Here is a 117002-nt window from a genome sequence, read left to right as displayed (position 1 = left end):
CACCACTTCTCACCACCTCTACAGCTTCTGCCCCAGTCTGAGCCACCATATTCTTCTTCCTGGGCTTCTAATTGGTTTCTCTACCCCTACCCTTGCCCTCCTATAATTCATTCTCCATACATATAATAGATATTAAAACTATTAAGTATTTGAAAACTACAGTAGGATCCAGATCCTTTAGTATTTTCCCATTTTCCACAACAGAGTTTCCAAACTTATTTGTCAGTGGTATTTTGTCTGGAACTTAAAAAAAGTGTTTTCTTTTTCTTTTTTTTTTTGGTAAAAACAAAATTGGTTTTAAAAGATTTTATTTATTGACTTTTAGAGAGAGGGGAAGGGATGCAGAGAAACACTGATAGATTGTTACTCACATGCTCCCAACCAGACACCTGGCCCACAACCTAGGCATGTGCCCTGACTGGGAATCAAACCGGCGACCCTTTCGTTTGCAGGCTGGTACTCAGTCCACTGAGCCACACCAGCTGAGGCCAAACAAAACTTTTTAACACAGGTAAAAAATGGAGCTATTCTAGTTAGAGAGGTGCAGAGATCTTATAGCCCCATCCACTCCCTCCCCTCAACCCCAGCAGCTACTGGGATAGCTCAACAGAGGCTGCTCTGTGGAACTTTAGTACTCCAAGAAACACCATTGGAAATTTTGTTAAATAAACTCCAAATTATCACAAAACAAAGAAACCACTAACAACAGAAAATACTTCTCCATGCTCTGGGTTGTGCTTCCCTGCCCATCTCCTGTCTAGCCACCTACTGTACTCCTTAGGTTTCTACTACAGCTGACCATTGAGATGGCCCTCAGAACCACCAGCTACAGTTTCAGTTCTTAGTGCACAAATGTCCTATTCTATGGGGAATGTCCTGCCTTCCTGATCTGCCTAAGGCTGACAAACTTCTCTTTCAAGTGTCAACACAAACATCAGCATTGCCTTTGCAAAGTCTTGCCTCAACTCCTCCAGGTGGATTTAGGGAGGCCTTTTTTAAACTGTCTCAGCACACTCTAAGCCTCCCATTTTCTTGGCCTGGATGCCTTGAGGGCAGAGATCTTACTCTGCTTATCTCTGTATGCCACTGGTGCCTAGTTTGTAATAAGTGAATTGGAGAATGGCTGAGTAAACTGAAGTGATGTCCTGACCCTATTAATAGACCATGTTAATATGTTGCTTTAACCAACAGGACTAACTAAATATAGGGCAATCTACTGATAAGCATGAAATACACTGAGCCTGGTTTCTTCTCTCCCAGCCTAGAAGTCATAAACAATGTATATGCCCACTCTGTCACAGGTTCCTGATGGGAAATAGAGATTTCTTAAAGCCAGTTGCTGTTGGGAGATTTCCTGAACCATATTTGGCCTGAGTGGGAGCCCAACTGGATCTCCAGGTTATCATGTACATAATAGCTACAATATATTGGGCTGTAAGAGTGAAGAGAACAATCATCATAGTGTCTATATTGTTTAAACTAACTTAACAAAAGTATTCACACAGGTGGAGGGGTGTCAGACTGAGAAGACTATCAACACAGGGAAGCAGGTGGGGGATGGTGAAGAGGGAAGTCTATCAATTTAACACCAAACCTCCCCGGAAAAAATACTGAGATGGCTCCCACTATCTCCGGATGTGGGTTGTTTTTTTTTTTTTTTTTAAAGAGGCAGTGAAGGGGAGAAAGGGGACTTACAAGTAACAGCTCCCATTTATTTAGCATTTACTGCACACCTAACATTTTATTTATGGCTTTCTGTAAGTTATAGCATTTCATTCCTCAAAACCCCTTCAGATACATTCCAATCTTGGCAGTTTGGTCCCAAAGCCCACGTCCTTAACCATGGCACAACGCTATCTCCCATTTTTTATACAAAGGCCATTTTGGGTATCTGGAAAAGAGGACAACCAAAGACTGACATGGCCTTCAAGGGGAGAGAATATGACCAGGAGTATACAGGGAAGAAATAGAAAATGAACCCCAAAGAGGCTCACCAGTCAGTGCTAGTGCTGGTGACCATTGGCAACAGGGCAGGGGTAGTGTGAGGTGAAGTGAGGAGTTTTCGCTAGAGTTGCTAACAGGTGCACTGAGACAAAACAGAGTCAGGGAAGACATCTGTGAAGGCAAGCGTACCCTGAAGACAGCCAGGACTGCCACAGGGAATGGGTAAACATCCCAAAACCCCACTCCCAGGTAGATATCCCCAAGAAGTGAGAGCAGAGACTCGAATAGACACCTGTACACCCATGCTCATAGTACCACTATAGTAGCCAGAAGGTGGAAATCCAAATGTCTATCAATAGATGGATAAATAATCAAAATATGTTTTATATATTCAGTGGAATATTACTCAGCCTTAAAGAAGACTGAAATTCTGACACATTCTACAATTTGGATGACCTTTGATGACATTAGGCTGTGAAAGAAGCCAGACACAAAAGGACAAATACTGTATGAGTCCACTGATATGAGGTAGCTAGAATAATCAAATTCAGAGACAGAGGTAGCATAGTGGTAACCAGAGGCTTGAGGGAAGGGAGGACTGGGGAATAATTGCTTAATGGGTATAGAGTTTCAGTTTAGGATGATGGAAAAGTTCTAGATATGGGTAGTGGTGATGGTTGCACAATAATGTGAATGTACTTAATACCACTGAATTGTACACTTAAAACTGATTCAAATGGTAAAAAGAAATAAAGTCAAAACAGGCCCAGCACCACCCTACTGCATTGGGTTTACAGCCCACAGAGAATGGTGGTGGGATTTGAGGTCCAGGACACAGAGCCTCAGATGACAGAAACTGGTTACCCAGAGAGAGGTGTAGCAGTGAGTGTGCATTGCCTGAAGAGGGTGCCATAGTGCTCCTGGATGGAATGGTGAGTTTCCTCAGCCATCTCCTTCCCTCACCACCCCCCTCCCCACTGCACGACAAGTCATAGGGTGAGTGCCTATACAAACACTCACATACACAGACACTCCTGTACGCCATTGTAGAACAGACACTGCCTGCCAGACTAGCAGACACAGCAGTGGGATGTAGTCTGACTCCCAGGGAGTCCTGGGGAATCCCTGTAACTGAGCAAAGGTTGTGCCTGTCTCTCTCAGTTTCTCCAGAGATCTGTCCTTCCGTCTGAAGCCTGAGTCAGTCTATTCTAGTGAAAACATTGCCAAGAAGTGCTGCCTGTCCAGTCCTCAGGATTGTCATGGGGGAAAAGGAGGAAGTCCAGTCCAGTGGAAAGATCATAGATTCTGAAGTGCACCAGACTTGGGTTCAAATCCTGATTTTACCACTTGGTAGTATATGACCTCAGCACACTATTTAACCTCTCTGTGCCTCAATTTCCTTTTCTATAAAATGTGTTTAATAATAGTACAAGGGTTTATCTTATAATTGTTGGGAGAATTAATGACATATGTGAAGTGCTTACAGCAGTGCCTGTACATAGTCAGTATGAAATAACTATCAGCTAGCATTCCCTCACAAGATGTTTGCACTCGAGTTGTGGTAGATAATAATAATAATACCACCAGATATCCAGGACGCTGAGCAATCACCCTCATGGCAGGGGAAATGCGGAGACCATGAATGCTACTAAAGAAAGGAAAGCCATGTTTCAGGGTCTCTTGGGAAGACAGTTATAGCCAGTACTCAAACAGCATGCCTTGCATCCCACTGAGGTGATTGTTTGGTGGCTCAGGTGGCCATTCAAGAAAGCATGGGGATAGAATCAAAGAACTGCAGTAGACACTGTTGGCCTTTCCTGCATGGGATGCCTTCAGAGAAGGGGAAGGGGGCTGGTCCACCCAGACTCTTCAGGGACCAGCTATACAGTAACAGCCTGTGTTTCGATTCCTCACTCTTGGTGTCTAAGCTTGTTTTTGTGGCTAGAGAGGAAAGGCATGGGCGGGGCTCTGCTGTACAGCACCAGGAACTACAAACCCGCCCCCAGAGTAAGGGTACAGAATGTACCCAGACTGCAAACCACACCCTGCGGCTTGGGGAGGCCCCTAGGGCAGGCTAGGGAACTGTCATACTACATTGTTTGAGGGCCCTGTGCCTAGCAACTGGCCTGGGATTCCACAGCACTCAAACAATAGGATGTCCCACAGGGCCAGGACTGAGTTAAAGGACTTTCTGCCAAAGGGTATCCCAGGACTGAGTAGCCCTCTGAGCTGAAGGGAAGGCCACAGATCCGGATCTCTGATGCTCTCCTGGGGCCAAATCAGGTCTGAAACTGGCCTAGGTGAGCTTCCAGCTTGAGACCACCATGAGGGGACAATCACAGCCTCAGCCAGACCCTCCTCCACTCCCAACCAATTTAGAGGCACAGATTTGGTCTCCTTCCACCTGTCTGTACCATTCCCCAGGAGCTTCATAAGGGTTCCCAGAGCAGTGAAAGGAGGGAGACAAATGGAACATTTGCAGACTGTGGAGACAGTTTCCTCAGATCTGAAGTAACTTCAAAATGAAGATTAGGAGGTCGCTAACCCCACAGGAGGTGGGGGAAGAACTTCAAGTTGAATGGGTTGGAGGAACAAGCTGCTGCAAAACCAGGATGCAATTCAGTACAAACAAGTGCAAGGGGGCTGTTAGTGACAAAACCTAACAATATAATTTGGCTCAACACAAATAAACAAGCAAAATACCAAGTGAAAGAAGTAGTTGACCACAAGTTGAATATGAATAAGCCTCAAAATAGAGCATGTCTCACTTATGTTGGCTTCATTTTCCAAACCAAAGGTCAGGACACATATTTGACAAAGATCAGTGTAATTATGAAGAAACAAGCCTTGGTGTTTGGAATTGAGGCTCTCCCCAGATAACCTAGGTCCTAGGCTCTCTGAGACCATACTCTCGTTTTTTAGTCTTCATCAGAGAGATATGTCCAGAATCTGGAGAAAATGGAGAAAACTCTGAAGAAAAAGAGTTTTTTTTCAAAAACCCATTGAAAAATGGGGCCTCTAAGCAAAGACAGGTAAAGTGGAGGCTGAGTGAAAAAGTGGAAAGAGCTTGGGCACCAATGTACAGGAGCTGGACATTTGGTGACTGCGCAAAATCGGGAAAGTTACTTAACCCCTCTGAGCTCCAGTTTCCTTGTCTCTAATACTAGGATAATAATATCTGTCATAAAGATTGTTATAAACATTTAAGTGATTCTAAAATATTAAAGTACCATCACAGGTCCCCAGTATATGTATGCATAACTGTCTGTTTGGAGAAGGGAAGAATAAGCTCTAAGAGGATTTTATGAGGTGGCTATTAAGTAGTTGTTCTTCCACCTCCATGGGACCTGAAACAAGGAGAAATGGACTCTGGCTGGAGTAGGAAGGATTTTGATGGGCATGGGTAAGAACCTGGTGACCATCAGGTGTTGCAAACTGGCAGCTGACAGGCTAAGTGCAGCCTTCAGGCATGTTTTGTTTCACCTGAAGTATTTCCCAAAAACCTGAATTAGTCACCAACTTTTAAAAAGTGAAAGATAACATATAAAAATCCAGATTTTTGGTTTCTCTTGAAAAAGCAGAAAATTGAGCAGCTTTGAACCCACATGTCTGCATAACAAGGATGTGGGAAGGGAGCCAGGGCTGCTTCTTTTAGAACAGGGGACCCCAACCTCTAGTCTCAGACATGTACTGGTCCTGGCCTGTTAGGAACCAGGCCGCACAGCAGGAGGTGAACTTGAATGTAATGCACTTGAATCATCCCCAAATCATTCCCCTACCCCTAACCATGGAAAAATCATCTTCCATGAAAATAGTCCCTGGTGCCAAAAGAGGCTGGGGATTGCTGTTTTAGAAGATCCCTTACATTGGTGCTTCTCAAGCTGTAATGTGCAGAGGAATTGCTGGGAATGCAGTTAACATGCAGATGCTAATATCCAGAATAGGCAAATCCATGGAGTCAGGAAGTATAATAGTGGTTGCTGTGGCTGGAGGGGGAGAAAATGAGGAATGAGATTGCTCATGGGTGATGAAAATGGAACCAGGTAGATAGAGGTGGTGGTTAACATAGAATTGTCAGCATACAAAAAGGAGAGGGGGGGAGAGAAACACTGAATTGTACACTTTATAGGTGTGCATTTTGTAATATGTGAATGATATCTTAAGAAAGCTGTTACTTAAAACATGCAGGTGCTGATTCAGTGGGACTGAAGTAGGGCTGGAGATTTCGCATTGTTAACAAGCTCCCAGGGGTCAAGCCTGCTAGTCCCCCACCAGCTCTGAGGAGCTCTTACATCACTGTTTTCCAACCTCTGCTGCCCATTGGAACCACCTGGAGAGTTTTAAAAACTACTCATGCATGGGTCTCACACCCCCTGGATTCAGATAATATTGGTCTTGGGTGAGTCCATGCATCAGGAGTTCAAAAGATCACCCAGGTGATTCTAATTTGCAGCCAAATTTGAGAAGTACAATCTTGCATTGCACCCTGGCCCCTTTCCTCATCCCCGGACCAGCAGGCGCATTGGACTCTTGCTGGGCTCAGAGCTCAAAACTTGGCTTCCCAGGCGCTGCCCATGACCTTCATCCCATTCTGAGCCAAATATTTCCTCCTGCTCCTCCCTCCCCAAGTCCCTTGTTATTGTAGGTTGTTTTGTTTTCTTGGGTGGCTTTGTGTAAGGACATTTGTCACGGGCTTTTGGAAAACCTAAACAATTTCCACCTCCCAGATGTCCCTGGTAAGTAATCTGAAGCTCCCTAGAAGCTACTGCCAGGCCTGGAGCCACACCCTCGTCTGGCGGTCTGGCAGTGGAGCAAAGGTCCACACGCCCTTCCTTGTCCCTCCCTACATCCCCAGGGAGGAGGCGGCAGTATGGGATAACATGTGCTCACAGAGGAGGGTGAGAAAGAGCTGCAGGGTCTGCCTAGGCTTCGAAGCTGCCTAAGCACCAACCACAGTGACTCTTCAAGTGGGAGGAGGAGGACAGAGGGCGGGGAAGAAAGGGGGCTGGGCAGGGGAGGGGACACTTTGCACTGAGGCTGACTGGGTAATTTAGTATATTGTGTGAGAGCTTCTTAGAGCTGCAGCCTGGAGCAAGGTCCAGACCCGCACAAGTCATTCCAACTGAAAAGAGGTTATAACCACAAAAGACAGAACATTTCGTTCTGAGTGGGAGAAGAACAGCTGGGCAAGGCCAATGGAAAGCACCGCCACCCCCTCTCCCCAGCCAGCCTTGCTTTCACAGGACTGATACCATTTCCCAGATGTTTTAAGCATAACATCTCCTTTTTTTCACCCCACTGGCTAATTATTTTTTCTGTGCAGTTGGCTTAAATGCAGTTGTGTTCTCTTTTTTCAAGTGTTTTCTTGTCCCTTTTCCTAGTGATTGGAAAGGATTTAATGAGACTCCATCTAGAAGGTGCAGTAAAAGCTGGATAAAAGCTGGTGTTATATCACAAGCTTGATTGCTAAGGTGATACTGATAATTTAGCCCTGGGGACATTTTCACACTTGGTCTTGATAACCTCTCTAAAGTGCAGGGTCACATAAGTGCCCTTTGGAGGCCTGGTATACAATTTGGGGAGCAAACAAAGGCCTCTGGTGGTGAGTCCCTGACTGTCCTTCCAGGACCCCCTCTCTTTTCAAGGCTAGCTTTGTCCCTTGGGTTTTCAGTGTGTGTTGTAAATCAAGGCACATGGGTGCCTGCAAGGGCAGTGGAAAATGACAGCCCCATGCTGGGCTGAGGGGCTGCCAGAAGGGCTATGCAAGAGATGAGCTTTGGAGTTCTTTGAGCTTCTTGTTCCTTCCTTTCATCCAAGAGATCATAAATCCTGCCAAGGAGATGGCAGTGGCCCCAGGGCAGGCCTGTTTGGGGCAGAGGCAGAATGGTACATTCTCAGAAAGTTCAGGTCCTCAGTAGCCACACTGAAAAAGCATTGACTCAGCAAAGTGGGAATAATTCTCCCACTCAGAAAAGGGCACTCTCTCACTTTGCATTTCCCCATTTCCTCTGCCCCACCTGATCTAGCAAACTGTCCCCATTTCCCCTTCCCCACCTGATCTAGCCAGACTGTGCTCTGCTCCTGCCCTTTTTCCTCATCTCCGGCTCCTTCTCCAACAATGGTACAAGAGATAAAAGGCAAAAGACTGAGGTATAGAGTGCAAGTGGCTCTGAATTAGAATGAGAGGCCCTGAGAGAACCACCATCTGTGGAGCAAGGAAGGAGTTCCTCAGAGAAGTATCCTTGGGGAGGGCTCTGTGGCTAGGCAATGGTGGCATGAAAGAGATAGTTCTGAGCTGTGACTGTGGGGGAAAAATATGGTGAGGTATGAGGCAGAACAGAAAAGCAATGGGTAATGAAGGGGGATACTTATACTAGCCAGTTTACTCAATGCTTACTAAGTGCTGGATGCAGCGCAAAATGCTTTATGTGGGTAATTGAATTCTCTCAGCCATCCTAATTATCATGGTTTTATACACTGGTAGTGGAAATTCAGACTCAGAAAGCTTGAGTAACTTGTCTAAGGCCACATCAAGTAACAGGGGTGTGAGGCCTAGAATTAACCTCCATCTGAATTTAGAGCCATTGCCCTTAATCAGGCAGCCTCCCCACTAATGGTATAATGGCTTCAGAGGTTACCAAAGAAGGTGCTGGTAGCTCCATCACAAGCCCCGAAGAACCAGTGCATCCCACAGACCCTGGGACAAGATAGCAGGTTCATAGGAAAATTCTCACCCCATCCTCTCTGCTCACTTCTGCAGCCTGTTGAGAAGAGCCCTTTCCTGCTGTCACAGCCTCCAGTTTCTGCCAGAGCCATGTACAGATCCATGTGCAGCCAGAAGGATCATGGGATAGGGGCAGGATTTGAGTTTGGTACAAACATGTGGATTAGAGCAGAACGAATCAGCACACAAACAGGCTCAGCCTTCTTGGCTCTTGTATCCCCTAAGAGTGCAAGTCTTGAGCTAGGATAGTATTCTAGAGGGTCCTGGTGAGCAGGGCAAGACAGGGCATCTCTGTCATCATCTGTGCTAAAAATCACACAGGCTAACAGGATTTCCATAACAGGCTAACACTGTTTTACCTCATGTGAACCTTTCCATAAGAGTTTGCACAGGGAACCCTTTAGAATGTTTTTTTAGGGTTGCCTGGTCCTTGCTGCAGCAGGCTAACCCTTCTGGCCAGGGACAATGAGTCACCCAGCCCAGAATGCATGCATCTGCTTGGGGGAACACGGTGTGCCCTGGACTGGTGCTGGAGCCAGAGGGGAAAGGGAAATGTGAAGGACTAACCAGCCAGAGGAAAGACAGAGAGGGGTTTCTGCTATGGCAGCTAGCTGCTCAGGCTCCTCCACCTAAGCTTCATCAGTGAGTGCCTCACCTACTTTCTTTGGGTAGCAGGAGGTCATGGAGGAAATCACATGATGCTTGGCCCAGCCACAACTTAGAGGCTGCTCCCTTGTACATCCTGGGCATTGAGTCACAGCTCCCATAGAGTGCTTCCCCAACATGTACTTATTACTGATGTAACATCATCTGATTTGAGCTCTGGGTTGTTCCTAAACTCTATCCTCTTCTCTATGTCCATTGCCTCTGTCATTACTCAGGCCTTGATCCTCTGTTCCCTGAATTGCTGTCACAACCTCTATCTAACCCCCCAACCTATTCTTCTCACCACTACCTGAGACATCTTTCTAAAAGGCACATCTGATCATGTCAGTCCTATAGTTAAAACCCTTTACTGGCTCCTCAATTACCATCAAGGCATAAGGTAGACATTTTGGCATGTCATTTAAGATTTTTATGGTTTTGCCCAATCTTGTCCACCAGCATAAGGATGTTCAGTTGAATGTGTATTTTGGATACACAACAAATAATTTTTTCGTTTAAGTATGTCCCTTGTATTGCGTCCTTTATTTTTATTTGCTAAATCTGGAAATCTTACTCCAGCGACATAGCCATTCCTATTGATATAGGTGTACTTCAGGCCCTTATCATCACTGTCTTTTATGGAGTCACCAGTGATCAAACAGATTCCATTCTCCCTTCTGCCAAAGATGTTGCTCAGGCTATTTCATTACTGCCATTGAAGAATGTTGTTTATATTTCCCACTCCTGCCCAAACCCTTCCCTACCCTAAAGTTCCTTCTCCATGATGCTTTCTCTAAGAGTTTCAACAATAGTCATACCCCTCTCTTCTAGGTTATTGACACATGCCACTGTCCCACCTAACATTTGGTCATATCATGTTTTGCATTGCAACCTCCTGATCTGTGGAAAGTATATCTTCTCGACTACATTATAAGCTCCAAGAGGACAGACATCATGCCTTGTCCTTTTGATTATCTCCCTTCTTTCACCATTGCCTAATGGGATCTCAGTAAATGTAGGCTGGTTGATCAATGGCTTCTTCACTCTCTGACAAGACTGTGAGATCCCCAAAGGCAGTTTCTGAACTGAGTCTCACACAGTTCTGTTTGGCTTAACAAACATTTATTGAGTGCCCATTCTGAGCCAGTAGCTTTCCTGATGAGAGGATATAGAGATGAATAGGATAATTCCTGTGCCCTCAAGGAACTTATGGTCTAGCTTGGGAGTTACAATGTGTATGGATACTTACAAGGCAATGTGAGTCATGTAATGAATAAAGCATATAAAAAGTACAAAGTTCTTACAGACGTGGAAGCGATGAACATAAATTAAGAAATGGGATGTTGGGGAATTTGGGCCAAGATGGAGGCATAGGTAGACACACTGTGCCTCCTCACACAACCAAAAGAAGGACAACAACAATTTAAAAACAAAAAAACAACCAGAATTGACAGAAAATCGAACTGTATGGAAGTCTGACAACCAAGGAGTTAAAGAAGAAATATCCATCCATTCCTGTAGGAGAGGCAGAGATGGGCAGCCAGGTGGAGAGGACTCCCTGCAACGCAGCAGCTGGTGGTACCACCAAGGCGGCAGATTGTGGAGTGGGGCAGGCAAGGCTGCAGCTGGCTGACAAGGGGGCAACTGATGGACTCAGTGAGGTGGCGGCTGGTGGAGCAGGTAGTCCCACATTCGTGTGCAGATAAACTGGGAGGAACAACTGGGGAGTGAGACAGATTGCACAACCCAGGGCTCCAGCGCAGGGAAATAAAGCCTCAAACCTCTGATTGAAAACACCTGTGGGGGTTGAGGTGGCAGTGGGAGAAACTCCCAGCCTCACAGGAGAGTTTGATGGAGAGACCCACAGGGTCCTAGAATGTACACAAACACACCCACCTGGGAATCAGCACCAGAAGGGCCCAATTTGTTTGTGGGTAGTGGGGGAAGTGATTGAAAACCATCAGAGAGAGGAGCAAGTGCCATTGTTCCCCCTTGGATCCCTCCCCGACATACAGCTTCACAACGCAGTGACATGGTTGCCCCTCCCTGGTGAATACCTAAGTCTCCTCCCATTACTACATAACAGGTCCTTGGAGACAAAAAAAAATATGGCCCAAATGAAAGAACAGATCAAAGCTCCAGAAAAAATACAACTAAGTGATGAAGAGATAGCTAACCTATCAGATGCATAGTTCAAAACACTGGTAATCTGGATACCCACAGAAATGGTTGTTATGGTGGCAAACTAGATGAAAAAATTAAGGCTATGAAAAGTGAAATAAAGGAAAATGTACAGGGAACCAAGAGTGATGGAAAGGAAACTGGGACTCAAATCAATGGTGTGAACCAGAAGGAAGAAAGAAACAACCAAACAGAAAAGAATGAAGAAACAAGAATTCAGAAAAAATGAGGAGAGGTTTAGGAACCTCCAGGACATCTTTAAATGTTCCAACATCTGATTCATAGGCGTGCCAGAAGGAGAAGAGGAAGAGCAAGAAATTGAAAATTTATTTGAACAAATAATGAACTTCCCCGATCTGGCAAAGGAAATAGACTTCCAGGAAGTCCATGCAGCTCAGAGAGTCCCAAAGAAGTTGGACCCAAGGAGGAACACACCAAGGCACATCATAATTACATTACACAAGATTAAAGATAAGGAAAACGACAAGAGAAAAGGAGACAGTTACCTACAAGAGAGTTCCCATAAGACTGTTAGCTGATTTCTCAAAAGAGATTTTTCAGGCAAGAAGGGGCTGGAAATACGTATTCCAAGTCATGAAAGGCAAGGACCTACATCCAAGATTGCTCTATCCAGCAAAGCTTTCATTGAGAATGGAAGGGCAGACAAAGTGCTTCTCAGATAAGGTCAAGTTAAAGGAGTTCATCATCATCAAGCCCTTATTATATGAAATGTTAAAGGGATTTACCTAAGAAAAAGAAAATTAAAGCTATGAACAGTGAAATGAGAGCAAACTCAGTTATTAACAACCACACATAAAACAAAAACAAAAACAAACTAAGCAAACAACTAGAACATGAACAGAATCACAGAAATGGAGATCACATGGAGGGTTATCAGCAGTGGAGTGGGAGGGGGAAAAGGTACAGAGAATAAATTGCATAAGTGGTAGGTAGAAAATAGACAGGGGTAAGTTAAGAATAGTATAGGAAATGTAGAAGCCAAAGAACTTATATGTATGACCCATGAACATGAACTAAAAGTAGGGGGAACATGGGTGGGAGGGAGTGTGCAGGGTGGAAAGGAATAAAGGGGGGAAATGGGACAACTGTAATAGCATAACCAATAGAGTATATTAAAAAAAGAAATGGAATGTTAGAAACATTTTAGCAGAGGTTGGACCTCTTTAGGTGGAGTCTAAGGGCATTCTTGGCAGGGGAATCAGGCAGAAAGGCATGGAGGCAAGAAAGTATCGTGTATGTTAGTGAACCATAGGAAGTTCAAGGGCAGGGGCAGGTATGAAGGACCTTGAAAAGTAACAAGAGGTATGTAGATGGCAGATGATGGGTAGCTGTTCAAGGGATTCTCCCCAGCTTTATTGAGATATAATTAACATATAATATTGTGTAAGTTTAAGGTATATAGCCTGATGATTTGATATATGTATATACAGGGGTGGGCAAAAGTAGGTAAATTACCAGCAATCATTACGTAAACGAATAATCGTAAGTAAGGATACAAAATAATAACAATAGTAATAATACAAATAAATAGTACAATATTTAATAAATAGATAATAATATAAGAATAAACCATGTTTCACATACTCACAATTGTAGACATACTTTTGCCCACCCTTGTATTGCAAAATGATAACCACAGTAAGGTTAGTTAACACATTCATCAACTAGTTAACATTTCATTCAAGAGTTTCAACTAAGCAAAATTCTGTATTAACATAGGCAATCAAAGCCAAAGAAAAAAGACCACATGGTGCTTGATTCCATTTATATGAAATGACCAGAAAATGCAAATCCACAGAGACAGAAAGTACATTAGTGATCATCTGAGGCTGGAGGGGAACAGGAAGTGACTGCTAATGGGCACAAGGGACATTTTGGGGGTGATGAAAGGTTCTAAAATTGGATTGTGGTGGTTACAGAACTGTGAATATACAAAAGTCATTGGACTGTATACTTAAAATAGGTGATTTTATGGTATGTAAACTATGCCTTGATTAAGTTGTTTAAAAATAAAAGACCATCAGGCTGGTCACAGGATGGGAAATGGATTGGAGTGAGACAAGCCTGAGTGTGGCGAGATCAGAGAAGAAACTTCTGTAAGGTTCAGGTAAGAGTTAGTAATCTTTGGTACTAAAGAAATGGCAGAGGGGCTGGAGAAGAGGGTTAGAGTCAACAAACATTTAGAATGTTGAATCAATGAAGTTTGGTAAACAGATTACCTGGAGGAGATAAGTAAGAGAGACAGAAGAGTATAGGATGATACTATGGTTTCTGGCTTTGACAGGTGGCAGATGGTGGCACTACCAAACTTCACTGCTCTTAGTACAGTGCCTGACCTTCACCACACATTTGTAGAATGAATAAATAACTGAAGGAATGAGTGAAGTGCATTCATGTAATTTCTTCCTGCTCTATTATTCCCTTTCACCTGTAGGTTAAACCTTTGGATTCCAGTGTACTTGTTTCCACCACTGCCCAATTGAAGAAATGGAGCAGTTTAGAGATTCTGCTGTTCCTGGGTTCACCTCTAGAAAAACTGTCATCTTGTTTCTTCCCTGCTGGCCTAGAAATCCCCTGGGCACACCAGAGATCCCTATCCTGTGGCAAGCAGAACACTCAGGAATGGATGGCCACCAAGAAGACCCTAAGAACTCTTTTCATGGACTTAGGACTTCCCTCTTATACCATTAACCCCACCCTCACCTAGACTCTGTCACTTACCCACAAACTCACTCCTTCCCCCCATCAGTCAGTGATGTACTCTAAGTCCTCAAGATGCACTGTGGTCCTTGGCTTTCACTTAAGTTCCCACTTGCATCTGTCATGTGACCAGTGTTCTTCTGAGTGTTCTCTTTGGACCACCAGCCTCAGAACAACATTGGGGAGTGTTTATTAAATATGTAGATGGCTAGATCCCAAGCCTGACCCACTCAATCAGAACTGACTGGCTGGGTCAGAGGAAGGAGTAGGTTCTGAATGTTTCAGAAGTTCTGTGAGTAGTTCTGAGACCCCATAATGTGAGAGTTGCTGTGGTAGATTGTGTGAACATGGATTGGAGGTGTTTATGGGTCTGCCACCCCAGCACACAATGCCTGGTGGTGACTCAGTGGACAGAGAGCCCTCTGCAACATTGGCCTCCTTCTTTGATGCTCATTGTTTTCATCAGGAAAGGCTCTCCTATTCTGCTACTAATTGGATTACCTTCTTGCACAATTTTCTGCCCCTCCCTCTTCCCCCACTAAATATTCACAGGACAATTAGTGCTCAATTGCTCTTTCCTGCTCCATCTTCCCAGGCACTTAGTACAGGCCAATGTGCATGAGAATTGGTTGTTTACATGTGAGCTTTCAAATAGCCCAGACCAAGTCTGGGAAGACAAATGCCTTTAGACTAATAGCATCTAGGACAGGGCCAGGTATATAGTAGGCACCCAGTGGATACTTGGGGGATCAGATCACTAATGAAAGGAGCCAGGGGAATAAATAACATAAATCAAAGTCTTCTGTTTTGGGCTTTAGGAGTGACCCTATTTAGAGTCTTCTAACAATAGGTTTGTCCTCCTGGCTTATCTGAGAGTGAGGTCATTAGTTCAATGTGTTAGAGCTCCAGAGAGGGCAGGAACACTCTGACCAGGCTAAGGAGTTGTGGGGAATGCACTGTAGGCTGCCTACACTGGCAGGGAGCTTCATTCACTCATTCATTCATTCAATCAATTTTTAGTGAGCTCCCCTTATACACCAGGTGATGCATAAGGTGCCAAAGATAAAACAGTGAGCAGGCCACATGAGGCTCATAGAGTTTCGAGTTTAGTGGGAAAGACAGACATTACAGAATTATAGTTATGAGAAGTGCTGTGAAGGAAAATAGCAGGGTCCTGCAAAAGTGTTTATCACAGGAAAACCTGAATGAGCCTGACAGGAATGGAGGGAGGGATGCTGTTCAAGGAGGATTTATCCAAGAATGTGACCTTGAGTCAAGACCATAAGCATGACCAGGAATTAAATAGGCAAAAAACTGAGGGAGGGCATCTCAGCCAGAGGGTGCATGAAATCCTGAGGCACTTACAAGCTTGGCATGTTTGTGGAATATGCCAGAAGACTGATGTAGTTGGAACAGAGGGAGTGAGGAGGTAGGAGGCAAGAGATGAAACTAGACAGCAAGGTAGGAACCTTGCAGATCACAGTAAGGAGTTTGCATTTTATTTAAAGCTGGGGAGTAGTACAATATAATTTGTGTTTTAAAGAGTCCTCTGGCTGCTATATTAGTAATGGATTGAAGGAGGACAGGAGTGGAAGCAGGAGAGACAAACTGGGAGGACTTGATGGTGACTTGGCCTAAGGTGGCAGCTGTGGAGACCTCAGTGAAGAAGTTCAGCCAACATATTTCACAGATTAGGAAACTGAGGCCTAGATAAGGGGAACAACTTGCCCAAGGTCACTCTGCCTTTTTGTCCTGTTCTCCCACAAAAGGGAGGTTAATGGAGAACCAAGGGTAGAAAGCAAAGTTAACTCTGGTAGGATAAATTCATTGATGACTTGTCACATGTCTGGGATTCTGGAAGCAGATGCAGATCCTCAGAGTGAGAAGGAAATAAAGTGACTCTGCTATCCATTATTTGGGGTGCTCTGGAGTTCAACTGCCTGGAGGTATACTGAAGTCAGCAGCATCCCTCAATTGCATAACACAACCCTGTTTAGTCTGGCCATTGCTCAGCCAGAAACTAAGTATTTACTGGCCAGTTCCTTCCTGCCTCCATAGTATAACCAAGTGCTGAGCTGGGCAGGACTCCCAGTGCTCCTCAGTCTCAGAGCAAGCAAGCAACAACCTCACGCAGGGTTATGGCAGGTCAGGGGCGAGGAGGGGCCTTACTCCTGAGCTTGCATGGAATTGGCTGCTCTTGGACACACCACTTGTGCGGAATGCCAATCACAAGAGCCACAGCATCCTTGCTCCACCCCCTAATTCTGCACTTGTCCTTGTGAAAACCACAGAACTTCCCACCACAAAGTGAGCTGGGGAGAGAAGTTCCTTCCTTACCCAGCCCCACACCCAGCCCAAAAGGCCTTTGGGAGTGGCGCCTGGCTCACAGCCCAAGGAGGATGAATGTTCTGCTTCCTAAAGTGAAACATTTAACATTTGCCCTTTGGGAATAGCTTAGTTGACAACCAATTAGGGAGAAGTGATACCAAATGGATGGTCAACTAAGGCTCTGCTGAAATAGCCTTGGGTGTAGATAATCATGAAAATAATCCTAGAGAGGAAAATTCTCACAGGCTTCATTTGGTAGCCAGCGTTGCTGCCCATTTACGCTGCACCCGCCAAAGTGGAACTTGTTATCTCTCCAATCTAGGTTACAGCAGATTGGGCCTCACCTCACCTCACCTCACTCTCTACCCATCTGCTTTGGGAGTGCCATTCTTTGGGCAAGAGTGGCACCATAGTGGGCTGAAAAGGGTTAGGGAAAGTTTTCTAATCCTGGTTCTTTCATTAACAGGTTGCAAAACCTCCCTCTGTGTCCATTTCCTTATCTAGAAAATGAGGGGTCCCAGTAAATGCTCTCCAAGGTCATCTCTAGTTGTGACATGCTAGGAACCTCATAGCAGCTATGCACCAGAGGCCAGAGTAAGTGTTTTATGTTCCTCATCTCATTTAATTCCCACAATAACTCCTATGAGGGAGATACTATTATACTCCTCTCCCTCCACTTTAGAGATGAGGGAAATGAAGCTCAGAGATGTTAAGTGACCTACCCCAGATCATACAGGAAAGGGCAGCAAAAAGCAGAGCCAGGATTTGAATTCAGGTGTGTCTGATTCCACACCTCAACACTCATAATTTCTTCTCTAAGCAAAGACTTTATAGGTTCTACCAGGGCTGTCAAACTCATTTTCATTGGGGGCCACATCAGCCTGGGGGTTGCCTTCAAAGGGCTGAAATAATTTTAGGACTGTGTAAATGTAACCACTCCTTAACTGTTAAGGAGTTGAAATTATGTTTGGCCCTTTGAAGGCAACTGTGAGGCTGATGTAGCCCATGGTGAAAATGAGTTTGACACCCCTACTTTACACTATTCAAATTTCTCTTGAAACCCTGACAAGCTTGGAATGCCCAAGAGAGAAAATGACCATGCCTCCCCATTTTGTACTTGGAGGGACAGCCTGATGTGTGAGTAGAAGCAGGAGGACACTATGCTGTTGTGAGCTAATGGGTCAAGAGAAGGCTTTTTTCAATTAGCTTGTGATAATGGTGTCATGGTGAGGTAAGGGGTTCCTGGGCACACAGGGAGAAACAGGAGGGTACTGGCAAAAGGGTCTCATGAGGGCATTACCTGTTTTATAGCCTCAGATCCCTCCCTTGTGTTCTGGGATGTCTGACAAATATTGGCCAGGTTCTCAGGGTTCTACTCTAATGATATTACTGAGGGCAAGGGAACCCAGTGAAAATTTAATAGACAAATATAAAACGTTTCACACACTCTGTCTACAGAAGTTCTTTTGAAGGTCTGCACAAAGCTGCAAGGGCTGCTTGGAACTCTCCGTCCAAGAAAATGATTAACCTTCCTTGTTTCTGGAGAACGATGCAGTCTGTTCATTAAATGCCTCAATTAAAGGGAGAGGATACAGTGCAGTTGGGGGTTTTCCACCATAATTCATCTGAGGCTCTCGGTCAGGGAAATTCGAGCCTGGGGCAGACTTGGCTTCCTGACCACTTCCTGCTCCCAGTCTTCCTCCAACCCTGTGCCTCTAATAAATTCAGGTTTTTCAGAGTTCAGCTCTCATTAACCCTTTGAAGTCTGGGTGTATAAATCATAGTTAAAGTCCATGAACCACTTAATGTATATTGAAAATTGGCCAAGGAAGCAACTGATCCAGGGTGGATGCTTCTATTGTAAGGATCAAATAAGTCAGTGTCTGTGTGTGAAAGCACTTTGTGATCCTTGAAGCACAGTAAATTACTTTTTATCGTTATTTTTCTCAATAAGATGGTTTATTTATTTACAAAATGGATGCCTGTCCTCATTATGGCCCTTTGAACAAACCAAATTGGTACTTGGTGATCCTGGAAAAGTATTAAACTTTCCTTGTACTTTCTTCTGTGTTCCTCAAGCTAACTGACCCTTGATTAAGAACCTTCTGATAGGTCTGTCACTTGTACACTTGGAGCCACTATAATTTGCTTATTGTTTTTCCTCAACAACAACAAAAAAAAGTGTGAAAGGCACAAGATGCAGGGGCTTTGCCGGCAATGGAGGACTTTGTTTTATCCATGCTCCTTCTGGGATTGGGTTTCAGATGGGATTGTGTGCTGAGTGGCTGAAGGGCTTTTGTGTGTAATGGGGTGGATCAGTCATGGACAAAGACAGGTCAGCTAGGAAATGTTGCTAGTTAATGTCCTGAGAAAACTCTTTTCCAAAAATGCCTGAAGTGACTCTCATACATTACTGGTGGAAAAGGAAATTGATACAACCCTTTGTAGGGGCATTTGACAATATCTCACAAAAATTATATATATATTTACCTTTTGACTCACCAATCCTATTTCTAGGGATTTACCCTTGTGATGTGCCTCCAATAATATGGGAATGTATATGCACAAAGTTATTCATATACCATCATTTATAATTGCAAAATAGTTGAAACTACCTAAATGTTTATACATAGGGGAGTGATTGAATGGAATTTGGTACAGCCACAAAATGGATCACTATGCTGCAGTAAAAAAGAATGAAGATGCTTCCTATGAACTGAGAGGGAGTAATTTCCAGGATATGTTAATAAGTAAAAAAAAAAACAAAGTGTAAAAAGTATCTTTACTATGCTACTTTTTGTGTAAGAAGGAAGGGTAGTGATAAAATATAAATGCATCTGCTCATTTGTACAGAAAGAAACACAAAAAGAATAAACCACAAACTAATGGAATTGGTTACTGACAAGAGCGAGTAGTAACAACGCACACTAGGTAGCTCCTGGCAATGACTTACAGATACTATAGATGACCATAAAGGGAATGATAGATTCAGCCTGGGAATATCAAGAAGTGTCTATTACTGTCTTGAAAGATGAATATGTGGTCACCAGGTTGGCTGGCCATAACAGGGAAATTATTCCAGCAGAGGGAACAGTAAGCAGCAAAGATCCAGAAACCAGAATGTGGACTTCCTTTTCTGCATTGGTGGGGAGTTTGAATTTTATTCTGAGTGAGGTGAGAAGCCATTTTGAGCAGAGGAGTGATATGGGCCTTTTTATACTGCATCAGTCCCTTTGGTTTTAATGTGGGGTGTGGACTGAAGGGGAACTAAGTGGAAGCAGGGAGATGAGTTAGGAGGTTGCTACAGCCATCCAAGTGAGAGGATGGTGGCTTGGATCTGGAAAGTAGTAGTAGAGGTGATAAAAAAGTAGTCATGTTCTGAATATATTTTGAAGGTACAGCTAGCAGAACAAATTGATGGACTAAATATGGAGGAGAGTGAAGGAGAAAGAGTATAATTTCTGGTATAATTTTCATAGTTCTGGCTTAATTGATTAGGTGTCTGAGAGAGCCTTTCTGAAAGATGGGGAACACAGTAGAAAGAAAAAAATTATGGGGAAAGGTGATGAGTCATCTTGGATGTGTCAAGTGTGAGATGTTAGTGAGTCACCAGCAGTTGGATATATAGGTCTGGGTCTCAGAGGAGAGGTCTGGGCTGTGGCCACACAATGTGGGACTATAGAGATGGAGGTTGAAAAGCTGAGGCCATAATCCAAAAGTGTATTATAATCTTGAGAAGAGAAGAGGTCTGGGGACGGAGTCCTGAGGAACTCTAACATGAGAGAGGGGCAGAATATGAAGACTGTGTGAAGGTAGATAAACGGTAATTGTAGTAGGAGGAGGAGGACAAGGGGAGAAGGAGTCGTGGAGGCCCAGAGGGAGAGAGTTTCAAGGGGAGCAAGCTTAGCAGTTCCCTACAACCTGGGCTGCAGAGAAGTCCCAAAGCTAGGAGCTGCAAAGTGTCCATTGGGTCTGCCTTTACTTTCGATCTTTGAGAAAATGGTGCAGGGGGAGGAAAGATGAAGTCAAAATTCAAGTACTGCTGAGTGTGCACGAAGTGAGGAAGTACAGACATTGAGGGGGCCTCTTCTTCAGAGACCTTTGACTGTGAAGGGAAGGAGTGAGGTGGAATGGAAGCTGAGAGAGGGGAGGGTGAAGGGTTGGAGTCATTATTATAAGGATGAGACAAACAGTCCCATTTTAGCTATAGAGAACATCAGTAGACATGCAAGGTTAAAAAACCATAAATGAAGGTATTAATCAATGAAGTCATATGGAGATGGGAGTGGGGGCCTAGATGGCATGGAGAGGTCAGGGAGAAGGGATAGGGCTGAATAGGAAAAGGTAGACCTCTTTCTGAAAGGTTACTTCTCATGGAATCATTTTCAATGCAAAAGGAGTATGGAAGATCAAATTATCCATGTATGCACTGGGGCTCTTTCCAAACTTGGAGAGTGTGGGGGTAATCGTGTGTTAATTCAAATAGAACCTTGGGCCTGGGTCACAGGCATCTGGAGAGGACAGTGCTGACAGAGGAGCTGGTTCCCCACTGCCAGCTGCAAACAATGCACACTTCAGATGTGTTTGTACAGACTGAAACACAGTTTAATGTGCACATGGGAGCCTATGGTATAAATCAGTTTTTTAAAAGAGAATCTCCTTTAAAACAAATTATGAGACTTTACAATGAATGAATAGTAACTAAGCAATGGGTTTGACAGTTGTTCTTTGTTGTTCTGAAATTTGGCCAGGAGCTGGAGGGCTGAGAACAGGGCAGGGTGAAATGCCCCAGGCTCCTTACTTGGTTCTCACCTTTGAGTCTACACCTATCTCTGAAGGTTCAGCAGAACTCAGGACAGAAGTGAAGCCTGGGTGTGACAGCAGGCTGATCTTTTAAGAAATCAGGGAGGCCCGCTGGTCAAGGAGTTTGTGCTTCAAGGGCAAAAGGATTTAGGGCTAAGACATCTTGTCCCTTTGCAGACAGTGGAGCTTGTAAACTGTTTCAGAAGAGCTCATGCAAGTCATTGACTGAAATGTGCTAACCCTTGCTACATGGCATGATATATATTGGAAAGAGAAGGAGGAGGAAAACATTTTGTTTGGGCCCAGACTTGGCTACAAACTTGCTATGTGACTTTAGGCAAGTACCTTCTCCTCTCTGGGCCTCAGCTGTTCCACCTGCCAAATAAATAGACTGCACAGATGATCTCTATGTGACCTGCCATTTTATGTTCTTCTTAAAAATTTATAGAATATATTTTTAGACCACTTTCAGGTTCACAGCAAATTTGAACAGAAAGTACAGAGCATTCCCATGTGCTCCTGTACCCCCACATACACAACCTTCTCCACTGTGGACATCCTGCACCAGAGTGGTACATTTGTTATAATCGATAAACGTACATTGACACCTTATCACCCAATGTCTGTAATGATGTTGTATATTTTGTGGGTTTGGACAAAATATATAATGACATGTATCCATCATTATAGCATCAAACAAAATAGTTTTATTGCCCTAAAAATCCTCTGTACTCCTCTGATTCATCCTTCTCTCCCCTCTATTCCTAGAAACTTTTTACTGTCTTCATAGTTTTGCCTTTTCCAGAGTATGATACTATAATTGCAGTCATTCAGTATGTAGGCTTTTCAGATTAACTTCTTTCACTTAATAACATGCATTTAAGGTTCCTCCATGTCTTTTTGTAGCTCAATAGTTTATTTCTTTTTAGTGCTTGAAAAACATTGCATTGTCTGGAGTAAAACAGTTTATTTATCCATTCACCTACTGAAGGACATCTTGGTTGCTTCCAAGTTTTGGCAATTATGAACAAAGCTGCTATAAATATCCATATGCAGATTTTTGTGTTGAACATAAATTTTCAACACATTTGGGTAAATAGGAGCATGATTGCTGGATTGTATGGTATGGTTAAGTATAGGTTTAGTTATATAAGAAACCACTAAACTGTCTTTCAAAGTGGCTGAAAGACCATTTTGCATCCCTCCCCATCCTCAAGCAATGAATGAAAGTTCCTGTTGCTCTACATCTTCTCCAGCATTTGGTGTTGTCAGTTTGGGATTTTAGCTATTCTAGTAAGTGTTCAGTGGTATCTTATTGTTTTAATATGATTCCCCTAATCATGTATGATATTGAACATTTTTCACATCCTTATTTGCCATCTCCGTGGTGTCTATTCAGGTGAAATTTCTCTTCAGATCTTTTGGCTAATTTTTAAAGTCAGTTGTTCATTCTCTTATTGTTAAGTTTTAAGAGTTCTTTGTATATTTTGGATAACAGTCCTTTATCAGATGTGTCTTTTGTAAATATTTTCTCCCAGTTTGTGGTTTGTCTTCTCATTCCCTTGAAAGTGTCTTTCGCAGAACAGAAGTTTTTAATTTAATGAAGTCCAACTTATTGATTATTTTTCATGGATTGTACCTTTCATATTGTATCTAAAAAGTCATTGCTATACCCTAGGTCATCTAGGTTTTCTCCTACCTTGTAGAATTCAATATTATCATAGTTTTACATTTTCCATTTAGGTATATGATCCATTTTGAGTTGATTTTTGCAGAGTGTGTGTTCTGTGTCTAGATTCATTTTTTTTTTGTAAATGGGTGCTTAATTGTACCAGCACCATATGTCAAAAAAAAAAAACTATCTTTGCTCCTTTATCAAAGATCCATAAGTATATATATTTGATCTATTTATAGGCTGTTTTGCTCCATTGATTTCTTTGTGTATTCTTTGACAAATATCATACTGTCTTGATTGCTGTAGCTTTGTAGTAAATCTTATAGTTGAGTAGTATCAGTGCTCTGACTTTGTTCCCCTTCAATATGGACTATTTTGGGTCGTTTGCCTCCCCATATAAACTTTATTTTATTTTTATTAAATATTTTATTTTTTATTTTTAGAGAGAGGGAAAAGAAGGGAGAAAGAAAGGGAGAAAAACATCAATGTGTGTTTGCCTCTCATGTGGCCCCCACTTGGGACCTGGCCCACAACCCAGGCACATACCCTGACTGGGAATTGAACTGGCAACCCTTTGATTCACAGCCCATGCTCAATCCACTGAGCTACAGCAGCCAGGGCTATTTTAATTGTAAAATATATTTTATTGATTATGCTACTAAAGTTGTCCCATATTCCTCCCTTTATTCCCCTCCACCCTGCATACCCCTTCCCACTGGCATCCCCCACCTTAGTTCATGTCTATGGGTCATACTTATAAGTTCTTTGGCTTCTACATTTCCTATACTGTTCTTAAGCTCCCCCTGTCCATTTTCTACCTACCATTCATGCTTCTTATTCCCTGTACTTTTCCCTTCATTCCCCACCTCCCCTTCCCTGCTGATAACCCGCCATGTGATCTACAGTTCTGTGATTCTATTCCTTTTCTTGGTGTTTTCTAGGTTTTCTTCTTGTCTTTGTTTTTGTTTTTAGGTTTGGTTGTTGATAGTTGTGAGTTTGTTGTCATTTTACTGTTCATATTTTTATTTATTTATTTTAAGTATTTATTGATTATGCTATTACAGTTTTCACATTTTTTTCTCCCTTTATCCCCCCTCCACCCTGCCCCCCAACCCTCCAGCATTGCCCCTCCTTAGTTCATGTCCATGAGTTGTACATAGAAGTTCTTTGAGTCTTCTGTTTCCTATACCATTTTTATCTTTCCCCGTCTATTTTATGCCTACTAATTATGCTTCTTCTTCCCTGTACCTTTTCCCTGCTATTCCTCCCTTCCCACTCTCTACTGAAATCCCTCCATGTGATGTCCATTTCTCTGATTCTGTTCCTATTCTAGTTGTTTGCTTAGTTTTTGTTTTTGTTGTTTTTTTTTTCTTTTAGTTTTATTTGTTTACAGCTCTGAATTTGTTGTCATTTTACTGTTCATATATTTATCTTCTTTTTCTTAGGTAAGCCCCTTTAATATTTCATATAATAAGAGCTTGGTGATGATGAACTCCTTTAACTTGACCTTATCTGGGAAGCACTTTATCTGCTCTTCCATTCTAAATGAAATTTTTGCTGAATAGAGTAATCTTGGATGTAGGTCCTTGCCTTTCGTGACCTCAAATACTTCTTTCCAGCCCCTTCCTGCCTGTAAGGTTTCTTTTGAGAAATCAGCTGATAGCCTAATGGGCACTACTTTGTAGTAACTCTCTCCTTTCCTCTTGCTTCTTTTAGGATTTTCTCTTTATCTTTAATCTTGGGTAACTTAATGATGATGTTCCTTGGTGTGTTCCTCCTTGGGTCCAACTTCTTTGGGAGTCTCTCAACTGCATGGACTTCCTGGAAGTCTATTTCCTTTGCCAGATTGGGGAAGTTCTCCTGCATTATTTGTTCAAATAAGTTTTCAATTTCTTGCTCTTCCTCTTCTCCTTCTGGCATGCCTATGATTTGGATGTTGGAGCACTTAAAGTTTTCCTAGAGGTTCCTAAGCCTCTCCTCATTTTTATGAATTCTTGTTTCCTCATTCTGTTCTGGTTGAATGTTTCTTCCTTCTGCTCCAAACCATTGATCTGAGTCCCTATTTCCTTTCTGTCACTATTGGCTCCCTGTGCATTTTCCTTTATTTCACTTTTCATAGCCTTCACTTTTTCCTCTATTTTGTGACTATACTCAACCATTTCTGTGAACATCCTGATTACCAGTGTTTTGAACTGTGCATCTGATAGGTTGTTTATCTCTTTATCACTTAGTTGTATTTTTCCTGGAGCTTTGATCTGTTCTTTCATTTGGGCCATTTTTTTTTTTTTTTTTTTGTCTTGGCTCACCTGTTATGTAGTAAGGGGCAGAACCTTAGGTGTTCACCAGGGCAAGGCAACCCACACCACTGCATTGTGGCACTGTTTGTCGGGGAGGAGTACAAGAGGGAACAATGCTGCTTATTCAGCTTTCTTCTGGCTTTCAGTCACTTCCCCCACTACCCACAAACACATTGGGCCCTTCTGGTGCTGATCCCTGGGTGGGTGGTCTTGTGTATGTTCTAGGACTCTGTGGGTCTCTCCGATGAACTCTCCTGTGAGGCTTGGACTTTCTCCCACCACCTCGACCCCCACAGGTTTTCTCAGTCAGAGGCTTTGGGGTTTTATTTCCCTGCATTGGAACCCTGGGTTGTGCGATCTCACTCCCCAGTTGTTCCTCTTGTTTATCTGCACATAAATGTGGGACCGCCCATGCTGCCAGCTGTCATCTCACTCTGTCCACAAGCCTCTGACCTGATCCTCCAGCTACTGTCTTGCTGTCAGCCCTTTGTGCCCAGCTGCCCGTCTCCACCCTTGCTACCAGTCTAGAGGAACATTCCCTCTTTAGCTCCTGGGTTGTCAGACTTCTATACAGTTCGATTTTTCATCAGTTCTGGTTGTTTTATGTTTTTAAATTTGTTGTTGTCCTTATTTTGGTTGTGTAAGGAGGCACAGTGTATCTACCTATGCCTCTGCCTTGGCCAGAAGATCCTATATAAACTTTAGAATCAGTTTGTCAATAACCACAAAATAACTTGTTGGGATTTTGTTTGAGTTTGTGTTGAATCTATAGATCAATTTGGGAAGAACTGATATCTTGACAATATTGAGTCTTCCTGTCCATGAAAACGGGATATTTTACACTTTTCATTCTTCTTTGATTATCTTTCATCAGAGTTCCATAGTTTTCCACCTATAGACCTTGTACATATTTTGTCAGATATATACCTAAGTATTTAATATTTGTGGGTGCTAATGTAAATGACAATATGTTTTAAATTTCAAATATCACTTGCTCATTGCTGGTATGCTGGAAATCAATAGATTTTTGTATATTAACTGTGTATCCTGCAACCTTGTTGTAATTGCTTATTAGTTTCAATAATTTTAGTCAGTTATTTTTTATTTTCTACATAGACTATCATGATATCTGTGAATAAAGACAGTTTTATTTTTTCTCTCCTAATCTGTATACCTTTTCTTGTCTTGTCTTGTCTTATTACATTAGCCAGGACCTTCAGTATGAGGTTTTCTTTGTTTGTGTTTTCTTTATTTTTATTGATATTCAGTTACAGTTGTCCCCATTTTCCCACCATTACTCTCCCTTTCCCTACCCACCCCCACCTCCCACATTTAATCTTTGCCCCATTGTCTTTGTTCATGGGTACTTTATACATGTTCCTTGAAGACCCATCCCTTCCTTTCCCCCTTCATCTCTCTCCCCTGCCCCTCTGGTCACTGTCAGTTTGTTCTTTATTTCCATGTCTCTGAGAAATATCAATGTGTGGTTGCCTCTCTATCACCCCCAACTGGGGACCTGGCCCACAACCCAGGCATGTGCCCTGACTAGGAATCAAACCAGTGACCCTTTGATTCACACACCAGCACTCAATTCACTGAGCCACACCAGCCAGGGTTGGCCTTGGTAACTTGATGGCAGGGATTTTTGTAAACTTTCCCTTTCTCATACCCTGATGGGGTGCCTGCCTAGGCTAGTTTTATGTACTCCTAAGAGAGCTTAATGCCTCTCTACGAGAAGAATGCAAATAGGTCACATGGATCAGAAGTATATGGAAAAACCACTCGCCAAACTTTGGAATTTGGCAGCTTCTTTTTTTGTCAACCAGAACACAGGCTGTGGTCCAAGTCTGTTAAACAATTGTATGCTTTACATTGAGCCCTTCAAAACCACATAGGCCTAGGTCATGTGACCCAATTCCTTGGTTTTGCCGAGAAGGGGGTATACTACTGGGAAAGGAAAATTCAGTTATTTACCAGTTTCTTCCTAAGGGGGAAAAAAATAGAGTATTTAGCCTTTGTGGGAGAGGCAGGTGTTCTCTTCTGCCTGAGGAATTTTTGCCCACTGGATGGGTAAGGTCAGGTGACAAACTTTCAGAGGCAGGGAACTGGGCGTTATTGGGTAATTTTCCTTTGCAAAATCTTTTAACTCTGTAAAAGGTATATTTCCATAGAATAGAGTCCCCTCAGATTAATATCTCAATACAGTCTGTCTTTTTAAAAAATATATTTTATTGATTATGCTATTACAGTTGTCCCATTTTCCCCCTTTACTCCCCTCTACCGTGCACATCCTCTCCTACCCACCTTCTCCCCTTTAGTTTATATCCATGTGTCATAATTTCTTTAGCTTCTACATTTCCCATACTATTCTTATCCTCCACATGTCTATTTTCTACCTACCATCTATGCTACTTATTCTCTGTACCTTTCCCCCCTCCCTCCTCCTCCCACTCTCCTGTTGCTAACCCTCCATGTGATCTCCATTTCTGTGGTTCTGTTCGTGTTCTGATTGACTGCTTGCCTAGTTTGTTTTTGTTTTTGTTTTAGGTGTGGATGTTCATAATTGTGAGTTTGCTGTCATTTCACTATACATGTTTTTATCTTTTTCTTGGATAAGCCCCTTTAACATTTCATGAAATAAAGGCTTGGTGATGATGAACTCCTTTAACTTGGCCTTATCTGAGAAGCAGTTTATCTGTTCTTCCATTCTAAAGGAAAGCTTTGCTGGATAGAGTAGTCTTGGATGTAGGTCCTTGCCTTTCATGACTTGGAATACTTCTTTCCAGCCCCTTCTTGCCTGAAAAATCTCTTTTGAGAAATCAGCTGGTAGTCTGATGGGAACTCCTTTGTAGTTGATTGTCCCCTCATCTCTTGCTGCTTCTAGGATTCTCTCCTTCATTTTTACCTTGGCTAATGTAATTATGATGTGCCTTGGTGTGTTCCTCCTTGGGTCCAACTTCTTTGGGACTCTCTGAGCTGCATGGACTTCCTGGAAGTCTATTTCCTTTGCCAGATTGGGGAAGTTCTCCTTTATTATTTGTTCAAATAAATTTTCAATTTCTTGCTCTTCCTCTTCTCCTTCTGGCACGCCTATGAATCAGATGTTGGAACATTTAAAGATGTCCTGGAGGTTCCTAAACCTCTCCTCATTTTTTCTGAATTCTTGTTTCCTCATTCTTTTCTGTTTGGTTGTTTCTTTCTTCCTTCTGGTCCACTCTATTTTTTTTTCAGTCCCAGTTTCCTTCCCATCACGATTGGTTCCCTGTACATTTTCCTTCATTTCTCTTATTGTAGCCTTCATTTTTCATCTAATTTGTGAGCAAATTGAACCAATTCTGTGAGCATCCTGATCACCAGTGCTTTAAAGTGTGCATATGATAGGTTAGCTATCTCTTGGTCACTTAAAAGTATTGGCTCTGAGGCTTTGATTGTACTTCGGTTTGAGTTTTTTTTTTCTCCACTTCTTTTTTTTAAAGATTTTATTTATTTATTTTTAGAGAGGGAAGGGAGGGAGAAAGAGAGAGAGAGAGAGAGAGAGGGAGAGAGAGAGAGAGACATCAATGTGCGGTTGCTGGGGGTCATGGCCTGCAACCCAGGTATGTACCCTGACTGGGAATCGAACCTGCGACGTTTTGGTTTGCAGCCCGCGCACAATCCACTGAGCTATGCCAGCCAGGGCCTTGAGTCTTTTTTTTAGGGGGGTGGGGGGTCTGGTCACACCTGTTACATAGTGAGGGGTGTAGCCTTATGTGTTCTCCAAGGCAGGGCAACCCAGTCACTGGGTTGTGATGTTGTATGTGGGGGCGGGGTCCGAGAGGAAACAATGGTGTTTGCTCCTCTCTCCGTTGGATTTCAGTCCCTTCTGCAGCTTCCCCCAAGCTGACAGGGCCTTTCTGGTGCTAATTCCCATGTAGGTGGGCTTGTGTACATTCTAAGACCCTGTGGGTCTCTCCAACACACTCTCCTGTGAGGCTGGGAGTATCTCCCGGCGTCTCAACCCCCACAGGTGTTTTCAGTCAGTGTCTTGAGGTTCTATTTCCCAGCACTGGGACCCTGGGTTGCGCAGTCTGTCTCACTGCCCACTTGCGCCTGGTTTATCTGCGTGCGAATGTGGCCTGGATAGCCAGGTGCCTTGCGTGCAGCCACCTGTGCGCTTGGGATACCTTACATGCCTGAGGTGCCTTACACACCCGGTCCCACTGCTCTTTGTGCAGACCCCCTCACCCCCTGGCTGCTCAACTCCGCCCCTTCTACCTGTCTGGATGAATGTGTATATTTTAACTCCTTGGTTGTCCAACTTCCATACAGTTCAATTTTCTGTCAGATCTGGTTATTGTCTTGTTTCTAAATTGTTGCTGACCTTATTTTGGTTGTGTGAGGAGACACAGTGTGTCTACCAATGCCTCCATCTTGGCCAGAAGTAGCCTGTCTGTCTTGAGTGTGAGGCTGAGGGGTAGAAGATGCTAGTGATTGGTGGGATTAGACTGGACTTGATGACTTGCAAGGCCTCTTGCAATCCAAAAATTTGAAATTTACATGTTGATGTTTCTTTTACAGACACCAAAAACTAAGGGTCTTTCCTGGAATTTTAGCTTTGGAAATTAGATCCCCAGATTTTGACCTAGGGCTGCCTATATTAGGAATTACTTTCCCTTTTCCCTCCATAAAAACATTTAAAAAGATAGTCTCGGCTCCCAGTTTCTGTAATATTACTGATGAAAGGCCTCTTGGGTCACCTTCTAAGGCCCCCTTGGCTGGGCAATTCTGGGAAAGCAGTTCTGCAGCAGAGACACCCCTTCCCCACAAGAGTCTACACTGACCACTCTGTTTCCCAAGCATACTGCCATACCTGCCAGCAAGCTTTGGCCCACTGGAATAGGCAGTGGTCATGGACTCTTTCTGGTGGACTTTTCCGTGGTCGCTTCTTCTTTTCTTCTCCATCCTTCTCATCATTCAACTTCCCCCAAGCACACAGAGAAGAAACTGCTTGTTGCTTACTCTAATATCCTTTCTTCTCTTCCTTAAAAACAGAAACTTGAATTTGTTTGGGGATGGCAATATAACCAGCTAAAGGAAGATTCCCTGGATTGAGCGTGGGCTGCGAACCAAAGTGTCACAGGTTCTATTCCCAGTCAGGGTACATGCCTGTGTTGCGGGCCATGACCCCCAGCAACCACACATTGGTGTTTCTCTTTCTCTCTCTTTCTCCCTCCCTTCCCTCTCTAAAAAGAAATAAATAAAATCTTAAAAAAAAGAAAAAGAAAGACTCCCTTAGGCAGAGTGGCCTGATTAAGTCCGTGCCAATGAGATGTAAGCAGTATTTCTGGGAAGCTTTCTCAGAAGCAAGGAGTTTTTTTCTTCCCTTTCCTCATTTCTGCTGTGTGGATTTTAGATGCAATGGCTGGAGCTTAAACAACCATCATGGCATTGAGGCAACATGCTAAATATGGTGCAGCATCAACTTAGAAGAGGTTTGGGTGTCTGGTGACTTTATAAACTCAACCTATCAAACCTGTATGGAATACATCCTTAATTCTCTTATGGAACAGATAAATAAAACTTTCATCTCCTTAAATTAATCTTTTCTGTTATTTTGATCAGAGCTAATCCTAATTAATTCCTAAAATGAGACTGTAGGTTGACAAGTAACTCCAGATAATGAGGTCAAGTTTTATGGATTAAAATGTGGATATGGAGAAAAGAGATCATTTTGAATATTTTAAGGGATAACACTGGGGATTTTCCTAGGCAAGACATATGGTAATACCACTAGGCTGTCTGCTGTTTCCCTTCAAAGTAAACTCCATAAGAACCCATATCACATGTTTCAGATTTGCCACAATATCCTCAATGCCTAGCTCTGTGCTCGACACTTACAGAGGCTCAATTAAAAATTGCTGAAAAAGTAAACAGTTTGTTACTTTCATAACTGATATATAGGCCAGTTTACCTAGGATAGCTGAGAGACAGTAAACAAAAATATGTGAACAAGTCATTAAAATGTGGGATAGGTGCAAATAGAGAAATAATAATGACGGAAATTTCTTTAGACAGGGATATAGGTAAAAACCTCTCAGAGGAAGGGAGTAGGAAACAAACAGCCATGCAGATAGTGGGGTGGCATTGCTGGTGGGAGCATTCTGGACTGAGAGAACCACATGAACAAAGGCTTTGAGGTGTGTTTAAGGAAATAAAGAAGCTCAGTGAGGCTGGAGCTGGGAAAGACCAGGGGAATGACACACTAAAAGCCTGGAGAGTTCATCAGAGGCCAGGTCATGTAGGCATCTATAGGCTGTGGGAAGGAGTTTGGACTTTACTGTGAGTGCAGTGATAAGCCTCTGATAAGCTTAAAGTACAGGAACACCAGGATCCAGTTTTGCCTTAAGAAAGTCACTCTGGCTGCTGTGTGGAACTGGACATGGTCCAGTGTGTAGCAGGGAGATCAAGATGAGAGGCGTTGATTCCACTGGAGAAAGGAAAGTGTTTTAGACCAGGTAGTGGCAATGGTGCTGAAAGAAGTAGAGAAACTTGTAGTGTGTTTTTAAGGTTGAGTGGACCAACCTGAGCAATACATTAGTTATGGAAGCTCAAGGGGAAGGAGAAATCAAAGGTTGCTGAGGCAGAATGCATTCATGGAGGTGTGAGTCAAGACTGATTTTGATCACACAGATGTTGATGTACCTGTAAAACATACAAATGGAATGATTGAGGAGACCATTAAATATTTGAGTTTAGAACTCAGGGGAATGCTTAGGACTCAAAATATAAATTTGGTAGTTGTTAGTGTGGTGATATTACTTAAAATATTAAGAATAGATGAAACTGGAAATCTAAGAGGGCAGAGGAGTAAGTGGAAGCTACACTAACCTCCACCCAGGACTAATCTGGAATTACAACTATTGAAGAGAAATTGTCCTGAATAATCAACTGAACACCAGCTGGAGAGAAGCCTTATAATCATGGACAGACAGAAGAAACCACTTCACCATGACAAAACTGGTAGGGAGTGTGGAGGAGGTGTGAGAGGCCTGCCTAGGCTCCCATAGGTAGCAGCTGAAGTTCCAGAGGGATATTTCAGTGGACAGGGGGTTCCCCAAGAAGTGTGGGGTCTAAATCCTAAGCTGGACTCCCAAGCCTACAGCACCAGAGCTGGGAAAGGAATACAGATAGCATTCAGCTGTGAAAAACAGCAGTGTTTCTATCTGCCAGGAGATGCAGAGAACCTCTTAAAGGACCAATGCAAAAAATTTCATTTGCAGTCACTTACCCTGGGCTCTGGTAGAGGGTGGGGAGAGTAGACTAAAGATGCTTGAGGAGAGTCTTTGGTTGGTGGCTCTGGAGAGAAAATGAAGGAAGAACCACCAGGATCCCTGTGCTGAGTCATTTCCTATCCTGGAGAAGCCATCTTTTTCAGGCAGAGCAGTCCTCCCCAAGTGGATTCAACCTGAGAGGAAATAATAGCCCTGCCATAAGAATTACTCTGCCCCACTACATGGAGCTTAAGTGGGTTGATGATTATAGCTTGAGGCTATATCACTGATTACTTTAACCAGTATGGCAGATCTCTGTGAGCTCTATGAGACTTCAACTGATCCTCTCCAGGGTCCTGTGCTGATAAAAGTCAGCCTTGGCGCACTGTTTGCTTCTTTCTGCATGCAAACAGGCCCAGCAAATGGAGATGCAAACTGTGGATCACTGATAGCTCCAAACAGGTTGACCAAGAACAGTCACAAGCAGCATTTGAGAAAGACCTACACCAGAGTCTTTGCAGATATACCTAATACATATAAACACAAAGAAGCACCAAAAATGGGAAGACAGAGAAACAGACCCCAAATGAAAGAACAAGAGAATTATCCAGAAAAAGAGCTACATGAAATGGAGGCAAGAAATTTATCAGATAGAGACTTTAGAATAATGATCATAAGGATACTCAACAGCATGAGAAAAAGACATAGAACCATAAAAAGGATGAGTTAGAAATAAAGAATGCAGTATCTGGAATAAATAATACACTGGAAGGAATAAACAGTAGGTTACATGAAGCAGAGTATCGAATCAATGATTTGGAAGACAAGATAGGAAAAAAAAAAACACCCAGGCAGAGCAATAAAAATAAAAAGTAATTTTAAAAAATGAGGAGAGCTTAAGAAACATTTTGGAAAGCATGAAAGCATAACACCATCCACATCATAGGATTTCCAGAAGGAGAAGAGAGCAAGCAAGGAATCAAGAACCTATTTGAAGAAATAATGACAGAAAACTTCCCTAATCTGGAGAAGGAAAAATACACAGAAATCCAGGAAATTCAGAGAGTCCCAAAGTTGCACCCAAACAGGTCTACACTGAGACACATCATAATTAAAATGACAAGGCTTAACAACAAGGAGAGAATCCTAAAAGGTGCAAGAGAAAAGCAGGTAGCTACATACAAGCGTGCACCAATTAGACTGTCATCTGATTTCTCAACAGAAATATTTCAGGTAAGAAGGGAGTGGCATAAAATGTTCAAGGTGATGAGCAGCAAAGAACTACAACCAAGGCTACTTTACCCAGCAAGGCTAACATTTAAAATCAAAGGGGAAATAAGGAGCTTCCCAGACAAGAAAGGAGTTTATTAATATCAAGCCAGTGTTGCAACAAATGTTAAAAATCTTGCTTTAGAAAGAAGAAAAAGAGCAAGAACAACAATAACAAAAAAAAAAAAAACAGAGGAAAACAGTCTACCAATAAAATGTCACTACATACACATCTATCAATAATCAGCTTAATTGTAAGTGGCTTAAGTGCTCCAACCAAAAGACAGAAAGTAGCTGAATGGATAAGCAAATAAGACCCATATATATTCTGCCTCCAAGAGACCCACCTCAAATCAAAAGATACATACAGACTAAAAGCAAAGGGATGGAAAAAGATATTTCATGCAAATGGAAAAGAAAAAAGAACTAGGGTAGTAGTACTTATATCTGACAAATTAGACTTTAAAACCAAGACTATGATAAGAGATAAAGAAAGACATCACATAGTGATAAAGGGAACAATCCAACAAGAGGATGTAACCCTAGTAAACTTTTTTGTATGTATGTATTTATAATTATATCTTATTGATTATGCTATACAGTTTTACTGATTTTCCTCTCTTTATTCCTCCTCCACCCAGCACCCTCCACTCCCTCAGCAATCCCCCAACCATTGTTCATGTCCATGTGTTATGTGTATAAGTTCTTTGGCTACTCCATTTATACTGTATTTCACATCCCAATGGCTATTCTCTAATGACCTATTTGTACTTCTTAATCCTCTCACCTCTTCACCTATTCCTGCATTCCCCCTTCCCATCTGGCAACCATCAAAATGCTCTCTATCTCTGTTCTTCTTGTTCGCTTAGTTTGCTTTTTAGATTCAATTATTGATAGATTTGTATTACAATTTTATTGTTTATAGTTATGATCTTCTTTTTCTTAAATAAGTCCCTTTAATATTTCATATAATAATAGTTTGGTGATGATGAACTCTAGTTTTTTCTGGCCTGGGAATCTCTTTATCTGCTCTTTGAGTCTAAATGATAGCTTTGCTGGGTAGAGCAATCTTGGCTGTAGGCCCTTGCTTTTCATGACTTTGAATATTTCTTTCTAATCCCTTATAGACTATAAAGTTTCTCTGGAGAAATCACCTGAAAGTATTATGGGAACTTCCCTGAAGTTAATTAACTTCTTTTCTCTTGCTGCTTTTAAGGTTCTCTCCATAACTTTAGCCTTTGACATTTTAATTATGATGTGTCTTGGAGTGGACCTGTTTGCATCCATCTTGTTTGGACTCTGTGTTTCCTGGACTTTCACGTCTATTTCCTTCACCAAATTAGGGAAGTTTTCTTGCATTATTTTTTCAGATAGATTTCCAATTTCTTGCTTTTTTATTCTCCTTCTTGCAGCCCTGTGATGTGAATATTGGACCTCTGGAAGTTGTCCTAGAGCCTGTATATACTATCCTCATTTTTTTGGACTCTTTTTTCTTCTTGTTCTGTGGGTTGTTTTATGTTCCAAATCATTGACTTGATTCTCAGCTCCATCCGCTCTATTGTTATTTCCCTGTAAATTGTTCTTTATTTCAATTAGTGACTTTTTTATGCTATGAGGTCCTGACTAAATTCTTTGTACATTCTTATGACCAGTGTTTTGAACTCTGCATCTGATAGATTGTTTATCTCCATTTCTTTTAGCTCTTTTTCTGGAGTTTTGATTTGTTTTGTTTTTTTTTCATTTGGGCTGCATTTTTTTTTGTTTCCTCATTTTGGCAGCCTCCCTGTGTTTGTTTCTATGTATTAGGTAGAGCTGGGAAGAGGAGGCAAGGCTCCCAAACTCATTTCATGAGGCCAGCATGATCCTAATTCCAAAAGCAGGCAAAGACACTACAAAGAAAGAAAATTATAGGTCAATATTCCTGATGAACATAGTTGCTAAAATCCTCAACAAAATATTAGCAAACCAAATACAATGGTGCATCAATAAGATTACATGTCATGATCAAGGGGGATTTATTTCTGGAATGCAAGGCTATTACACATTTGCAAATCAATAAATGTGATTCACCATATAAAGAAAATGAAGGATAAAAACCACATGATCATATCAATAGATGCAGAAAAAGCATTTGATAAAATTTAGCACCCATTTATGATGAAAACTCTGAGCAAAGTGGGAGTAGAGAGAAGATACCTAAACTTAATAAAGGCCATATATGACAAACCCACTACCAGAATCATACTCAATGGTCAGAAAGTACAAGTGTTCTATTTAAGATCAGGAACAAGACAAGGATGTCTGCTTTCACCTCTCTTATTGAACAAAGTACTGGACTTCCTGGCCACAACAATGAGGCAATAAGAAGAAATAAAATGCATACAATTTGGAATAGAAGAGGTAAAACTGTCATTATTTTCAGATGACATGATACTGTATATAGAGAACCCAAAAGATTCTACCAAGAAACTACTAGAACTGATATATGAATTCAGCAAAGTAGCAGGATACAAAATTAACATACAGAATTCAGTTGCATTTTTATATGCCAATAACAAACTAACAGAAATGGAAATTAAGAAGATGATCTCATCCACAATTGCTTCAAAAAGAATAAAATATCTGGGAATAAACTGAAGTAAGGATATAAAAGACCTGTATTCAGAAAATTATGACGCTGAAGGGAGAAACTGAAGAAGATACAAATAAGTGGAAGTACATACTGTGTTTATGGATAGGAAGAATTAACATCACTAAAATGTCCATACTACTTAAGGCAATCTATAGAGTCAATGCAAATCCTATCAAGATTCCAATTACATATTTCACAGAACTAGAACAAATATTTCAAAAATTCATATGGAACCACAAAGGGCCCCATATAGCAACAGTGATCCTGAGAAGAACAAAGTTGGAGGAATCACGCTACCTAATATCAAAATATACTATAATGCTATAGTAATCAAAACAACATGGTACTGGCATAAAAGCAGATGCATAGATCACTGGAACAGAACAGAGAGCTCAGCAATAAACCCACACCTTTATAATCAATTGATATTTGATGAGGGAAGCAAGCACATTCAATAGGCTAAAACTAGTTTATTCAATAAATGGTGTTGGGAAAATTGGACAGATACATGCAGAAAAATGAAACTAGTCCACCTTCTTACACCATACACAAGAATAAATTCAAAATGAATCAAAGACTCAATTTTAGACCCAAAACCAAAAAAATCCTAGAAGAAAACATAGGCAGCAAAGTCTCAGACATTGCTCATAGCAATATTTTATGGGATATATCTCCTCAGGCAAGGGAACAGAAGAAAAAATAAACTGGACTACATGAAACTAAAAACATTTTTGCACAGCAAAGGAAATTGTCCTCAATATAAAAAGACAACCCACAGGATGGGAGAACATATTTGCTGATACATCTGATAAGGGGTTAATATCCAAAATATATAAAGACCTTACAAAAATCAACACCAAAACCTAAACAATCCAGTTAAAAAATGGACAAAGGACCTGAATAGACATTTCTCCAAAGGGTACATACAGATGTTCCATAGACATATGAAAAGATGCTCAACATCACTAATCATCAGAGAAATGAAAATTAAAGGCACAATGAGATATAATCTCACATCTGTCAGAATGGCGATTATCAGTATATCAGCAAAGTAGAAGTGCTGATGAGGATGTAGAGAAAGGGGAACCATTTTGCACTATTGGTGGGATTGCAGATTGGTGCAGCCACTGTGGAAAACAGTATGGAAATACTGTATTTTGCCATGTATAAGACAGACTTTTTTGCCCAATTTTTTTAGGGAAAAATAAGGATGTGCATTTTACATGGGTAGTACTAATTCTGTATCTATATAAATGTTTTTAATTCTTTTATTTATGCTTATGCATTAAGAGTGCAGATTTAGAAAGCAATGACGATATCCATATACAAAATAATATCCTGGAATATGATAATCTGTTTTGTTTCTAAATACAAATAACTAAAAAATGAATTAAATGTTCAGTCAGATCCTGGCAGCAGCTACAGTGGCTCTCATCTTCTTAGGCTGTTTTCCATATCTCCTGTTCTCTTCCAGAAACATGGCCTCTGGTGTGGCTGTCTCTGATGGATTCATCAAAGTGTTCAGTGACATGGAGGTGCGTAAGTACTCGACTCTGGAGGAGGTGAAGAAGTGTAAGAAGGCAGTGCTTTTCTGCCTGAGTGAAGACAAGAAGAACATCATCCTGGAGGAGGGCAAGGAGATCCTAGTAGATGAAGTGGGGGACACTATAGATGACCCCTATGCAACCTTTGTCAAGATGCTGCTGGAAAAGACTGCCACTATGCCCTCTATGATGCAACCTATGAGACCAAAGAGAGCAAGAAGGAGGACCTGGTGTTTATGTTCTGGGCCTCTGAGTCTGTACTCCTGAAGAGCAAAATGATCTATGTCAGCTCCAAGGATGCCATCAAGAAGAAGCTGGCAGGGGAAAAGTATGAATTACAAGCAAACTACTCTGAGAAGGTCAAGGACTGCTACACTCTGGCAGAGAAGCTGGCAGGCAGTGCTCTCATCTCCCTGGAGGGCGAGCCTTGTGAGCCTCATCCAGCCCCCTGCCTAGAGCATTTGGCAGCCTGAGACCTGCCTGTGGGAGTTGCTGGCTGCCCCCTTCTTGCCAGACCAGAGGGGCTGAGGGGATCACAGCAGGGGGAGGGCAGTCCCTTCACCCAGTTGCCAAATAGCCCTCCAATCCCTGGACCTTCCTACTCCCTTCACCCCTGATGGTTCCAGCATTCCCAAACCACTTTTTATCTTCTGATTCCTCTTGGGTCAAGCAGACCAAGTCCTCCCCAGGCACCCCAGTTTGGGAGGGGCCTGTATTTTTTAATGACACCCCAATTCCGACCTGTTCTTCACCTTTCCCATTCTGCCAAATTCTAACTGCAATAGCGACTCTGTGCTTGTCTGTTTAGTTCTGTGTATAAATGGAATGTCATGGAGATGACTCTTCTTTATGCCACCTGGTTCTCCTCCCCTTTTCTACCTGGCCATGGGCATTCATGGAAGCAGTACCAGTAAGGAACCTTCAATTAAAAAAAAAAAGTCTCACTTAAAAGTTGAATTAAAAATTAAAACAAAAGATTTTTTCCTGAACATTTGGGCAAAAAAAAATGGGTGTGCACTATAGACGACAGCGCATTATACACAGCAAAATATGGTACCTCAGAAAGTTAAAAATGGATCTGTCTTTCAACCCAGCTATCCCACTTCTGGGAATATATGCGAAGGAACCCACAACACTAATTCAAAAGGACATAAGAACACTTATGTTCAGTGAAACATTATTTACAATTGCCAAGATATGGAAGCAGCCCAAGTTTCCATCAGTAAATGAGTGGATAAAACAACTATGGGTCATTTACACAATAGAATACTACTCAGCCATAAAAAGAAGAAAATTTTACCCTTTGTGATAGCATGGATGGACCTGGCGAACATTATGCTAAGTGCAATAAGCCAGTGAGAGAAAGACAAATACCATATGATTTCACTCATATGTGGAATCTAATGAAGAAAGTGAACTAACAAACAAAACAAAGACAGACTCGTAGATGGAGAACAGATTAAAGCTAGTAGGGAGAGGAGCTGAAGGGATAGAGGGATTGAGCAAAAAGGAAAAAGGACTCATGGACATGGACAACAGTGTGGTGACTGCTGGAGGGAGGTTGTATAACGGGACTAAATAATAATGCAAAAATAAAAAAGATTGAATAAAGAAGAGTAGATAGAACCAACCAGAGAAAAAGAGTGTAGAGAGGGTAGAGTTTACCCCAGAGGTGCTCCAGCAGATAGAGAAGGAAAAGCCTGTAAAGGTAAATGAAAAATCAAAGATTGTTTGTATACTGCCTGTCATCTGTAACAGAATGTTTTAGCATTTGAGGATTGCTGATTAATAGCATCTCTTGTCTTTTGCCTGAAATGGAAATCAATAAAGATACATACACATGTGAGTCAGGCAGGAGATAAGAATATAACCTTTATTAATCATAAAGCTGCTTGGAGAAACAAGAAAAGAGTTGTCTCTGAACAGGCCCGCTAATATGAGTAGTCTATCTCATATGCTCTCTATTTATGTAAATATGAAATGGGCTTCAGGAGCATAGAGCTTATGTCTGAACTGATCTGTGCCTAGAAGAGCGCCTGGCACATAGTAAGTGCCAATATTTGCATACTGAGTGGATCCAGATGTTAAGATGGAGACAATCTTCACAGATGATCCAGGAATCACCTGGGGAGCTTAAAAATGCCTATGCCCATGTCACAATCCCAGACCAATTTTAGCAACATTTGTGAGGATGGGGTTCATATGTTAGTATTGCGTTAAACTCTGGCCAGGTAATACCAATGCACAACCAAGGTTAAGAACTATTACACTGATCCAATCCCTTATTTTACAGATGCAGACACTGAGGCCTAGAGAAAGAGGGTCATTTGTAATAACACAGGGCTCATCCTAGCCTTGCTGCTGACTGTGTGAGGGGCTGGGGCAAGCCTGTTCTTCTCTCTGGGGTTTCACTGTCCTCCCCTTGGAAGTGAGGAGGTTGGGGCAGTTAATTTCTAGAGCTCCTTTCAACCCTAATGATGTATCACTGTATTTTCTTATCTCAGGTGTGACTTAACTCACTGGAACATCACTTGCATCTCAAGATGCTTCTGCACGATGGTTGGATTGGTTTTGCATTTAAATGACTGAGTTCTGTATTACAATGATCTTCAAAGAAGAGATGTTTGGGACAGTTCATGACCCATAGAACTGGTCTGTGGTAAAGAATATGTCCTGTTTTCTTTTAGGTGTTGGCAGCAGGAAGTTCACCAGTGCAAGAGCAGCAAAACAGCAGAGGAACCAGGTGAGGAAAGTCCAGTGGGCTGGGGCCACCCTTTTTTGCTCACATTCCACTTCTAGTTCTTGTCTATCCCTGAGCACCCTCTTGGAGTCAACTCTTTTTCATTCCTTTCCTGTCGTCTCCATTTATCTGCATCACTCACAGTTCTTTCAAAGGCAAGCTGGTTCTCTCTGCCTACCCAAGACAGCCTCCATAGAATTCATTCACCTCCCTCGCATTTGATTTGGGTGACCCAGAGGTTGTAAGTGTGTTATTACAATATAGGCAACCAGAAGTGGTTCATGAAATCAGCAAGGCTGGGTAATAAGACTGTAGGTGATTCCTTCTTCTACAAAATTAAATGGAGTCTTGTGGTGCGCAGCCATGTATTGGTCTTTTAAAGTGGCTATTTCTTCAGCAACTTGATAGAAATCAATATGAGGATGGGAGCTGGAAGAGAAAATGAGGGCTTGAGCAAAGAGGTAATGTATACAAACCTCAGAGGTGCGGGGCCCCGTTGGCCCAGTTACACTGGGCACCTGGCTTAGAAATGATCCTGGGTAAACACTTTGTTTTGTAAATTGGAAAACTGAAGTCTGGAGACACCAAAGACTTGTCCAAGGTTATGTATTGTGTTAGCCAAAGAATAGGACTACCCCCCAGGACTCCTGACTCCGCTTTCTAGAATACCTCAGCTGCCTCAGTATTCCCTGAAATGACTTTTAGGGACTAAGATGGTGGGGCTTATGCTAATGACTATGAAGAGGAAATGTCAAAAAGAAGAGACAACGAGATAAAAATAGAGAGGAAATCACAAACCTCAGTGTTCCCTTGTTTTGTTTTGTTTTGTTTTGTTTTGTTTCTGTCTCTGTCTTTCACACCTCTCAAGCTGGCCTTTCTTATTCCCTTGCATGGACTCACTGTGAGTGGCCTCCAAAAGGCATGCAAGGCTCTGGGCCTACAGCATGGCCTCCTCTGCACCCACTTCCTGGGGCATGTGTCTTCTCACATCACTTTAGCTCCTGTGACACATAGGCAAACCTACATCTGGTGCTCTAGCTCTGGATTTCACATTTGTTTCCACAGGTTATTCTGAGATATTTCCTTATGTAAATATGTTTAGCTCAACTGGAAATCAAAATTGGAATTCATTTTCTTTCTGAAAATCTGATTTTTTTCCAACATCTGTTTCCTTCAGTACCTCTGTAGTCTCCTCTTTCTCCAGGCTCAAACTTTCATGTCACCAGAGGCTGGGGGAGGTGTGAATGGGGAGTTGATGTTTTATGGGTATAGAGTTTCAGTTTGGGAAGAGGAAAAAGTTCTAGAGATGGATGATGGTGATGGCTATACAATAATGTGAATGCACTTAATGTCATTGGACTGTACACTTAAAAATGGTTAAAATGGTAAATTGTATGTTATATATATATTTTACCACAATTTTAAAAATACAAAAAAAATCCTTTCAAGTCATTGTCAGCTCATGGCTACTTTCCTCTCTCTTCCCCAGCTCATTTTATTACCAGGTCATGCTGATTTTTCACTTAGTGGAGGCTCCTCAAATTTTCACATCCTCCAGTATCACCAGTGGAGCTTGTTATCAGTTCCCAAGCACCATTATACTCTTTAGTCCGGGAGCAGGGCCTGGAATTTGCAGTTAAATAAGCCTGATGAACACAGACATTGACCACACCTGGAGAAATATTGCCTTTTGGTGTCTTTTGGCTTTGACTCTTTGTCTCCTTTCCACAACTTCTTCCCCATCCCAGCTGCCTCTCATCACCTCACACCTGTATTACAACAACAGGTGGCATGACTTCAGCTATCCTTTCTCAGCTACAGTCCCTTCAGCTGTCAGGAACCATCTTCTGCAAATATTTTTGGCATCACATCACTTCTCTGCTCAAAAGCCTACCATGGCTCCCTGAGACCTATTAGATCCTAGCTCTACTCATTTGGCTGGGAGCCAGCCAAGTTGGCCCCCAATTCTCCCTCTTTTTTCCTTCCTTATTCACTTTCATCTCTCCAGACTTATTAGCTGTTTTAAATCTTATGTTAGCCTCTCTGCTAGTTTGTTGTGGTCTCTTTTCTGCCCTCTCCTCCCTGGCCCCAGAATGCTTACCTAGTCTATGAAGAATTATGGAAACTGTTGAGATTCTCCATCCTTTTCTTCCTCAATGCATTGTGTTTCCTCCCCCCAGTCCCAGATCTTCCATTCTCTAGGTGCATGACATGGGGCAAATTGTTTTACTTCTCTGTGCCTTGATGTTCCATTTACTCATCTGTGAAATGGGGATATTAATGGCATATCTTCATAGGATTGTATAGATTAAAAGAAGCAATAGATATAAAGGGGCTTAGAATAGTGTCTGACACCAAGTAAGTGCCACATAAATGTTAGCTACCGTTGTAATTATTGTTATTATGGCCTTTTCCAGCCAGCTCCTCCCTGGAAACCACTTCTGTTTAGAATAGCTAACTGATGGAGTTCTCTATCAAACCTTGCCTGATCCAGGAGAGGTGGTTAAATATTAAGTATTTGGGTTCCAACAAGTTTCTCTGCATGAGACAACTGAGGAACTGAGCTGTCTGCTGTAATTATGTCCATTAATTTCAAACCAACTAGCAGGAGACAAGGAGAGATTTAAAAGCAAAATTTTCCAGGGTAAGTAAGATGATGTTGGGATAACTTCAAAACATCCTAAGCAACAGTATACCTTCTTTTCTGTGGTCTTCCTAGAGTCCTTCTCCCCATACTCAAGGTTCTAACAGCCATGCTTCCTCATCTGCTCACACCTTGGGTTTCTTCTCAGACCCCAACAGGGAACGTCTTCCTTGGTGGTACTTCCTAGCCTAAGAGCCTTGCACCTTGCACCTCAGTAGTCCTTGTATGTCAGTCATCTACCACTCACATTTGTTTTACTTTTCATATCCACATCTGTGCTTTTGTGGCAAATACAATACACTCCTTTAAAAGCCCTCACTGGACTCACATTCATGGTTTGTCATTATGTGTCCTCTCTCTCTCAATGGATACCAAAAGTTCAATTACCATTGGGTTGGAGGGGTAGTTCTGAGGTTATTCTTGACATTAAAAATGGGCCCTTGTGGTCACGCAGTCTGGGAACCACTGCCCCATGGGATTTGTGGGCACTGTGGGAGTAGCACTGAACTCTCTGGCTCTTACTTTTCTTGTCTGTCAAATGGAGGTAAATCTTAACTGCTTCTTTTTCTAAGGGCAGGAAACAAAATGTTCTGTGTTCGTGAGAAGAGGCATGGAGGGGTGCTCTTGTGATTCTTGTTGACCTGCAAAGAGGGCTGCTGAGAGGATCAGATGAGATAATAGATAGGAGGGGCCAGGGAAAGGGAGCACGTCCAGGCAGGGGAACATTATTATTGCTGTTCCTCTTGTTCTTTTCCTTGTTCTGAGTCCAGCTGGACCAGCTGAGCTCAGAAACCATGAAGTTTTTTCCAGGAGCAATGTGTTCTTTTGTCTTTCCCCACCTCTAGTTGTTTTTCTGTGGGATAAAAAAAAAAAAGAGATGATCCTATATGTGACTAACAGCCACAAAGTTCCTCTTATCTAGTCTAGGAACTGCTGTGGCCTCCTAAGTGTTTGTCTCTGTGTACTTGGGGTTGCCTAGGAAACAAAGTTGTTCTCTCTTTCCCACTATGTGACTGCGGTCAAGTTTTTCCCCCTTGTAGGGAAGGGCTTCATCAGCAGAGATGGCTGTATGTTTGCTGGGACATCTTCTGAGGGTTTTTTTTTTTTATCTTTTGGCTTGTTTGGTTGGAAATCGCATTTGGAAAGTCTACAGAAGAGCTAAAGAGTCAAAAAGTCCTTCAGCTCATCTTGAAAGGAGGGGTTGGAGTAAGTGGGGACTGGGGAGAGTCAGTCTACTTTGGGGGTGGCTGACTGGTTCAAAGTGTGTATGTTTCAGCAGCTGTGAAATTTGCATGCCATGACCAAATTGTAGACAATGAAGTTGGCATCAAGAACAGATTAGGAACAGGGGGAAACTGGGATTTGAGAGGCCACCAAGAAGGCATTTGAAACTTTCTGAAGAGGAATTTGTTGACTAGAATAGAACGGGCTAACATGTAAGAGCTTTACAGTGAAGGAAACATGACATTTTGAATTTAGGCCATGATTGGTGTAAAGGAAGGGCCAAGCAAGACCTGTTGGTATTTGAAGTTTGTGGTATAAGAAAATCAAGGAGTCTATTCAATTTGAAGTGACAAAGGAATAGGTACATATACTATAGGAGGCTGAAATTGAATGGATCACTCAAATAGGGATGATAGCATCTGCTGGAAACATGGTGGGCCTAGAACACAGCTCAGGGTCCTGGTTAGGGTGTGGTAGACACCAAATGCTCATTGATGGCCAATCAGAGAAATGGCAGGGCTGTGGATGCCAGAGACATGGGGCTGGGGAAAGAGTGATGGATAAGGATGAACTTCAAAGACAGACAGAGGAGGGAAGCTGGAGTCAAGAACCTTAGACTTGGTCCTGCCCGTGTGACTCATGAGTTTTTGTGAGCAAACTTCCAGCATTGACAAGTGCAGCAGCAGAGGATGAGAGAATCTTTCCTCAGGGGAGAGGGTTGGAGTTTTGACCACAACATGTATTGTGTGTTCTTTTCTAAGGTCCTCTTAGCTCCTTTTCCAAGGTCAAGGGTCTATGTGGATTGGTATTAAGGTGAATGCACTAAGTGATCCTTATGTTTTAAGAAGGAAGAGGCTCACTCATGTTTATTTAGTTCCTCTCTTCTTGCTCACTACATGTATAACCTTCCTTTTTCATTGGGCCTTTTCGGAGTATCCTTCCTTCCAAGTCACTCCCTCAAGCTGAGGTTATGTATTAGTCACCTTGCCACTCACTCTGAAAATGTCATCCAAAACCAGCGGTAGGACAGAGAGGGTTGGATGTGGGGTTGAGTACCAATTTGCTGTAATAGCTGTATGACTTTGGGCAAGTCACTTAAACTAGCTGAGTATCAGCTTCCTCCCCAGTACAGTATGGGTATTGTGACAGTTATGCAGGATCATGGAGGAAGGATAAGCCTGCCACTTAGGGGATGTTCATGAATGGTCAGTGAATCAGGAAAACAATGCTCCCAACCACATGAGGTGCCCTTACCAACCACTCCATTTATACTCAGTCAGATACCAGGTTTATTTATAGAAAAAAGAGCAAAGTTTATTGAAATTTTAAGCTACATTTGAGGAATTCAAATCCAAATCCAGGAGACATACATCAGGATAAGGTGTCAGAAAGTGGAAAGTGTTCACTGCCACAGAACCTCCTAGAGACAAGTTCCCTGAGCACATCACCCAGGCACCACCAGGTCAAAGCCACTGCCTTGTTAATCCCTTGTCCACAAAAACAAACAAACAAACAACCACCCCAGCAAGCCAATCTTCACTTGAAAGTTTTCCACAAACATGAAAAAAAGTTTTTGAATAACAATGTGAAGTCCCAGCTAATCTTCTCTCAACCCCATTCTATGTAGTCAGCACCAGTGAATGGTGGGTTTGGCATTCAAAATAGGACCTCACATGTCTTCAGTGGATAGATGGGGCAATGGTTGCAGCAGCAAGGCATCCATGGCCACATTCAGAAGCTGGCCCTCTTCCTGCCTTTACTTTTAGTCTTACTTAACCTAAAGGACAAACTGGATCAATCTGGTAAATGAACACAGTTAAATAATTAGCCTTATGAGATAAAGGACTAGTCAGTACTCCCAAAGCTGGTTAAGCCCTTCAAAATGTAGGTGTATGTGTATATGTATACAGCACTACAGTAAGATACAGATCTAGCCCTATGGGTATATATACGAAAGTATGGCTATATAGAAAAACTATGTCATTACTAACCAAACAGAACTTTGTAGGTGGTCATCCCAAAGCTGTAATCCCACACTGGACCGTGTGCAAAGCCATGCATTATACCATATTAACCAACAGAAGGCTGACTTGGCTCAATCTCCCCCATCTGTGGCCCTGCCTTGGTGAGGCAGGGGATAAGAGAGAGGGTGGTCTCTGCTTAAAACACAAATGGCTTCCTCATAGGGACAGTCGTCAGGTGAAGCTGTTAAAGATGTCCATGGAAATGAAAAGCAGACCCCCTTATACTTTCTGGACCAAACTGGCATCACATCTCAAACTACCTTTCTCCTCTGCCAGTCACAGCAAAGTTGCCTGGGCCCTGGGAGTCCCCAGGGCATGGTGGCATTAGAGGCTCACTGGCTTGGGGTGACGAGGCCCCATGCAACTCAGCCTCCAAAGACCTGCTCTTTGTCAGGGGTCTGTCACTGGAGTGGACCCAGGTAGCCATGTCCTTGGGACATCTTTTGGCACCAGCTATGCTAGGTGTAAAGTTCTCCACGTGAGATGATGCTTGGGGAGCCAAAAACAAACTGGAAAGAACTAGGTAGAACAACTTTAGTGGCTCTGCCCACCCTGAGGACAGAGCCACTTACACTGCAGAACCATCAGGGGCCTCAGGTGATTGTGGTGTTTCAGGAGCTGGCTCTTCAGGGCTCAGACGGGACTGGAACTTCTCCAGCTGTTCTGGGCTGGCCAGGGTCTTCAGGAGGGTATTCTCACGCTCGAGCTGGGAATTCTTCTCCACCAGTTCTCGAATCTGCTCCTTCAGGACCTCCACCTCCTCTCTCACAGCATACATCAGATGATTCTTCACCAGATCCTGTCACAGAGAAAACCACAACAAAGCTATTCATCAGCCATCAATGGCTCCTGCTCAGCACTTTCACCTTGCCATCAAGGTGTCTGTGATATCCCTTATGCCACTGACTTCCAACCTTCCCTCAGAAATCCCTCAGCACACTGGCTCTGCAGCCCTATTCCCCCTGCACCCTTCTTTGTAGCACCTAAATGCTTGCTCAGGAGAGCTGCACAATCAGGGCAACACCTGTATTGGGAACCCAGGTTTGAGCTACACAGGATCCACCCTGTTAGTTCCTAATGACTTTCAAAGCTGGCTGCTTAGGAGCATTTTAGGTGAGACTTTTGCTGATTGCTGGTGGATAGCTATATCCCCATTTCCACATAAGTTCCTGCTGCTGGCCCAGATCCCAGAGAAGACCTGCACTGCACCCTACACTGTTTTGTCTGCTTTACTCATCTTCATCAAGACAATACAATTACAATTTTGGAGTCTCCTCCTGTCCATATGACCCATCACACTGAGTTGCAGCTGTCCTGAAGCCTGGCTTGACAAGACACTTGCCCTAGGGGAAAGTTACCTGATTGCTGCATCCTCTGATTTTGATGACTGCACTAGGGTCAGGGAACTGTGTCATTAGGCTCCAGGACACAATAAGTGTTGCTAACTGCTAGAAGACTTAAACCTCTGCAGCTATTATGGCTGTTCCATGGAGTACAACCTCTACCTGGTGAAGGGAGAGGGAAGGGGTGGGATGCTTTGTTTCCTGTTCCCTCCCAACTCCTGACCCCAGCCCAGGCTCTGTAGAGACACTGCAGTGCTGCTGCATCCAATGAGCTCTGGCCCCTGCCAAATGCAAGCTGCAGACAAATGAAAGTATCTGAGCATACAGCTCTGCAACAGGCCTAGGAAGAAGCCAGAGGCCGCTGCAAAGCTCCAGGATGGGTGAGGGAAAAAGAAAGAAGAGGGCCTATCGAGGGTAGACTGGAAATGCCCTCAAAGGTGGCACTCTAATGGGACTCTACTTAAGGCCTACAAGGGGATAAAAGGCAAGCTTTCAGCTTCCTGAGGCTCTTGACTAATGGCTTTGCACTCACCCCCTAAGTCATGCGGAATAACATAGCAGCAGTTACAATGTGGGATGGGAATGATGCAGTGATGCTGCTTACCATGGCCTGCTCGATCTTGTTGTCTATGGCCACCACGCTGGCTCCAGAGGCACTGCCAAGACAAAAAAGCAAAGCAACTGTGTTACCCAGTCCATTCCACTCTGAGTACTCAGCAGCTGTGGCCAAAGTCCTCCATCTACCCCAGCTCTTTTTCTGTCTGGCCTTCCATTTCCAGGCACTTTGTCCCTAGGTCCCTTCCTGGTCCCTGCAGGAAGCTGTACCTCACCACCCAGGCTGGCTTCCTGCTGCCACCACCCAGAGCTCAGCGTGCAGTGGCGCATGGGTCCCACAGCGCATGGGCCAGCATGGCCTGTTCACTAGACTGGGCAACAGGCAAACAATGGGGCGAGTTGATCAGGGAATCTCTCACCGCCAGCCCTTTGCAGCTCTGGCTCAGAAGGTCCCCGTAAACCTACCGAACTATGAACCCAGCTAGGAATTCCTTCTGGGCCTGGAAGCTTCCGGTCTACTCCCCTGCAGCGCGAAGCACAGCCAGCTCCCTGCCCACCCCTGCCCGCTGCCCCTCTGCCTCCTGCTGCCTCTGCCTGGGGCTGCTGCAGCTCCTTCCCACAGCGCAGAGGCCGCAGGGACGCTAGGACTGCAGATCCCAGTATGGCGTTGACACCCCCTCTCCTCCTACCCGTACCCTACCCCCGCCCCTTCCCAAGATGCTGCACCGTAGGGAACCTGGACTGGCGACAAGCGACTCTCTCTGAGATCCCGCTCGCAGCTCAGCCGCGGCCGCACCTCTCGGGAGCTTTGGTCAGTAGTTTACCTGTTGTCCAGCTTAACGGAAACCACATCCCCTCCAAGCAGGGAAGAGAAGAAGGAGATGTTGAAATTGTGCAGCTGGTAGACCGCCACCTCCATGGGAGTCTGATACATTTTGGTATTCATGGCTGGGCTGCCGGGGAGCTCTGGCGCGCTTCCGCGGGGCTGGGCAGGCTGGGCAAGCTGGGAAGCCTAGGCAGGTGGCTGGGGCTGCTGACGCACTGCAGGGGGCTGTGATCTGTACCTCTGACCCAGGGCTAGGAGGGGCAAAGGCTGCCGAGAGGACCCAAAGCCAGGCAAGTGCTCCGGACTTGAAGGAAAGTGACTCAAGAGGTGTCACCTTGTGTATCACAAACTCAACAGCCGCCTGTCCAACCCAGACTCAGAGATATTTCTGCTCCTGCTTCTTTATATAGGAGGAGCCAACTGCATCACATGGCGTCAGGGGTCATGCAAATGAGTCCTGTACAGGGCTCTGTGGCCCAGTGAAACCACATCCGCTCCCTGAACCTGAGGCTGGGACTGTAAACAGTTCAGCACTTTCTTGTGCCAACTGGCATCTCAAAACAGGGCTCTGGAGATTGGTAAAACCCAAACTGGAACTGATTTCTTAGAGAAATTAATACAAATGCCATAACAAAAGATAGAGAGCATTCAGTAGAGGGCGGTGCTGGTTTTAAAAACTTTTCTTCAGAGGTTAGCCAGCATACTCCCATGGTTTCGCAATGCTGTCACACACCACACTCGCTGGACACTCACCCTCACCATGAGGAGCCTCACTTTCTTCCCACAGCTTGCCTTCTCAGTCTCTGTCCTGCACACATACTTTTTCACCTGCATGCCTCTTCACTCAGCTAGTGGGCTCATTGACCTGCCCCAACTCCAGCACCCATACACTCAGCTCCTCCTCTGGATGTGCCTGCATACTGACACATGCACAGGTCTGTGGCATGCATGAGAATCATTCACAGTTCTGAGCTAATCTGTGCATGCCAATGTGTCTGTGCAGAGGAGAGAGCGTCTAGCAGCTCAGATGAGTAGAGGAACATGTACAGGGAGCAGCTGGGGGACAGGAGGATTGCAGAGGATGGGAGAGGAAATGGTAGGAGAGTGGGCATTGGAATCATCACAAGATGCCAAACCTTTTTCTCTGGTTTCTATACCCTACTCTTCAAAGAAAATACATACAACATTATCCAGGATTTGATGACCCTGTTTTAAAAACAAGATTCTGTTACTTTCCTGTAAACAGCAAAAGGCAACAAAACTACAAAACAAAACTATATATATATATATTCTTTCCTGGGAGATATATATATATCATACCAGGAAAACATCCATCCTGTGATGGACCCAACCATACATAGGATTAGAGGGTACTTCTGTCACAAAAAAAACTCCAGGTCACAAGGAAAATGAGGTTATTGTTGTCTACTAAGAGTTATATATGTTCCCATCATACTATATTTTCATCTTTTCAGCCCAAAGCTTAAAACAAAGACATGAGAGTCTTGAGGGTCTTTTCTCCAGCTCTTTCCACAAGGAAGCCACCTTGTGGACAGAGACAAAATTGCAGCCAAAAGGAGAAACCAGGACAGAACAGTGGAGAGAGGTGATGCAACTGAGAGTATTGTTTACACACACTCAGGGCTATCAGGAGAACATTGGGTTCCACCATATATACAATAGTTTGCTGAGGTTAGGGCCAGTACCCATGAATCAGTTTGTGATTCAGGCTGTGGCCCAAAGAAATACCTTAATGCAATATTGCTATTGGAAAAGTACTGAGGTTCTCTTATCAGCAAAGAAGGTAATTATTATTTGCTTCAGGATATTTCTCCTAACCAGGTGCCTGGCACCAAAACCCTGGCCAAGGCCCTAGTGAAGCCCAGTCTGAAGGCCTTGATTTTTTTTCCAGACTTCCAGGGCAGTTATGCCACAAAACAGCCAATATTTTTCATTATGACATGGGGCTCCCACTGGACCCCACTGGTGGTAATATATGCACAAGGGCCATTCTGTTTGCAAAGAGCTGACAAACAGAATTATCCAAGAAAACCTACTACACTAGCCAAGGACGGTGTTTTTCTTCATCCCAGTTGAGGTAGGAGACAATCCCAATCTCAGGATATTATGTTACATTTAAGTTACAAGCAGTCTGAACATAAATCTTTACACTAAGACCCCTGTGTAGTAGACAAACAAAGTCCAGACTATATTTATAGGTCATCAAGAACATTAGCTGAGAAAAAACCTTATATTAGGAGCTTAACTGAAATTGAAATTCCCTGATATATTAGCCTGCCTTCTGTACTACATAAAGCTTTCTTAATTCAGGAAGAGTCTGAGTTGACATTTCATCAGCTCATAAATCTTTTCTAAACTAACTGTTACTACCCACCCCAAGATTCCAGTGGAGATGATGAAAAGAAAAAGGGAGAGATAAATAAGCTGGGCTAGCAAGAAAAAAAAAAAAAAAACACCACCAGGAAAACAAGGCATGGCACAGAAGAAAAAACAACTTCTTTATTGGGAACCCCCTTATATGGAGATGGAGGTAGAGAAATCCATGTAAGTTTGCTAGCTAACCTATGTTTAAATTTTATGTTAATTATACTCCAATTAAAAATAAGTTGAGTTTGAGACCCACTGACAATAATAGCTACCATTAATAGAGCATCATTGGCTATGGGCCAGACACTGCGCTCGTGACACCAAAACCTTGCAGAGTTGGCACTGTCATCATCATTTTACAGATGAGGAAACTGAGGGTCTGAGAATTTACCTTGCCCCAGGTGTCACAGCTAGTAAGTTGTAGAGCTGGGACTCCAGCCCAGGTCTTCCTGACCTAGAGACCAAGTTTGTTCTTATTACACCTGTCCTATGTCGAAGGGATAGGTTTGTTGAGTGAGTGATTCTAGGTAATCGGGGAATTGGTTGGAGGTGCCAGGAAAATGGTGAAATGAAAGAAAGGGTGAGGGGGCAGGAGAGTGCCCCTGGGACTCCAGCAGCACTATTAGAGAGTAGTCCAGAGGCTGACTTTGAGCTCTGTAACTACAGCCAGCTTTTCTGACACTCACAGCAGGAGAGAGCAGCATCGGGGGACAAGGAGAATATCTAAAGTATCCAATTTTTTATAAGAGGGCTGTGCTCACCCATGTCATTTTGAAAGGCAGCCACATAGCCCTCAAAGCTCTCACTGTTTGGGAAATTGAAGACATTAATCCAACTAGGTAGCTCCCAGAATGGGATATGCAGTTCTGGGGTATACAATATCCTGAATAAGGTTATGGAGTCTTAGAGTACTCCTCACAGTCTAGTCTGACCTTCAGTTCCCAGGGCCCCACAAACTGGAGCCCTTAATCAACTCCCTTTTTTCCTATTCCTGCTGTGCTCAGCTTTTAAGAGAGTGAAGCTGACAACAACAACAACGAAAACCAAGATTCTGTCAGGGATTTAGTTTAAAAAAAAAAAAAAACAACTTTTGAAAGGATGTCCCAGGTTCAGCCCACACTCAGTCAATCTCACATCCCCTCTACACCTCTGGTTTGCCAGCTGCCAGATGAGTGGCATCACTCCTTGTAATCCTCCCTTATCAAACAGTGGCTGGATCCCAGGATCCCAAGATCCCAGAGCTTGCTAAGGAAAGACAATGAACACAAATGTCCCCGTAGAAAGATTTTCAAACAACAGCAGGTGTGGGGGTAAGAGAAGTAGGAAGAACTTAAAAGATTTTCTGCTGAATCCTCAGCATACCAGAAAATTCCTCTGCCCAGAATAGCTGTGTCAGACCTTGCAGGGAGGGGAAGCTTGCCCTGTACAAGATATCTATGATCTGATCTAAGTTTTCTGAATCAAATGCTGATCCATTAGGCTTTGAGAATCCTTCTGTCCTACATGGGCTTTGAAAGTCTGACCCCAGGCAGGAAACAGTGGACTAGGAATATAATAGCCCAGCAACCTTATGTAAAAGTTTCCAACCCCCCTTTCTCCCATCTTACATTTACAAGGTAGGCTTGACCCAGAGCCAGCACAGCAAGACCACTCAGCTGATAAGCCAGGTCCTCTGCTGGCTCTCAGTTCTAGCCCTACAGCCATGGGGTTCTGGAATGAAACAGACACAGCTGACCCTCTCTCAGGGACAACCTTCTAGATGGAAGGTGGCATAATGAGAATGGGGACAAATTCCTCCATGTCAGCAGGCCCTGCAAGCCAACTTGTCCCCTTTGAGCTGGAAGAAGTGTCTCAGCATTCCCACTAGTCTGTTCCACTTCAAAAGCCAGATTCTCTAGGACAAGATCCTTTCCTACTTTGGGTTCCCACAGGACAGTGGGATGGAGACTACACAGTGTGGGCTGCAGAACCATGGACAAGATCAGAGCAAGCTACTGAGGGGTGGGGAGCAGACTCAGGGTGGGTGCTTTAGGTTGGGGTGGTGATGAGGGGGGACATCTCACTTCCTTTTTTGTCACAACTTCAAACATTGTGTACCACGTAGCCCAAAGGAAACTATTTATAGGCAAATCTTTCTTATTTTCTACAGGGAATGTTCCACCCAAAGATTCAGTAAAGTTGCCAGCAAAACAGAGGATCTAGTGTCAGGAGAGGCAGAAAAAGACATGATACAAGAGGTGCAGGACAAGCCACAAAGCAAATACTGGGTTACAGCTGGAAAATGAAATAAAAAGGAATATTGATTATGGGAGCATTAGCACTGGTAATAAGACATGGAACGCCTGCAAAACAGCCTTCCCCACTTACTCCTGCACTGAGGCTCTGTTTACTTCTAATGACTTACTTGTCCCTGTTTCTGAAGAGGCTGGGAGAATAAGGAGACTGAAATGTCATTCTTAAATTTGTCCTTGCTTCTCTCTTATCTTCTCTTTTCCCTTCTGGTTCCACTCCAGGGTGGAAGACTATAGACAGCAAGGCTATTGCCACTTACATTGTTACTGTTACTCTGGCTTCATGTAAAACCCCCAAACTCTAGGAGGGAAGCAAGAAGGAAAGACAGTGACAGAGAAAGTGCCTTGTCCTCTGTGGGTCATGTGAATGTCCCTGCATGGCCAAAGCCCAGAACCTTGATTTTGGGGGGTAGGAAAATGGGGAGAAGGATGAGACACATGTAGAAAGTGATGGTAGAAGACCAAGGAGAGTCCAGATGGAAATTGACACACTCTTTTGGGAAAGCAGTTCTAGCACCTGATTTGTGCCACACCCTGGCACTGAATGATGGTAGGAGCAATGAACTGTGCCTTTCAGCTCCCTCTAGAACAGGGTCCCGTGTAAGCTTCACAAACAATTTTTGAGTGATTCTAGTGATGACAGGCAGAACCAACTCAAATATTGACAGGGGTTCTACGCTACTCACACTCATTCAGAGAAGTCAAAAATTACTCTTGTCAAACCACCTTCATCACCCCAACTTTTGTGGCTAACTATGGGTGGAAGCAGTTTGTCCTGGTATCTCAGCAATACTGGAAGTATTGGCAATGTTATCCAGAAATGCAATTTAGCTCAGTGGATCTTAAATATCATGAACCTTCTGTCAATATTTATGCCTGTCTCTTTTCCCCTTATGTCTTGTAGCTGGGAAAATTTACCTCCATAATTTTTCCAAGCCCTCTCCTTTCTCATTTTTCACCCCCCCCTTACTACCTATCTACAAGTATGAAATAGATATTCCTGACAAAGAGATTGTAAAATTAACCACAGTAAATGGAATCCCTTCCTCCTACTGGCTCCCCACACTAGTTGCCATTATCATTCAATTCGATTTGATTTGATTCGATTTGATTCAATTCGATTCAATTCAATTCAAAGTTGCTTGAAAGCCTATCCAAAGTGCAAAGCACATGTCAGGGAAATTTTTTAAAAACTGGTAGTGAAAGTCAAAAATTGTGCTTCCTTTCAGAACACTCTGGACCTGTGGCAACTTCAGAAATCTCCCTACTATTATATCTCAGTGAAATATTTGCTTCAGTAAAAGTCCTGGGACTTGGGGATGCTTGGGAGGGTAGCTTGAGGTTTGGGAAGGCCAATACCACTGCCACCCTTGAGCATCACTTTATTCTCAGAACTGGGCTCGCATTTTTCCTCTCCAACCTGCCTTTGGCCCACACCCATCTAGATAGGGATAACACACAGCCATGAAGCTTGGAGTTGCTCTGGGACCTAAGGCTCCTTTGATATTGTGGCCAACAGTGCCTCTTTGATTCCCTTCCTTAACCCCTGGGATTTGTAAACCAAGGGAAAAAGGTCTTTGTTCTCTTAGTTGCCAGGTCCTTTCTTCTAAGAGGGAGGTCTATGTTTAGTGGGGGAGTCATCTCTACCTGCTAACCTCTTGGCCTTCCTTCTTTGGCCAGTTCCTCTCTATCTTACTCTTGTTAATTTTGCTGTCCCAGACCAGCAAGCAGCTTCAGATGGGCAAACAGTCCTCATCCTTATGGCCTACCCTCTGGGAATCCTGGCCTACTGCATCCTCCCCATGGCCTGGGAAAGATAGCAGCAAAAAAATGGCCACTCCATGCTTGTCTGCACCAGTCTTCCACCAGCCTATCTGGGCCTCTCCCCATATTTTCTGCTTTCTGGAGCAGTTCCAAGAGCCAAAATTTTAAGCTATTTTTTTTTCTGGCAGTTGCCAAGGTTATTCTAAGTGGCGTGTGAAGGACTTGGGGCTATTGGCAGTGCTTGGAAGACAAGAAGCAGGAGGGACTTGTTGGGGATGTGAGGCCAGCAGACAAGGGGCCTGTGAAGAGGCCAGGGACTCTGAGGTGTTGTACCTGGCTCCATTGTGGGCCTCACTATAGAATGAGTGACCTTTGACGTGGGACAGGTTCCCTGAGGAACAAAACCATAGTAATAATGCCAGTATTCTCAGGCACTCAGCTCCTAGGTCATGATGGGTAAGCAGTAGTAGCCTCCCGGGGATATCACATTGAATGCCTGAGGCTCTTGCTTACCTCACAGAAGAGCTATTCACTATGGGCTCGTCTAAGGTAGCTCCTTGATCTTCTGTTGAGGGACTCTATCACTTAGGAAGAAGGGCTCTACAATTGCTAAGGGTTCCTGACTCTTCAGATGCACATCTTCACCTTGGGCTTCCTGGATAGGCAGAAGGAAGCCTAGGTGAGGCCAGTGACAGGGTGGGTGTAGGGGACATACTACTCAAACATAAACAATGAGAGAAACAAGGCAATTCTTCCCTAGGCAGGGCCCCCATCCATGGGAACAGAGCCAGGGAACTCAAAGGAGTGCTGGGAGGAGTTAAGGAAAGCCTCCCAGCCAGTTTGAGAATTGCTGACAAGGAATACACATACCTTATCAGGAAGAAAGAGAAGCATAGAAGCACACACACATTTACACAAACACCCGCTCAGCTTTTCACAAAGTCTAATTCACAGAAATAGCAGGCAGAAGGGCATAATTTTCTCCCTCCCTCTCCCTCTCCCTCTGGCAACAGGACTTGGCAAGGTGGCAATGCAGGACACTCTAGATAAGCCCATGAATATCAAAAGCCATGGTTTCTGCTCTCTCTGCCATCCAGGGCTGGCTGCGTACTATGCAGGGGTCATAGGTGATAGGGTCTTAGGGAAAGCTTGGAGTGGCAATCAGGTAGATACAAGGGGAACCAGCTTGCAGCCTTACACTATATGCCAGGAACAGGAAGCCATGGTGCTGCCAGGTTCATAGTTTTCAAAGATGCCAATTATACATTAAAATGAAAGAGAAATAAAAAACAAGTACCATTTGTGCACAATAAATCAGGTGAACACTTAACAAATGATTCCCACAGGTTCCTTGGGAGGACTTGTAACTTGAGTCAGTCCTGGCATGGGTGCCATATGTGACTGGCTACCTGAGAAGTGTGATTTGAAGGTCACTGAGATAAATTCCTCTCAGTCCAAGCTGTTTGCCTGACCTGACTATGACAGTAGTCACCATCCGAGGTTCTAATGGAGTTCTTCACAGTTTGATGAATTAGATTTTTTTTTTACTAATGCAGAAAGCCCCAGGAAAGTGCTACATTCTGCCACTGTCATTTACAAATACTTAAGTATGAACTAAATTATCATATTACTTTCAAGAGCAGTCAGTTCCCAATTAGCATGAGAAGACTACTGGACTCACAGCAGGTACACCTTGATGGTGGATTATGGCAGGGAAAAAAATGAGATTCTTAACATCAAGGTTGACTATGGGTGTGTGTGGAAAATATAGATATCCTGGGCTTCAGCCCTAGAAATTCTAATGGAATAGGTCTGTGGCTAGGGAAAGGTATTTTCAGGTGATATGAATGCAGGTCTTTTGGCCTCAGTCCATGAAATTCCTTTAGGGAACCACTGGTCTATAGGTGAAAGCCAAGACAGGGTCCACCTGAAGACCCCCAGTAGTGCCAGAGTTACCGAGACCCACTTTGGATGACAACCCATGATAGGGTTTAGCATATTCTGGGCCTAATGTCTTGTCTGTTCAGCCATCTCTTTTCTTATGACTTCTGAAAACTTGATCAGAACATGAATGAGAGCTGCTTTTAGAATATCTGAACCTGCTTTGATTTATAAATCAATCTTTGGCATTTCCCCCTCTATTATGAGGAACAGATTTCTTCTAAGATGTTTCATAACTGTTGGTGAGAACTCTTGGCCTCAGAAGTTGGGACATGGGGTTGGGCATCACAGGGTGGGTAGGAAGAACCCAGGCAAGGGGAGACTGCCATGGTGGGGCTGATTTTTCTCTAACAGCACAGTTTGGTCAATTAACCAGCTCTTCCTAACTTCTACAAATGCCAGCTTGCTTCCAGTCCTTGGCAGTCACTGCCCATCAAACATTGGTCCATTCAGAGGTTGTCTGGTGGGGTGTGACTCATTCCCACTCAGGAGCCTACTGGAGCTGACTACAGAGACTTGCCAACATGCCCATCCCCACCCTCATCCAATCCTTGCTGTCCTCCCCACTACAATCTTCATCCCATCCCATGGTTTGTGATGTTTCCCTGGCCAGGAAGCCCCACTGCTTACAGACTCCCCTCACCCAGGGGGAAAGCAGAAGGAAAATACACTGTTCTCTGTGGTACACATCCGGCCTGTGTTTTGTTTTGTTATTTTATTTTATTTTTATGTTTAATTTATACTGCCTGCTCGGTTTGGGGCTTAAATAAACAAAGGCTATGGTTTCCCCAAGGCCTGGACTTCCTGGTTGCCTGTCAGCAACAGATTGGCCTTTCTGACCTCTTCTCTTGCTCTTTGAGACAGGCAGTGTTAGGAGTGGGGTTTGGAAGAGGAAGGTATTTTGGGTCAAAAGCCTAGAAATTCTTAGTGCAAGCTTAAAATATAGCCTTGCTTCTTAACAAAATCAATGTTAATTCCTGAAGCCACCCTACAAGTACAGGCATCTTTTAAAGGCCACAGCAAGACTGTAAGGGTAAAACACAAAAATAGAAAATTCAAAGTATCTGCACTGATTTTTTTGAAAAAAATCTACTTGCAAACATCTTTGTGCCATAGAACAAAGACAGAAGGGTCCAGGTCTTCATAGGTAGAGCTGTGGTGCACAACAGCCTTAAAGGTCTATAGACTGGGTAGAGCATGTTGGGCCTGCCCGACAAAGGCTTCCTTCCAAAGCTCATACACCTTAAAAAACATAAGGAACAATGGCCCCTATGTCCTGGTATAGAGCTCTAATAGCAAAGTAACAAATCCTGGTCAACAGTTCTGACATTCTGTTATTTGCTAAGACCAATACTGTGGAGTTTGTTATGGAATTGCAGAAGAGCTAAAGTAAATATGGAAACTGAGGAATGGCCAAGTATAGGCAGTTACTAGCTCAATAGTTAAGAAGGGAGTTTCACAGATACTGCTTGGATGTCTTGGACCAAGGAGACTGAGCAGAGTTGGGAGATAATTCAGAGGCATCCATTTTGTCACTAGGCAAACTGTCTCCAACAATGCACTGCTGCAATATTGGGCTTGGTGAATGGAGCTGGTCCTGAGTCCTCAGATAGAAAGTACAGGATTACCTTGTTTTATTGTATTTCACAGATACTTCATTTTTTTTATAAATTGAAAGATTGTGGCAACTGTGCATTGGGCAAGTCTATGGCACCCTTTACCAACAGGCTAAGATGATCATTAGTATTTTTAGCAATAAAGTATTTTTTAAGTAAGGTACATAATTGTTCTTTTAGGCATAATGCTCTTGCACACTGGCTACAATGTAGTATAAACACAACTTTTATATGCACTGAGAAACCAAAAAGTGTGACTTGCTTTATTGCAATACTCATTTTATTGCAGCGGTCTGGAACTGAAGCCACAATATCTCTGAGGGATGCCTGTAATGATAAGAATTGAGATGGACTCTCTTAGTGAATATTACAGGGTTAAGTATTCCCTGAGAAATGCAGCTCTACCACCCATTCTAAATGAACTTGGTCAAGTGGGAAGAAAAATATGTTCTTTTTCTACCTTGGTCAGCTGTAGGAGCTGTTTAGAAGGTCTGTAAACCCCCTATGCTTCCAGTTCATCATTCATGAAATGGGACTGATGTTTCCCTCTCTGACATATACATCATACAAGGTGTATATGTTTATGGACACCAGAAAGTCTAGAAATAGAGATGTCATTGTATTTTTTGCAGACTGATAACATCTTTGACAATGATCTCTATCTACACATTTGTGTATGTATATATGTGTGCATGCGTGCATGTGTGTGTCTGTGTATATATATATTTGCCTACATTTCCAGATTTGTCAGACATCCTATAAGCACCATAGCCGAGTTCTTTAGAGAGTAAGAAGGGATGTGTGAACATTATATGCTCCATGATGAATAAGGGCCCTGATCCACAAACACTGCTGGCAAAATGGCTCACCAAATGAACAGCCCTGTCAATGCTATTTCAAAGTCTAGCATTGCTAATTTTCTGTCCAGTTCCAATTGTCATTTCTGTGGTTACACAACTTATTAATACTGCTTATGGGGAGGGGGTGGTTTGAGGGATTGATGTTAAAAAGGAATGACCATTTAAATTTAGTCTTTTGAAGGTCTTAGCAATTCTTCCCTGAACTTAAGACTATGCATAAAGTTTTGGTCTCGAGAGCCTCTCCAATGGCACAAGCAGTTAGTAATCAACAGGACCTCTAATCTTTCAAGTAGTACTGAAGGCACAGCCAGATAAGACCATTACCAAAAGTGGGCAACACACAAGTTCTTAGTGAGCATTGATGGGCTTCCTAGACTAGCTCTGCAGGAGCTTATCTTATTCACCACGGTACCCTCAGGGTTTGTGCCAGTTCCTGGTATACAGTCTCAATGTGGTAAATATGTGCTTAGTAAATAACTAAAAGGTTTAGATGTGTTAGAAATTTTGTAATAGTCCCTGTAAGGAAGCACTATAGGCGAATTTATAAATTCACCTTGTATTAACACTTTAATTTGGGGATGATTATTATTGTCTGAGAGCAACTCTACAGTTAAAAACATGAAAGACTTGCCCTGGCCAGTGTGGCCCAATTGGTTGGAGCATCGTCCTGTAACTGAAGGGTTGCAGGTTTGATTCCCGGTCAGGGTGCACATAGAAGGCAAGTGATCCATGTTTCTCTCTTGCATCGATGCCTCCCGCCCATCTCTGTCTCTCTCTTGTTCTCTCTCTAAAAGTAATGAAAAAATGTTCTCAGGTGGGGGTTAAAAAAACATGAAAGACTGTTAAAAATCAAACATACTTGGGGAATCTACCACAAACATAAATTAATTAAATAAGAGGCCACTAATGACCTGGAGCCATGGCCCAGCTTCTTCAATGAAAGGGTTCACCGGTGTGTGTGCGCGCGCATGTGAGTGTGCTCCTGGTTCTCCACTAACACTAAGACTTCTGTCAGTTTCCATCTTTAGCTGGAGGCAGTTGAAAACAGGGCACCCATGTGGAGCAGTGGAGGTTGATGAAGCCCAGGAGCAGGGAAGCCAAGTCTCAGCTGGCAGAAACATCAAAGAGGGATTCCAGGCCAGCAGGGCTGATTCTGAGCAAGTGACAGCCACATAACTGGAATGATGGGGGAGGTGGGGACAAAAAAACTGTCCTGACTGAAAATATTCTGATGCCCACCAAGATAAAAGGCATCCTCACTATTAATGTCACCCTTGGGCTTGAATTCTTGAGGATCCTTGTTAAAATAAAAAGTCATTCTCAAAATGGGAACTGTTTAGTTTGTTTGTTTTTTTTTTTCCTCAAGGAGGAAACATGATGATCTGTTTGGTGTGGTCCAAATAGTAGGGGCTTCTGGGAGAAGTGACCCAGGCTGACTAAACAGAGACTGGTTGGGTGCTGCCTAGGACAGAGCTTCACAATGGATCTTAGTTAACTGGTAGCCTTGCACTTTCAGGAGACAAGCAAATGTGCCCAAATATTTCTGGACTTGTTGTCAAGAAACCAAATTGTCTGAGTGTCCAGGGGGTCTCATTCACTTGCTCATCAAATGGATGACTCCTCCTCAAGTTCTACTTACTCATTTATAAGTTGGCACAGGTAAGAACTTGACCCCCAGAAAGACCCTGTGACTGATAAGGGATTGTTAGATTCTCCTTTCCCAGGGTAATTTGTTTTTAACCAAGAGCCTCCTGTTAATTCACAGGAGTGAGTGTGTCTGAGTGGGGAAAATGCCAGCAAAAGGGGTGGTTTCTTTGGTCATTTTCTGCCACTCTCTGTTGGCAGTTGTCTTCTCTGCCTGTGCACCAGGCAGCCCTGGCAGCAGATACAATAGTTGCACCAGAGCTGGCTGGGACAGCCCATGCCCCTTAGCACCCCTCCTTCTTGTCTTGTAAAACTTTGGTGCCTTAGAGTCCCATTTTAGCTTGACCAGGTGATGACCAACTGTCTACCACCAGTCAGAGCTGGACCAATAGAAAGAGACTGGAGAGTAGGGCTGGACAGCCTCCACTGTCCCGGTGGCCATGTTATGAGTCAGTGACAGCTGGGAGAGGACTTGAAACCAGTTAGCCTGGGGCTCCCAGCCAGCAGTGTATTTTCATCTTCTTTTGACTGGGACTGCCCTACCCTCTGTAAACACATCCATGTCAGGGAGAAGAAGTATATAACAGCTTAAAATAGGTGGGTGGCATGCACCCCTCCCATGAATCATCAGTACAGGGAATACCCTGCAGATGGGCATTGTTTTAAGTAAATCTGACATATTAAAAACCTTGATTCAACAAGAGGACTGGGATGCACTGCTGTTTGGTCTTGACTTATTGCTGGCAGATCTCAAAGCCACATCTGGCCCCAATAATAATATCAGTAGCTCCCATGTACCAATTACTGAGTAGACACTGTGATAAGAGCATTATATACATTAGCATTTTGAACCTCATCAATAGTTGTATAGCTGATGGCAGGAGTTGGTATCATATTATCATTAGGCCCACCAGGGGCTGGCAACATTTTTTCATTGCTTTTACGAAGAAACTGAGGCTCAGAGAGGTTAAGTGAATTGTTTGGGGTCGCCCAGCTAGTAAGTGGCAGAGGCCAGATGTGAACCTCTGGTGTGTGATTCTAAAGCTCCAGTTTTTTTTTTTTTTACCTGGGCATTTCACTTAGTTTTGAGGAGAATTCCAGGTAGAGCTACATTCTAGACACAAATGTTCCTTCCCATTGAACTCCCTTTCTCATGCCTTCAGGGGAATTAGAAACAGACCTTTAACAGGGTCAGGGTGGGGAAACCCTCCAGTGGGGGCTGGTTCTTCCCATTGATTAAAGGATTCCCACTGCAATTCCCTAGAGAGGATCACTCCCTCTAGCTTTCCAGGATGGGACAGAGCTGCATTTCAATTCAGGCAAACTGTTTAAAGGCAACTGCTTGAGCAGACGTAGGGAAGGCCCCTCAGAAATCTAATTACATACTATTTAGTCACCAGGCTGTGGAAAAGACAAAAGACTCAGTATAATCCAGTATAAGGAAAGACCAAATGTAAACATGTATTTTGAAACAAAATGTCACTGATCACTGTATAGGTGCAGGGTTGGCCAGAAGGCTAAACTGTGAAATAGGAGTCTGTCTTCAGAACCTTCCTGCTTCCTTTTCAGGTACCTTCCTCCTGCTTGTCCCCTCAGGCAACCTGTGTCCTGCCACTTTGAGTTACATGGGCCCCTCAGTACCATTTGGAGGGCACCCTATCCTTCCCAGCCATGCCTCCTTTAAGGGGACTCCCAGTCTCCCTCCTGCAAATCAACCATACCTGGCCTTCGGGCCAATCCTTAAGGACAAACCAGATAAATTTGTTTGTGTAAATGGCAGGTAATGGCTTAATAGATTTTGCTCAGGTAAATCACGGGTGCTTTAACCCAAAGAGTTCAGCCAGTGGTATAATTTTAGGTATAGGGGTGGGAGAGAACAAGCTGAGGTGGGGGCAATAGTGGAAGAGGGGAAATTGTTTATCAGCGATCTTCCAAACTTGCCAAATAGGCCAGGCGCTACTCTGACTGTACCTAAGTCTGGCTCTACACAAAGGATAAATACTATGTCCTTACACTTGTGCTGCATTCTTTCCAGATAATGGTGGAAAACACAGTGGAATAGTAATCAGGAGGCCTGGGTTCTGGTCTGGTTTTGCCTATGGCTACTAGAAACCTTGGAAAAGTATTGTATCCACTATGAGCCTCAGTTTCTCCTAAATGTAAAATGAGATGATCAGGGCTGCAAATTTATATTTATTTGGGTGCTTATTTGATGACTGATACCCCTATTTATACTGGGAGCTCTATGAAGTTACATACCAAGGGCCTATGATAGTATCTGATACATAGTGTTCAACAGATGTAGTAATTGAATGAATGAATGACAAAAGTGACTTCTAAGGTTGCTGCTAGCCCTAAGAGTCCCAGTCTTCATCTTCTCAGATGCAGCTATTTACAGTTGTGCCTCTGAGTGAAGAGGCCCAGGCCAAGGGCTGAGTGAGGCCTTCAGGCCCTTGCCCTCAGGACCATCCTAGAGGGATAGCCTCTGGGACCAAATGCAGCAGGCAAGAATTTTCATGGAGGACCAGGAGGCTTGAGGATACTGTATGGGGGTGATGAGGACTGTAGGAGGACAGAGTATTCAGGAAGAGTCCAGAGAGTAACTTTTATACAGTTTTCTGCAAAATGGGAAGCCAAGATATAAGACCTGATGGGTGTCTGGGCTGAGGTAGCAAAAATGCTGAGTTGTGTGGTGGCTCAAGGTCAGGGGCTGGAATGGGGCCCAGAGCTTTCAAGCCTCAGCTCACCCCCTTGGGTCTGGGCCCTGGCTACAGGCCCAATCCCTGAATAGCTTCCACACCCCCGCCCATCCTTGTACAATTCCAGCTTCTTAGGCCAACCTGCTTCCTCAGTCTACTAACCACAGCTGCCCCCCTCCCCCACACTACATGGAAGTCCTCCCCCAGTCTTCCTCCAGGGACTCCCAGTGCACTTACCCATTAGGCCTGCCTCTGGACATACTTGCCCCCCTTCTCAGTGTCTCCAGCATTCACACCCTGATGCAACTTCTTCTCTTCTTACACAAAAGGGGAAGGTTTGTCAGTGATGCTTGCCCTCCCCTCCAACACACCCCCTGATCTTCCCTCTCTAACTCCACTCTAGCCAGGACCCTCTCATAGGGACACTCTAAGGTGCTGAGATATTCTCCTGTGCCCCGACTCTTTCCTCCACATTTTAACATGGGCCATAGTTTCAATCCAAAAGAATGAATCCGTAAGAGTGTAATTTCAAGTATTAGTGACCTGAGAGGAAAGAGATGTATATATGGGGCAGGGGTCCTTCCCAGAATTCCTGAGATAACACTATGGAGATTTTACCTCCATTCTCTGGATGCTCATTAGGCCAATTCTGTCCTCATTGCCCTGAGAGTAGAGAGACGTAAGTTCTGGTCCCATCTCTGCCATTAAAACCATCTGTGTGACCTTAGGCAAGTCACTTAATCTCTCCAAGTCTCAGCTTCTTTATCTGTCAAATGGGAGTATTTACTCCATGCCCTATCCACCTTGACAGGGCTGTTATGAAAATTAAGAGACTGTGTGTAGGTGTGTGTCTATATAAGAGAAGGGAGAGAGAGACACACACAGAGAGAGAGAGAGAGAGAGACAGACAGACAGAGAGAGACAGAGAGAGACAGAGAGAGAGATCACCAGCGTAAGCACAAGCACACTTCCTAAATGGATAGGTCCTGGACAAATATCAGGGATTATTATGTCTTTCCCCTGCTATGCTTGAAGGATTCATTCAGGTTACATGGTAGAGTCTTCTTTACAAAAAAATGTCAGTGTGCCTTTGGCTTGCCCCTTTCCTTTCTCCCATCCTCTGGCACTCCTCCAGTCCTTGTGCTTAGCCAGATTTCGTCTCCGCTGTACCTCCATCCTGCTTTAAGAACATCTCCTGCCCTGTCTTTGTCACCCATCCTAACCCCCTCAGGTCTTCCTTCATCATCCAAGGGTCTTTTGCCACACACTCTCGCTGGGGCCACTGGCATGCCAAATGGCCCCAATTTCCTGGCCCTGACCTTAGCCAGTCCCCATGGAAGCTGTTAAGAAGGATGACTTTGGAGAGTGGAAGGGGGGTAATGACTGAACTTGACAGTTTGCCACAGAGGCTGAACACAATGTGAAACACCCAGCATGTGCTCAAGAAACACGCCACTGTTTGATTACATGTGCTTGGGGAAATTTGGGGGTGGAGTCTGCTTTGGGGCCAATGAAATCGTGCCAGATAAGCAATTGCCTGCTTGATGTCTACATTGGTCATGCCCTACCCATTTGCTTTTTCCCACCCATCTTTTTCTTTTCCTCACAACCCAGAGAAAAGGCTAGGCTCTTTCATCTCCAGGACCTGCATACTACAATGTGATTTCAGGCCTCCCTGGCCAAGTGCCATGGAGTTTCTCTGGTGTCTCCACATTTCCCCCAGAACAAGAGTCTGAGAGCAGTTTGGGGCACCCTCTGAATTTCCCAGCATAAGTAATTAGCTCCATATGAAGGTCTACAACCAAGAGTATTTTCACTGAGGAAATATGAGTTTCCTTCAGCAGAATTAGGGGCCCCTGAGCTTTTCCTAGGGGCTAGAGAATGATGCCCACCATCATCATCTGTGGGTCAGAGCAGATCTAATAGCTGTTCTCCTATACTAGGTGATCGCCATCCTCTTGGCTGTAATGTGCTTTGGTCTGGCAAATACTCTAGAGAAGCTTTCTCCAAATTTGTGGGGGCAAAGCCCTGATACCATCTGAATGCTCCCTCAGGGCTTCAGTTCAACCCTCCTCTCCCCAAAGGAATAGATTAGAGGCAAAAGGTGACCTTGCTAGGCCTTGCCAGGGAACTGGTCACAGGACAACAATGCATGTCCCCCTTTTGTTAGCCTCCACTACCTGTCTCCCTCCCTCTGTCCCTTTCTGGGGTCCCATGTCAGCAGGCAGGTTGGGAAGAAGTGGAACTCTGTGGAGAAGCCACCTGAGAAAGTTGGTCCCATAATAGAGGTGACAAAGGTGGTCTCAGAGACCCAAGGCTTAGCAGCTTAAGTGGTGGTAGAATTCTCAAGTGAGTAAAGGAAGAGAGAAGCTGATAGTGCAGAGTGTAGGTCTTTGGTGGGTGTGGGAGGTTGGTAACAAAGATCACAAAGTCTGTTTTGTTAAACCAGTAAAGGTAGAAATAATGATGATAGCTGCTATTTATTGGAAGTTTATTATGCTCCAGACACTGGGCCAAGGACTTTTTCATACATTATTTCAATTATTCCTCGCAACTCTATGTAATTTTTTTTGGTTTGTTTTACAAATGACAAATGAAGAAATAGAAGCTCAGGGAGTTGATGACTAACACAAGGTCACACAGATGGAGCTGATATTTGAAAATGAGTTGATTTCAGAACCCACATGCTTCACACCTTCCCGGCCCTCACTCCCCCTGCCCCAAGCATGGGCCCTGGGCCAAATGGTCCACAGCCTTGAGAGGCTGAACCTTCTAGCAAAGTTTAGCCTTCCAAGGCCCTGAGAGCCTCAGCTACCTGGAATTGGTTTCTCTTCACTCCATTTTTTCCCTTAAGAGGCCAAACAGTTCCAACCAGGGATTTGTTTATGAGCATGCAACAGAGAGGGCAGGAGTCACCAAAAGAACTAGGCTCTGAGTCACTAGAGAGACCAACTTTTGCTCCTGGTCCTGCCATGAGATTGTTATGTGACTCCAGGCAGGTTGGCTCCCCTCTCAGGGTCTTAGTTTCTATACCTGCCCAAAGTCAATCTCTGGGTTTGGGCAGGGATCAGTGATATCTAAAATTCAAGGGTATCAAATACTTAAGGATGGGCTCCTGATCACCCTCTCCTCTGTGGAAGAAGACCCGCCAATTTAAAAGTGTCCCAGCTTTCCACCTTCCACTCTGGGCTTAGCTTTTGGTGAGGCTGCTATAGTACTCAGCACCACACTCAGCATCTAGTCTGAGATCCACTCAAGACCATGGTGCCAGAAGTTGGATCCTATTGGCAGGACCTCTAACCAAGCCCTCTCTCATTGAACATGCTTCAGTGTTCCTTCCAATCATTCCTCTGAGATGAACTTGCCTTGCCTTTTTTTTCCTCTTCTCCTTCCTCTCCTTTACTCCCACCCCCTCCCCATCCAGTCCACTATTGCTCTGGGAACACCACACTTCTTTTCTCCTGGCAAATGTGTCTGATCCACAGCAGCTGACTTCCTCCTTGAATGCAAAATTCTTCCCTTTGGTCTATTGGCATCTTCTGGCCTCTTTTTTTGCTGTGTTTTGTTTTCCCACATAATCAGAGAGATGGTAGCAACTTTGAAGATCAATTAGTTCATTTTTTTTTTGTGGGTAAGGAAACTAATTTGGATAGAGCAAATGACTTGCCCATAGTTACACAGCCAGGCAGGCACAGAGCTAATATTCCATACAGGTCTGTCTGATTCTGGGGCTGCTGCTTCTTTACTCTCCTCCCTTGCCCTTCAGGTAAGATCTTAACCTATCAGCCACAATCATAACCTGCCCCTTCTCCAAATGCACCTATTGTCGGTGTCACAGTACTGAGCACTGATTCTGTGTGTACCTATGTTTCCCAACAATAAAGTAATCTGTGGAGGGGGGCGGGGGATTAGGGAGCTAACTCATTCCTCCCACTTGAATGAGGTACAAAGAGGGGAGTAACCTGCCTAAGGTCAGACAGCTCATTAATGGTAAAATCGGGAACAGGATCTAGGGCTCTGAGTCTGCAGTTTGGGCCACTTCCACTCCACCATGATGCAGCACACCGTTTTCTCTCCCATTTACCACTTCTGCACTGTACTGGACTGTTATATTCTTGCTCTATTCTTTATATTCTTCTCCTCTCTCCTAACTTCTGCATTTTTTACAAACCTACTGGAAGGTACCTCAGGGGTCATTTATTTCTACATATCACTAAACAGATGAAATCAGACAGCTAATTAGTGGTCCAGCTGTAATACAAACCCAAGTCACCAACTCATAGTTCAGTGCTCTTTCAACCACCTTCTTCCTGTCTGAGCTTGATGTCTAGAGTCCTTCTAATTTGGAAAGCTCCCCTCCCCTGCCATCCAGGTCCAGCAGGAACTGAGAGTGCTTGGGTCCAGGGTCATACAGTATCCTTAGGGAAAAGTGGAAGGAACAGAAACCTGTAACCACCCACATCCTCCCATGTTCCACTCCAGGAGGCCCCTGCCTGGTCTTGCTGAGAGTGGTGACTATCAAGTATATATGGAGATAAATCCATAGCTTCTTGGATTCTCAGTTCATGGCCTAGACAGTGGTGTCAAAGCCTGAGCCAGACATAAAGTGAGGTCAGCTCAATGTCCTCTCAATGGAAAAATCTTGTAAAATCAATAGCACTTACAATGTCAAAAGACCCAAAGACCTTTCTTCTGTTTGTTCCCCACCCCACTCCGAGGGCCACTCTTTCTCACTCACTCTGCTGTGAAGGCATAGACAACACAAGAATCTGGCAAGCAAAACTACGAAGGTTGGACCATGGCTCCCAGAGCCCTTGAACTAAAGGGAGAGCGGAGGCTCGTTGAGGTATGAGTGGCTTAAGAAGACCTCAGTGAAAGCCCTCCTGGCTCCCTCAGGCAATGCTAATCAGATTCAAGGCCCTCCCTCTCACCTGGAACCTGGTTGGAAATAACAAGAAGACCCCCAAGTTCCAGCAGAAATTCTAGAAGCTCAGTCCTGCCTTAGCTTTGTCACAGGGCCTTCACTAAGGAAGAGAACAACTAAAAACCAATTAGACACCACCATGGGGCCTTCCTGTACTAGGAAGTGTCTGAGGCCTGCAGACTAAAGTTTATGGTAGCCATTTTCCCAGACATCCTTCTCCTACCCCTCAGTGGGTGTGTCCTACCTTTCCTCTATGCACATAAAGGGTGGCTGCCCCATGTTGTTTTTTGCAGGGTCACATACAGGCTTCTTCCTTCTGTCCCTGAACTAGTCTTACAGCAGAAGCTAACATTTCTACCATTAAATGCAATATTTTATATGAAAGTATGGTGAATTTATTCTAGCCTGGATTTATTTGAACAAATATCTATTGAGCACCTACTCTGTGTCAGACACTGGTAGCTTCTATCAACTGTGTTTTGTGTTATTGAAGACTGTTGGACCTTATAAGTCTTCACTGAGCCTATAGGGAAACAAACAGCTGAATTCTTTCTACCAAGGAGAGGATGCTCGGGGATGAGATATGAAGGCAGGCCCTGAGAGTAAATGTGGGCCTTGGTGTGGGTCTCTGAACACCAAGGAATCATGAGGCATGTTTGTCTATAGTGGTGAGTTTTGAAATGCTTCTTCCATACAAGCTCTTAAGAATAGGGACAAACATTACACTCCAGAGAAGTTGTCCTGGGAGGTCATAAGAGGCAGAAGTGAGGACAATCACAGGGCTTTTCCCAGTTATGGGACAACTGTGACCTCCACCCTCAGTCTTCATAGCAGGGATCCCTGCCTGTTGGCTTACCAAGCAGGGCAAAGGACAGGACATTTTGGAAGAAGTGGTTCTCTTTTTTCTAATATGTCCCCTGGGTACCTTTGCTGGTCAAGATATATCTTAGGCATGTAAAGGCAACTGGGTAGCTCTTCAGTAGAAAGTGCTTATGGTTAAACACTCTGCCCCACCTCCCAAGGGCATGAAGCAGATTTTGTAGCTCTTCTTTTCCTAGGCAAGGTCTTGGCATTGTGCCTGCTCCCCCAACCCTGCCCTCTGGGTCATCTTTCTCAAGGACGCCAAGGGAGTTGGTGGCAGGGGCTGGGAGTGGAGCCCAGGTTTCCTGGATCCTGATCTGGCACTCTTGCCACCAAACCCCACCATCTCTCCCTTTCCCTTCTTGCCCTTGAGCTATGTGTGTACCTTGTGGAGGTACATGCCCTGCACCCCACTAGCTTTCACTGAGCAAGATGTTTCTGTACAACACCAGTTGGTAGTTCAGTCATATGGGGCATAGGAAATCTGGCTGCCTTGCCTGAGTGGGGGAGGTGGAGATTGGGTCACTTTTCTGGCCTGAGACCTGCAGAGATGGGTCCCTAAGGCATTTTTTTTTTTTGCCAGAGGCCCTAACTGTAACCCCTAAGCTTGGCATCTGACAGCTAAGGCAGGTCAGTGTGGGGCCTCTACGACTAGGCTTGTTGTTATGATATATGGTTCTATAAGTGCTGAGCCACACTGTTGGGGCCGGATACAAATGGTATAAAGCAGGGTCTAGCTGTGAACCAATTGGCTAGCTGACATTTCAGGATCCAAAGAGCTTCTGTGTACTGGACAAGCTGTTTATTGTGATCTTGGCACTGCCCAGCCCTTCAGACAGCAACAAATACTCCCAAACTGGGAAAGAAGATGAAATAAGGAATCAACCATAGCCAAAGAAGACCTGGAGTCTCTTCCCTCACACCATTTGCTCCCTGCAGCTGATAGGCTGCTGGTTCCAACCATAGGAAGTGCCCCCATTAGGCAACTGGAGGGGGCAAGCCCCACAAACCTCCATTTGTGAAGTCCTGGATCACAAATTATCTATATGCCCATGTCACCATCCTTCTGATTGCCCAGCTGTCAGAGATGGCTGCTGGTGAGGGATGGTCAAGCAGTTGGTATTTGGACAAAGAGTGAGAGATCTTGATGTCACAAGCCTTAAGCATGCAGAGGGACTGGTACTCCAAAGCTGCAGGCTGTAGACATACACAGACACACACACAGGAAGATGGTCATCAACAGACCATGATAAAAATGGTCCTTTGTTTTTCAGTCCTGGCCTGGTCCCTTCAGATACACTTAGGGTTGACAACATGCTGGGGAAAATGTGGCATGGGCATGTGTGTTAGAGTGGGGTGGATAGGGGAAACAAAAGGATCCCAAATGAAAGAAGCCAAGAAGTCAGAGTTCAGAGAAGTTATGGGGAAGGTAGAGCTTCTCAGAAGACATTTGGCCTCATTTGTTCCCAGGGGCAGGTCTGATCAGTCTTATGGCTTGAGAAGAAGTGTTATTAGAAGCGAGTGAACCAGAAAATAAAGGGTTGAACTCTGCCTCAGGCTCTTGACTTCCACACCTTGTTCTACCCAAGATTGTAGCTGCCAGGGCTGGACAAATGGAATGGCTAAAATGTCTTCTGAGTGTCCTGGTCAGCACCTCTGGTTTGTCTGTGGTTTAGCATGCAGTCAGTCCTATCAGCTCTGCTGTGCATGATAACCATCTTCAACACACACACACACACACACATGCATATACACTACAGCAATATTGAACACCAGTTTACACTCGTTGAGTGCATACTTTACATCAAGTATAGTTCAAAGCACTTCATGTATAGTTTATATATTAGCTCAATTAACTTTCCCCAATGTGCTTATTATCTTACAAAGCTCCTGTGACTAAGTATATTAACATGTCTTTCTGTACAAAAAGCCTCAGGGACGGAAGAAAGAGGGGATAAGATGGAAGATACAAGAGCTTGGCCTTGGAAGAACCAGGATGGTGGCAGAGGTTTTACAAGAGGGATTATGGGTAGCAGAATGCCCAGCAGGTTCCAGAAGCTAAGATTACCTCACTTTGTAGCTTCACTCCTGTTGGTAACCCTACAACCACACCCCTCAGCATGGTGCCTGCTCACTGGTAAAGAACGAATAAGCCCAACATGGCATCCTTAGGGAATACACAAATCAAGTTGCTGCCTCCCATTTGATAAGACCCAAGCTTTAAAGTGACTTCCCCAGAGGTCGGGTCACCAGATATTACTTAAGCTCCCAGCACATGGCAGGCATTGACAGTACAGAGATGAACCCAGTAGGAATCCTGCCCTTGAGATGTGGCTAGGTTGGCAGAGGAAATGTTAGATTTGCCTTGAGTCATTCCAGGTGTCTGCTGGGGTGAGGGGTGCAGGCTGTGTATAGTACAGGAACAAAACAAAGCTTCTGGGCCTCCCCAAGGACAGGGTTGCTGCCTTCTGTTCTACTTACAGAACTAGGCAGTCCCGGAGGCACCATTCTTCATTGGGTTGCTTCTACAAACACAGCTTGAAGCTCCCTTTCTGGGCTGTGTTTGCCACTTTGGCTGGCAAACCGAGAGCCTGAAATGGGTAAGGGCTTGGGAGAAGGGGTGAAGCCACAGGAAGTTACCTTCTCTCTGTCCTTAGCATCTGCCATGGGCCCCACCACCACCAGGAAAGGGAGAACCCCCTTCTTCAGAGCTCTCCCCCACCTGCACATCCTCTCCTTTCTCCCTGGGAAGCCTAAAGCTTAAAGAAATGATTCTAAGTAATTAACTAATTAATGAATCTGGATGGCAAAGTTGCTGAGCTTGCTGGAAAACACCTTGTTGTCACTAACCCACAGAACCCAGCCAGGCACTGCCTCCCACCATGGGCAAAAAAAAAAGAAGGCAACAAAGGGACTACTTGACTATCTTCCCAAAGCTCCAGATGCATCAGAGGTGTCCATCACCCAGAAGCCCCTTGCCCAATGCCAGGAGACCTATGTCTGGACAGCACATCCCCTCACAGACAGCCTCCCCCACTCCAGCTGGAGCTGTGATCTGCTTAGTTCCTCAGTGTCAAGCATATTTTCTGTGGTCCAAGGAATTCTGTCTCTGGGCTCTCCCAATGCAAAGTGCAAGACTGTAGGAGATGGATGGATGGTGATAGGCGAAGGGAGGGGAGAGAGAAGGAGACTGAGAGGCACACACAGCTGGCAGGAGCCCATCTCCAGCTGTTGGGCGGACTGTTTCCTTTGATAAAGCACTTGGCAGTACTCCCAGTTCTGTAGTTTCTGGCCTGCAAAAGCACACCCGAAGCATGAAGCACGAACCTGCCTGTGGGAGGACTTTAGCCTTCCTTTGTTTTCTTTCTTTCTTTCCTTTTTTTAGGCTTTAGAAAATTCACCCCCCCTCCCAAGTAAACTTGTCCCTCCCCTACACTTGGGCCAAGTGAGGTTGTACCAACAGGCGATATGGGCTGGGCCACTGGGGTTTCATCACAGAAATTCAGTGGCACAGGGCTATAATTGAGGGTCCAGGATGGGTGTGCAGTGAGGCTTCGGCACACGTGTTTGTGAGTGTGTGTGTGTGTGTGTGTGAATGAGAAGGAGAGAGAGAGACAGAGAATATGTGTTTGTGTTTGTCTGGGAAGCTATGCTTGTTGTGGCTGATACTGCCTTCTGTGTGGCACATCATTATTCTTCTACCCGCCTGGGCTCCTTCCAGCTCATTAATGTTTCCCAGGAAAGGACTAGGTAATAGGGGTAGTACCAGGATCACATGATCACATAGAACAAGCAGCCTTCCTCCAACTCCTGGTCCTGTGGCTTCACGGAAGACTGCTTCCTCCCTCCCTGGTGAAACAAGAAACCTGGCTTGAAGTTCTCCAAGCTCCCTTCGAGGAGCCAGAACATGATGTGTCACAGAGCTCCTTTGCCCTCATTTCCCCCAGGCTCATTTACAGCCTAATGGCAAATGGCCCCAGGCCCACAGTTTGACCAACCCCCAGAAGGCCTCTATTACTCCTAGTTTCCCAGATTCCTGAGGGGAACTTGATTTGACCCAGGGGCTTGCATAAGCTCTTCAAATCATTCCCAGAAGTCCCCGCTCAGGAGCCCCAAGCACAGTGCCCATTCCCACCCCAACCAGCCCCAAGGTGCCCAGGGTCTGGAGTCTCAGAGGGGCCCTTTCAGGGTTATTTCACGGGGATGCCACCAAGGGGAGGGACCCTGCCCAGTCAGGCAGGAGATAGTGGCTCCAGCAGGAGTGAGAGAACTTCCTCTGAAACCTGAGGGGCAGGCAGCTGTCCTGTCTGGAACAGCTCAGGATGGCCATGAACCACTGACCCTCCACCTTGCAATGCTCACAGCTCAAACCAGAGTGGCTGCTGGCCTTCAGTGATGGGAGAGAGCAGTTGGAAGAAGCAAACATAACACAAAAACAAACACAGCCTGGGAACTTTGGACCAGCTTCCAAACTGAAAGTCCTCAAATGTCCCTCCCAAAATTGTTTACTTAGGAAAAAAGGGAGGACACTAGACTCCAGGATGGCAAAGCCAGAAGACATTTAGTCCAACCATTTCATCTTACATTTGGGAAACTGAGGCCCAGAGTAAGGCAGAGACTTCTGCTGGTTAGCAGAAAAGCTGGCCTTAAAAGTCAGGATGCTATCCCAAAGATTTCTGGGTCCTGACCATGGTGGAAAGAAGATATGCAAACCTGAGGCCCAAGCAGGAATTTTGGGACCCAGTAGCTGCAAGGTGAAATAGGCAGTGCAATCTGTTGAGCTAAGGGTAGCTTGAGAGTGCTGTGGGCTGTGAGCACTTTAGACCCCTTACACCTGAAGAAAGATATGCCTGTTGACACTACTGTGCCAGGTAAGCACCATACCTGGGCCTCAATGTCAAGCCTGAGTTGGGTTGGGGACCCTTGCTCTTCCTTACATTTACCTTTTCCACAGTATTTACAGTATTCTACCTACTGAGGGCTCAAGCTCTGAAAGAGGGTAAAAGCTTAGCCACAGTTTCTCTACTGGTTGGGGAGGTGGTTTGGAGAACAAACCCAGGTAGGTAGCCTTTGCATTCCTTTTGGATTTAGAATCCATCTTGCTCCTTTCCAGCCCAGATATAATACTCCAGTTGCAAACAGGAAAAGGAAATGAGTATGTGAGATTGCCTACTGGCTTCAAAAAGGTGATGAGCCATGAATAGCTTTCTTAACCTTGAGCAAGCTTTAGGGCCAGATTGTGGATAGATGGCTAACCCCTGGCATGCTCAGGCCAAAATTAAATCAACTGGGTCTGTGATCAAGCCATGATCTGGAGATGAAGCTGAGTTGATTTTGCCATCTCTGATATGGCCAACCCTACACTACTAGAAGCCACCAATCCTTCACAGTGGCTGGCATGGAAATAGTAGTTTTCTGAGACAGGGTGATCTGGATATCTGGAAGAAGGTCTATTAAAATAAAGAGCTCAGCCCTGGCTGGCGTGGCTCAGTGGATTGAGCGCGGGCTGGGAACCAAAGTGTCGCCGGGAACCAAAGTGTCCCAGGTTCAATTCCCAGCCAGGGTACATTTCTGGGTTGCAGGCCATAACCCCCAGCAACCGCACATTAATGTTTCTCTCTCTCTCCCCCCTCCCTTCCCTCCCTAAAAATAAATAAATACAATCTTAAAAAAATAAAGAGCTCAGCATGAAAAACAATCATGCCCACTACTTTCAATACTTAAAGACATGTTTTGGAACCTGCTTCAAGCCCTTTTCTTCCCCTTGTTCTTGCTGAGGGTTATGGTATACAGATGACAGTTAGAACAAGGTCCTTCTTGAAATTCTATGCATGCTCTACAACTAAATTCCAGACAGTCACAATTGTCACTTCATTCCACCTATCATTTTACAGAGCCCATCATTTTACAGGATGTTTTGGTACATGTTATTTTGTATCTGTGTACATATATCTTTATAATTGTTCTTGAGTAATTTCTTTGCATGTATTCCATCTTCCCAACTTGACCCAAAGCTCTTGAAGGGTGGAAAGCAGGCCTTTGGTGGTTTTTATCCTCCCTTCCTCTCTTCCCCTGTGGCACTCAGGACAGAGGTGTCACCAAGGAGATGGTCTCAATAGCGCTTGTTCAACTCAGTAACAACAATTGGGGAGGCCAGTATAATTTCTGGATTTGTCTGCCAAGTGTATCCAATGACGACTGAAATCTACAGCTGAATGTGTCTGTTTCAGCAAAGAAAGAAGTATTCTTGAAGGGAGGGTCACTCAATGCCAGCATGTCAGTAGACTTAACCACTCTCTCCCTGTCACATATTGATGAAATAACAAATAAGCAGTTGGGATAAGGATGGGGTGTCTCCCACCAAGTGTCTATTACACTCAGGAGAGCTGGACATTCCATTTCCATGCATCCTCTCCTCTGTTTCACCCATCTCTTTGGCAACAGGGTGTTAAGCTACTTTCTAGGTTCATTTCCAGAAGTGCCAGTCTCTCTGAATCCAGCTGCATGACAACATCAGATCTAGAGTGAGTTGTTGATAGGACATTATTTGAAATTAGAGATCATGTTTGTTCATAAATGGGTATTTACATATACCTTGTTTATGGGTTTACCTAGGAGAAGATATAAGGGGACTGGTTTTGATGCTGGACACACATATTTGGATTAGAGCCCTAAGTATTTAGGCATACTTTTCCTAAACACTCATTTCAATCAGAACTGTCTTTAGGTTGTCCTCTTCTACTGTTTTACAAATGGCCTCACAGACTAAGTAGTTAGAAATCTTTCATTTACTAACACAAAAAATACAAAGGTAGTCTGGAGACCTATGTTATGACTAAGACTGAGAATTTAGCTAATATTTCTACAGAGTGTACTACACTACGTACTATTAAGTAAGTCATTAATTAAGGTCATGTTTGCACTTCAATTGTCAGCCCCAAACATCTGTTTGTTTAAAAGAGGTCACTTTAGTTTATTACAGTTATAGCCACTAGTGAGATAATCTGCTTAGATTTCACAAGCATGTGTGAATTGCCTACCTCAGCCCTTATTTTCACAGAATAAGAGTTCTACTGAAAGCACAAAGTCAGACTAAAAATAATAAATGATTTTTCTTCTCAACAGAAGTAAAAACAAGGCTTTAATTAATTCACCACAATTCTAGGATTCAATATCTATATTATATTTCTTAATCATGTTAATCTATCCAAGGGTGACCCACAGGATTCCCATTGCTCCAAGAATAATCTTTAGGCAGACATTTCATTGGCTCAGAGATTGTTTTCAATCACTGAGTGTTGCTCTTCTTAATGGTGGAGTCACCCTCACTGTGTTGGCAAAGATTGCAGGTGGCCTGAGAGAGGGGGTAGAGGGGTGAGGGATGATAGAGATCATGAACAGAGAAAGAGTGGACAAATGCTAGAAAATATCTCCTTAAGGAGAAAGAAACAGAGGCAGAGTATTTAAAGAGGTCTGGGAGTGGAGATAAAAGAATGGGGCCAGGCAAACCGGAGACTTGAGGATAACCCATACATATACACATAACCAACCCTTACCAGATACACTCATACACAGTACCTCTTTCATATATACCTTCCTCACCCTGACTCTTAAGCCCCATATACAGGAATCGACTCAAATGGAGTCACACCCATATGTTTCTCACACACAAGAGCACCAACCCTCCCAGATGCTGTCCTTCCAACTATCCCTTCACAAACACAGGTATCTCTCTCTCCCCCAACACACAAATATATTTACCAAACATTTTGCTATACTCTTTGGCACATGATTTCAAAATTTTTATATATATCTACATTATAACCCAAACCCTCTGCATACATTGAAGTCCTTACATATGTACACAGCTATACACACACACACACACACACACACACACACTTATATATACATCCTCCTTCCCAAGAAAGACAGGAGTCTGTGCTCAATAAATGCTAGTGCTTTCTATCTTGGTGGATGGGATTTAAAGGAGTGACTGTATAGCTAAGTGTATAAGAGAAGTACTTTTTTTCTAGTGGTTCTTAGCATAGTGGAAAAGTCCATGAAGGACATTTGAAATCCCTCACAGAGTTCACTCCCCTGGCCTATAGACAAGATACCAGCGGTAACCTTTAGTAACTGCCAAAAGCTGCTAAGACTCTCTTGGTCTTGCTATGCTAGCTGACCTTTGCAAGGAATCCTGGGTATTTTGAACTAAGACCATTTAGTATAAGAAACAAAACAACGAAACAGAAACAAAACCCTTTCCCTGATATTTAAGAACAATACTAAAGTGTCTGTCCAAATTGACTGGGCAGGCCTGGCCTGTGGCAAGATGGTGAAGCAGAACAGGTTGATTTTAAAGTCTGCCACAATTGGATGTCCTCTTGAAGTCTGCTCCCTTTCCCCATCACCACACATGTCCTGGAACCTCATCTTGTTCCCTGCCAGTTCCCTGACTCTGCTGGCCAAAGAAGACTAAAATTGGGGAAAGAACTTGGATTTGACTAGAAGAAACTCATGGGCAAGCTCAGAGGGAGCAGTGAGTCCATTAAATCTAATATCTAAGTGTCAGGCACTGTGATCTCTGCAGTGCCATCTGCACAGGAACTCTTTGGTTCAGTGGGTTTTCCTTCAAGTCCACTAGACTGCACATTAAAAAATTCCAATGTGGCTTGTTGAAAAGCAATCAGATCTGTTATTGACATTCTTTCATTCTGAATAGCGTGGAGGACTATAGCTTTCTTTACTTAGCTCACTAGTTAGCTAACAAGGATTTTTCCAAGCACCTACTGTGCATAGCACACTGTCCCTCAACATAGCACACAGACACTCAGCTCTTGCCCTCATTGCTGATGCTATTGAATTTCTGAATACAGGCTGTTGCCAGACATCCAATTTTCTGAGTGCCTGCTCTGACAGGGAACAATGACTAATGAACCAAACATCAGGGAGGGCCCTCTGATCTCTAGCACAGAACATGCTTATAAAGGCAGAGTCTAATTTGTTCAGCAAGCAGTTGCCAATTCTTCTGGGATCTTAATTACCTGGAACAGTTTATATGGGTGAATCCTTCTGGGAGAGAAACCCTGAACCCTGTCTTTCTCATACCCCAAGCCCCATAAATGTCTTTAAGCTTCAGCCATTGCACATGGGTACTAAGTACAGACTACAGCAGTTCTGCAGACAGGTATTCAGACACTGCACACAGCCCTTCTTCACACCACTATACATATCCTCCCTACACACACGGTGGGGGTGGGGAAGGCTGGCAGCAATGGGTTATAGCAGAAAGTACTCTGGACTGAAAATTGGGAGATCTGGGTATCAACCTAGTTTTACTTCAGCTCAGTGTGACTTTGGCCAAGACTTTTTCTGTTTCTGAGCATCTGTACCCTCTTATAAAATGGTCATGTAGCTCTTTATGGGCCTTTCCAGTTCTAGGACTTAAATTCTGCTTCCTGGGCCTTAAGAGAGCTAGCTATGTGACCAGGTCAGATTTATAAAATGGAGGTGAGACAAGGTGGGGGCAGTGGCTGGCTCAGGAGCCCAAGAAATCACCATCATGATGAATGGGAAATATATCTATCTCCTCTGGTCAGCCCCTCTGGTCAGCCCTTCCCAAAGTCTATACTACTTCCAAAGAGTTTCAAAAACCAGGCTGGTAGATCCAGTGGCACTGTGGGTCTATTATTCCTTTCTGCCTCATCTCCTTCCCCTGTCACTGCTTTTATAATCTTTGTTTCATCCAACTGTCGTTCTTTTAAACCAGCCCTTCAGCTCAAACTGACTAGTTCCATTTAGCAAACTCTACAGATAAGCTAATGAGTAAATAGACTCAGGAGTTTCCTGAGTCTATAAAATGTAAATAACAGCCTCTGTCCTGGTGGCCTTCATGGGCTTTCCAAAGGATCAAATAAGATAAAGTCTGTGAAGGTGCTTTGGAAATTGTCAAGTGCTATGCAAATTCAAGGGATTATTATTAATGATGGATGAGAGGCAGCCACGTGATCTGAGGAACAGAGTGCAACTTGCTTGCTCTCCTCCTAATCTTGCCTGAGTGAAAGCACTGGCATTGCCAGCCAGTCTGCAGCCAACTAACATTATCAGTTGGGATAGTTATTTAATTAGTGTTACCCTCATTGTCCCCTGGCAGAATTCATAGGAAAGAAGACAAGAAAGGAGTAGGTCAATTGGAGTAGGTTAAAAAAAGTGGATCCTTTCCTTCAATCCATCTTACATGGTGAATTCAACTTATGAAACAGATTAAGCAGAGCTATTCTAGTTAAGGTTGGGGCAAGGGGCACAGAGCCCCAGTGGCTGGGCTCTCTACTTGCCCTTGAGATCAGTTTGGTGGGTCCCTCAGATTCCAAAGGAGCACACTGAAAAAAAAAAAAAACAGTGTGTAGAGCAGGAGCTCTTGCTTGATACCTGGTACTCTAGGCATCTAAGAGGCAGCCACAGGCTGGGCACTGGAGGGTGAGTGTTGCAGGACACAGAGAAGGGGGTGAGAGAATGTTATAGAAAGACAAACAGGGTTGCGCAGAACATCTTTTGTCTATCTAGAAGCTTTGTCTAGGGTCCTAAGCCTATATTCTTGAGTTATACTAGAATGGGGTTGCAACTTTGTGAATCTGAGCTGGAATGCCTATGAAAAATGTGGGTCTAGAAACAGGTAAAACAAAGGTCCAAACCAAATAAATATAAGCAGTGCTCCTGTTTTCTCAGCTTTGAGGAGGAAGGAGTTGTTCCCTAGGGTGAGTCTGCTGAAGCAACCTCTTCCAATTTGTGGCCCCATCATGAACAGCCATCCTGCCATAGACAAAAGGAAAAGGCCACAAGAAATTGGCCAGAGAGCTTTAGGTGGGCTCAGTGGCCAGGCACATAGAAACCTACAACTAGCCCAGGGGCTGGGCAGAAGAAAAGTGATGGAACTGCCAGCTGAGCACAACAGCAAATGCTGCATTCCAAGCAGGGGGTACTGAGCATGACCATGATTGTATCCCAGGGCCAAAGACCTAGAACAAGGAGAGAGAGCTAGGCAGTTGAGGGGTGGGGAAACAGAGAACAGCTCTTTCATGGAGCACTTGCTCCATTTTCCTACCATCTCCACCCAAACAGGATCAGCTACAGGGTGCAACTGACTGGCTAGGCAGAAACTGATCAGATACTGCAGGTATAAGCTTAATGTTCTAGGCTGGATAGAGGTATGTGTATCCAAGACCTTCATAGGCAGGACATGGGTGGTTGCTGACTCTAAGGGAGATGGAACAGTGTCAGGAATTTCGTTACAGTTGCTGCAATAGGAAGGATATAATTAGTAGTAATAATAATAACCACCACCACTAACGAGCAGTACATGATGCTGGCATCCTAGAAACATCCTGTCCTGATATTTCTATATAATTCAGGCCCTTTGCACAAAGCCCAGCATCATTCTCTAAGACATTTTTATTCCACATGTGTCTTCCCCTGATTCCTTTTCCACATGCGGTGGCCCAAAGTTCCTTCTCAAATTACCCTGAGGTAGCTGCCACAAAGACAGGTTTGCTGTGCCAGGGCTGAACAGGAAATGGGTAACCCAGAGCAGAGAGAGGATCAGCAGCAAAAGCCATTTGTGCTTGAAGGAAACAAAAGTGTTTGGAATTCTGGTGTACTTGGGCAGAGGGGAAGAGATTGTTACATCAGTTCAGACAGTCTTTGTCCCTGCTCTTCTGGAAGGGAGCAGTGGGACCATCTCAGAAAATGTGTTGGATGAGAGAATCACTTGGCTAAGGGTTATTTCCCCTGCATAAGATTGTGTGAACACAGACACAGTGAAGGAGGTGGAGAGGGGGGCTCCTTAGGGGCCTGGAGAGGAACAGAACTCAATGAGGCAAGAAGAGCAACCGAGCCAAAAATAGCTTTGCAACAGATCCTTCTGAAGGACTGTAGCCCTTGTTCTGTAAGTAGTTAGAGCTCCTCCCTTTAAGGGAGAATGGTTTTGCTATTACAAGTAATTGCTTCCCTCTTGCTTTCTCAGATATTTTTTTAAAAAGTCAAATGAGTCAGGTATACATGAAGGGGAATTCCCAGTTTTCCCCTACAGCTTCCAAAGTGCCTGCCTGGCTAGTGTGGGGAAGGCTCGGAGTTCAAGGCCGACTTCAACTACCTGATCTGCATGCTAACCTGGAGCCTTCATTCTGACACTCATCTCCCTTGTGTATGGGCATCTAAGATGCTATCTATTAAAGTCATTGATATCCTTGGAGATGGCCTTACACATATATGGAGAGAGTGGCTACCTGCTGCCTTCTTGGTATGATTTGGGGGGTAAAGGTCAGAGGAACCTTGCCCAAAAAGGTCAGCTCCACTAGCCCACAGATGAGTCTTCGGTTCTCACTTTGCTTACCCCTTTTGATAGAATTGTGCCTTGGGAGGGGTACGATATTCATTTACTACCACCTGCTTACACCTTTGCTGGATTCATTCTATCACATTAGCAGTGGCAGAAAGAAAGTCTTCCCAAGGGGGATGGTTAAGATACAGGGAGATCAGGAAAATTCTGGAACATGAGCTATCACCTTGTAGTTGAGATCCCTGAGCAGCTGGGGATAGTTTGAGGGAGCTTGTAGTAGAAGGTAGAATGGGGGAGAAAAGAGTGTCAAAAACAAATCTTCCCCAGTTCACCAGTTTCTGAGGGATCACCTTGCTTCCTCTACCCCAGCTGACAATGCTTCAGATTTGGCAAGCAGGTTTACAACAAGGGATATTCCATCTCCTCTCTAGACTGAGGCATTTCCTCAGAATTCATACTCATCTCCTCCTACTTAGTACAGAGGCCACGAGGGTCCCTGTAGTGCAGGTTGAGGAGGAATGAGGTCTGGAACGAGGGTGCCACTCACCTTCCCTACTGGGCTTCAAAACCTAGCATGGCTTACCCCTTGCTTCACGAGAAAAGGAGCATGAAAACAGTCCTCAGTTCTTTGTCATGGGAGGTGGAGGAGTTCTTTGCTCCCTTGGCCAAGCCCCTGCCTAGAAACAAACAATAGAAAAGGAGTGTACAAAGAGCTGCACCTGGAGGTCAGGAGTGTGTCTCCACTGATGCCAGGCACAGAACTGAGTGGAGTGGGTACTCCCAAAGACAGCTAGGTTGAACTTTGCAGCTGGAGTCCTTTTGCACTGGTAGAGGTTTGAAGCCAGCCATCTGGACAACTACATACCTAAGTAGGGAGCACTGCTGCCCAGTTTAGAGTTCCCAGAGATACCACCACTATGAAAGACTAATGAGGATGCCAGGGGAGTGGGTCTGGAAGCTTCACAGCAGGGAAAGGGATGTGGAGCAAATACAGTCCTAGGCCCAGCAGAGGGCCCACAGCCAAAATATGCTTGGCAGTCAAAAAATATAAAAATTAGTTCACAAAAACAGCAAGAATTAAGTCTAGATGGAGTCTGACTGAGTGAATTCCCTGGCCTTTGTGAGCTGTATGGACTGGAGGAATCCCATCCACCCAGGCTGCCACAGCACCACAGTGGAGACATGGCATCAGCTGCAAGCTGCTGCGGCTAGCTCAAGAATCTAGGACCTGTCCCCTTGGCCTCTAACTGCCAAGCAAAAAGCAAGCCTCTTCTTTCCTTCTTCCACCTACAGCTTGGCTCCTGGCAGGGTGTACCTGGCCAGCTCTGCTCTGTTTTCTTAAATGTTCACTGAGCCAGAAAGGAGCCAGTCAGGAAGGAAGTGAGTGAGGAGAGAGAATGGACTCAAGGAAGGGAGGAAGGACCAGGATGCCGGCCTCCTGAGGTAGCACAGATTCCAAATGAATACACTACTGACTGTGAAAGGTAGCAGGGCTGTCTCTTCCAATTGTTGCATTTCTGGGAGTTACTTCTCAGCTCCCACTTCCCTCCCATGCAGATACATAAATCCTTGTCTGAAGATGCTGCTGTGCCCCTTCCTGTCTCAGGTGTGATTTTCCTCAGATGATCTGCACCACCTCCTTCAGACTTGCATAGGTCAGATGTCCAAACCAGGCACAGTGATACTGCCATCAAGCTATGATGATGAGGGAGAAAGGAACTATGATTTACTGTCAACTCCCTGGCCTCGTGTCTCTGCAATCAAACTAGGTACCAGTGGAAAGGCCCCTTGGACCTTCCTGGACAAATCCATGGCATAAACAAGCATATGACACATTTCATAAGACACACAGGAAAAACTTCTGTATGTCTGAAAACCAAATCCCAGGTATTTCTACTTGACTTTTCCACTTGTGAAGTGTCTCTGGCAATGCTTGGCCTCATCTTAGCTTCTCTGTGCATCTTGTTTTTCCTCCTAGTTTCTGTGTACACCAGGGATGGAAGCTCATTTTCATATCAGCCCAAAGTAGAAAGAAAAAACTACTTAAAAAATAGAACTATAGAGCAGTTTCAAAGAGTTACATGTGATTTTTTCACATCATCTTCTATTTGGGATTATCCATGAAATATGTCTGATGTTACCTCAGCCACCTGAAATTCAACTATGATTGTATTTGGAATCAGTGTGTGAGTGACCACTTTATTTTTGCAAGAATCTTCTTTCTTTATGCTCAACTTGGAATGGTGTCAAAGTGACCTTGCATGCCTGACACTACCCAGAGACTAGATAGAATGGTGGTGGTTGGGGGAACCTGGGATTTAGTGACTACTATGAAAAATCCACAAAGTGAATAATGAATATAAGAGTAATCAAAATGTGCTTCCACCTAGATACAAGAATGGAGTTATGTGGGTGGGTAGGGCAGCTAAAGACAGAGGCTGCAGTGAAATGTTAGCACACACTTTAGTATCAAAGAACGAGCATGATCCTAGGTGCTCTAAATAGGAAAAAAGCATGTAGGAACTATGAGATCATCTTCCTTCTCTATTCCATGGCCACCAGCCACTAATGAAACCCTACACTACTCCACTCTCCTGTGGGACAGCTAGCTCAGGGGGTTAGGGCAAGCAATTGGGTTTTCTGAGGTTCAGTTAATTTTGCTTCTTTCCCAACCTGCCATCTTGAAAATGTGTGTCACTGGTCAGAAGGGTGATTGGGGTGTTTGGCTAAAGGCAAAGATGTATCTGCTACACTATAAGCTGCTACAAAGGACAGAATGAAATCTCTGGTGGAGAATTTGGAAACTGTATAAAGGATGGAGAAAAATACAAGCTCATTCAAAGCCTTTTTATTTTTTAAATAGATTTAGCCAGTTTGGAAAAGAAGGCTGATAAGGGACAAAGTAACTACCATTTAAGCATATTAAGTGGTGTAGAGGAAGACTGGAGGACAGAATTTATGAGGAACAATCTCATAGAGCAAAGGTTGTTAAACACTAGACTGTACAACCAAAGACACTGTGGTATTTCCTTTCTGAGAGGTTTTTGAAGCTCAGTTGTCTCCTTTGGATTCTTTTGCTGAAGATAATTGCAGGGACAAGACAACACAGGAAAGTCATGCAAGGCTCCTGAGGTACAAGCCAGCCCAAAGACAGAAGACCGGACCTTTCTCACCTCTCTACTTCCCTTCTGGGCTCACCTTCACAATCCACAATGTGAGCCCTGGAAGGAAGCAGCACTAAAAATCATCTTCCCTATCTCAGAACAATGGAAGAAGGAAGTAGAGCAAAGAGCCCATCACAAACTCCCATCAGAAGTGGGAACCATTTTGTCCACTTTGATTTTATACAAATTTCCCACCAATCTTGTTTGAATTTATCTGGAAATCAACCCAAGTTCATGTTAAATTGCTGAAATGACACATTTCCTGTCCTTCTACTGTGGCTTTGTGCATTCAGAAAAAGATTGTAACCTCTTTGACATACTTCCAGAAATACTTCCTTACATTTGAGTTGAACATGCCCATGAACAATGCTGAGAAGAAATCCATGAAAGCTGATGAGAACAACCTCAACAACCTTCCAGTGGCTGCTTCCCTGTGTGTGCCGGTGTGTGACAGAGACAGTGATCTGGAGCAAGGGAAAAGCCTGCTGCTAATCTGGAGTGTTGAGTGTCGTGGGGCAGAGCAGGGCACAGCAGGTATAAAAATAGCAGGCTGTTTTTATACTTGGAATAGGGCTGTCAGAGAAGGCCTTCAAGCTGGGTGTACATGGACAAGATAATCTCAAACCATACTGTATGGCTTCTATGTCCCTTTGGCTTCTCCTGCCCACCTCCTTTGACAGTGTAGTATATGATCCCAAATCCAGCAATTTGTCTACCACTGTCAAGATTTTGGCCATGTTTGAGTACCACTGCTACTGTTATTTATTTCATATTTTCTCTAAAATTGCCTTAAGCAGATTCACTTCTTAAAAATGCTTCCACCTTAGAAATGTTTTTGAAATCACAGGGTGTATATATTAGATACATTCTCCCCTGAATACATGTTAAATAAATAAATAACTATAAAAATAGAAAAAGAAAGTTGGTCCACCTACCACATAAAATCATCACGCACACCACCAGTGTATGTTTACTGGGCTAGGGAAACAGTGGTCTCTCTATAGTGCATGCAGATGGTCCCCACTGCCAACAAGCATGGCTTTATTTCTTTCTCCAATGTAAAGGCGTCAGGGTTTTAGACTGACTGAATGGCCAGGATGCCATCATGAGCTTGCCTCCCTCGCCTTCCTCTCAGGGCTAGGGCCCTTATTATTTTCCTCTTTTCAGGTGCCAGCCCAGCCAAGGCTGGTGTTTATAATGGAACACAAGGCCTTTATTTTAGGTCAAGTGCTCCTTCCCTCGAGCTATTTGCCCTGCTGAGAATTCCACACTAGACCTCACTTAACTTGGACAGTCCCCTATATGGAGTAGACTTCTTCTGCGTTGGCCTCAAGGCCTTAGGCTGAAGTGCCCCAAGCCCACATCAGTAGCCCGGACCTCACACAGGCCCCAACAAGCAACCTGCAACTGGGGGAGCCAGGAGCATGTGGGTCTTCTAGCTGGAACACCATGTTCCCTGGGAAGCCAGTGAATCCCTGATCCTGCTTCCCAGGTGATCAGGAGACAGAGGAGGCTCACAGCAAGAACATGAGGATGGAAGCAAAGCACTCTGCCAGGCTGAAAGGTGTGTGTGGTGTGTGTGTGTGTGTGTGTGTGTGTGTGTGAGGGAGAGAGAGAGAGAGAGAGAGAGAGAGAGAGAGAGAGAGAGAGAGAGAGAGAGAGAGAGAGAGAGAGAGAAATGCTAAACCCAACCCAAAGACTATCTATGAAGGCTAACCAATAACGGAGCCAGCTTCTGCACAGATGCCTTCAAGCCAAGTGGGCATGTCCACCCCCAGGGATGTTTTCCAAGAGATTCCTATTTCAGCTGGAGAGTTAGGGTTTTCAGTGGATTACAGATTTTTATTGTTAAACAGATAATCATCCCTCATCCTCCCCACCGCTTTCCAATCCAAGCTGTATACTCTCAGGGTCTCTAGATACAAAGTCCTTAGAGGAGCAGAAATGTTCTGAATGAGGCAGGGCTGAGGCTAGGTGCTCTGTTAACTAAGTTCCCAGGATTTCCAGAGCCCCTTAATTTCTACCATCTGTTGGTAGATGCCTTCTAGCTCAGGGTGACCAGCTTGAAAACCCTCTGGTAATGAAAAAAAGTCATGCCAAGTGCAGACACAAACCTTGCAAACTTTAAAGGACACTGTAGATTCTTATTTGTGATCTTGTTTGTTTGGAGGTGTAAACCCCCATTTGGTGAGAGCAGTGGAACAATCTATCTCCCCTCTTTCTTTTTGTCCTCCTCTAAGCTTTCTCCTCTCTTTCTCCCTTTTTCTCCCCTCCAGGAGCCTCTAAAGAGCCAAAGAGGATCACAAGGGCTCTATTCCCTGCAGATACTTTAAGATCCTTTTCAATCTCAGGAATTTGTAATTGATTAACTGAGTGGTAAGAAATGATTATAGAATAAACTGAGCCAAGAAGAAGGAGGGCTAGCAGGGAGGGAGCAAAGTGTGTGGTGGTGAAGTTAAGGGTGCTAGGGCAGTCAGTGGACAGGTGTCTCAAGAGGTGGGGGTGGTTCCTGTTCTATTCACTATCCCCACCACAGGGTCCACAGCAGTGGAGATGTTGGTGGGTACATGGTTGGCAGAGGACATTGGAAATGGTCGGCCATTTAGGGAGCCCTGAGATCTTATGCTTGGGCCAGCAAGGAACTTTCTGGTTAGTACAATGCCACCTACTATGGCTTATAGACTCTGACATATAAACCAGAGAGGGATGACCAACTTTGAAGAAATCAGAATACAGTGAAACACCAACAGTACTAAACATCAACACTCATCAAACAGACTGGTTTTTGGTAGCTCCTCTGTGCATTAATGGGGGAGAGTAGCTATATGTAGCAGCCATCACATTCTGATAGAGTGGGGGTTTACCAAGCTGCCAGTCTCACCTCTCTTCTTAGGCTCTGTTTTAGATCTGAATGTGAACATCCAATACCTGAAAATATTCCTAATTCAACTGAGAATATCTGCAAAGACATACATGAAGAACTCAAGAAGTGCATTCTGGGTTGAATACTTGCATTTTGGGTCTGAAAGGGCCACTGGGAGATATTTGGTTGAGGGGATAATTAGCAACTACACATTGACCACACCCCCAACACCCTGGTTATCATTACTAACTCATTTCAAGCCCATCATTGTTGACTTTTGAAAATCATTTCTAATGTTCTATTCAGCCTGGACTCCCTCTTGGGGTCATAACTCTAAACATACTTACCACCTTCTTCCCCTTTTCTTGTTCATGTGAACCTCATCTCCCCCATCCCATCATTCTAACATTCAGGGGTTCAATGAATTATCAAATGTCCACACATCCTATACACACACATCAAGATTTTAGAGCCACAGTCTTCCAGAATATCTAGTTGGAAGAAACCCTAAAGACCATCTTGTCTCTCCCCTCCCCCATTTTGTTAGTAGGGAAAACAGTCTGCAGAAGGACAGGGAGTTACTTACTCAAGCTCAAGCATCAGATTGTTGGCAAAGTCAGGACTAGAACCCAGATCTTCTGGATCCAAATCTGACCCACTTTCCACCACCTCGAGCTGTAGCTCCTCCAGGAACTGTGCCTCCTCCATGAGTTCAGAGTCCTCCCCAAGCTGGAGCTCCTCCACAAGCTAGGACTCCTCCAGCCTTTCCCCCTTTACCTCACTGCTGCCCAGGGAAGCCTTGATTGTCTGGCTGGGGTCAGTTCCCTTCTCTTTCTATCTCTGTCTGTGTCTATGTCTCTGTCTCTCTAGTTCTCTCTCTGTAGCTGCCAGGTTAGGGTGGGAACAACTGAAAACTCTCTCCCAGGCTAGGAAGAAAAAGTGCTCGGATAGCCTCGTGGCCAGCCTGGGTTGTGGAGGAGAGAGGAAGTTCCTGGCTCTGAGTGTCTTGAGGGCTCCCAGGCTCTGAGGGAAGGCTGGAGCTCCTGGGGTGAGTGCTACCCTCCAGATCTTCTGCTGAGGCTGGGCCAGCTTCCTAAACTAACTCCCAGACTGAAGGGGAGGGCAGGATCCTCATGGGAAGCCCAGACAGTGGCTCTACCAGCCCGCCCCTGTGGTTGGAACTTTCAAAAAGACCAATGTTTCAGCAACTGATTTCTTTTCCAACTGGAACAGCAGGCCTTTCTGTCCCTCTTGCATGACTATGGCTGTGGCATGGAGCCCCAACCTGAGCAGAAGCAAGATTCCAGGGCTAGGGCTTTATAACACCCAAACCAATGGTCAATTCCATTAAATAAAATAAAAAATAAAGTAAAATAAAATAAAAAATAAAATAAAAAATAAATAAAATAAAATAATAAAATAGAATAAAATAAAATTACAGTTTTTGGCATCAGGTGGATCTAAAGCTGGTCTCCTGGCATGGAGAGCTTGTGTAACTACTGGGATGGGATGTGCACAGCCATCTAGGGACGAGAAGTCAAAAGACCATTGGATCAGAGAATCAGGAGATATGGTTTCTCTTTTCTGCTGGTCACTAATTGGCTGTTTGGTTTGGGGCAGTTACCTACCCCACTCCAGGCTTCAGTTTCCTCATCTGTAGTTGGAGGCGGTCAGACCAAATGTCTGTGAAAACCCTATGAGTTCTGAGCTTGTGTCTCTAAGATGCATGTGCAGGCAGAATGTGCCAGCAGCCAATGCTGGGAAGGGGAAAGTTCACAGTCTTGAAGAGGTACTCCCTACTAGCTTCACTATGCTCTGGAATCCTTCTCCATTTGGTAGGTATGCCAGTGCGGTAACCATGTGCTTCAGTAAGTTTCGAACTCTGGTAAAAATGTCAAAGCTCCTGGCAGCTCTCCCTTCCCCATGCTGGAGAAAAACCTCAGTCATTAATGCCTGACTGTGAATGAAGAAAGTTCAGAGAGCAAGCCTTGACAGGGAGAGAGCTTGCCAGACTGGGTTGCAAGTGTTAGCTGGCTCTAAATAGGAAAGGGTGTGCCATTGACAGTGCAATAGGAGGGGTCCATGAGGGGGACTGGTGACAAAGGGAGGCAAGGCAAGTCAGGGAAGGTTTGTTCTCGTTAGCATACGACTTGCCTAATGATAAGAAAGCTTCACTAGACTGAGTGCTTCCTGGGAGCATTCTCTCATTTAACCTTCTCAACCACACTTCTCCTATTTTCTAGAAGAAGCAGCTGAGGTCCAGAGAAGTTGTCACTAGCCAAGTCAGAGTCTGTCAATGGCAGTCTATCAGATGCAAAGTCCCTGTGCTTTATGAGCACACAGTGGCTAATCTCTGTTCCTCAGAGGCCCCTTTCAAGTGCAGAGAAGCCCATCCCAGCTCCCTAAAGGGGCCAGTACTGCCCATCCTGCTCTAGGATCCTAGTTGCCCAAGAGTCAACAGCCTTGGGCTCACCTTGCAGCTAATATTAGAATATTCTAGTGATGTCTCCTTTGAATAGGAGACTGAAGACATACATTTTGGAGACATGGTCATTTCTGTGAGCCAGTTTCAAGTATAATTTTCAGCACATCAGTTCTTGATTCTCTTCACTGACCTTCATCCTGTTCATCTAGCAAGTGATGAGCTCTTCAAAATCTTCCTGATTTTGATTTTCAGCTGATAGGTCATTATGGCTTTTAGAGAATAACACTGCCCAAATAAAGCTGCTTGATCTTGGGAATAGGAAAATTTCCTTGGGGTTTTGCACCTAAGCAAGGGCCTCAGTGAACTGGAAGAGCTTCAAAATCCGTATCTTTGGGCATGAGCAGTGATTGGCTTCATTTTGCCTTAACTTGCTACTGATTTGGGGCAAGAATTCTTCAGAGAGGGTCATATGCAGTGCCCAAAGTTTTAGCAAGATGAATTTGTTTTTTTTTTTTTTAGATTTTCTAACCCTCAGAGAAGCTCCCTTAGCTTGTGTTCTTCCAGCTTGCTGAGCTTTTCCATCAATGTGATTAATTGCAATGATATGGTTATTTGTGTAATTCTTATATGATGTCTGCCTCCAACCTCCAAAGTTTCCTGCTGCAGGATCCTGCCTAGTTTTTTGGTTGCCAGCGTAGCCCCTGTGTCTAATCTTTGTTGTCCTCATGGAAGAATCATCTTCCTCCACAAATAGCTGGGGTGAGCAGTTTTACTCCAGTGCCTGCCTATGGGTGTTCCCTAAAATTGTTAGACTATGAAGGATGGGTGCCCCATCAAGGCTAATTTAGCTCGAAAATGAGAAGGATGAAGATTCAAGAATGGACTCTAACAGCTCTTTGGTCTAGTCCCCCATACTATTTCAATCCCAGGAGAGTATGTTCGTTTTAATGAGTGATCGCCAATGGAAATTTTCTAGATACTTTTATTTTAAAACTATTTTCATGAAAATACTTTCATCTGTCACACACTCACTTTCCTTTTCCTTATAAGCATCTGCTTCTGACTCCTTTGCTTTCCCCACCTGTCTGTTCCCTTCTGTCCATGGTCCTTATAACCAGCCTTCATACTTTCATGCAGTTCTTTATTGTTACTGCCACTACCATCCCCATATTTATAAATTAATATAACATCCCATGGTAATTTCATCTAACTTCTATGAATGCTTGTAGTCAGGAAGTGCTTTCTGCTATCTAATCTCAATTCTTCATGTTACAGTAGAAGCTTGTTTCCTCTTGTTCTGTCCCTAGTCAGTGGTTTAGAAATAGCTAGTCACCATCTCTGAGTTGTGACTTTTCTTATATTTGAAGATCAACCTCTTTTCTCTTTCCACCACCCTCAATCCCACCCTTAAAATCCTCTTAGATCAATTATCTTAATTCCTATAGCTTAGCCCCATGGCCTGCTGAAGTCCCAGGTTTACCTCCTGTTGGCTAAAGAAGTCTTGTCAGCCTTATCTGGACCCTTTATAATCAGACTCCCTTGGATCACACCTACCTCTCAGCTGTCACTTGCCTTGTTATTGTGGTAAGGCCATCCCTCTCAAATGAAAGCTCTTTAGAGACCCTCGATCAATTCCTTTGCCCTTCTTAAAAGGTGTAGCTTCTCTCACTTACTGCATTCAGGCTGTTTTTCAGACAAATATCTGACATTTGCAGCCCAAAGAATTTATACCTCGGGCACCAGAAAGGAGTGCAGCCTGAAGCTCTGTGCCCCACTGCCTTGATACAATGAGAAACATTCATAACTCAGAAGAAGGCCTACAAAGGGAAAAGAAAACCCAGATGACCCTCCCCTTTCTTTTTTCTTTACAGTAAATAATTTACAAAAACAAATTCTCCTCCACACAGGCAATACCCACTTTATCACCAGTCCCCAGGGACAGCCTTTAAACATTTCTATACTGTCATGGACTATTTTTAGCAAAGGATGATATTAAGTATTAGTTGCCCCATGGGCTTCAAACTCATGTCTTCCTCTTGTTAGAATGTTTTCAGTCCTCTCCTTTTGGACCTGCTAGCTATAAAGCTATTTCTAGGAGTGCAAGCAGCTACCTACATGGTATGATTTCAGGGGTTTCTTTGAAAGTCCCCATTCTAAAAATGTCTCCTTTGGCATGGATCTGATTATTAGAATTTCAGCATTAGAGATTCACTTCTTTAGCTCCAGTATTACTTCCTTAGGAAGGCTTGTCTGATACTTTGTTATATTCTCTGACAGAGGCTTATTCCTTTTCTCTCTTGGCACTTAGCTTGAAATTATCATTCATTAGTGTGACTATTTGGTTAATGTCCATCTCCCTCATTACACTGGCTATTCCATAATGGCTGTTTCCCATTCTATTCCCAGTGCCTAACACTGAGCCTGGCACATGGAAGGTATGCAATAAATATTTGTTTCTGAGTGAACATGTTCATGAACTTAAAGTGTGAATTCTCCAGAACACTGGTGGAAAAAGGTGTCAGCACAGATACCCAGGACACTACTTGGGGGACAGGGCCCCAGAGATCCAAGGTGAACTGCTGACCATAAGCAGCACCCTCCTTCCTGAAGGTGACCTGAAGCTGATTTCTTTTGCTACCCCAGGTTCCTTTCCTTTCCTGTCTGCCTGAGGCTTCCCTCTTTGTTCAGCCCTACCCTAGGGCCTTCATTTATAAGGTATCTGGGAAAGAAGGGTTTGACCAATGTGCAAACAAGGCTAAAATGATACCCTGTGCCATTTTAGAAACTTTTTTTCCAGAGAGACTTGGGTGAGTGGTATATATGTTCTCACGGGAACACCTTTACACCCCTTTGGTTCTATTACCCACTTTAGAAGAGTTCTGGTGGAGACTGAGGGCAGAAGTGCCCAGATATAAAGCCACAGTCCTCAGGCTCCTCTGGTGTCCACCCTTGACTGCATTAGCAAGCTCAGCCTTCCTGGTTCCACCGGGCTTTCTCCAGGCAATGAAGAGAAGTACCTCCTTTCTCCCAGGCCCCAAAGGCCTCAACTTACCAAGGACTAGCTCAGGTCCCTGAAAGACTGCTGGAGGCCTGCTTTCCCTGAGTCAATGAGAAGTGAGCCAGTGTGGGTCTTTATCTCATTCCTGAAGTTTGGTGATTCTGGGTTCTAGCCCAGGAAGAATGGAAAGTTCTCCTCACTCTCCCCACCCCAGGCTAGCCCCTTCCTACCCATTAGTCCTGTTAGACCGGCAAGGTTCTCTTCCCCTCTTCCAACTAGAAAGCCCATAGCTGCTTCCCACAGTGCCAAAGCCAGTCCATTCTATAAGGCCCTGTTGGAACCTGCCACCATAAAGAGACTCTCCCTTTCTAGTTTGCCTGGTATTGCCCACACTCTGGATCTGTAGACCCAGGGTGCCATAAGCAGCCTTTCTCTCAAGGAGCACAAGTTTCAGTGGTACTGCTTTGTTCCCTACCTGTCTTGGGTACAGATGTTCCACTCCCCCAGCTACACTCTCAGCCTCCCACACCCTGGTCTTAGCCTCTGCCACCTCCAATGTCCTCTACTGTGGTTAGCACAGAGGGATTCAGTAACTCTGTGGTAGGAACTCAATAAATAGCAGGCTCTTGGTCAATAAATGATAGATTAATTCATTGAAATGCTTGGTTGTTCAGTACAAGCCTGAATGAGGAGGTGCTGCCATCATTAGTTTGCTGTGTACCCAGGTAGGAGAATATGTTGCTTTAAAACTGAGCAGGTTTTTGTTTCTTACTCTTTTTTCTTTGTTTGTTTGTTTGTTTCTTTGTTTCTTTCTTTTTTTTTTTTTACTGCCACTGACTGTGAACTGAAGGGGCAGGGAGGACAGGGAGAAGCAAGAGGCTGGAAGCCTGAGAGGAGTCTCAAGAAAGGGAAATTCTCTACCTCCAGCTCAGGCCAGCCAATCTTACCTGGATTCTGGCTGTGATGCAGGGGACTTGGGGTGCCCAGCTCTCCTGAGCCCTGAGAGGGTGGTCTTGAAATTTTCTGAGGATTTGTATGGCTGAACTTTTTGGATGCAACCATGCCTGCTAGTTGCTCCTACACCATGTTTTTATTTCCTTGTTTCTTTCTCTTTCTCTGACTGGATAGAAGTGTCCCCAACTACCTTCAGCTGGTGAGCCATTTACCCACTGGTGACACAATGGGAAGGGTTAGTTAAAGACAAGGGAAGAAAAGAAGAGAACCTAAACTTTGAACCAATGGAACATTAGATTTATGGATCTATTCTGTGTTGCAGAGAGTCAAATTAGCTTATTAGAAAAACATGGCATAGAATCCAGCCAGCCCGACTTCATGGGGGTCTCAGTTGTACCATGTCAGTAATGTATTCACTGAATAGACCAGGAAGAGAGCTCAGAATCATTGTGAATTCAGGCCAGCCTGGAGATTTAGAGACTTCACGGAGACTGGATTGGGAATCGCCTCTTTTAGGGCCTTCCTTTAAAAAGTTCCTTCAGCTTTTGGTAACCCTTCTGCTTGGAGTCCCCAGAACAATCCCTGAACCAACAAGCAGATACAAAAGGAAGAGGGACTTCTGAGATTTGTTCTGGGGCCCCTCCAGATGCACCAGGCTATCCTTTCAGCAGTGTATTATCAGGTAACAGCAGGAGACTACATGTTCCCCTCTCCCCTCCACCACACTCTAAACCACACTAAGCCCAGAGCTGTTCACCTACTTGCTAAAATTTGCTGCTGAGTATGGGAGTTCTGGAGAATCACCTTGGTAGCCTGGTACCTGCCTCTGAGCAGACTGTTGGCCTGACCTAGGGAAAGCAGACTTTTCTTTTGGGAGTATGATGAACTCGACTTAGATCCCCAGCAGGCTTTTGAATGCCTGGCCCCAGGGAGGCCTGCCACTGAGCAAGCATAAGTTTGGTGCTTCAGTAACTTATCTCTGTTACATAAGGCACTACACAAGATATGAGTCAGGGCCCTCTGGCTGGCCCAGGCCAAATCTAGTCTGTGAGTGAGGCTAAATGAGAGGTTTGTGTGTGGGGGGGGGGGGGCAGAAGGGTGTAAGCCAGGAAGAAGCCACTGGAACCAGTTCCCTTCCTCTCGCTTCTCACCCCCTTCTTCCTCAGAGTGAGCTGTAGCCAATCACTGGCCTAGAGAGCTCAGCAGGAATCTGGACCAGAACCCTAAATGGTGAGCAAATGCTCTCCATCTCTGTAGAAGAGCAGACAAGAGGAATCCAGTTGAATAACTAAGGCTATTTTGTGAATAAATTCTTCCTTCAAGGAAGGATGGGGAAGGTCCCTGTGAGGTTCTGTCCACAGGCAGGGGCCTGATTTCAGGCTGGGCCTATTTGAGGAAAGAGGCTCCCAGGGGAGGAAGGCTGACAGAGTGCCTGGGGTATCACTGACCAAAGGAGCTTTCACCTCTTGATTCCTTCCCTTGGGCTAGTGTGGCACAATTGGGAAACTTCCCATTCAGTCTCCTGTGTGATTTCACACCTCTTACACTGTTACAAAAAGAGCAATAGCTACTTAGGGGCAGGGATTTACATACAGAAGATAGAAGTGAATCTTCCCTGCCAGGTGATAAGATTTTTCTCCTGCATGGAGTAGCATTTGGAAAAGCTTGCTTTCCACTCTCATATACCTCCATCTCACCCCCACTCTGACTCTTTATTTAGCTAAACTAGGTTGACAATGTCCTCCATAAGCTATTTCCCCTGCCCTACTCCTTATCTAGCCTGCCTTGAGGCCTTCTAGCCTTCATGAGATTCCCACTAGATGAAGGGTTCTAAGGAGGGCCTGCTGTGCCAAAGCTGCCCTAACCTTTATCCCATTATTGCAAATATTGGGACAGTGCAACATGTCCTAGGACATTATTGCTCTCTTCATCTAAAAGGGAAAATTTGTCTTTTTGACCCCTGTGGTCATGCAAGCTCTCCCTTGAGTGCACTGAGGCACGCAGGGTGCCCTACCAATGGGCCCAAGCTTCAGTCCCACTCAGCACATTGGTTTTGCTGGGGCTCAAGAGGTGATACTGCATGGCACTAACCACTTTGCTATGTAAACCCAGCAAGCCATGGCAGGTATCTTGAGGGACGCCTTACATAAGAGGAGAAAGTTCAGGTAGGAGCAGAATTGCAATGAGCAAACACAGTGCAACAGCCACCACCAGGTGCAAACATAACCAACTTCACTCCTCTTAAACAGCCCACAAGGTGGGGTCAAGTGTTGTACTGGACTCCATCACTCAGGGTATCCTAGCAGCTTTGGTCAGACACACCCATCTCCATTTACCCAGACTATATGGCCTTCAGGGCCTTCTGGAAAGGAGCAAACACTTTACCTGGAATTGAGAACTTGTTAGTTTATCTGGAAGTGCAAATATAAGCCGGAGTGTTAACATCTTCAGGCAGGGAGGGAAAATAAGGTCACCATGGAAAGAGTTATTTTCTGAGGTATGGATTTACATGGGTCCACTCCTGGCAAACTGAAGAAATAGGTAAAACTCATGCTCTGTTCTTGCCAATTTTCTTTAAGAACATGAACCTTCCATCCAGACCTCTTGAGCTCTCATGCCAACCAGAGACCCATACTGCAGCAGGCCTTTCATGGGTTCTGGCCTCATCTTTCTACCTTTCTTCTCCAAACCTGTCTTTCCTACATCTTACTTCCAGAGAACCCTACTCCCTGTGAGTTGTCACCTTGAACAAAGTTCTCACAAACAAAGCCTTACAAAGTAGTCATTTATTAAAAAAGATGTCACATGGTAATGTTATAAAAAGTAAAAAACCTGGGAAGTAAACCAGGGTAGACTCTGGCCATTCATGAGAAAGACACTAACATGTTTGCCCGTCCCTTGTTCATGAGCATCCAGAAAGCATATCATTTCCCCTGTAAAACTTGTATTTCCATCACTTTATTAAACTTCTTAGCTTTTTTTTTTTTCGTTATAGTCACTAGTATTAGCAGCTGACTCAGCTAGGAGCATTCCCCAAAGAAAGAAATGTCTGTTCATTTCATGAGAGTTGCTACATTTGTATGGACTGACTCTGAGTAGAAGATCACAAAATTGGGTTGAAGAGAAGGTGCTGAGCAACTCCAGTAGTGCAGAAACCTCAGAGCTTTGAAAGAAGAGACTCAGAAAGATAACGGTACACCAGTAACAGCATTCTTCAAAAAAGCCAACAAATGGAAATAACCTACGTGTCCATAGATAGATGAATGGTTAAACAAAATATGATACACACACACACGCTCTGAAATATTATCCAGCCATCCCTAGCTGGTGTGCCTCAGTGATGACCTGCAAACTGAAAGGTCACTGGTTCAATTTCCAGCCAGGGCACATGCTTGGGTTGAAGGCCAGGTCCCTAGATGGTTGCATGCAAGAGGCAAATGATCAATGTGTCACTCACACATCAATGATTCTCTCCCTTTCTTTCTCCCTCGCTTCCCCTCTCTCTAAAACTAAATAAATAAAATATTTAAAGAAAAAGGAATATAATGTAAAGCATCACATAAACAAAAGCAAAGACAAAAATCACATGATCACATCAATAGATGTGGAAAAAGCATTCGATAAGGTACAGAACCCATTTATGATAAAAAACACTCAGCAAAGTGAAAATAGAGGCAGCATTCCTCAACATAATAAAGGCCATATATGAGAGACCTACAGCCAACATCATACTCAATGGCCAAAAACTAAAAGCTTTTCCACTAAGATCAGGAAAAAGACAAGGTTGTCCACTTTCACCACTTCTTTTCAACATAGTATTGGAAGTTTTAGCCACAGCAATCAGAAAAGGAAAGGAAATAAAAAGCACCCAAATTGGAAAAGAGGAAACAAAACTGTCATTGTTTGCAGAGGACACAATAGTGTACATAGAAAATCCTATGGACTCCGCCAAAAATCTTCTCGACCTAATAAATGAATTTGGCAAAACAGCGGGATACCAACTCAATATCCAGAAATCAAAGGCATTTTTGTATACCAACAATGAAACATCAGAAGCAGAAATCAAGAAAAAAAACCCATTCAATATAGCAACAAGAAAAATAAAATACTTAGGAATAAACTTAACCAAGGAGGTAAAAGACCTGTACTCAGAAAACTACTACAACACTGAAGAAAGAAATCAAGGAAGACACAAACAAATGGAAACATACCGTGTTCATGGATCAGAAGAATTAACATCATCAAAATGTCTATAATATCCAAAGCAATGTACAGATTCAATGCAAAACCTATTAAAGTACCAATGGCATATTTCACAGACAAAACAAACATTTCAAAAATTTATATAGAACCATAAACGACCCCAAATAGCTGCTGCAATTTTGAGAAAGAAGAGCAAAGTAGGAGGGATCACAATACCTGATACCAAAATAATTACAAGGCCACTGTAATCAAAACAGCCTGGTACTGGCATAAAAACAGACACATGGACCAATGGAACAGAATAGAGAGCCCAGAAACAAACCCAAGTCTCTGTGGTCAATTAATGTTTGACAAAGGGGGCAGCAACATAAAATGGAGTAAAAATAGCCTCTTCAACAAATGGTGTTGGAAGAGCTGGACAATCACATGCAAAAAAATAAAACTTGAGCACCAACTTACACCATACACAAAAATAAATTCAAGGTGGATAAAAGATTTAAATATAAGTCATGATACCATTAAAATCCTAGAGGGGAACACAGACAGGAAAATCTCAGATATTTCATGCAGCAATATTTTCACTGATATGTCTCCTAGAGCAAGGGACATAAAGGAAAGAGTAAACAAATGGGACCTCATCAAATTAAAAAGCTTCTGCACAGTTAAAGAAAACAGTATTAAGATAAAAAGAGAACCAACTGTATGGGAAAACATATTTGCCAATGATATCTCAGACAAGGGTTTAGTCTCCAAAATATGTAAAGAATTCACACGATTCCACTCTAAGACAAGCAACCCAATTAAAAAATGGGCAAAGGACTTGAACAGACACTTCTCCAGGAGGATATACAGAGGATCCAGAGACACATGAAAAGATGCTCAGTGTCACTAGCTATCAGAGAGATGCAAACTAAAACCACAATGAGATACCTCTTCACACTAATCAGAATGGTCATCATAAACAAAGCAACAAAGCAACAAACAACAAGTGTTGGAGAGGTTGTGGAGAAAAGGGAACCCTAGTGCACTGTTGGTGAGATTGCAGACTGGTACAACCACTATGGAAAACAGTATGAAATTTCCTCAGAAAACTAAACATGGATCTGCCTTTTGACCCAGCAATTCCACTGCTAGGATTATATCCTAAGAACCCTGAAACAACAATGCAAAAGAACCTATTCACCCCAATGTTCATAGCAGCATGATTTAGAATAGCCAACAGCTGGAAGCAACCTAGGTGCCCTTCAGTAAATGAGTGGATCCCCAAACTATGGTACATTTACACAATGGAATTCTGTGCAACAGAAAGAAAGAAAGAAGGAGCTCCTACCCTTTGCAACAGCACGGATGGAGCTGGAAAGCATTATGCTAAGCGAAATAAGCCAGATGGTGAAAGACAAATACCATATGATCTCACCTTTAACAGAAACCTAATCAACAAAACAAACAAACAAGAAGAATATAACCAAAGACACTAAAATTGAGAACAGGTTGACAGTGACCAGAGGGGAGAGAGGAGGGAATTTCAGGGGAAAAGGGGAAGGGTTTACAGGAACAAATATGAAGGACACATGGACAATAACAAGAGGGGGTGGAAATGGGAAGGATGTGGGAAGAGCTGTGGGTGGGCTGGGATGGGAGTAAAAGATAGAAAATTGTACTGCAACAACAATTAAAATAAAAAATAAAGTGATTTTTAATCTTTTTTTAGATTTTTTAAATTTTATTTATTTTTAGAGAGGGGAGGGAGAGAGAAAGAGAGAGAGAGAAACATCAATGTGTGGTTGCTGGGGGCCATGGCCTGCAACCCAGGCTTGTGCCCTGACTGGGAACTGAATCTGCAATGCCTGGTTCGCAGCCTGTGCTCAATCCACTGAGCTATGCCAACCAGGGTCCCGATTTTTAATCTTAAAAAAATGAAAAAGAAATGTTGTTCAGCCATAAAAAGAACTGAAATACTGATATATGCTACATGAATGAACCCTGAAAAAATCATGCTAAGTGCAATTAGACACTAAAACACATGTTATATGATTGTACTTATATGAAATAACTAGAATAGGCAAATTCAGAGACGGAAAGTAGAACAGAGCTTACCACCAAATGAGGGAGGAGGGAAGAGTGGGGAGCTATTTTTTAATAGGTATAGAGTTTCTGTTTGGGATGATGACAAAGTTCTGGAAATGGATAATGTTGATGGTTGCACAACATTGCGAATGTACCTAATGCCACTGAATTGTACACTGAAAATGGTTAAAGTGACAAATTTTGTTATATACAACTCACTGCTATATATGTACTTACTGCTATATATGTATTTATGTATAAAATATATGTATTTATGTACATATATGTTATATATGTAAAGCATACATATATGGTTAGGTGTGCTGGTAGAGATTAGGATCACTCATGGGCACAAACCTCTTAGCACATGAAATTCACATCTGTGCTTTAGCAAGAACACAGTTTATTTCACATCAAGGTTATCTTGAAGTATTCAAACCATGAATGTTCAGTTGTAAATGCATTTGTGTTTTTCATTGGAAATGTACCTTAATCTGAGTGCCTATTTTTTGCCAGACCACTAGACACTCAAGAAATAGCTATTTTGTTGATACATTCCCTTGGTGTAGGGAAGAACATTTGAAGTTTGATGCCAAAAGCAAAAATCACAAAGGCAAAAGAATGGCAAGCTTAACCATACAGAAACCCAAAAGCTTTTACAGCAAAACAACAACAACAACAACAAAACCACCTCCATTATCAAAATCAAATGGCAAATTAGTTGACAAAGGGTTGCAATCTCTAATTCAGAGTTTCTCATGGTGTGATCAGCATACCACTGTGCTATGGGAGAGCAGTTTTAGATGGTAACTGGATGAATAAAATATTAGAATGTGACTTTAGGCACTACAGCAAGCAGGCAGAAGAGTAGTTTTGCCCCTCAAATCACACCATGTAAGGGGCTACATCCTCAGAAGTAAGGTCCAGGAATATACATTTATGAAATCATGAATTCTGAGACTCACTGAGAGATGAGCAAATAATCTTTATGCATTTTTCTTGGAAACCTAACCTTTCTCTTTACTATTATGTATCAATTTGGTGGGGAAGGTTGAATGAATGAACACAAATAAAGTAATTATAAGTCTTTGCTATTGTTATTTTCTGAGCATCTAAGTGTGGGAACCAGTTTTTGCCCGCTCAGAAGCTTAAAGGTAGGCTTCTAGGACTTTTAAAGCTATAAGGGAACTCCAATTCAAAATATCTCAGACCACCCTGGTCAGGTGTGCTTGGGAGCCAAAGACAGCAGAATAGAGATGATTAAGAAGTTTTGGATACAATCTTAGAAATAAATTTGAGGTTACAATGAAAACAATGACAACAGCAAGATTTCAGTTTGCTACCACTTACTGACCAGAGAATTAAAGTCCCTCAAATCTCAACTTTACCAGTTTTTTTTTTCCATAGGCTGTTTGCCCAGCATATTCTATCTGCCTCTTAACTTTTCCAGTTTTAGAAGCACATTCAAATGATAAGGTGGAGTTCCTTCATAATAGGGTGACCAACCATCCCAGTTTTCCTGGAACTGCCCCCATTTGAACATCGAAAGTCCCATGTTCTTGAAAGTTATGGTTGGTCACCCTACCTAAAAACGACATTTTAAACATTTGGTTAGTTTCTCGGCTAATGTTTACCTCTGTTTAACTTTTTCATTAAGAAAAGTTAATTCTTTAGTGTCATAAAGATAATTTTTTAGTGTCTGACTGATCTTAGGTGGAGTTTTGCTCTGCTCTTGTGAGGCATCAGACAAGTTACTTAATTTTCCCAAGCTTCAACTTCCTTTGTTATAAAATGAAGAGCATAACGGTACCCATTTCATGGGTTGTATAAATAGTAAGTAAGATTACACAGATATAGTTAGCTATCAATCTATCATAGTTGTTAGTTACCTAATACAAGATTGAAGGCTGGTGTTTAAAACACACCTTCCAATTGTTTAGAGACATCATTTACATATCAGCAAACCACATGCCCATTACCACTGCATTGTGTGTATATATATACAGCACTGTCCATCAGGACTTCTCCCAGGCTATTAGAGTTACACATATGGTTCAAACCAAAAAAAAAGAAAAATCACATATAAATCTTAATAAGGATTTTCCAAGACTAAGTTAAAGTTGTAAAATTTTTACATTTTACAAGTGTTACACTAAAAATTAAGCAGTCATTTAACCAAAAAAAAAAAAATACTTTATCGCATACTGGCTGTATAACTAGAAACCCCGGGAATAACCAAGTGTAAAATACAACCTTACCCTCAAATTACTTACTCTCTTGTGTTGCAAGGACACCAACAGCTAATCTGGGAGCAAGGTACAGATCAAAGCAGAAGAACCAGATAGAAATCAAGACTATGTCCAGCTCTTACCTCCCAAGAATATAACAGCCCTTCCAATAGGGAAATGGGCTGTAGAAGGAGGGGCAGGGAGCTTCTCCAGAAGTAGTAGTCTTGAAAGTAGACAAATAAAGGAAAAAGAAAAAAAACCATCCCAACGGGAGTTTGAAATATAGAAAATAATTAAATGGAACAGAAGTAAAACTGATGGCTGAAGAATAAAGATAGAAACCCAGGGAATAAATGAAGAGGAAATTTTCACTTAGAAGACTGTCCAACTCAGATATTGGAAAAGCCCCATGACCAGCAATAACAGTTTCCTACTTTTGCTAATGAGCATGTGATTCTAGGTAAAACCTAAACCAAATTCAGAATCCCCAATCTCTAAGGTCTCAGTTATCAAGAAAAACATGAGAACACTTTGTCCTGCTAGAAATGTAAGGTTCTTACCACAGGACCCTGCCATGCTTCCCAGCCTTATAGAATGGCTTAGATGTTTAGGACACTAAGTTGTCTGATCCCAAGAGGCAGGGTACTCAGGTCCACGTTCTCAAGACTTCATCCTGTTCCTTCCACCAATGCCCTCAGCACCCCACATCCTTACCTTATATCATCTTAATGCTTTGCCAAGAACCAAACACCAAAAGGCAGGTGCCAACAGACTAGGTGACAAAGTAGGTCTTTCCATTCAAGAAACCCAGACAACCAGAAAGCCTCCCAAGGTGTGACACAAGTAAACACTTTGATCTCGGGCTTTCAGCCTCACATCTCACTCACCTAGATCCAATCTTTGTAGGCCCCAAGCCTAGTAATCAAGCTGAGGATAAGTCCCTTCTTACATGTCATCAAGGCCATTTCAGGGCAGTTTCTCTACCAGTTGAAAATGCAAATGTGACAGGAGCTCTTTCCAGATGTCTCCTCCATTGCCACTCTCCTACCAAGCTGAGCTGGATTATTAGGAGCCTGTTATGGCTTTTGCCCAGCAGGGTTTCAGCATCTGTGATCTGAATACACTTATAGTAATCTTTTCCCAGAAATGAAGATCCCCTAGAAACCTATTGGAACGTGGCCTAGTTTATTTGAGACAATGAAATAAATTGATGCCTAAACTGAAACAATAGATGAGGAAGGGCTTTGATGACCTGGAAAATACTAAGGAAATTGGCAGTCCTGCTTGTCCCCTCCTGGAGCTGCTGGTATTGCAGAGGTAAACCTGGTCTGAACACTAAGCGAGGGTAGTTCCTACTTATGCCAACTGCTTTTAAAATTTCCTCTTTGTGCCTCACTGAAAAGCCATCCAATTATTCAAATATTCTATGGTGCTCACAATTTCTTATTACTGGTCTGAGCATGCCACCTGCCCTTGACCTGGAGTCTCAGAACTAGAGGGAACCTTAGAGACCAGAGAGGCCAGGTGACTTGCTTAGGCTCACACAGTGAGCCTGATGCAATCCAGGTCTCCCACTGGGGGATTCTTTCATGTAAACTGCATCATTGAGAAAAAATAAAATCCACCCCCCCAACACACACATATCTGTGTTCTGTTATGATGGCTTCAAAAACACCAAACCCACTGTGGCTGAGTGTCCTGGAATTGCCTTCCCTGCCTTGTGATCGCCTCAGTTGTCCCCCCAAAACTGGCTCTTAGCAATGTCTTAGACTAGAAGACTACAGACACCTTGGGGCTTCCCATTGTGTTTCATCCCTCCCCTCTCCTTTCCTTGCCCTTCAGCAAGATTTCTTATAAGTCTGACCCTCACTCTCCACACTCCAACAAACACCTGTGGTGACAGGTATTCATCCACCCTCCCATCCTAGGATGCTCTCTGGGGCTGCTTTTAGCCATCACTGGAAATTGAAGGCTGTGATCCATGGTTCTCCATCCAGAACCTCAAGAAATTCTCAAAGGTCTCTAATTTTTCTTATTCCCCGTCTGCCCCCCACATCACCAGGCTCTTAATTTGTCTTGACATTTTCCTTGCACTCACTGTCAGTCAGGGCCACTCAGTAATTTCAAAGCCCTTGCAGTTTCAATTCAAGTTCGAATATTTAAACATGGGCTATTTGGAAGGGTGGAATTTAGATCCCAAGAGCATCCCACAGCCGAAACTCTAAAGTAGCAGTGGAAATTATGCTTTGGAGGAGGGGCGCCACCAGCTATCCCCAAACCATCTAGGGTTCTGGCTACATTCTAGGCTCCAGCACCTCCATATGAAAGCCTCTGCAGGCACACTTCAAAATAAAGTTACTACCTTCCAAGAGTCTCCTCAACCAAGGTAGTCTCAGGTCCAGTAACAGCAGTCTGAGAGCCGTACCTCCTCAGTTCCCCTCGTGAACTTTCTGGTAACCCCTTTTGTCAAAAGTGAGAGTCCAGCAGAGGCTGGTGCGAGCCAGAACTCATGCTCACCTGTCTTCCCAGCCACCCACCTGTGGAAGAAGAGCAGGATAGAGAGCATGGTCTGGTCGATCTTGCGGTTGCAGATGCCCTCGTTGAGCAGGTAGCAGGGGTCCCGCAGCACAGGCTCTAGCGAATCCTGTCGCATTATGCTGTCGAGCTTGTCGGTGTTGAGGTTCTCGAAGACCAGCTTCTCCTGCAGCTGCCGAAAGTTACTCACCGTGGGGCTACCTGGGTGGTTGTTCTCCCCTCCACTGTCTCCCTGGAGGCCACTCCGGTGGGCCAGGTCCAGGCAGCAATTGCAGCAGTCGAGACCGACAGGTGAGCGGCAGTCGGTCTTGGGCTGGGCCATCTTCTCAGGCTTGGGGGCTTCCCAGCCTACCAGGTCCGTGGCAGCTGGCAGGTGCGCGTCCGATGGGGGGTTGGCGGGAGGAGACTCCAGGGTGTCTGGAAAAGGCTAGCTGCAAAGAAAGAGTTGGAAATTAGCGCCTCCAGCTAACCACTCTCTTGGATCGGCCCCCTTCTGGCTGTGTTGTTCAGGGTGCGAATAGAAGCAGCTGGACAAACAACTCGGAACGGATCAGTGGGGCTCACTTCCTTTTCTTCCTCCACCTCCTCCTCCGCTAGAGGCCCAGGCCGCTCCCTACTCCCCGCCCCACCCCGAGGTGCCACACGCAGTCCCAGTGCCGTACCAAGTTTCCAAAGTGTGAGCGGGACTCAGGGTAGACCTGTGGCAGCAGGATGGGCGGGCAGCAGGGCAGAGGGAGAGTCTGGGCGCGCCTTCCTCGTTCTCTCCTCTTTACTCCCTCCCTCCTCGGCTCGCCAGCTTTCAGGCTCCCCTGAGTGGTGCCGGCTGAACGGTGGCAGTAGCCCAGAGAGTGAGTGAAGGAGCTGCACAACTAGGAGCCCGCAAGGGGTCGTGACAACATATAAATTACATCCAGGCGGCCGGCGGAGACTTCTCCAGCTTCCCCGGCGGGCGCCGGCCCTAAACCGGTTAGGTCCTGCCCCCAACCCCCGCTCCACCGCACCCAAGCCAGCTAGGTCCTGCCCCCAATCCCCCACTCCTCTGCACCCACGCGCCCTCGCAAGCACACGGAAGATCGCAGGCACCCTTGCCATCACAGCCGGGTCCCGTGTCTCAGCCCAGGCTCTCTCACCCCTCAGGGCACATCCTCCTCCAGAAATCTAAGAGCAGCTGGGCCGGGACGCCTCGCCACTCTGCTCTCGAGTTCCGCAGAGGGGCAGATTATTCCTGATCCCACCGCGGACTGGTGCCCCTACAGGGGAGATGCCGCCCTCGAGAGTCTTTCTTGTTACAGCTTTACAATGCCGCCCTCCCCCACAAGCCTCTTTTTTAGGGGGTGGGGGTGGGGGAAGAGAAAGCCTGGTTTCAGGGGAGAGGGTGTGCAAAGAGAAGGTTGCCGCAACTGAGAGTCTGAGCATGCCGGACACATTTCAGGATACCCAATAAATGCCTTAAACAAAAAAGCAGCACAAACTCCCCTCCGTTTTTGTTCTTTTCTTCTCACTTCACTTGTCTTTCCCTCTTCTCCCTCACTTACTTGCTCCCCCCTCTCTTCCCTGAACCCTACCTGAGGCGATTTCTGTACTGGCTTCCCGGGATGTAAGCTACCCCGCCAGCTCTCCGACGCCTGGACTTTCTCTCTTCCCAGTTTGCCCCCTCCCCCGACCGGCTTCCGTCTCTCTGCGCTTTTTCTCCCATTCTTACTTTCTTTTTTCTTTCCCCTTTCCCCTCTTTTTGTGCCCCCAGTCTTGATTTATTTCTTTTTCTCCTTTTATGTACGTCCTCAAGTGCCCCCTTTGCCCCGGTTCTTCTTTTTCTCTCCTTGACTTCTTTCTTCCCCCTTCATTTCCCTCATTATATTTTCCCTTCCCTTTTCTCACTTCAACATACCCCCTCTTTCACCTCAATTTTGCTTCCTTCTCCTCATTTCACTTATCTTACTCTATTTTTCGAACTTTTTCTCCCCTCATCTTTTCTAACCGTCGTCTCTGCCCTTACCCTTTCAAGACATGTGATTGGCTATTCATGAACACAGGAGTGCCCTGAAACTGCCAGCTGAGGTGTTCTTGGCTCTGAAAAGAAGGTTACTCTGGAGCGTCTGGCGTAAGGTTAAAGGTTACATTTATGGAGAGCAAGGCAGGTTGGTGCCGGGGATCATACCCCAGCTTTGTGGTAGTAATGTGTACTTTGGTAGACTTCCAGGATCTGAAAACTTGGAAGTTAACACCACATATTTATGGTGTTAAGTTTTCATATAAAATTCAAATGGATTTCAGTTTCAGTCGGCACTCTCTGCCCCACTCCAGCTTGCTTCATTCACAGGTCCATAGCCCTTGCAATAGAGCAGTGTACAGTGCCATCTTGTGTTTAAGACATGGAACATTACCTACCAGGGAAACAGATCTTTGGGAGATGCCAGAGGCGCTTCCTAGTGGAATATACACTGCATTGGCTCTGAGTAACAGAAAAGGGAAGGCAGATCCTTTACACTAAGAGGTCCCAAGGCCAAGTTGTACACCTGGATGCCAATGTTAGAAAGAGGAGGGAAGAGCCATCCTCTTTCTAATGGAGTTGCATTTGCCTCAGTCCCTGTAGATTAGATTGCCATAGATTTGAAATTCTCTTCATATGCCACAAACAACAGTCCTGTTACTAGGAGCAAAGGGCAGTCAACAAACTCCTGTTCCCAACTGGTCTTATATGGGATCTATAAGGCTCTGTGGGTCTTATATGGGTCCCCACAGTTTCTGGAAATGGAGGGAGGGCAGTGCTTCCTCTGCTGTAAGGGCCAGACAACCAGAAACAAGCTGTGTACCTGGCTCTTGACCAGATCCCAAGGTCAGAGATGAAAGAAACATTTGGAGTTCATTGTCCAGACCAGCTGAGCTAAGGGTATAGTCCCTGTGTACTCACAAATTGCTGAGTATTCTTCAGTTGGATTTCTCAAAAGCCAATCCTTTAGTTGCATTAATATTCCCTTTTCTTCTTCATTATCTTTTTAAAAAGTATCCTTGGGTAAAAGCCAGAGAAGTAGTAGAATATGAAATTTCATATGCATTGTGTAGACTTATACCCTACTGAATTGTTTTTAATTACAGTTTTTATGATTTCTCCTCTTGTTTATAATTATTTTATGTTAAATGTTAAAACAAAATATATTACCTCTATAAATGTTTATTTAAGTTATGTTTTGAGAACTTCTGGGGCCTTTTGCTTTTATATATGCCTTGGTGATCTTATCTTTATGCAAAACCTTTGGACAAGGCCCTGGTAGAAGTATTTTCTTCTTGGCATTTGGTACCACTAAACACAAGATTTTGTCCCCTTGACATTCTTGTTGGTGTCCTTGCTCTCAAATAGTATTGTTGATAATTCAGTACAGCTTTGCATACTATATCCAGGCTGATCAAGAACAAATATAACTTAGTTATACAAAAATCCAGATAGTTTAGAGATAGAGTTCAGAAAGCTGCCATGTGTTTATATACATGTCTAGCTTATATTGAAATACAGCCGACCTCCACCGAAAGGCTGACTAGACAGGGCTTTCTTGGCTCCTGTCTGTGAAGCCTTGCTTTGCTCACATATATTGTGTTGGATAGGGAGATTCCAACCAGCAAAGAGGTTTTTGCTTAAACCCAGTGGGCAGAGGGGAGACCCATTTTCAGAGAGCACTGCTAGGTTTCTCGGTGGAGCAGAAAGAAGATAATAAGGGATGTCTCCTTTTCTGATGGAATCATTTGACAATCATTTACTCTGCATTTGCCCTATAGTGTTAGTGAAGATTCAAGTCCCCAAAGAACTCTTGGTCTAGCTGTCAAAACAGATGCATTAATAGACAAAAACAATGCAAGTGGAATGTGATGATGGAGGCTTGGTGTGTGTGTGTGTGTGCTGGGGGAGAGCACGTGCTGTGGGAGTGTGGAAAAGAGGCTAGCCCTGGAAGGTGGGAAGGGCAATCCAGGTGGAGAGAGTGGAGAACAGAGGCATGGAGGTGAGAACAGTGTGAGTGCTTTGGGGCCGGGTATGGATTACAAAGCAGGTCAGTGTTACTGGAGAAAAAGATGTGAGAGACAGAACAGTGAGAGTGGAGGCTAGGAAGGGATTTGGGGATCAGGTGTCGGGGAACCTCATGTGAAACATTAAGGACGTCCTTCCACTTTAAAACTTTATTATGCATTTAGCAATTATTTTTTTTTTTAAAGAACAGGTATCACTTATTGAGTCCGGGCTATATGTCAGGTACTTCACATATATCATATCATTTAATACTCATAACAATTCCATGGAGTAGGTATTATGATTCCAGTGATGAAATGGGTTTGGGAAAAGTTAAAGAAGCTCTGAGGTCACGTAAGTAATACATAGTGGTGTTTGGATTTGAATTCACAGCTTTATGACTTCCAAGCTTGTGCCTTTAACTACTAGGCAACTTTTTAATGATGGATTAGCCCAACATTTACAAAAGCATAATATCTGTTTTAAGAGGATTGAATATTCAATAGTGAATTTACTGACAAATATATTTAAAGGTTTTTTTATCTGTGCTGTGGAGAGCCAAGAAGAAAATTTACAAATCTGTTATAATAATTAGTATTATAATAGCTGACTTTTTTATTAACTACCATGTGCCAGGCACTGTGCTAAGTGTTTTACATACCATCATTCAATTTAACTATCACAACAACCCTGTGTGATGGACACTATGATCATCCCCACTTAAGAGATGAGGAGACTAAGTCACAGAGAGGTTATAGAGTTCACCTAGAGAGTAGGCAGCTGCCCTCCGTGTACTTAGAGTCTAGTAAAAAAATCATGACAGTGAGTTTTAGGCAAGCCTATTTCCCCACCATAGATATTCAATTTTATTAACCTTTCTTAACTAGGAAAGAAAGATTATCCTTCCTGAAACTTTTCACAATTGTTTATCACAGATTTATAGACTATAGCCAAGAAGGGTTTAAAAACTTCTAGATCAGAGGCTCTTAACCTTTATTTTGTGCTTAAGGCCACTTTGATAGTATAGGGAAGCCTATGAACCCCTTCTCAGGAGCAATGGTACTAGATACATAAAATGCATAGGATTACAAAGGAAATCAATTATATTGTTATACAATTATTAAAATATTAAACATAAAATTTTTATATAGTTATATAAATATTAATGTGGTGACTAACAAGATCTAGATGCATCTCTGATAACCATGGTAACTTCAAAGTAGTAATGAGTGTAAATATATTTAAAGTCACCTGTAATGACAGAAATGTGACATAAAGCTCTTTTTGATTTCTACTGGTGACAAAATCATAGGTACTGCTTATATCATTGTGATCTTCTCTCTGTATTTGTAATTGAAAGACATCTAAATGTCAGTTAGAGGTTGATGAAAATAAAGATCTCATGTTTTTCCATTAAATCTTATTATCCTCTGATTTTTTTAAGAATCTTTATTCTAGACCAACCAATTATAGTGTTGATAACAATAGCTAACATGAATGAGCCTTTGCTATATGCAAGGCACTGCACTAAGAGGTTTTATAAGTGTTTTCTATTTATTCCGCATAGTAAGCCTATGAAGTGAGTTTGTTGTATAGCTTTCAGAGAGATCTAATTAATTTCCCAAGGTTATACAGTTGGCAAGTGGAAGAGAATGACAGAAATTAATTTTCTCACATTTCTGGAGGCTGGAAGTCTGAGATCAAGATATTGACTGGACTGGTTTCTACTGAGGTCACTTTGCTTGCCTTAAACATGGCTGTCTTCTCCCTGTGCCTTCACATGGTCTTTCCTTGTGTGTGTTTGTATCCACATTGTCTTTTCTTATAAGGACAACGGTCATATTGGATTAAGGCTGACCTTAATGGCTTTATTTTTTAATTATATTTTAATTATATTATTTATGCTATTATAGTTGTCCCAATTTTCCCCCATTGTCCTCCTCCACCCAGTCCCACACTCCCTCAGGCAATCCCCACACTGTTGTCCATGTCCATGGGTCATGCATATGTGTTTTTTGGTTACTCTATTTCCTATTCAGTACTTTACATACCAATGACTCTTCTGTGACTAGCAATTTGTACTTCTTAATCCCTTCACCTTTTTCACTCATCTCCCCAATGCCCCTCCTCTCTGTCAACCATTAAAACTTTCTCTGTATCTATGATTCTGTTTCTGTTCTGCTTGTTTGTTTACTTTGATTTTTAGATTCAGTTGTTAATAGATATGTATTTATTGTTATTTTATTGTTCATATATATTTTTAAAGATTTTGTTTATTTTTTAAAGATTTTATTTATTTACTCTTAGAGACAGGGAAAGGGAGAGAGAGAAACATCAATGTGTGATTGCCTCTCATGTGCCCCCTACTGAGGACCTGGCCTGTAACCCAGACACGTGCCCTGCCTGAGAATAGAACCAGCAACACTTTGGTTTGCAGGCCAGCATTCAATCCACTGAGCCACACTAGCTAGGACTATTTTTCATAGTTTTGGTCTTCTTAAAGAAGACCCTTTAACATTTTGCATAATACTGCTTTGGTGGTGACAGACACCTTTAACTTTTTCTTGTCTGGGAAACTTTGTCCTTTAATTCTAAATGATAGCTTTGCTGGATAGGGTGATCTTGGTTGTAGCTCCTTGCTTTTCATCACTTTCAATATTTCTTGCCAATTCCTTCTAGCCTGCAAAGTTCTTTTTGAGAAATTAGCTGACTGTCTTATGGGAGCTCTCTTGTAGGTAACTACCTGCTTTTCTTTTGCTGCTTTTAAGATCCTCTGTATTTAACCTTTGGCATTTTAATTATGATGTGTCATGGTGTGGGTTCTTTGAGTTTATTTTATTTGGGACTCTCTGCTCTTCCTGGACTTGTATGTCTATTTCTTTCACCAAGTTAGGGAAGTTTTCTGTCATCTTTTCAAATAGGTTTCCAATTTCTTGCTCTTCCTCTTCTCTTTCTGGCACTCCCATTATGTGAATGTTGGTACACTTGGTATGTTGTCCCAGAAGTTCCTTACACAATCCTCATTTTTTAAAATTCTTTTTTCTTCTTGCTGTTCTTTTTTTAATTTTTTTTTCTTCCTGCTGTTCTGATTGGTTGTTTTTTGCTTCCTTATGTTCCAAATTGCTGGTTTGATTCTTGGCTTCATTCACTCTACTGTTGATTCCCTGTAAATTGTTCTTTGTTTCAATTAGTGCATCCTTCATTTCTGACTGGATCTTTGTTATGCTCTTGAGGTCTTCACTAAGTTGCTTGAGCATCCTTATGAGCAGTGTTTTGAACTCTGCATCTAGTAGATTGCTTGTCTCCATTTTGTTTAGTTCTTTTTCTGGAATTTAGTTCTGTTCTTTCATTTGGAACATGTTTCTTTGTCTCCCATTTTGGCAGCATTCCTGCATTGGTTTCTATGTATAAGGTAGAGCTGCTACATCTCCTAGGCTTGATAGAGTGGTCTTATGTAGTAGATGTCCTGTAGGGTCCAGGGGCACAGCCTCCCTTGTTACCCAAGCTGGATACTCAAAGTGTGCCCACTCTTCTGTTGTAGTTGAGCTTTGATTGCTGTTGGCATGTCCAAGGTCAGCTATCAACTGTGTTCTGTCCAGGTTCACACAAAATAAGCTACAAAGCAATATTCAGATGACTGCTACTTGTGCTGAACTTGGAGGTGCCCAGGAGAGACCAAGCTGTAAGCCAAGGCCAGCTGCTGCTAGTGCTAAGCCTGGGGCAACTTAAAAAGAGATACACAGCTTGCTCAAATGAGAATCTGCTTGTTTCAGAGAATTTAGGAAAATCTGAAACATGAGCCAAAATAAATTATTTGTATGGAAAAATCATTGGAAACAACTTGGGTGGGCCTGAAAGTTGGGTGGGGCAGGACCTTGGGGAATCACCAGGGTGGGAAAAATAGTGTGGGCTAGGTTGATGGGGTCTCAAATAAGGCACCTGCCTGCTGGCTATATGGTTCTGTGTGGGGGAGGGCTCCGAAAAGGAGCAATGGTTTCTGCCAGCACTTCTGTCTGGGAGAAAGCTTCCCCCCAACTCTTGCCCTAATGCTGGAAAATTCAGTTCTGCCTTGTATGTCTCCAAGACCTTTTAATCTGCTGCCCTGGCACTGGAGCTCAGAGGGAGTGAGTCCAAGTAAATCTGTGTGTGGGCTCTTTAGGAGAAACTGCCTGGTATTCCAGCAGTTTCTGTCTTCCACAGACTCAATGCCTGATGCCACATGCCTCAATGCCATAACTTCTGTTTTTTTGTAGCCAGAAGTTATAGAGGCTTATCTTCCTAGCACTGAAACCTTGGGCTAAGGGGCATGGTTTGGGTCCAGGATGCTTGCTTCTCAAATATCCCTCCCGATTTTTATCTACCACATATGGGTATTAGATAAAAATCCCATACCTCCACTCCACACCTCTACACCTCCACACCTCTGCCCCTCCTACCAGTCTTGATGGGTTTTCTTTTTTAATTCTGTAGTTGTAGGACTTCCATTCAGCTAAATTTCTGACTGTACTGAATCATGGTTGTTATAGTTTAGTTGCAATATTAATGTGGTTGTATGAGGAGGCAAACTGTGTTTACCTATGCTGCCATCTTGACCAGAAGTCCAATGACTTCACTTACCTCTTTAACTTACCTCTTTAAAGCACAACACTCCAAATATAGCCACATTCTGAGGTACTGAGTATAGGACTTCAACATATGGGTTTTTTGAGGGGAGAACAATATAGTCCATAACAGATCCCTGGCCACCAGGGTCTGTGTGTTGTGGCCACAATGAACAAATTCACACAGACTACAGAAGTCCTATAGAGAAAAAGGGACAGCACGGCTGCTATCTAAGTGAGAGAGAGGACCACAACCTTTGCCTGGACAGGCTTTTATTGCTTTTCTGGGCACGTTACATTGAGGATGGTCCTCATTTACTATGCACAGGTTCACTTTAGGTGGTTACCATTTACAGAAAACAAAGGATAGGATGTTGCTAATTACATCACAGAAAAAGGATATTTGCAAATGCAAAGGGAAAAGTGGTTGAACTGGTTACACTCATCCTTGGAAGGTTTAGCATAGATTTTAGGAAGTTACTTTAAAGATATGCAGTAAACATTTGCTGCCTCAATTCAGGGTGAGGGAGTTTTAGCAAAAGCAAGCCTCACAGCAGCCCAGGTACAATGCAGGCCTGATTCCCCATGGGAGAACCTATCTGTGGGTGTGGGTCCTGTGTGCCAGACCTCGCTCTGCACTGGCTTTTCCAAGTGGGATCTGGGCTACATTTCCCATGCCATGCAGAATGGTTCTCTATAGATCCCAACCATAAGAATTCAGATTTATTAGGTCTTGGGAAGAGACAAGGGATCTATAATTATTTTTAAGTTTCATTTTTAAAAAACATTTTATTTATTTATTTTTAGAGAGGGGAAGAGAGGGAGAAAGAGAGGGAGAGAATCATCAGTGTGTGATTGCCTTCCATTCTCCCCCTGCTGGGGACTTGGTCCACAACCCAGGCATGTGCCCTAGGACTGGGAATCGAGTTGGCAACCCTTTGGTTCTCAGGCCAGCACTCAATCCATTGGGCCATACCAGCCAGGGTGGGATCTATAATTTTTAATGGTCCCCAGGTGATTCTCATACACAGCCCAGTTTAGGAGCTATTATATTCCCAAACACAAACTTTTTAGTACAGTGCTTAGGCATGGTAGATTCTCAAAAAGCCTTTGTTAATTGATTGACCAAGGGAAATTAAAATATGGAGATGAGCAATTGGGAGAAATTTTAAAGTGTCTTTAGTACTCATCAGCAGAAATTAGTTTAAGGTCTCAAATAGTATAGACACCTCTGTTTTCAAATAGGGAGGTGGAACAGAAAATGTCAGTATCCATCCCTTCCTACTTTCCATTTTTCTATGCAAAATAACAAGGTGAAATTTTACATGCAAGTGTTAAGAGAACATTAGCCAAGAACTGATATACAGTTAATAAGAGAACAAAAGTAAAATCCTACATATGTAGAATATTTTAATCTTTGTGATTACGAGTATATTTCTACATGGAGTTTTGCCTCTGTGTAAGGATATTGTGTGTATATGATGTGTATAAGTAAGACATATTTGTATAGAAAGGTGTGTGGAATGGCACTTTTATCAGGTTTTTTAATCTCATGTGAGGGACACTTTACTCTTCCCCTATAGAGATCAATAAATGATTACCATTATAATATTAAAAAAATAGTAGTAGTAATGCTATAAGGCTTTGGTACTCAAGAATCTTTAGTTTTTAGATCTTTAAATACCGATTTATTTTACTTTCATTTGGTTTTCCATCCTCCTATTACAAGTTGGGTTTACTGTATTCAGAATTGACACATTTTTGTCTTGCTTAAATTCAAATACATACACCTGTGGAAGGATTCCAGCTGAAATTGTTGGCAGTGGTTACTTCTAAGGAGGGGGTGAGATTAGGTATGTGGAAAAGAGTGAAGGAGAGGGACTTTTTAGTTTTATCATTTGCCACAAAATTAGTATGTTCTGCTTATTTAAATTAAAGATTTTTTTTTATTCTAAAAGTAACACAATTCCTGGCTGGGTGACTCAGTTGGTTGGAAAATCATCCTGTACACCAAAAGGTTGCAGTTTCCATTCCAAGTCAGGGCACATAACTAGGTTGAAGGTTTGATTCCCAGTTTGGGTGGGTACAAGAGGCAATCAAAGTTTTTCAGTTCTCCCTCTCTCCCTCCCTTTCTCTTTCTAAAATCAATGACCTCATAGGAAACCTATGAGGTGATCTTATTTTATAGCTTATTTTACAGGTATTGAAGAAGTCTCAAAATTCACCTGCAATTCTGCCACTCAAGACCAATGTTTTCCAGTCAAGGTTGAGGC

General features: G+C 43.7%; 2 protein-coding genes across 4 annotated transcripts; one reads left to right on the top strand and one right to left on the bottom strand.

Annotated features, from left to right (window-relative positions):
* The first annotated feature begins 37871 nt into the window (after positions 1 to 37871).
* Positions 37872 to 38949, top strand: LOC114505542 (cofilin-1-like). The gene is given in 2 exon segments (XM_036017160.1): positions 37872 to 38170; positions 38173 to 38949. Coding segments are annotated over 2 exon segments (537 nt in total). The 5' UTR covers positions 37872 to 37947; the 3' UTR covers positions 38487 to 38949.
* Positions 38950 to 45909: 6960 nt separating this feature from the next.
* On the bottom strand, positions 45910 to 106918 carry TSC22D3 (TSC22 domain family member 3). Of its 3 annotated transcripts, XM_028523487.2 has the most exons (4): positions 106794 to 106918; positions 106134 to 106562; positions 48593 to 48644; positions 45910 to 47444 (listed from the first exon to the last, which is right to left on the bottom strand). In XM_028523487.2, the coding sequence occupies exons 2-4, from the start codon at positions 106451 to 106453 to the stop codon at positions 47214 to 47216; spliced, it is 603 nt and encodes a 200-aa protein (XP_028379288.1). In that variant the 5' UTR covers positions 106454 to 106562; positions 106794 to 106918; the 3' UTR covers positions 45910 to 47213. The 3 variants fall into 3 exon arrangements, with proteins under 3 accessions (XP_028379288.1, XP_028379289.1, XP_035872506.1); XM_028523488.2 differs by lacking the exons at positions 106134 to 106562; positions 106794 to 106918 and adding an exon at positions 49368 to 49765; XM_036016613.1 differs by lacking the exons at positions 106134 to 106562; positions 106794 to 106918 and adding an exon at positions 49009 to 49139.
* Between the last annotated feature and the right edge of the window lie 10084 nt (positions 106919 to 117002).

The sequence above is a fragment of the Phyllostomus discolor genome, chromosome X (genome assembly GCF_004126475.2).
Source record: "Phyllostomus discolor isolate MPI-MPIP mPhyDis1 chromosome X, mPhyDis1.pri.v3, whole genome shotgun sequence".
Classification (NCBI taxonomy): Eukaryota; Metazoa; Chordata; class Mammalia; order Chiroptera; family Phyllostomidae; genus Phyllostomus; species Phyllostomus discolor.
Note: the sequence above shows the minus strand (reverse complement) of the source record. Positions and strands in the feature narration are given on the sequence as shown.

Coding starts and splice junctions, on each gene's coding strand:
- TSC22D3 (XM_028523487.2), bottom strand. CDS start 106,453: ATGGCCCAGCCCAAGACCGACTGCCGCTCACCTGTCGGTCTCGACTGC. Junction 48,645..106,133: donor ATCCTGCTCTTCTTCCACAG/GTGGGTGGCTGG, acceptor TTGTCTTGGCAG/TGCCTCTGGAGCCAGCGTGG. Junction 47,445..48,592: donor ACAAGATCGAGCAGGCCATG/GTAAGCAGCATC, acceptor TCTCTGTGACAG/GATCTGGTGAAGAATCATCT.